General features: G+C 33.4%; 13 protein-coding genes, 1 non-coding gene and 1 pseudogene across 15 annotated transcripts; 11 read left to right on the top strand and 4 right to left on the bottom strand.

Moving 5' to 3' along the window:
* Nucleotides 1-27,259: 27,259 nt before the first annotated feature.
* LOC145617115 (aldose reductase-like) lies at nucleotides 27,260-31,122 on the top strand. Its single transcript, XM_081671802.1, has 8 exons — nucleotides 27,260-27,367; nucleotides 29,285-29,335; nucleotides 29,469-29,542; nucleotides 29,633-29,720; nucleotides 29,826-30,032; nucleotides 30,134-30,205; nucleotides 30,674-30,913; nucleotides 31,009-31,122. The coding sequence occupies exons 1-8, from the start codon at nucleotides 27,260-27,262 to the stop codon at nucleotides 31,120-31,122; spliced, it is 954 nt and encodes a 317-aa protein (XP_081527928.1).
* Nucleotides 31,123-31,721: 599 nt separating this feature from the next.
* TRNAE-CUC (transfer RNA glutamic acid (anticodon CUC)) lies at nucleotides 31,722-31,794 on the top strand. Its single transcript has one exon. It is a non-coding gene; the product is annotated as a tRNA-Glu (tRNA).
* Nucleotides 31,795-32,565: 771 nt separating this feature from the next.
* LOC145618677 (protein transport protein SEC23 E-like) lies at nucleotides 32,566-42,701 on the bottom strand. Its single transcript, XM_081673454.1, has 12 exons — nucleotides 41,648-42,701; nucleotides 40,638-40,811; nucleotides 39,684-39,845; nucleotides 38,945-39,087; nucleotides 37,364-37,439; nucleotides 37,011-37,183; nucleotides 36,814-36,895; nucleotides 35,019-35,096; nucleotides 34,480-34,641; nucleotides 34,139-34,402; nucleotides 33,783-33,887; nucleotides 32,566-33,212 (listed from the first exon to the last, which is right to left on the bottom strand). The coding sequence occupies exons 1-12, from the start codon at nucleotides 42,461-42,463 to the stop codon at nucleotides 33,066-33,068; spliced, it is 2,382 nt and encodes a 793-aa protein (XP_081529580.1). The 5' UTR covers nucleotides 42,464-42,701; the 3' UTR covers nucleotides 32,566-33,065.
* Nucleotides 42,702-46,421: 3,720 nt separating this feature from the next.
* On the top strand, nucleotides 46,422-50,005 carry LOC145617378 (uncharacterized). The gene has a single exon (XM_081672070.1). It carries the CDS (start codon nucleotides 47,299-47,301, stop codon nucleotides 49,918-49,920), a length of 2,622 nt encoding a protein of 873 aa, XP_081528196.1. The 5' UTR covers nucleotides 46,422-47,298; the 3' UTR covers nucleotides 49,921-50,005.
* Nucleotides 50,006-55,763: 5,758 nt separating this feature from the next.
* Nucleotides 55,764-59,949, top strand: LOC145617116 (aldose reductase-like; annotated as a pseudogene). The gene is made up of 8 exons (XR_014107683.1): nucleotides 55,764-55,908; nucleotides 56,097-56,147; nucleotides 58,117-58,190; nucleotides 58,589-58,676; nucleotides 58,769-58,971; nucleotides 59,097-59,168; nucleotides 59,447-59,689; nucleotides 59,860-59,949. The product of XR_014107683.1 is annotated as an aldose reductase-like (transcript).
* A 4,864-nt stretch (nucleotides 59,950-64,813) lies between these two features.
* On the top strand, nucleotides 64,814-76,275 carry LOC145618580 (putative protease Do-like 14). The gene is made up of 11 exons (XM_081673355.1): nucleotides 64,814-64,938; nucleotides 66,088-66,147; nucleotides 66,788-66,904; nucleotides 66,996-67,123; nucleotides 69,001-69,279; nucleotides 69,846-69,979; nucleotides 71,233-71,350; nucleotides 71,771-71,863; nucleotides 74,973-75,080; nucleotides 75,217-75,299; nucleotides 76,067-76,275. Exons 1-11 carry the CDS (start codon nucleotides 64,851-64,853, stop codon nucleotides 76,137-76,139), a joined length of 1,281 nt encoding a protein of 426 aa, XP_081529481.1. The 5' UTR covers nucleotides 64,814-64,850; the 3' UTR covers nucleotides 76,140-76,275.
* Nucleotides 76,276-87,166: 10,891 nt separating this feature from the next.
* LOC145617117 (uncharacterized) lies at nucleotides 87,167-87,685 on the top strand. Its single transcript, XM_081671803.1, has one exon. The coding sequence runs from the start codon at nucleotides 87,167-87,169 to the stop codon at nucleotides 87,683-87,685; it is 519 nt and encodes a 172-aa protein (XP_081527929.1).
* Nucleotides 87,686-88,187: 502 nt separating this feature from the next.
* LOC145617118 (uncharacterized) lies at nucleotides 88,188-88,964 on the top strand. Its single transcript, XM_081671804.1, has 2 exons — nucleotides 88,188-88,512; nucleotides 88,693-88,964. The coding sequence occupies exons 1-2, from the start codon at nucleotides 88,188-88,190 to the stop codon at nucleotides 88,962-88,964; spliced, it is 597 nt and encodes a 198-aa protein (XP_081527930.1).
* A 2,277-nt stretch (nucleotides 88,965-91,241) lies between these two features.
* On the bottom strand, nucleotides 91,242-94,594 carry LOC145617119 (putative protein phosphatase 2C 65). Its single transcript, XM_081671805.1, has 4 exons — nucleotides 94,391-94,594; nucleotides 92,758-93,135; nucleotides 92,015-92,356; nucleotides 91,242-91,688 (listed from the first exon to the last, which is right to left on the bottom strand). The coding sequence occupies exons 1-4, from the start codon at nucleotides 94,592-94,594 to the stop codon at nucleotides 91,242-91,244; spliced, it is 1,371 nt and encodes a 456-aa protein (XP_081527931.1).
* Nucleotides 94,595-101,569: 6,975 nt separating this feature from the next.
* On the bottom strand, nucleotides 101,570-103,883 carry LOC145617435 (uncharacterized). The gene has a single exon (XM_081672140.1). It carries the CDS (start codon nucleotides 103,372-103,374, stop codon nucleotides 101,770-101,772), a length of 1,605 nt encoding a protein of 534 aa, XP_081528266.1. The 5' UTR covers nucleotides 103,375-103,883; the 3' UTR covers nucleotides 101,570-101,769.
* An 11,796-nt stretch (nucleotides 103,884-115,679) lies between these two features.
* LOC145617121 (CASP-like protein 4B1) lies at nucleotides 115,680-116,955 on the top strand. Its single transcript, XM_081671806.1, has 3 exons — nucleotides 115,680-115,939; nucleotides 116,332-116,467; nucleotides 116,758-116,955. Exons 1-3 carry the CDS (start codon nucleotides 115,680-115,682, stop codon nucleotides 116,953-116,955), a joined length of 594 nt encoding a protein of 197 aa, XP_081527932.1.
* Nucleotides 116,956-124,392: 7,437 nt separating this feature from the next.
* On the top strand, nucleotides 124,393-125,766 carry LOC145617122 (uncharacterized). The gene has a single exon (XM_081671807.1). The coding sequence runs from the start codon at nucleotides 124,393-124,395 to the stop codon at nucleotides 125,764-125,766; it is 1,374 nt and encodes a 457-aa protein (XP_081527933.1).
* A 2,861-nt stretch (nucleotides 125,767-128,627) lies between these two features.
* LOC145617123 (CASP-like protein 4B1) lies at nucleotides 128,628-132,165 on the top strand. The gene is made up of 4 exons (XM_081671808.1): nucleotides 128,628-128,783; nucleotides 130,117-130,463; nucleotides 130,841-130,976; nucleotides 131,974-132,165. Exons 1-4 carry the CDS (start codon nucleotides 128,628-128,630, stop codon nucleotides 132,163-132,165), a joined length of 831 nt encoding a protein of 276 aa, XP_081527934.1.
* A 6,064-nt stretch (nucleotides 132,166-138,229) lies between these two features.
* Nucleotides 138,230-139,958, top strand: LOC145616238 (CASP-like protein 4B3). The gene is made up of 3 exons (XM_081670931.1): nucleotides 138,230-138,480; nucleotides 138,898-139,033; nucleotides 139,434-139,958. The coding sequence occupies exons 1-3, from the start codon at nucleotides 138,230-138,232 to the stop codon at nucleotides 139,620-139,622; spliced, it is 576 nt and encodes a 191-aa protein (XP_081527057.1). The 3' UTR covers nucleotides 139,623-139,958.
* Nucleotides 139,959-140,631: 673 nt separating this feature from the next.
* LOC145618069 (zinc finger CCCH domain-containing protein 48-like) lies at nucleotides 140,632-143,474 on the bottom strand. The gene is made up of 8 exons (XM_081672849.1): nucleotides 142,380-143,474; nucleotides 142,187-142,282; nucleotides 141,987-142,076; nucleotides 141,771-141,872; nucleotides 141,380-141,646; nucleotides 141,192-141,251; nucleotides 140,937-141,034; nucleotides 140,632-140,842 (listed from the first exon to the last, which is right to left on the bottom strand). The coding sequence occupies exons 1-8, from the start codon at nucleotides 142,914-142,916 to the stop codon at nucleotides 140,686-140,688; spliced, it is 1,407 nt and encodes a 468-aa protein (XP_081528975.1). The 5' UTR covers nucleotides 142,917-143,474; the 3' UTR covers nucleotides 140,632-140,685.
* Between the last annotated feature and the right edge of the window lie 705 nt (nucleotides 143,475-144,179).

Raw genomic sequence — 144,179 nt, forward strand, 5'->3', positions numbered from 1 at the left:
GGTTCATGATTTTTAAAGGCAGAGGACATCCTAACTCTCACATCAAGGAGAAATGGTGGACTCATTTCTGGAAATTGGATATTCTACCAAAATGGAAACTTTTTATTTGGAAGCTGTCTCAAAACATCCTAGCAACCAAGGATAATCTCAAAAAAAAGAGGAATCATGGTTGAATCATCATGTCCTATGTGTGGGTGCGGGGAGGAAGATCAAAATCATTTGTTTAGATTTTGCCCTCTCTCGGAGAAGGTGTGGAGAAGCTCAAGGCTTGGCATCAACTCAGCTAATACTTTGTTTCTTCCTTGCAGGGATTGGGTGATTAACTTCCTCAGGTACTTCATGACCATGACAAATGCTAACAGTCGGTGGAGTTAATAGCAACCATATGGAGCCTATGGTGTCACAGAAACAATATTATTTTTAAAGGGACAAGGGCCAGCCCCGTGTGTGTCCTTGAAGAGACGCAAAAACACATTACAGCATACTAGAAGGCACACAACTTGATGTCAATCCAACCACAGCAGACTCCATCTCAAGTCACTGTACCTTTCAAAGGCATTTGGTGTGCCGGAAGACCAGTATCTAAAGAATTTGTATCCGTTTGTGTAGATGCAGCATGGAAGGAGGACACTAGGAAAGGAAGAAAGTTGTGGCAGGCAGCAACCGCTTGGAGTTTTGAAGATAGCTCTCGCTTGCAGGCACAAAGCGCGACAAGGGTCTTTGCCTCTACCCCTACTCAAGCTGAAGGTTTAGCAGTCCTGAAGGCCTTACAACAGGTTGACTTGAGATATGGAAACATCATTATAAAAACGGACTCTATTCAACTCATCCAAGGATTGTATGAACCAGAAGCGAGCTTGGAAGAATTGAGGAGCATAATTAGAGATATCATCCTAGAAACAAAGAAGAGGAATTTTGTGGTGTGTGTAAAAGCAAGCAGAGAAGCTGCGTCGAAAGCCCATACTCTGGCCACTAGGTGCAGAAAGCTAGGCCTGTAATTGTGTTTTTCCCTTTTCTACCGTTGCCTAAAAAAAACGACGTTAATTTCAACCCAAACATACAATATAATTTTAAATTTATTTTTGGTGTATATAATTTTAAATTTATTTTTGGTGTATATTGGGATATTGTTTTGAATAATAATATTAATATTTTGGAGTTATTTTATAAGAGAAGGAACTTAGGAGCTGAACTAAACTGAGCTGAACTAAAATGAATTGAACTAAACTGAATTGAAATTAAGCTGAAGAAAACATGCCCTAAGTTCAGATAAGTTGAGTTAATTTAAGTTCATATCAGATTTAATAAGTTTTAATAAAGGCTACCCAAGTACAAATTACAACTAAAATAAGTTTTAATAAGGTCTAATAAGTTTAGGTAAATTTAGGTAAGTTAAGATCAATGAAAATCAGGTGAATAGAAAACACTCCTAAAGTTAGCTTAATTGTAGACTTGTAGTCAGTAGTATTTTCTTGCTCATTTCTTAGACACGCCTAGGAATCGACCTTGCTAATTCTAAGCTGTGACTAAATCTTCATGATAGCTTTGAAATTCTTAACTGGCATGACTAGTTCATTAAGCATCCTAACATACCAAGGCGTTTCAGGATCAAAAGATACACAAGCAGAACTGCAGAACACCGAAAAAACTATAGATAAACTCCATATAAAAAGGAGCATTTATTCAAAAGTCTACCAAAGTATCAACATTTATGTTTCAAGCCAAGGTTGACAACAAAAGCGAGCTATCACACTCTATTACAAGTAAGATACAAGTAATAGTACAATCAATATTAATTACTACTCCTTCTGTCCCTCAGCTTGCTCATAACAATGTCTTTAGTAGCTCCATTTTTTTGGCAGTACCACTTCAGAAGCAGCAATTGGTTGATAGTCATACCCATTATTTTTCTCTACTTTCTTCCTTTTCTCATGCTTCTTAGCTCCTCCTTTCTTTGGTATCACCTCTATTTTGAACCCTATAAAAAAAATAAATAGAGTTCAGAATTGATATAGAGACTAATTTATTAAGATAATAATACACCAATGCTTCTAATTTAATTTATTATTGATAATGATGGAATAGTTCTTGGAATAATGAAATATAAAGTACATGTACAGATGTACTACTATGTATCACCGTATTATTTTAGTTTCCATGATGACTATTGTAACATAATCCAAATTAAAAGACATACGTTATTACGACGACAACATATAATTGTTAATCCTTTTACTCGATCTATTTATCAATGCATTCACCGTATGGAGTATGGTTGTAATATCATGTCAACATTAAGGTCGGCTACAAGAACAAACAAGTGAAACAACAAAGTACGAAGTATTGTAATCACTTTCTGATTTATCATGTACTACGTATTATTTACTTCATTCTTTCTAAACATTGTACTTTGTACAAAAAATAAAAGTTCCTCATCCTCCAAAACAGGTACACTGCGTTATTCCTATATATAGATATACATCATTGTTTCATGTAGTCTTCCTGACGCACAAGTAACAACTCTTCTAGCAATATATAGTACAGTACTATTTGTTCTTGTGCCTTTTGACCATTATTATTATTCTCAAACATTTTCTACCCATTATTACCAAGTTTCATAATCATAAATTCGTAATAGATTTCATATGTATTTTAGACATGAAGTATTTAAGTGTCGCACATGCATGAAAAAAAAAAAAAAAAAAAAAAGGATCGATGTACTTAACTCCATGTTTACATATGTAATTACTAAGCTAATTAGAAATTTAATACCCCACGTAACGATTATTATTCTAAACTTTTGATATTGGATTGGACCAACTCTTTTATGGCTATAATATAAACATTATAAAATTAAAGAAAACTTGTTTAGTAGACATTAGACAAGTCTCATCACACTATTTTTAGAGGTCGAGTCAGATTGAGCATATTTGGTTTACGAGTAACAAAGTAACAATTAATAGCACGTCAAATTTCATAATATACAACTATACATTGATTGATATATATGAATTTTAGCTCTTGAAACTCTTTTTTGTAGCTCGATCCGAGTATATCATAGGTTAACTAGGTAAAAATTGAAAGGTAACTAAGAATTGAATAACCTCACCTTGATTGTTATTTTGCTGATTTATACGATTGTTGGAGGCAGCAGCAGCCAAGGAAGCGATGGAGCGGGGGATGAAGACACCAGTGCCAGCAGAAGTGCCGCTAGTGCCATTCATATACCCGATCCCAAAACCATTTGCTTGAATCGGATATGGTTGCTGGCTATGCATAGGCATACCACTCCTAGCTAATCCTGTTTCCGTCAACTGCTCAGCTTCCTGTTACGTCCGTTTTATAAATCAAATGAAAAAAGAAAATTCATACAAGTATCAAAGCTGATAATGTTGTTACCCTTGAGATTCACATTAGACTCTTCATATAAACAGATGACCTTAAAGATATAGTCACTAATTTAACAAGTTTTAAATTAGAGATTCAGAGATTGGTAAACTACCTCTAATCTTTTTTTCTTTTTTTTTTTTTTTTTTTTTTTTTTTTTTTTTTTTTTTTATGCTTGTTGATAATTAACTCCTAATGTCACATTTTAAACTAAGTAAGGAGTAAAACAAATTATGGACGTTAATTTGTAATCTGAAGTATTATACAGATAAACACATAGCTGTCGAGGAACAAATTTGGACATAGATCTCATTTGTACATGATATTCATATTTATTAGAGTTATTGCATATGTACAGTTGTACCTTAGACACTCTTAGACTAGTCAAGTCAATCTTTTAATTTGTACCCATAATAATAAATATTTTCTCCCTTTTTTCTTTAATTGTAAAGTTTTAATTCTCTTTTTTTTTTTTTTTTTTTTTTTTGTAAAAAAAAATGAATCATATTTTTCACTTTGACTAACTTTAATAATTTATATCTAAAGAAAATATTATATTCGCACCGATTTATTATTATACATTTATAATATCTATTTTTTTAAAATATGATGGACACGAGACTAAGCAGTTGTAGCGTGCAATCAATAGAAAGAAAAACGTGACACACATGATACACAGATTGTGAAATAGAAGATTATAACTAATGACGATTTTTACAAATGGACATACAACATTTATTGACCTTTTGAAATATGAAATTGTACCTTAAAACAATAATTAATTGAAAAATATTTTAAAATAACATAATATAACATGGTTAAGAAAAATCATACCAAGGGTTGAACCGGTGAGTTGAGAGGGTAAGGTGGAGGTCCGAGCATAGGAGGAGTTTGGTAATAAGTCGAACCAGAATGACAGTTGAAGTGAGCATGGTCAACCCCGATGGGACCCACTGTCAGTCCATAACACCCATTTGGAGTAGGAGACGGAGCAGTTACTGCATACTGTGCCACTCCTCCATACACTCCTAACTGCTGCAATTCATACAAAAATTCGTCCATTTTTCGTCAGCCACTAAATTCTATAATTTCGGGTTTTTTAGTTGACACGTTTAATTTATGATGGTTATTAATCAAATACTAGTAATTCAATTATTTATAAGTTCTTGAAGAATTATGTTTTAAATTATAGTATATGTTGAGATAAATCTAATAAAATCACATTGAAATCGCGTTTGATATGTTTTATTATGTAGATAAAATCAATCACATAATTTTCATGTCCTCATTAGATAATTTACTGTGAAAGTAATGTAATAAATAAAATCTACAGGATTCTACACATGATTATTTTCACCTAATTGTATTATTTTTGTTATACTATTACATTCACACCTATTATATATATCCAAATAGATGTCATTTTAATTATGATTTGTCATCCTCGTACTATCTTGTGTCTTGGCCACCACCGAAACCAAGATTTTTGCCTCGTAAAAGGTTACAAGAGATTTGGTACAGACAAAAAATTAACCATTTTCTTATACTTTGAGTCCAAAAAGATAGGAGAAAATTGTTGACACATAGTCTTATTTCATCCAAAAAAATTGTCATTCGTAACATGTATAAAATTTACTCTCCGTTGTTAAAAATAAGTCTTGTTTCAAAAAAAAAAAAAAACTATGAATTAAGTTTTATTTCCTCGTCAAAAAAAAAAATATTTCACTTATTAGTATGTTAAATTACTTTTAATAAATCAATTTCTATTTTTTTTAAATAAACTTTTAATAAATCAAGCTTTATTATTATTATTTTTTTTTGGTAGTCAACTTTTAACTACAAAAATACACTTTTATAAAGAAATCGAATCATATCATGTTGGATGTTGTTAGATTCGTTTTAAAATGAATTTTTATATATCAGTTTTTGTTAAATTATATTTCATTTATACGTAATCAAAGATGTATGATGAAGACCAAACGTAAAGTAGAAAAGACATAGAGGGAGCATTTGGTTTATGATTTTTACCTTTTATCAACTAAATCATAACGTACTTTCTCCGTTAATGGTTATTTGCAACAAAGGAATATTTTATATCTCACAAATAATATCCATTTGTTGCAAATAACCATTAACGGAGGAAGTATTAATTATTGTATAGCCTTCTTTAAAACATGCACACAAATTAAGTTTTATTACGGAGTAGATACAGATGAAGTATAATTAATTTTTCTCATATACGATAATACGAGTATAAAATTTAAAAAAAACCATTCTACACTAGAAAAATTTATTTATTTATTTATTTATTTATTTATTTTTTTAGTGAACTACTTCAAGTTAACAATGACATCAGCTTGATTAACATTAATCCCAACATAAATAAATTATTATAAAAAAAAATTAAAAAAAAAGAGTGACGGGTAATTAAGCAAAAAATTAAAAAAATGGTAAAATCCCAAAATTAATCAAATAGAAAAGATAAAAGAGGGAAAACCTGATAAACAGAGGAGGTAAAAACAGAGTGAGAATGAGGAAGCAAATTAAAGTCACGAAACTGACGGCTAGGATCTTGAATGACAGTAGTAGCAGCAGCAATTGGACGGTTGTGATGATGATGAAGTTCATCAGTTGGAAGAATATCAGAAGGAATCCATAATTCTCCATCATCTAAATTTGCACCCAATCCCTCCATTTTATTCATTAAAATTAATTAAATTTTATTAATTTAGCAAAATGCAAGGGAATGGTTGAGTTGAGCGGGAGTTGCTTTGATTGATTTCCGCTCTTTAGAGAGAGAAAATGTAGAGAGAGAATGAGAGTGTAGAGTGAAATATAATGGGTGTCAATTAAGGGGCTATTTATATGAAAATTTGGGGAAGAGAGGAGTGTTTATTTCATGTGAGTGGAGATCATATCATACTCACATGAGATATACTTTATATGGGGGAGAAATTGAGGGAGGGGTAAAATAATGGGCTCAATTTACTTATATCTATTTTGCGTCTCATAAATAATACCCTTTTGTTGCAACTACAAAGAAATGAATGTAGTAGTTGATTTATTTGTTCTTAATCATATACGAATTACTAAGTATTTATGCTTGATGTAAATGGAATAAATGACATTAATGTCAAGTATTTGGAGAATAATTACCATCTTATATAATTACATGCATGATATGTATGTAAAAGGCGTGTATGTGAGAGGCTTGTTGTCGAATAAATTTAAGGATGTCATGTCTTTCATGGTACGGATATTAATGAAAATATATTTATTACTTACCAATAAGTTACATAAATTGCTTTCTTGTTAAGTCTTTTATCAGTTGTATACTTTTAGAAGAAAACACTTTCATCAGCATGCTGATTATCGTGTTTTCAGACGGTTATAAAAATGTAACGAGTGTATTAATTACCTCTATATATGCAAATTAAAGCCATTAAATAATTTAGATTTTTCTCCTTTCTTTACGGTTTATAAAAACATTTGTTAGGATTGTTAGGTCGTTGCATGCATACGCGGGTAACATGGTGCCGACGGAGAGGACTAGGTGGAGAAAAAAGACTTAGCTTGGGTTTAATTGATGTAGGTTTTTTTACCTTAACAAGCATGATGTCTAAGAGGTCATGATATGATGACAAGTGAAAACATATTCATCTATCAATAATGGTAATTTACTTAAATTGCTTTCCAATTAAATATTTTAGTGGTCTAATTTTGGAAGAAAACTCATTCAGCATGTCGATTATCGTGTATTCAGATGATAATTACAAAAATGTAACGAATGTATTAATTATCTCAATTAATGTGAAATAATTTTAAAATAATTTTTCCTTTTTATGGTTTTGAAAAACTTTGTTAGGGTTGTTAGGAAGTTTCATGCATGCGCAGATGGCAGGGTGTTGGCGGAGGGGCCGAGGTGATGAGAATTGAACGTTTATTATCCTTTTAAATTTTTTTTATAATATTGTATATTCAAAACATATTCATTATTAATCATAGACATTTTCATAAATCAATGCTTTGTTAAGTAAATCATCAATGAAATATTATGTTTTACTTTATTCAGATTATAATGAAAAGTTTAATAATTTTTTTCGCTTAAAACAATTACAGGATAGTAAGAATTGTATAAATCACCTTAGCTATTACTAAGGTGTAAAAACTTTGTTATTATTTAACTCAAATAAAATGATTCTAATGTTTCATCAAAATTTCCCTTATCAACTTCAATTCGACAATTGTTTGTTTTGGAAAGTGGATATTATTTAAAGATTGATATTTCGGGGAAAAAAAATAGTTTGATTCATAAAGTCACAAATTCAGGGAAAATCAATCACCAATGCTACTGTTTTTCTTTTCTGTTTGTAACATTGTTGTTATCAATTCGCATGATGACTGTTATGGTCAATATCTATTCCATGAGTGAAGACATATTGTCAATTTCATATAAGGTAATGACTAAGCTAGTTTATTTTCTTATAATATTACATAAAACACACACAACTATCTTATAAGTATATATACTTTTGCAAGAGGAACAGAGGTAGAAGTTTCTACCCCTTTTGCAGAGATAAAATGATGACCTAAATATTCCGCCTTATCAATTGCAAAATTGCACTTGCTTTCTTTGATGAACATAGATTACTTTCTCATTAGCTCAAATACTGCTTCTAGATGTTGCCAATGCTCCATCTTGGACCTTCTATGCACCAAAATATCATCAAAAAATATTAATACACATTTTTTCAAAAGTGGTTTGAATACTTGATTCAACCATCCTTGGAAAGAAGCTGGAGAATCAGTTAAACCAAAAGGCATAACCATAAATTCATAATGTCCAGTGTGAGTCTTGAAAGTTGTTTTATGAACATCCTCCTTGTGCACTCTTAGTTGATGATATCCTGCCCTTAAATCCAACTTACTGAATACAATAGCACCTAACAAGCTTATCAATCAACTCTTCTACCATAGGAATTGGGAATTGAGAACTTGTCTTTAACTGTTCTTATATTCAATTCCCCGTAGGCAACACATAATCTCCACGTTCCATCCTTCTTTCCCACCAAAACTACTAGGGAGGCAAAGGGACTGCTGCTAATCTGAATAATACCTCTATCATGCATTTCTTGGACCAATAGCTCAATGATATCTCTCTGTTTCAAAGGATATCTAAATAGCTTGATATTAACTAGTGATGAACCATGCTCAAGAGTGATTCTATGGTCAGATACTCCCCTGTTTGGAGGAAGATCAACAAGATCATCAAACACCACCTTGAACTTATCCCTAAGCACTAGCTGTAGGACTTTAGATACTCTAAGCGTAATTTCATGAATCATATTCATAAGCATCTAATAACCACGATCATTGCATAACATATAAAGAACATATAATTGTACCTTTGAAGCGTGATTCCACGTGCGATTAAGCAAGAACAATGGGAGATAAAGAACTACAAGCGTGATTCCTCTACTTGGTCCACGGGCACATATTAAATCTCCACTTATGCTAGTTAGTCGTGATTGAACGCTTCAATCAACGTTCTACGGAGAGGAGAGGAATGAACCAACCAAGATCTACTACCATCACGAACACCACGCCGCCAAACAGAGGGGTGAGAGAGAGAGGAGATGGCCGTGAGAGAGAGAGAGAGAGAGAGAGAGAGCTTAGGGTTTTTGGGAATTGGTTGCTTGTTTCACAATTTACTGACTTGTTAATTATGACTTAATGCAACCCTAGGCATGGATCATATTTATAGATCATATCTTTAAATATGAGTCCATGTCAAGCCCAAACACCTAACTCAATATAACTACTTTAGCCCAACCTCACTCATGGTAAGTTATATCCTTATGAGACCCAATAATGGGCCCCTAGCTTGTTTAACCCAATACCTTTGGTGTGTGACCTCACAGGATCCATTCTAGAGTTTCGGCTTTGAACTATTTGACTAGCCCAAAGATCATTTATCATATCTAGCAACAGACAATAACGACCCAAAAAAACGAACTTATTATCTCCATAATAATGATCCTTGATATATCTAGTAATTGCAATTATCGAAGACATAATTCTTTCAATCACCCACTTGTCTGAGACAAGTGCAATATTCAAATTCATTAAGTCAATGTGTGTCGATTTGATAATATGATTGCATCTCACACTACTAGAAAACAGGGAAACAGTGATGAACTGCTTCCGACGGACCCATTTTTTTGTCGGAAAAGTCGAAATCTCCGACAGATTTTTATTCCGTCGGATATTGCAGATGAATTTAAGAATTCCGTCGGAAATGTTCTGACGATAAATAATTCCGTCGAAAATATGTACTTTTCCGACAGATTTTCCGTCAAAAGTACCATTTCCGACAGAATAAAAATCCGTCGGAAATTTCTGTCGGAATAGATATATATATATATATATATATATATATATTTAAAAAAAAATCTCACAAAACCCTAACTCTTTCTTTTATTTTGCCTCTTATTTTCTCCATCCCTCTTCTCTTTCTCTTTCCGCTTCTCCTTCTTTCTCCTCTCTTCTTTTCCTCGTTCTCCTTCCCTTCTTCACTTCGTTTCTCTTTCCTCCTCCTATCCTTCTTCTCTGTTCTCCTTCACCTCGTTTTTCTCTTTCCCCCTCTCCTTCTCCTTCTCTTTCCTCCTCTCCTTCTTCTCATCTTTCTCTTCTCTCATCTTCCTGATATTCTTTTCCCCCTCTTTCTATTTACCACGCCGCCATCCACTACCAAACCGTAGTAACGACCAGATCAAATCCCACCAAACCGTAGTGAACAACACAAACATCAATAGTGCAAAACGAAGGTTTTAAGGTCAAATAGTTTTCAAGGTCGAATTTGACCTTGTAAACCCAATTCCAAGGTTTTGTGTGGTCAAATTCAGATATGTATCTTTTTTTTTCTTAATTTTGAATTTAGTTGTCCTTTTTTGGATTTTTTTTTGAACATCAATGGTGGTGACTGTTGAATGAAGGTTGGGTTTTGGGGATTTTTTAGAAAATTTATGGGAAAATTTGGTGTGGTCAAAATCCTTTTTTTTTTTTTATGTTTTATGTTTTATTTTTTTAAATCGGAATTTCTGTGATATTTTGGTTAGGAATCGGTCAGATTTTGGTTTAGCTGGGTAGATCTGGGTTAGGGTTTGGGTTTGGGTTAGGTTGGTGGATCTGGGTTGGGGTTTGGGTTTGGGTTAGGTAGGTGGATTTGGGTTGGGGTTTGGTGGGTGGATCTGGGTTGGTCATGGGTTGTGGTGGTGGGTAGGTTATGGGTTGTGGTGGTGGAGGATATGGGTTGGTTATGAATTGCGGTGGTTTTAGAAGGTGGCATAGGAGGGAAGGGGATACGGGTGGTGGCGGGGCAAACCCTTTTTTTTGGTTTTTTTTTTAAGAATTTTCTGACGAAATTTCTGTCGACAATTTCCGGCAGAAAACAATCTGGCGGAAACTTCCGACGGACTTTGTCGTACCTGAAAATCTACTTCGACGAACTGATTTCCGTCGGAATAGTGTTTCCACCGGAAATTCCGTCAGAAAAGGCTGTTTTTCCGACAAATGGTATTGCGACAATCGATTCCGACGAAATTTTCGTCGGAAACGGGTTTTCTGACGGAAAACAGGGTGTTTCCGACGGAAAAATTCCGTCGTTATTTTCCTGTTTTCTTGAAGTGTCATGTCATGATCATATTAATCTACAAATCTTTTCTTGAAATCTATTTTAGAATTACAAAACAAATTATTACTATGTAATCCATTTGAGCATGGCCTTTTTGAATTCTCCCTCTTCAGGGGGCCGAGACACATCCCTAATTAAATAGGTAGATTCAATCCAATCTTGTAGCAACTAAAGCTCTCACTCAACTTTTGAAGTAACCAGGAAACACCCTTTATTTCTCTAGTTACGGGTAGACGTTGGAGTGTGCACAGTTAGTTCAATCATTGAATGGAATCAATGTTCCACTTATGTCAAAGGAATCCACAAATATATCCGGAAGCTTTATACTTGTACACTAAAGTAGGTCTATAGTTCGATCATGCATCATTCATGCACATCCATGTGATTGACCGAGCATCACTACGCTCCTATAGCCAATGAAACTACGTTATCCAATCAATCTTACATGCTAGTCCATTTATTGAAATCATTTATGTCCACTTTAATGATTTCAAACTAGGAACTTAAACGATATATGAATTTAGTTCACCTGTGGGGTTTCATTTACCAGGTCATCAACCTAATGAGCCCATCAATTAATAATTATTATGGACATTTTATTTAATATCAAAATCATGATTAAACATAATTCTGCAAGCTAATGTATTACTTATGTAATATGTTTTCTCAAAACATACACAACTTAAATTAAATATATAACTTGCTTCAATCCAAGGACCTTAGTATGACTCTCATGCCTTAGTTAGGTTGATTGTGAAATATTTCCCTTATTATTCTTAGCTAATGTACCTAGACAAATACTGTAATGTTTCTAGTCATATAATATTGCTTGCTCATGTACTATATAACTATCAAACTTTGTGAATGGTGTACATTGACAAATCGTGTAACAAATGGATGGTGTAGTAATTTGAACATGAATTAATTTAATTTAATATTCATAACACGGATTATTAATAAACTTGTTAAAAATTCTAGCATGCTTGTATATACAAATCATACAAACATATAATCTCAACTCAATCAAAATAGTGCAATGATCACAATTCCTAAGTCAACAAGATATTAAATTTGAGCATAATATTAATAAATTATTGTAGGCTATTAGGAGTGGCACTTTGGCAAAAAAATCACTTAATTTCAATTGTCATTCTAAAATAAACAAATAAGAAGTTAGTTAGTTTTTGGCGGCAAAAAATTAACATCACTTTGAGCTTCAATAGTTTGTATCTAAACTCTTTTCTTCAACTTTCTCAATTATAATCTGATTCTTCTTTATTCTACCATTTTCTTTAATTTTCTTCTCTCCAAATCTTTCACACTTCTATCTTTATTTTGCAATTACATTAAACTTTTAGTATGGCAATTAGGAGGATTGAACGTCAGTTGAATTACAAGACAAATGTCTTTGGGACATTAAATTGTTTCATGACTTTTAGTCCCCAATCTCTCTAATCTTCATCAACAATTGCTTAATCAAGAAGATAACTTTGACATTCCTGCCTATGATAGACAAACAAGAATGAGTTATTACTTCCGATTACACACTAGGATTCGACCGGACGGAGACTTTACAAGATTCTTGAAAGAAGGATGGCTTATTTTTGTAGAGGACAGACAATTGATTATTGTAAGCTAAGCTGGGTGAAATTTGAATGGTTGCGTTATGATTATTGCCTGATTTTGACAGTTCTGATTATCCGCCAAAGAGGCAGCGCACTATCAGGATGCCCGTGGAGGAACCCAAACCCGAAGTTGCGGCAGCACCAGAACTTGAAGAAGAGGTATCCAGTAGTTCTTTAAAAAAAATTTGGACATTTTTTGTTGTATTATCTTATGAAGATTATCTTATATCAAGTTGAATATGTTGTAAGTGAATTATGTTGTTGTGATGTTGTGTTTATCATATACTTCTTTAATTTTTTTTGGTTGTATTATCTTATGAAGATTTTCTTATATTTTGTAGATCAATAATCAAGATGTTGCAGTTATCTTGGCTGGAGGAACTCTACTACCAATAGATAAGAGTATGCAATTCTTTTCATATTGTCTTGAAAATATCCTAATAGTTGTTGTATCAAGTGAACCATCTAGCCTATCATTATATATCAGCTATGCATCTAGAGGCTCATCGAATTTGGTCAGTCATTTGGCTCCCTTTGCTCCCAATTTTGATGAGATATTGCTATATTGAGTTTGTTGTACACGTGCTGAAATTTGATTAGTTCATATTGATTTTGTAAATCATGTTTTCATTTTGGTGTAATTTATTGAAAGCCTTGTGGATTAATCCTGATTTTCTGAACCTGGTTCTGTTTTCTTGTTGATGTGATATTATTCTATCAAGTAACCTTTTTTCTGTTAATCATTTGAGTGCTGAAGGTTGTTTTTTGTAATGTGTTTTGGGAGTACTGCAGATTGAGGAGTTAGGTGATCTAATCGTCATGTGCCGACTACTTTTCCCTATTCACACACCGTGCACCACCCGCTTACAGTCCGTCGTAAGACGAGTCAGACATTCTACGTTAGCACGCACTACTCCTTGTGCCCACCTAGCACAACCCATTGTGCTGCTCAAATATGTTTTCTAGCACGACCCCTTAGTTGAACTAAGCACTCACCCTTGGTGCCTTAGTCTGAATTTACGACTAAGTGTCGTAGACAATTGAGCATGCAAGCTATCGCCCCTGCTAGTATGCCCGATCACTCACTTGGCACCTTTGCGCCTTAGTTTTCCTCACACTCTCTAAGTGTTTGAAGGAAAGAGATTGAGTTGCAAGAGAACACAATTGCTTTTGGAATGCTTTTTGTTATTACTCTCAACTTGAATGTACAAATGAGCCTTGGAGCCTATTTATATTGCTCCTCCCTACTTACAGGCTGCATCTAGAATATTCCTAACCTCCCTAAATAGAGGGTTCTAGACTACAAGCATCTAGAGAGTTCCAACCTCCTTAGGAACATGCATCATGGAGGTTTCTACACACTTCCTACCTGAAATGCTAAGGACTACCCTAGAACATTCTAGAAACTTTACATACAAATGTACATACATAGAAGCACCAAGAAGACTTCTAAGATGCACCAGACCTTCCTTGAATATTCTAGAGTTATCCACTCTAGAATAGTCTTCCAAAGAACCTTGTAGATAGTTCCGGAACTTTCTAGAAGCATCTCGCGTTTTCCGGACTACCTGCTCCAAAATTCATACTTCGGAACCTTATCTCGGAAAACCAACACCATTATGGTCTTCCTTGGCCCAAAATACAGTGGACCCCCAAATTTGGGCCCATTTGGACTTCGTTTGAGTCCTCAAATGACCCATTATTGTGTTGTTGTCAAGTGGGTGTTCACTAGGATTTTACCACAGGTGCTAAATAAAGCTCTATAGGGGGAAGTGCTCGGCTGGGAACCAAGGGCAAGCCCCCTAACCATGATTATGTCCTGTTGCTTAGTGACCCAAATGACGCCCATGGTTTGGCAAGGGAGATGACCCGTGACATAATACTTTGGAATTTGGTGAGTGTAGTTCCTGAAGGAATAGTTGTATTCTTCTCCTCATTTGACTATGAAGACAAGGTCTATGAGGAATGGAGAACATATAGCATTAAAGGTGTGCTAAAGGAATACAAGGATAGAGTTGATTTGCTAGCAATTAGAACCCTCAAAACATGTCAAAATGGTGTAGTAATTATGGCTGTAGTTGGTGGTACTATATCAAAAGGCATCAATCTCAGTGTTGGAATGGGCAGATGTATAGCTGTGGTTGGTCTTCCTTACCATAATGAGTTGGTTGAGAAAATCAATCACATGGAAGACGTTAGTGATGCAAGATTTAGCAAGTCGTTGCTGGTTTCAAACAATGACAGATACAACAGAGGAAATCTTCATGCTGGATTCGACATTATAAGACATTGCATTGAGAAGACCAAGAGTATTAAGATAATCATACTGAAAGCTTTGAATCAGTCAATTGGTGAGTAGTTCTAATAATTGACCGATAATTGGTTGCATGTTTTTCAATCTCTGCTTATTTTATGTTTACCAATATCCTCATTCATGTATATTCTAAACTTGCAGGCAGAGCAATTCCTCACATGAATGACTATGCTGCTATTTTGTTGGTTGGTCCATGGTTTGCATCTTACCCTTTAAAGCGAAGTTCTTCATACGCTGGTAACTACCTCACTTGATACAAGACTGCCTTATCTCTTCGACTTGCAACTATGGCAAAGCTCACAGTTGGCTACATCAGTGCTTAAGGCATAACAAGCAAAAAGTAGATTGATATTTGAATACATTTCAAATGTAGAAAGAATCAGTCTCCTGTCTCCAACTCAGCAAGGTGAGTGCAGCCTAGCCTATAATAGTAGTATTGTACTTAGTAGATTGTATATTTGCTCACGAACCAATATACCAATCAGTGACTTAGATTAGTCTAGCCTATAATACAGACTGAAATTTTCCTCTCTTTCTCCTTTCTTTTGGTCTCTGAGCACAAGTTAGACTAGCATAGTAGCATTGTACTTAATAGCTTGTACCTGTTCATGACTTGGTATATCAAATCTATCGTTCTGCATAATTCCTTGGTATAAAAATTGAAAGTCGAGGGTTAAGATCTTCAAACCTTGTAACTTTTGAGTTATATATCGAACTCATACTTTTCACCTTGAAAACCCTTTATCTGATATTTTCGTTCCTGGTATGATTTCCCTTCGTCACTTAATCTAAACATGTTATAGCTGTACGTTGAACTTGTGTAGCCTCTATTCAAATATATCCAATGATACTGACCTTTACGTGGATTTATGTGAAACTATTGGCCAATATCAGAAATAATCTGTAAATTAATTTTGACATACACCTTGAAACAATTAACATCTGCCTCAAAATAGTAAAGTATTTAATTTTGACATACACCTTGAAATAATTAATATGTGTAGCTCTCAATAATATTGATTAACAATGCAAGTATATTTAGCTAACTCATCAGTGACATGTTGAACATCCGTTTACTCATCTGTTTTTGTCACTTTGTTATCATCTTCTCATCACTAATCAAAGCAAGGTCATATTAGGATACGCAATCATAAAACCAATAACTATGTTAGGGAGAGTATAGTTGGTCTTGATATCGTTCCATTTGGCTCTGTGCCTGTCCATTTCTACTTCAGAACGAAACGTGCTTTAAACTCCAAACCATGTCATGTCCTTAAGGTCTTCTAAGGACCAAATCAAACAATAAGTTAATTAAGCGGACTAACTAATGCTTCTTGAAACGCAAGTAACCAAGTTTGAATCAACTATATAAAGCGGATTCTCACACAAGTTTTTAAAGAAGAACTCTAAATTTTATTAATCTCAATTAAAAGACAATCTAAAGAGTCCTAGATCTCATAAACAATTGAGCTCACAATAATCTCTAACAAAACAAAGGATAAAATATCAACTAATTTATTTCTCATACAATATAGAAGATTAAATTTACTAAACTAGATCTAATTGTGCAATAAATCAACAACAAATGAGCTATAAATCGCCAATCCTAAGTTCATTTGTTTACTTTTCCTTGGGATATTTTACATTTTACAGTTCATTAAGAAATTACTTCATAATTTATCATATCTTTATTTTATATATGGTGTGGTATGGACGCTATAGCTATCTTAGTAAAAAGATTGTTAGCTAGCTTAGCTATTTTTGAAAGCGATTCCTGCAATACATGAGCTTAGAACTATAGATTTATTGTCAAGTAATCATCTTTGGTTTTTTTTCAACGATTGGTACTATTTTCAATAAGTGCTTGGATCAGTTGGATGTGAGATATTAGATCAATGTATCAACTGTTTAAGATTAAACATTATGAAATTGAGATCTGATAAGTCATAGTTAGAGTATGTTCATTATATGTCACTAGTCACACAACGTGACCACATAAGTTTATAACAGTAATATTTATACTACCTCTGTTTCTTATTATGTGCAACAAAGGAGTATTATTTGTGAGATATAAAATATTCATTTGTTGCACATAATAAGAAATAGAAGTAGTATATTTGTAAGAGTAACCTTATTTATTCGTAAGAGTAACCTCAATAAGTAACCTCATTTGTTTGTTAGAGTAACTCCTATTATTTTGTTTAACTAATGAAAGAATAATTCTACTTGTTTAATAGAGTAACCCCATTTTTTATGAAAATGTAAAGTGGTGATGTGATATAAATTTGTAATTTGGAATGGCCTAAATATAAGCATGGCATTTATACTAATGGGGACAAAAGGAGCATTTGAAGAAGATGACAATCGTTTTGGACGTAAATTTTTTCCTAAACTTACAATAACACATCTCCTATTTCAAGTATCAATTAAGAATTTAAGATGATAACGAATGTGAAAGTTTAAACTGCACCCTTCTTGCCCTTTGCGCATATGAATGTCAATAATCATCCAAGAAGTATGCTTTATCCCTTATTTTAGCTAAACTCCCGTTATTTTTTATCCAAACATCACGATTAACTCTCTATCAACGTATGTAAAATATTTGCGAGAAAAATGTTTGAATTGTATTGATAATCGGCAAACATTTATAGCCTATAAAACATTAAACAATATAAAATTTTACTATGAACAAACTTATCAGAACTTATGAGACGTTATTAAATATTAATTTGATTGTAATTTAAACTTAGATACCCCTGACCTAGTAAATTTAACCTATCAGAAGTCCAGAACTTATATAAGGTGAACAAAACAGGACCTTATAGTGTACTAAAGTTGGTAGAGGAAATGCCACACAAATGTTACCTACTTGCCATAAATGTATACTTCTTACTTTATAAATAAACTACTTTAATTAATTAAACAATACGAAGTATGTTGATTGATTAAGTCGATCTGTGTGAAGCATTAGTAGATAACCAACCCTTCTTTATTCCTTGAAAAATATGTTTGTAGAATTTGTCAGTTTTCATTACATAATACACTAGGGTACTTGACAACATCAAACAACATATAGATCATGAATTTAATTGGATTTGATTTAATTTAATTATAATTGTGGAGTGTTTCTTTTGGGGTTCCTAGCCCCTTTAGGTGACCATATCGATGTCCAGGTGCCTGGTGGCCTTAATGATTTATTTCAGGGAATTTAAGTAAGGAAAATCGTTGTTGGATAAAGAAAATATGAATTATATTGACAAGTACCACGTCCCTTAATGATAGTTCTTTATGGACAATTTTTACAATAATTAATAAAGATAAATAAGAAGTGATAAAAGTATATTGGAAAGGTAAATTTACATTGGGTATGCTAAAAAGTTGAGAGAGAAAGTAATAAAGTACATGACAAAACAAAAATTCACATGGGAAAGTTAAATTTACACAAATATTTTTGCAAATTAGAGAGAAGTTTGCTAAAAAAAATTACTCCGTAATATTAATGATACTTGAAAACAGCAAATAAGACTATCATTTTAGAACTTAAAATTGACCATAAGGGACTATCAATAAGGGATAGATGGAGTATGTTAATTTATTATCATACATTCATGATACTTTGTTGATATTATAAGGGTTACTCAGTCAATGTTACATGATTACTTCATTAGTGTTTTACTCGTCAATGTTATACGATTACTTCATTACTGTTTTACTCGGTCAGTGTTACAAGGGTTACTCGGTTAGTATTATACAAGTAGGAATTACTTAGTTTTGTTGGTTTAAATCAGCCATATAACGGGTTGAATATTTAAAACTTATTGAATGAGTAAATTCAAACTATATCAAGTACTTCCTCTGTCCCTTTATTTTTTCCTAATTGTTATTTTTGGAATCACTTTGAAAATTTTGACCATAAATTACCATTAATGTATAAAAGATAATATAGTCATGAGCGCTCTTATTAAGATTCATCTCATTATATATTTTATTAATACTGCGTTTTTATAAATTTTTACGTGTATGGAATTAAAAAATAAATGTTTTAATTTTAATACACGTATTGGAGACCATACCTAGTCAAATAGGGTAAAAAAAAATAGGGATAGAGGGATAAAAAAAATCCTTTAAACCACTAGCCTAAATAAGCTTGTCATAACTCATAAGAGATAGCACTCCTTAATGACAAAAGGATTGGCTACATGCATAGATACTAGGCTACTATATGTCTCTATCAATTGAAGATAAATCGACTTTTTCATGTCTAAAATATGAGTTACAAGTAATATTTTAAAGTGATTAACTTGTTCTCCTAAACTTTCATCCAATGTGATTACAAAAGTTGAACATTGAATCACAAATTTTACGTCATTTCAAGCTTTTTCTAGAAAGATATGGATTACAACTTAGAAAAGAATAATGTACCTTTCAAAGACTAATTAGCAAGTGCAATAAAGTAACAAGAGTACCTCTCTTTCCGATTGCTTTGCGGAATATGACTTGAGCAAACAATTCGTGAATATCATGAAAAATCAACACGTCATCTCATCGAATGTATTAATCCACTTAATTTGCTAAATGTATCAATCTAGTATTAATCCACTTAATTTGCTAAATGTATATCAATCCCCTTAATTTGCTACTTGCTTATAATTGTTACACCAAAGTCCTAGGGCCTCTTCTCTTACGTTGAAATTTAGTTCAGTTCAGCTTCGCTCCTAATTTCCTTCTCTTATAAAATATTCATTTCAGTTCAGCTGAGTTAAGTTCAGTTCAGCTGAGTTCAGTCAATGAGTACAGACCCTTATATTGAATCAAATTGATTGTAACATAACAATAGAAATCATAACATTGACAATTGAAATTACGAGACAATTAGAATTTAGAATCGAACTTCCTATATTGAATCACAGCCATTAAACGAAAACTTAACTAAATAGAATCAATAATATCAATAAATCCAACAAAAAAAAATAAACTAAACAACATATTATTGAGATGGATAATAATATCATCATCCATGATAATAGCAGAAGCTTACATATTTTTGTAAAAAAGGCAAACCTCCAAAACACTTCACAAAAAAAGGAGGGCACTTTTTTCTCACAAAAATCAGTCAAATTTAGTAGCAAAAACAACACCTTCTTTGCTACACTCCATCATTCAAATCAATCCTACTAATAAGCACAATCTTCTCCTAATTAAAACCCTAATTAAACCCACATTAATCATAATCCAACCTCCTTAATCCCCAAAATTATTCACAATTTTTCCCCAAACTCTGTTTTTTTATCCTCTTTTCAGAAGAACATTATCATCTATACAAAAATTCCCTTTTTTCTTTTTTTTTTTCTTGAAAAAAAAAAAATCAAGCAAAGAAATCAACCATACTCTTCTTCTTATTAGGTGGAGCAATGGGACCCGCCGGCGATCGGAAACCCTTAGTAATGACGTCGTTTTTACACAAATGAAACGGCACCGTTTCATCCATCATTCCTCCTCTCACAGCAGCATTATAACAAACATCACAGAAAACAGAGGAAGACGAAGAAGACGCAGCATCATCACTGAAATTACCATAATACCCTCCACCTCCACCATACCCAAAACTCAAATCTTCATAAACATTCGAATTCAAATTCATCGACATCATATACTTCTCCCTTTCTCTCTCCAATTCTTGAATCAACCTCATCCTATTCACATACTCCAAATACTCATTCAAATTATAATTCCCAACATTATTATTATGATTAAAATTATTATCTCTTCTCAGCAGAACAAAATCATTATTATAATTACCATTAATTGCAGGATGATTCTTGGGTTTACGCCTTCGTGTGCGACGAGAACGCTTCTGTACGACATAGAAAGAGGAATCGGGTTCATTCATGGCGCTCTCAAAATCGAATTTGTTCGTAACAGCGTGACGACGACGATGATGATGGTGAAAATCGTTGAAATTAGGGCGTTGAAAATAGATTGTGATTTGATGGGGTGAAATCTGGAGTTTAGAACTTAAGATAGATTGAAAGGATTTGAAGGTGAGAGATGGGGTGATTGGGACAGTACCCACATCGATTTCTCTTTCTCCATCGAAGAATGTTACAGGAAACAGAGTAATTGTTGATGGATCTTCTGATAGGAGATTGAGATTGAGATTGGAATTGGAATTGGAATTGGTGGTCTCCATCATCGTGTTCTTCAAATCTTTTCTGGGTTTTTTAAGAGAGAGAAAGTGAGGGAAGAGGAGAGAGAAAGTGAGGAGGAAGGTTGAAGAAGAAGAAGAGGGGGTTTATAATGGCGGTTTATATGGTGTGTTGTGTAAGGCGGTGTTAGATTAAGGCTTTGCCTTGGACCTCAAGTACTTGGATTTATTTTATTTTATTTTATTTTATTTTTTTTTTTTTTTTTTTTTTTTTTGGGAAATAAAACAAGAGTAAAAGTGAGATTTTAGGAGAGATAAAAAAAAAAAATAATAAATTTGTTTTTACCGGTTGGATAAGTGGCAGGTGTACACTGTTAGTTGCTTGGGGAAGGGTCTAAATCTCAGGGATATGTTTTTACAATATGATAAATTTACAGCTGGTAATTTTATTATTTTAACTTTTTAGTTTTGGGAATATGATAAGGGAGTTTGTGGTAATTTAATTTTTTGAAGAAAGTAAGTGGTAATTTAAGGTAATTTTCTAGGATGGTTCGAGGAAAAAGGGAATGATTTGCAATTTATTTCTGTTTTTGGTGAGGAAGTAATAAAGGGGGAGTAAATGTTATTGTTGTTCTACACTCGGTGTAATTGAAACTTATTGGCTAAGTTTTAGAAATGAAGAGGAATGTTCTAAGAACGGACTTTGATTTTGATCAAACATAATACTCGTATTCTGTATTGACTTGACTTTATTGCCTAATTGAACTAAAATCTAACTTGAGTAAAATTTTGAGTTTCTTTTCATCTTAAAAAATACTCTTACTTGCTTTCAAAAAAAAAAAAAAAAAAAAAAAAGAAAATACTCTTACTTCAATATTTCTTTGTTCACGTGTATTGAAGTAATATCCCTCCGTCCGCGAAAGAACGATCCATTTGGGTTGATTACGCGTATATTAAGAAAGTTAAATAAAAAGAAGTAAAAATATATTGAAAAAATAAATTTACATGGGGATTGTAAAAATATAGAGAGAGAAAGTAATAAAATTACATGAAAAATCAAATTTTTATATAGAGAAGCTGATATTGCACAAATATAGTTGCAAATTGGTAGGTGTTTAAATGAAAATGGGTCATTCTTTTTGGGACAAAAATTAGGCCAAATGGGTCGTTCTTTCGAAGACGGAAGGAGTAGTATATTCACGTTTAACTTTTGAAGTACACATGAATTCAAGTACACGTTGAACTATTCTCACTAATTATGTAAGTACTCCGGTTTTATTTTTGTATAAAAAACATGATTATGAAAAATAAGTGTTATTGATATAAAATTTCATAATGCTCCGTAGTAATTAAATTCATGTGTATTTTCTTCATGAGTTTTCAATATCTACTTAGGGCATGTTCTCTTACGTTGAAATTCAGTTCAGTTCTGTTCAGTTCAGCTCAGCTTAATTCAGTTCAATTCAGTTCAACTCCTAATTTCCTTCTCTTATAATATATTCAGTTCAGTTCAGTTCAGTTCGGCTAAGTTCAGTCAATGAGACACAGACCCTTAATGCAGGCTATGCAGCAGCAATACATTTTAGTGAATATGATTTTGACCTTGTCTTCACTAAGTCTCTCTATTTTTTCGTACGAACTATTATGATCCTAAGACTTTAGGGCCTGTTCATATTTACTTAATTTCAATTCAGCTCCAATCAGTTCAGTTTAGTTCAGCTCCTAATTTCCTTCTCTCATAAAATATTCATTTCAGCTCAGTTCAGTTCAGTTCAGCTCCAATCAATTCAATTCAGTAAATGTGAACATACCCTTACTCCATATTAAAAAATAAATAAATAAAAAATATAGCGTTACTATGGTCTACAGGTATAATTGATTGATGAGCACTAAAATATACTTGTATATATTTGATATATATATATATATATATATATATATATATATATATATATATATATATATATATATATATATATATATATATATATATATATATTAATATATATGTATTTATCAACCCAAAACGAGCAATTGTTAGAAAAAAAACGAGCACTTGTTAAATCAACATGCATTACAATTTTGCTTCAATTCTATATCACACGATCAATTTAGCTTAAGTATTAATTATTAGCTAGTTTATATGGTTGTAACCAGAAAGATTTACTGGTGGCCAAACAATTAGTTTGACCAAAATCTTCAAATTTGGATAATTGATTCATATTTCATATATTCAGACTAGTCAATTTTGACTAGAAGCACATACTATTGAACATGACAACAATATATATTTGATTAAGCGTCTAGAACTTAATTAATTAAACTTTGCAGTTGAATATAATTAAGCTAGCTCTTTGCTTCCAACATAAGATTTGGTCTACCCAGCTTGGTCATTCTTAGACATTATTCTAGTAAGGACATATTCAATTCTTTCATTGCATGAACTTGTCCTCTCATTGACATTTTCTCTTTTTATTATTTTAGTGCAAGCACACTAATTAAACATATTATACCAATTTTTTGCATGCCTTGAGTATAAAGTACTGGCCTGGTATATAGTATAGTTGTGAACAGGTGACCCAAGAAACGTCATTGATATTTCAAAACAATTTCAGATGAAGTTTTCAGTAGTTTACACTTCATTTGACATGTCCGAAATATAGAGATGACAAACAGGTTATTTAAAATTGCTCGGATTTTTACACTACTCACTAGTAAAAATTATGGTAATATGCCCTCTTTTATTCATTTTAAAAAATATATTTTACTACTTAACTCATGCCATGTTTACTATTTTAATAAACAATTGATGATAAAAAATTAATAAAAATATCACTTATCATCTAAACAAAAAAAGAGAAGACGGTTTGCAAAACGAAAATTGTGCAATGGTTAATGAACTTTGAGATAGAATGAATATGATTATAAACGGCTTTAAATTAGATTGTAGCAATTTTAATTTGTGTTTTGATTTTTTTTTTTTTTTTTTTTTTTTTTTTTTTTTTTTTGGTGCTTAGAAAGAGGGTGATGAGAATCGATGCTAGGATCGATAGGAATGATCAAGTAAAAAGATCAGATGGATAATTAACCTTCTTCAATCAGTATTCTTAGACTAATCTTTTTTTTTTTGAAGAGATTCTTAGGCTAATCTTAATTCCTATTAATAAGAAAATGGTAATAGAATTAATACATCATTCTCATCTTATAGGAGCACTTCTCCATTTTTTGAAACAATATTTTGTTATATAATATATATATATATATATATATATATATATATATATATATATATATATATATATATATATATATATATAGGGGAGAGATCCGGTGAGAACACCTATATATATGAGAACACTATACTTATGTGAGAACACTTTAAAATTTAGAACATTAGAAGAACTTTTTAGAACATATGCAACATCTTTTAGAACATCATACTTAACTTTCTGTAGTATAGCTTTTAAAACAAAATTCCTAGAAATTTAAAACCTAGACTCAATTATTCTTAACACATATGTACTTCTTAGAAGAATAAACTTAGCTTTTTAGAATATAGTTTTAATTGGAACATGATACTTAAATTTTAAGACATTGAACTCAAAAAACAAATCTGAACATATGCAATATTTTTTAGAACATATGCAACATATTTTAGAACATATGTAACGTTATTTAGAACATACTTAAATATTTTCCGAACATAATCCATTAGTATAGAACACAAATTGAAAATTGATTTTTACAACGAATTGATTCGAAATAAGTTTATTCTTGATTTTCAATGTAGCATAAAACAATTGAATTTTTGTTTTCTTAAATTCAATTAAAATTCCTTGAAATTTCAAAGTCTATATAATTTGACCAATTTGATTGATTTGGATTGATTTCACATACAAAGTTGTCAATTAAGCTTGGTTTACCTTTGATTAAGCTTCACAACTTGAAGTCTTGATTATAATTGTTCAAAAGTTGATACAAAACACACGAAATTCTTGAGCATGTGGTGAAGGTGGTCGTCGTGGGAGAGGAGAGAGAGTGGTGGACATGATGGCAGAGAGAAGAGAAAGAATGTTGGCTGGTGGTGGAGGTGGCGGCGTAAAAGTTATGGAACATGCGGTAGTAGTGATGGAGGAGCTATAGATTAGATAGTGTTGTGGGGAGAGGAGAGAGAATGTTGAGGTTGAAGATGATGAGTTTAGTTTATTTTCAGAACATTTACCTTAGCATATTAGAACATAGATGTGTTCTCATATATAAAGTTTTCTCACATAAGAGAGGTGTTCTCACATGAGCCTCTCCCTATATATATATATATATATATATATATATATATATATATATAGGGGAAGGCTCTTGTGAGAATTTTTCTTATGTGAGAATTTTTCATATGTGAGAACACTCTTTATATTCTAAATTTTTACTCATATGTTCTAAATTTTAAATCTGATGTTCAAAACTTTTTCTTAGTTGTTCTAAATTAAATCAAATTTTCTAATTTAGTACTCACATGTTCTAAACCATAAATTAGTTAAGTTTGATGTCATAAATTTTAAATAACTTGTTCCAAAATTTTAACTTATATGTTCTAAATTTTAAAACGTGTGTTCTAAGAATTTTAATTATATGTTCCAGATTTCAAAGCATATGTTCTATTTTTTTACTCGTATGTTCTAAATACTTTACTCACACTTTCTATATCCTATATTCGTTTGTTCTAAATTTTTATTCACATGTTTATAATCTTAAATCAGATGTTCTAAATTTTTATTCACATGTTCATAATCTTAATTCAGATGTTCTAAATTTTACTAGTATGTTTAAAATTTCATAAAGCAAATTTTATAAATTTTAATCACTTGTTCTAATTCTTAAATCAAATGTTCTAAACTTATTACTCGCACAAATGTTCTAAATTATTACTCATATGTTCAAAATTTTAATTTTAGTCACATGTTCTAAATTTTAACTCGCATGTTCTAAATTTTTATTCACATGTTCTAAATTTTTACTCAAATGTTCTAAATTTTAAATCAGTTCTCATATAAGTATGAATTCTCACATATGAAGCTATTCTCACCGGATCCCTCCCCTATATATATATATATATATATATATATATATATATATATATATATATATATATAAAATGGGTTTTTAGAAGTGAAAATATATATCCTTTAATTAGATCTGATTCAATTCGGATCAAGCTTAGCTAAGTATTGAAGTGATGAGTCATTTGATTTGATTAGATATCACATGAATATCAGCTTGCATCAATTTAAGTCTTTTAAATTCTAATAGAATATAAAATCATTTCAAGAATTCCAACCGATAGTTTAAGCATATATTCCAAATTTCCAACTAATAGTTTAAGCTTTAATTTGAGTTGGTCTTTTAACATAAAAAAAGGTGACGAGTTTAAATTACATCGGTTCTTCTGTAAAGTAAATATTTTAATATTGTTTTACAGAGATCCTCGTACTTATGTTGCATCTACCTTTCAATCAAGCTAAAATAGGTTGGATGAGAGAGGAATCAATCCTGAATTTTTTATAACAAAATATGTTGCATCTACCTCCGTTACATATTATTTGCAACGATAACGATTAGACATTTTCCTTCTCTATTTTATGTCAAATCGTTGCAAATAATATTATGTAACGTAAGTAGTATTAAAGCAAATTTGAAGGAAGACTACGGATGCTTCAAGATGTAGGACACTTTCGAGGAGCTGTAGACTGTAGTAAGAACCAACAAGTGTTATCTAGTAAACTCATAGAAAGAACCGAACAGAAATCATCATATTTTATATTTATAAAGTACTTGTAATAGTTTAATTAAACCGCCAATAGTAAGCTACGTGGCTAACTAACTAATAACATATATATACACGTGGCTAACAACCTAGTACTCGTAGTATGAGTCTTTGAGTTGTATCATATACTCATCAACTTATTCCAAGTATATATAATCTAGATTTTGGTAGAACAAGTACTTCACAAATTAAAAGAGAGAATTGATTTGAAGAGAGAGTTAATTTGAGAGAAAAAGAAAAAATGCATCGAGCAACATTTGTTCCAGCAAATGACAAAATGGAGTACTTCAAATTAATGAGTAATCATACTATCCCTTCCGTTGGTTTGGGGACATGGAAATCTGGCTCTCAAGCTCGTTACTCCGTTGAAGGTGCCATTGTCGAGGTATGATAGATGTTCTTGTTTTAAACATACAAGCTAAGCAACACAAGAAAATTCGTGTTTGTGAATATATTAGGCTTCATTCTCTATTTTTTTTAAGATGCATGGAAGATTTTTTTTTTTTTTTTCCTTTTTCAGATGGTAGTGTTTTTTTAGGTGGTAGTTTTTTTTAGATGATAGTGGTTTTTTTTAAAAAAAAAAATAATAAATAAAAAAAAAAGACAAAATTAAGAGGGTATTTTAGAAAAGAGAAATTTATCACTCAAAACCCCTTTTTCTTTATATATACTTCCTCCGTTTTCTTTTACTTGCAACACACCTTTTAGGCACGCAGTTTTAGGAGATGATTAGTGAGGATAAACGAGCGATTTTATCAATATAATTTTTACACGAAGATTAGAATAGGGTTAAGTATCATTTTTAAAAATTATAATGAATAATTTATTCGTTTACATTACATAAACCCGACCTCAAAACACGTGCCATAAGGCTGTGTTGCAAGTAAAAAGAAACTGAGGAAGTAGAATTTAACTATGTTTTGGACCCAAGCAATGTCTCAAGTTATTGTTTGAATTGAATCTCGTGATCTTTTATTTTAAAATTTTTTACTTAAAAAAATAACATGTTATGTGTCATAATCAGCTTATGGCCCGTTTGGTTATAAATAATGGTGATGTTAATCAGTCTTTTCTCAAATACCTCATTATATTCACAAATATTCATTAGCATTCATTATCATTTTAATGGTGGTATTAGTAAAGTAATTGGAACTTATGAACAAAATCACGTTTTTGGAGGTAACAAAAAGATAAGATGATATATATGGGAATGAATATAAGAAATCCACAAAATTAAACTAACATTTATTACCCCACAAGTTATTACGGAGTACTCGTCAAGTTAGGGCCTGTTCACATTTAGCTCCAATCAGTTCAGTTCAGTTCCAATTAGTTCAGTTCAGCTCTTAATTTCCCTCTCACACAAAATATTCATTTCAGCTCAATTCAGTTCAGTTCAGTTCCAATCAGATCAGTTCAGTTCAGCTCAATTCAGTAAATATGAACAGACCCTTACTTAGCTAATGTGGGAAATTAATTATGGTACACCCTTTATTGATATTGACACACCTCTACATGAGAGAATATAAAAAACTTTGCTCACACAGGGTGTGCCAAAATTATTTCCCCCAAACATGGTGTTAGTGTTTAAATCTGTCGTCATTTATGAACGCTTTATGTCATAAATAAATGATTTTGTTATCTATTTGTTAATTTTAGTGTTTATGGGTAAATCTTGTGGTGCTTAATCTTTATAGCATTTTAATCTTGCTAATAATATACGGTTACACTTCACTTTTTCAAACACCAAGTAAATAATTAAATATACGGAGTAGTGGAATTTTGCACACAAAAAAATAAAAAAAATAAAAAATAAAAAAAAGAGGAAATGTTGCAGGAGAAAATAATGTTGTGACTATAGATACCAAGCTAAGCTTGTTTTACAAAAAAAAAAAAAAAAAAAAAAAAAAAAAAAAAAGAAAAAAAAAAAAAAGAAGATACCAAGTTAAGCTTGATATAGTGGTAAATGATAAGACCGTAAGATTGTCACCTTTTAACCTTGAGGTTGGGGGTTCAATCCCCACTAGAGACACTTTGAGGATGGGATCCCTTATCCTTCCCCCTCACACTCAAAGTCTGACCCCCAAATACCGGATCAAAAAAACCGTCAGGGTTGAGGTTTCGGTCCGTTAAAAAAAATAAAATAAAATGTTGTGACTATAGATCGGTAACTATAGATTTTAGTAGTGTAAATGTTGTGATCATGAACTGGGCCGATTCACAAGTCGGGCTTCGGCTAAAAATCAGGCCCAATTCTCATGACAACAATGCAATAATGGTTTGATATGGGGCACTGGTGCAGGCTGGTTACAGGCATATTGACACAGCTTGGGCATGTGATGTAGAGGAGAAGGTAACTTAGCTCTATCACTATGAGAATTTTTTTTTTTTTTTGTTTTTTTTGTTTTTTTTTTTTTTTTAAGGGCAAATTTGATGAATTTTTTTAGCAATTTAAATTTTGATTTGTAACATTTGTTATATGTCAGGTTGGTGAAGGCATTAAGGCTGCAATTCATGCTGGAGTCGAAAGGACGGACCTTTTTGTCACCTCTAAAATATGGTTTATTTCTATACCTCTTTATAATAATCGTTACAATTTTATAATAAAGTATGTATTGTCGCATAAGCCAACTTGTTTACCTTTTTGTAGGTGCACTGATTTGACTCCAGAGAGGGTTAGACCAGCATTCGAAAACACCCTTAAAAAGCTTCAACTTGATAATCTTGATCTTTACCTTGTAAATTATCTTACCTTAATTACTTATATTGCAGGATTTTTCTATATTAGTATGATCCAAATAAACACTTATGCTAAGCTATATCAATTGTTGATCATTTCGTAGATCCATTGGCCATTTCGCTTAAAGGAAGGTGCAAGCATGCCACCAAAAGCAGGGGACGTGCTAGAGTTTGACATGAAAGGAGTTTGGAGGGAAATGGAGAGGCTTGTCGCCGATGGTCTTGTTAGAGACATTGGCATTTCCAACTTCAGTGTCGCAAAACTTACCAAGCTAATGACTTTAGCTCTTGTTAAGCCTTCAGTTTGTCAGGTAAACATACAAATGCCTGATAAATGTGGAGTTAATTCGTCACATTGGTTTACTTTTATCACATTGCTATATGACTAATGATCTTCATGAATTGGCATTAGATGGAGATGCACCCGGGATGGAGGAATGAGAAGATGCTCAATGCTTGTAGGGAATACGGCATTCACGCCACTGTAAGATGTCACATTTACCTTAACTATAACATGAACTGAGGGATGTTATATTTGGCACCACGGTACCATGTACAATAGTAAAAAGCAGATAGATAGACACGACCATTTTCAATAGACAAATACAAGTAACATGAAAATTTTAAAACATAGTTGAGTGTGACCCTTGAATGTAGAACTAGTGACATGGAAAATTTTGCGAATTGAAGTCAATTTTTTTTCTAAATTACATGAGTTCAATACTCTTGGTAACAATATATCACAACATTATGTACTTATGTACAGGTAGAGTGGTAGTAACACTAGAAAATTCTGGGCATTTAGTTGATTTGTTGTGTGTTTAAACACCTTACTACAAATGGTTTGTAAGAGGTTTACATTTCACATTAGATATCTGAGCACATCGATCAATATAACCCACAAATATGCAATTATTCTGAAAATGGGTGATGTTACAATATTTTTGGGCAGGCATACTCGCCGTTGGGTTCAGGAGGGAAGATAGATTTGTTGAATGATCCAGTGGTGGTGAAAGTAGCAAAGAAGTTAAAAAAGACCCCAGCTCAAATACTTGTACGATGGGCATTGCAAAGAGGGACTAGTGTCATCCCTAAGTCGAGTAACCCGGATAGAATCAAGGAAAACATACAGGTTTTCGGGTGGGAAATTCCTCAACAAGACTTTGATTCTCTTTCAGCTTTCAAAGAACAGGTAAGCTATTACTGTGAATTTGAATTGAGGATTTCTTTTCTTGTTGGCTTTTTAACTTGTTTAAGGTTGTTGATTACACTGTAAAATTGTTGTAGAAACGAATCATAGATGGCGAAAATCTGTTTGTGAACAAGACTGATGGACCATTCAAGAGTGTGGAAGAGCTCTGGGACTTTGAAGACATTCCTCCTCTAAAGATTGCTCCTTAAATTCTCTTCTCGGATCATTAGAAGAGAAAAGTATCGAAATCGACGCCTTGTAATCCTTTTACTTCTCTCCAATAAAATATAAATTTTATAGCACTCTGTAAAACAACATATATTTGTATATGTTGTCTTTATGTTTTAAGTTTTTATGCTTGAGATCGTTCAATTTACTTGGCATAATAGCTACTTTGTATCAAGTAACACATTATCATTCACGTGATAGTTATATGTCGATCAAGTTTATGTTGTCCATATGATAGTATCTTGTATAACGGCAAATTTTACCTTAAGAGCAAGCTAGGAAAGAAAGTGAGCTAATTTTAATGACAAAAGATAAAAGAGCTATTACCTCCGTTTCGTATTAGTTGCAACTTTGGAATATTTTATATCTCACAAATAATACCCTAAAGTTGCAAATAATAAGAAACAGAGGTAGTACACAAGAAGCGTACTCCTTACGTTCGTTTCCCGGACAATTCATAAAATTTGAGGAAAATATAAAAGAAACAAAGAAGGAAATCAATTTGGTTGTTACAAAATTACAATGCTAATATACTAGAGTATTAATACTTTTAAATTTACAAAATTTAGTAATTAACAATTCCGTTGTAGTCTAGTTGGTCAGGATACTCGGCTCTCACCCGAGAGACCCGGGTTCAAGTCCCGGCAACGGAACACTTTTTTTTTTATTTTTTTTTTGGTGTGACTTTTCCATGTTATTCCATGTGAAGGGCAATGTCTAGTACTCTAGTGTCTACCTTGTTGTGAGTTATCTCTTGGTAAGCTGGCCGTTAGTTTGCTACTTCCATGGTTGTTGCAACCAGGAACCCCCATTTCGATAGGTATCTAGGCTGGCCATTAGGCCCAAAGTTGTACGCCATTGCTATAGTTTCTCTAGATTAATTTATCAACACCATTATCGAGTCAAAAACTTGGGTTGCTTTTACGAGGTGTTTGAAGTAATTAGACACTCCGTGCAGATGCTGTATCATTTAGGAACTTTAACGAGTGTTTGGTGTAATTAGACACTCCGTGCAGATGCTGTATAGGAACAAACTTGGATTGTTTCTACGAGTGTTTGGAGTAATTAGACACTCCATGAAGATGCTGTATTATCTCTATAGCCCGTCCATTAAACACCCAAGTGCACTTACCTCTACAACTCAAAGTAAATCCCATTAGACATGATTATAATCCCTTAATTTGCGGGTTAAGATCGCATTTATCTGGAAAATAATAACTTCCATTATATAGACCAAGGAACGTTCTGCTGTTGGTAAAAATGTAAAATACAACTCTGAGTTGAGAACCTGGTTTGCCATCAAAAACTTTGCTATTAACACAAGAATGACTAAGCCACAAGATATCTTTAGTCTCCAACCCTCAATGTGGTTGGGAAAAGAAAACCTTCTCACTGTACCAAAATTCTGGAAATAAGTCCAAACATGAAAAACAAAGACGATATTCTACAGTTTGGAGCTGAAATGAACGAAAATGAGACGACACATGAGTAGGTTCCTAATTCTAGGAACAAATGCACTACAGAAAACCTGGCAAATTCGAAATACAAAAATTCAAAACAAAAATAAAATAAAAAATTAAAGCACATACTTTTAACCTGTGATGATTACAAATAGGAATGAAAGATATCCTGACTAAAACCTGCCGCCTGAAACAACTGATATATTCTCACAATTTATATCGATTGTGCCTTGTGTATAACTTAAAGAGTCAATTGGGCTTCTTGCTCTTTTTATTGTCTCAAACCTCGAAATGCCTCAAAACACCCCCAAAAGAATTATATATGTCCACATTTATCTTCAGGTTAACTTAGACCTGAGGGCGCTCTCAAGGCATATCAAGGTTAACAACTTAAGAACCCAAGATATTCACTACTCCACACCTGTTGAACTTGTACAATGAGGGCAAATCCTAAAAAATGTCCATCAAGATTGCACAGCCAATCTCTGAAGATGCTCAAAGAACACTTGAAGACTAACATCGTCTGTGAAAATTACATCTGACACGGTGCCCATCTCGTTGACATTGTTGTATGTCGCTGATGGGTTCAGCTTTGCCAAAAGAAATCTAGCCTGTTGATCATTGTAGACAACAGTAGTACCAGTTAAATAATTGCATCACATTTACTATACTATATATAGACAATCTTATTACTGCTTATTGGTTATTACTACATGCCAAGTATGGTGATCATGGGACATTGAGGATCAACTGTATAGTTTTTTTTCTTTTTTTTTTTTTAATATTTTTAAAGATAAAGGGATTTATCCTTTGAAATGAACAATTAAGCATAGAAAGAATACTGGCGAATGCTGATATCTTTCACCTAGATCAACATTTCATAATATGATACGTCTCGATAAAAACTGTGTTATCTCATTTATTCCAATTTACAAACTCTAATCTATTAGTAGAAGAAATTGGTGAAAAAAGCAGCTGATTGCCCAAAACCCTTGACAAGAAATGGCAGCTACAGCGAATGGAAAACATAGTACAAAAGCTGCTAACTCTCCCAAAAATCAAAGAAAACTATGGCTAAAAGAACCTTTGCCTTCAAGTATATACATATCACAGTTTGCATCCAAAATCTAGAAATTAGCAAACACTGTACAAAAGATAGAAGATCAGAGACATGTACTGACCTGAGAACCATGCTGATCGCAGACAACCAATCTGGGAACTGGGAAACGATCATGGATGATCATTTGAGAATCTTGAATTGGAGCTTCTAATAATTCTTTGAAGGCCTGAAAAGTAAAAGATAAAAGATGTTGATAAACAACAGTCTGCAGATGAGAGATTACTGGCACAAGATAAAAAGAAAGCACCAGAAAATATGTTCTAATTTCTGAACCAGGGTGCTGGACAAATTTACTTTAAGGTAAGCTGTTACTTGGACAGTACTATCTCCACCCAATGAGGCAACGATATCAAGTTTTAATAATGCAAAGAGAGAATTTTGAGACCACACTAAAATCCATCCAAAAAATGGACATACCTTGTAATCAGGTTGATCCTGGTATCCCAGATTACGCCACTGAGCGACTGTCATGCCATGGAATATAACTACACTGAAATAGGAATCCAGCAAAAGTATGCGATCAGGTGCAATAGATGCCACATCTAACAATGCTGGAGACGGAGGTGAATGCATGGAATATGATATAAGTGATGGCTGAATCATCACAGCTGCATTAGTAATGTTCTCACGGTTCAACAGCATGCGGAAATAAGCAGTTTCATCAGGACTATTGTTAAACACCTGTTGCAAGAAAACAAAATATAATTGAGATCTGTACAAAAAATAATATATAAGACACAGAACCCACAAAAAAGTACCTGCACAAACTGTGACCGTCTTAAATTGAACAAAAACTGAGGGAACAAGGAAAAACAAGGGTTTAATGTAAATGATGATGGATCATCTTTCCGGTAGTCACCAAATTTGGAGCAAAGGCGTATTAGATTCCGATCCAACCACCGTGTAGCATCAAATCCTTCCTGCAACAAGACAACTTATGTCAAACCAAAGAGCTAAAACCAGAAGAGGAAGCTAAAAGACATAAGGAGGTTAGCATAGGAAACAATCACAGAAAGTACAACACAGCAAATAGAAGGCTGAGGGAAAAACTGAGCACTAATGGATCAATAATTGATCCTAAATGAACTAGCTTTAAAAATGGTCAAATGGCTATTGGGCAACTTATAAGCTTATCAGGAAACAGGAATTACTGGAAGGAAAAATGAGAAACCCACATAAAATAAATTAAGTCTCTTCCAAATATAAGCAGGATGGCAAGATATGTATTACCAGTTACAAGCCTACGTATTGGGAATAAACAAGCAATTTAAGGACACAAAGACAGCGAAAAGAGTACCTCCATCTCCATCTTATGTGAACATAATCGAGCCATTACTACAGCAGCAGTTTCTTGATCAAATCCTTGTACAAGTTCCTGCAAAAAGAATGCCCTATCTCAATATTTGCACCTACATTTCAAAAATACACAGCTCCAGGAAACGCTGTAACAAAGTAAAATATTTTCTTAATTGAACAAGGTCATTGAAGTTATGACTATCAGGACATCCAAACCAATAAAAATTCATTTTTTTAAAAAAAAAAAAATCAAAAAATTAAAAAAAAAAAATGCTTTAAACTTCTAGTGACTAAAATGCTTATGGAAAATGATAACTCACAGGTATAGCCTATCATCATTACAAATAGTAACTGTCAAAATAATGAACAAGTAACGCATAACACAAGTCAAAAACTACTCAGAACAAGCCAACTCAAGCAGCATCAGCTATAACAGTATAACTGGTCAACACACGAAAAGAAGGGACTATTAAACAACCCGTATCCATTGTAGATTTAATGTTTCTCTAAACATTGAGCTAAAATGGGAGGACCGGAGGGATGCATTTACTCATTTTACTCTAGAGCTGACTATGAGTATTGAGTAGCAAGATTATAGACTACTGTTAGAGCAAAAGCTACAAGTCAGGCTCTCAGATTTTGACTATCTTTTGCTTTGGAACAAATCCATTACACTAAGTATCTTACTTAACCAAACCAACCCCTAATTCAACCACCACATTCCCTCCCCTACTTCCCCTCTTCCCTTACCAGTGTTACAACATATCATCCACCATCATCATCACCAACCAACCTTCTTGCCTGAGGTTAAAAAAAAAAAAAAAAAAAAAAATCCAGCCTTCTTTTCCACTCAGGTCCGACTTTTGCCAGAATTTTTTGTGTCACCAACAACTAAACATAGATACTCAATAAATCCTAATGAATTCCCTTCCCTTCAACCACTGAAGCAGTGTTCCTCATTCTTTTATCTCCAATCCAAATTGAGGGATTTCATCCATATAATCAAGATTCAACCATTCCTTCGAATTGGTACTCAGTTGCTCATATTCAGAAGGAAAAAAAAAAATCATTCATCAGTTTCTCTTCTCTTTCTCCTTCTCTCAATAAAAGGAATTGTGAAGGTGGAGGTGAGGCTTTGATTTGGGGAAATGGATAGCAGTAAAGTAATGTAGGACGGTGGTGGTGGTGGTGGTGGTGAGTTTAATATGTGACAGTGATTTGGGAGGTGATGAAGATGGCAGTTAATATAAAATCAATTATTTTTATAATGTGGGATAAAGAAATTACATAAGGACAAACATGATATTTCCGCGCTTAGCAATTAGCCAATTACCTAATTGAGTAATGTCGCAACTCGCAAGTAATACAACAATTTCCATTAAAGGAAAGTATTGAAAAAAAAGTAGAGTAAGGTCCTCGTCCAAAATTTGTCTACACAACTTCCATAATTAGAAATTCAACAGAATATGCTACGAAAGTACATATACACATGAGCAAAAGCTCAACCATTCCACAAGCATATTTTGCTCAATACTCACTATCTCCATCCTACCAGCATGAACTAGTAAATCTGCAGCAAGTCTCACTCTCACATTTAACATCTTATGAAGCTAACCTAGAGATTTTGGACCAAAGATGCATATTACCAGCTCCTTTAATATAGAGAGGCATAAGTTTGTATAGGAATTCAAAAGAAATGTATTAGATACACAGATTGGGAGAAGTAAATCATGCAGATATGATCATTTATGAAGCAAGAAATCGAGAACTATGATTAGAATTCTCAAGCAACACACCTCTGAGCCAACAACACTTTCTACCCATCTTCTACTGACTGTAGTGACGCGAAGCATTGTTTGACAATCCGGAGTCTGATAACTGCCGATAAACAAAACAATTAACAGTCAGATAAGCTCATGAAATGATAAATTATTCAGGATGTCCAACAAAATTAATAGATAAGTATGAATTTTTAATCATCAAAGCAACTGACCTGGTCAGAAACTGCAAGTACAATTGTGGATTTGTAGTTCCAAAAGGATTTGCTTTTTCGCTAGACGAGATATCAAAGAAGATAGTCAAATTAGTGTTTTTGTCGAGACTACATAACTTCCAAGCTGTTGTATTTCCTTGTCCAATTACTGTATCCGCTACAGCAACTCCTTTCTGCAAGGACAAATAGTGACAGTGTTAGGTTGCATAGCTGAACCTAGTTTACAACATTTGCTGATTCCACAAACCTTGACGAATCTTCCAGAAATTATCAAGGTTGAAATTGAAAGAATAAGTAATACACAATAATACTACAGAAACTTTAAAGGAAGCTTTGAAGTATTCAGGCCAAACCTTTTCTAGTGATGTGCAAGGTCCAATAGCGCCTTGAATTTTGATATCCTTGGAACAATATATCTCAAGCGCGCCACTAGCATAACAAAGAATGACCAAGTTTCAGCAAAAATAAAATAGTGGGTTTTAATAACGAATGCATAGGCGCATTAATTTAAAAAAGGAAAAAAAAAAGGAAAAAAAGATAAGGAAAGAAAAACCTTGTGGCCTATGTAAGTAGCAAATACCATCAGGTACATTTACTGTTACAGTTACAGTTATTGTATATATTGTATAACTGCAATAATGGCTAATGTTTTCCTAATAAAAATCAAAAAATTTAAATAAGGCAAAACTATTTATGAATTTTTTTTTACTTTAATGTTAGATTCCAAATATTCTCCTTTTCTTATTTTATGTGATTGATTCCACATGGGACTATCATATTGAAACGGAGGGAGTATAATTTTGTTCGGGTTGTGTGAATATCCACATCGACCGCATGACACACCTAGTGCACAACATTCACTACTGAGAAAAAAAACAAGTCTGACATCAGCTAATCTAGAAGCAATACACCATCACAGCATCATAAGAAACCAAAATCAAAGACTTGCATGATTTAATTAGAGCCAAATATCGAAATCCATAGTTTGACTAGTTTCTAGAGGTATTCACTCAAAATCCTTGTCAATCTATTGACAACAATTATCTTGTTCAGATCAAGAAAACCAAAACTTAAAGAGAACAAAAGAACAATAATACCACTATAAACATCAAGGACGCCCCCCTTCTACAAGAAGTACAAAGAAGTACTTATTTTTAACTCTTCTAATAAAGCTTCTCAAATATCAATAACAGGGTAGGGCAAGTAATCACTGCTTCAAAAAGAATTTAGCACCGATTCACCAATATCATTAGTGCCCCAAAACTACACAAATCTTAGCATAAAAAGGAACATAATTGTTTTTTACTACTAGTATTCTTAAATTCATAAGTATATAAACTACAATTCAGCACAAAAGAACTTGTTATAAGTACAAAAATATTGTTCTTAACCAAAATCAATGACAATGCTTCTAGCTTGTTGGATGACAACGACCCAGCTTTATGAGTTCCATATTTTTCCTTCCCTCACCTCTCAGAAACAAGTAAATGACAGGTTTATCAAGGAATAAACAGAGGTTCAAATCTTGACTTTGATGATCATTATATTTGCTACATTTCTTAATTGACCATCTTCCCAGATACACCATCCATTGTTTTAATCAATATTAAAATTCTCACTAGACAGTCAAACACTGCACCGCTAAGGGATATAAAAGCTTAAAACAAGCCATGCTAGCATAATTCTATCATTAAAGCAGAAAGAAAGACCATCTGGAATGCTGGCATCCCAATACAAGTAATCAGGGAAGTTTTTTTACCTCCCTAAAAGCCACAAGACTATCTAAAACAACGTTGCAGATGAGACAGAGTTAATCACTAAACAGAAACTTTGGTGCAAGAATTTAAAACAGACAGTAGCACAACAAAAAGATAACAGGGAAAACACCGGATATAGCAACACATAATTGTTTGCTTGACAAATAAAATACATACTTAAAGCATAAACCAAGAGAATGTTCTCCTTCCTCAAATAGGCGCTTGAAGGAGTCTTTGAACACTGAGTGACCAAAACTCTCTGATAGCACAACAAGACCACCAGTATTTTCAACAGCAACCTTCATCTCTGCCACTCCAACCTTCAAAGCATTGTGATTCCATTAATGAACAAATTGCAAATCTTCATTATAAGAATAGAAAATTGCATGTGCTGATATATCATTCACCCAATTTTACAAGGTGTTTAGTCACTTACATCCTACTTGTGAGCAAAAGTAATTGACTTTTTAAGTAAGATTTCCAATACTTATAACCCAGCAAATATATTCCGCACAGCCGTAAAACAAAATAGCAATTGAAATGCCTATGTCTAGCCTTAATATGCATATTAAAAGTTATAGCTACTACAATTATAATAAAATGAAAAAATGTCCTTTGGACAGAGCTAGTACTGGAACTACCATGAAAAGACAAAACACAAACTCGGTCACATTGCTATCAAGCAGACCATCTTGACAGCAGACAAGATAGCATATTGTATAGAGATAGCAAATCGATATACACAACATGTTCAATTCAACAAAAAAAAAAAAAAAAAAATAAATAAATAAATCAATACAAATTTTTTGACATATGCAAGTCTTATAATGCCAGTAAATCAATCAAAGAGGAACACACTATATAATTGAAGAATGAACATAGTACATATACAAGTATGACAACGAAAATGACAAACCTGATCAAGCGCAGAGGCAAAGAGGTCCAACACATGACCCTGGCTAACAAGCTGTTTTCCTAAACTATCATAAAATTTAACTGCTTTTTGGAAAAAGGGTGCGGCGTCTTTATCAAGATCCTTGTGGGAACGAACAGGCTCTGACAAATCTTTGGATACAATCTGCAAAAGAAACAAAAAGGGCAAAATAAAGAAATAGTCAGGATTTGAATCACACAGATCACAGTAAATCCCATTATGCATAATGCATCGGTAAATAAAAGGATAAATATAAAACATGCTTAGACAAGACTCTATATAACTTCTCAAGTACAAGTTGCTTTGCCTCCCCCACTAAATGACCAAAATTTTACTTTTTTTTTTTTTTTTTTTTTTTGGAAGGAACCCAAAATTTACTTCAATGTAACCATAGAAAGAGTTTCTTGAGAATCATTAGCTGTGGACAGAATTAAAACCAGAGGTGGAGTTTGGGAAGAGTGGGTAGCAAAAGCCTGGAACTCCCCCTATATCAATGGTTTACTTTGTATTTATACTATCCAACAAATGGGCTGATCCATTAACTTTTGAAAAAATAAAAGCATATTGAACTTCATTTTCAATGAGAAACACACTTAAGTATCAAAAGCATGACTGGTTTACAATTCCAACATGAAGCCTGCTGAGACAATAATCTTTGAAAATTTTAAAATGAAAATGAATCCCCTTAACTTTCTTTTTTTTAATTCTCTTTCCCACTCTTGGAATTAGTATGTGGCATAGACAGAATTATAAATTAAATTCAGAATATCTTCAACATTTGCGTATGAACCGGACAATATAGCGAACAAGCAAGTAGCCAAGTAAATCATGATAGAAGCCACAGAAGCAAACCTATTAATATCACTAATTGCGACAGAAGGGTAGCATTGAATTAACGAAAATGCATGAGCCTAACAACTTGCAAAGCAAACATACCGTTCCTGGCCCTTCTGTGCAAGGACCACCCACCAAAGCAATAATCCGAGCACCAGTTCCTGGTGAACAGGCTCCAAGCAACCCTGCAGCCACATTCAATGCCACACCGGTGCACCGCAATGATCTACTACCAGGTGGTACAGGCCACTGGTCTGTTTGTAGCTCATCCAGTAACTAAAATTCACAAACCAAAAAAAATTAGCACATTTCAAACCCCACCCCAGACGATCCCCAAAAAGTCAAAAATTAATTGTGTTCACTTAATTAGGAAGATAAAGAACATGTACATAATTATAAAGGAAAAATGAAAACTTGAAAATTGTTAACTTGACACGAACTTATATAGCTTGGACTTTTCATTCATCTGAATTACCAATGTCAAATACTCAACTCTCCTACTATGGAAGACAGTCAATTTAGAACCAAGAGCATGCAAACGATTTACAAAACGACCAAGGCTAGGCATTTGTCACAGCCCATGTCTAATTCAAGTCCAATCGACTATGTTTAAACAAATAAACATAAAAAAGATTACAGCTTCTCCCATCAAAAGGGAGAAGTTGATAACCTTGCCCACGCTCCCTGGGCAAAAAGGATGCAATCAACCAAAGAGTCATTATCACTTCCAATACATATGCTTAGAATTTGGTCACTTCCTAGATATCACTTCGAACCAACAACAACTAAAAGAAGAGTACAACACTCCCAATAAAGTAAAAGGTACAAATCAAAAAACACGCTTGCAAATTATACATGTGAACTTATCAAAAATCAATACTTGGAAAGAAAATATGCAACTATATAACAATAACATATATCAACAAGCCAAAACCACTCATCATGCTACATTGGAGAAATTGAACTAAATCAGATCACTATAAAACAAACATCATCATCATCAATTTCAAGCAAAACAGGTTATTACTCAATTATAAGATCTTACAACACCTACATTGCATAAATCAACAACAATTCACTCATCATCATCAATCCCATATGATAAAACTCACCGCATTAAGAGTATACTCGCAATCGGAAGCCGGCAACAAGAACCGATTAACACCGGGACCAGGCAATCCATTCTGCACAACCGGCTGTCCTCTGGGATACCCACCAGGGCCAGCAGCACCAGCAGGTCCAGGTCCACCACCTCGCCGCGACGACGGACCCAATCCAAGCTGATCCAACACCTGATCCTTAGCAATCTCCTTGGAACCCCTAAAGATGTAAACTTTATTCATATCAGAGAACCCCAATTCATGAACATGCACCTGAGTACCATACGAAATAAACCCAACAAGAGCATTATCAGGCAACGACACAATCGCCCTTTTCAACGCCGATTTCACAAACCCCATCTCCTCTTCAATCATACAAGTATCAAGAACAAAGAGATAAACAGGAGGAACAGCCGCAACATTCGATTGAGGCGCATGTGGGTCCCCCGGATTCGAGGACAGAGTATACGCAATTGTGGTGTATTGAGGGTAAAGCTCAGCAGGAACATTGTGCTCGGAAACGCCGGAATAGTGCGGCGGAAAGTGGTTGCGCTGGAAACAAAAGGGGCAGATCCAGATCTTTGCGGCGAAATCGACGCGGCAAAAGGGGTTGAGCGCAGCAACGCAGGTCTTACAACGAAGGGGTGCGTATGGTAGAGTGGGGATTTCTGGGTGTGCGCGGATCGGAGCGATTGATGCGGCGATTGGGATCACACACTTGGATGCTTCGACTTTTGTGCGAGGCCAAGAGTTCCAAGACATTCTTACGCCGTCGATTCCTTCCGGATCTGCGGCCGCCGGTGGTGCCATCATGTCGGGTGACGCCATTGATGATGATTGAAATTGGGAATTGAGGTTGAATTTTTCTGGGATTTTTTTGGGGATTTTTTATTTCTGGGTTTTTTTGGGATTATTGATTGATTTTTGGGTTTTTTTTTTTATTTTTTTTTTGGTTTTTTGGGACCCCCGGAAGAAATGGAGGTGAAGAGGGTCACAGAGGATGAATGAATGATGTGATGATGGTGGAGGAGAGACGAAGGAGGAGGAGAGGTGAAGAAAGAGGGGAGAATTGTAACAAGGAAAGTCAATTTTGGCATTTAATTTCCTTTTATATATGTGTCTATAATTTGATACCAAAGTTTAACTGCAAGTAAAATTAGTTGAGAGGTACTCGTGTAATTTGTCGTGGTTTAACGGAGTATAACTAACACATGGTTATATACTTATATAACTTGTGTTTTGGAAGTTTTGATTGAAAGTCTCGAGTTCGAACCCTAGATGGACAACGACGAGTTTTTTAACGTTTAGAAGGCAACTCGAAGTGTAAAATTTGAGTAGTCGTGATATTATTTGATTGATTAGGTTTTTTATTGTCAACTAATACAAAATTAATGAAATTGTGTGGGTTTTTATTATCTATAAGGGTCTTGTTATAAAACTGATTCGACTTGAATGCCTCGAACAAACCCCTCATACTACCTGAAACTACATGATCAATTGACTACACTTTAACCTACCTTGACTCAAAGTTGGATGACCAAAAGTCCAAAACAAACCCAACTTGAACTGACAGAACCAAAATCAAATGTAGTTAAAATGAATTAAGTTCGCACAAAGGATAATTTTCTATATATAGACTCGAAATTAGTCTAACCCAACTCAATATATACCTGTTCTAAGTGTCTTTTCATTTTAATCAAGCTCAACATACACCCAAGTTGAACTACTCGTCTTCCACTTCCACTTAAACTCATTTGTTTCAATGGCCTTGTTTAGCAACTAGTTGCTAGTTGTTTCTCTTGGTTGGTCCAACCAGCTGTTTATATTAGCTTTTTGAGTTGCTTGTTTAACTATTGACTAATGACCATTAATAAGTATGTTTGGTAATCTATACTTAGTATTTAAAAAAGCAAACCAAAAAAGACATATGTCATCATTCTATTACACTTCCCTATCATCTTCTTCAACTCAATGTGCCACATGTCGTTTTATATTTTTAATTTTTAATTATACTATATTTTTAATTTTTAATTATACAATTCTTCTTAACTCTTTCATTAAACACTTTATCTTAATCTCCCCTCTTTAATTCAACATTTTATTTTCTCTCTTTCATTTTAGTCCCTCCATCTTCTTTCTATTAAGTCTCATTTCAAACTAAAGTCCTAAAATTTTTATTTCTTTAATAATGTTTTCAGTTACATATTACACTCATAATTATTTATTGGTATTTCCTCACTCATCTCTCAATGCAGTTTTCTATGAACAAGTCGTGCATTGCACGGGCCAGAAAGCTAGTTATGTTTGATAAATGTGGTTGATGGCTACTTGTTGTTTTATACAAAAATTACTTTTTTATCCTTACTTTTTTTTTTGAAACAACTTTTTTATCCTTACTTATTACTAGTTTATACCAAAAAAAAAGGATAAAAAAGAAAGGATTAAAAAGTAATTTTACACACGAAAAGCAAAAAGGCAATACCTCTTACTAGCCTTTAGTTTTGGTAGAAAAGCTGACTTTTCATGAGATAGTTGAAAATCCATTTATCAAACACATTCTTAGTTGTTTGACGACCTAAATAGCCAAAAGCTAATAAAAAAAAGCTAGCTAAAAGTCATTTATCGAACATGCTTAATATTGTTTTGTTTTATGTATATCAAGAGTAGTTAGTCAATCAGCAAATTAAATAAAAAGAATGTGATAGCACATTGTATTTATTCCAAACCATACTTTTTTTTTTTTTTTGACACCATTCCAAACCAGGGGCGGATCTAGGGGGGGTTCAAGGGGTTCATTGAACCCACAGATTTTTTGAAAAAAAATTATAAGTTTTTTTTTTTTTGTTAATAACACCTGAAAAACGTATATATACCATTAATGTGCAAAAGTACAAGTTGGAAAGCAGCGGAGCATAGTGGTTGAGGCCAGACTAACTAAATTGTACTTTGTGCTTGTTGGTCAGAGTTTCGATCCTTTATAAGTTCATTTTTTTTTAAACCCTTTTTTCCCCTTTGCTTCTAATTTCTTAGTCTTTTTTCCCCCCTTTTTCTTCAAGGACAAAGGTTTGATTACCATGTAACCTACATTCAAATTTAATATTGCAACATTTGTAATTTTACAAGATTTACTCACACTTCTTTTATTGTTTTTTAAATTTGTGATTCTCATGTTGGGGAAAAATATGTAGAGTCAAATGGTATCTTATTTTCTCTCAAAAAAAAAAATGGTATCCTGTTAAATTCAATTCGTCTAGAAAAACGATTTAATGATGTCAACTTTCTTTAATTTTTACAAATATGTAATCTAAGATATTATAGTTAAAGAATTTGCATTGACAAGCATAAAATCCTCAACGTTGCAATTTAAAAAAGCTGGGGGCTATAACTTACTTCCTCTATTTTTTTTAGTTGACACGAATATGTTTTATCACGTTGCAATATTTATCACGTTTGCCAACATGAATATGTTTTATCGTATCTATAAACCACAAAGCGAGTCAAAGTGTGTTGTGAAAATAGTGTAAAAGTCAAAAGGTGTCAACTAAAAAAAACGGAGGAAGTATTTTGTAACAATACCGAACCCACACTTTTGAATTCCTGGATACGCCACTGTTCCAAACCATACTTGTGGTGAGCTTTTTAACCATTCAGGAAAGGGAGTCGTACTATTCAATTGTTTTAGTTATCGAAATTTATCTTATCTAAATTTACCTTAGCTTTTCTATAAACTTATCAAAATTAATGACTGATTAGAACTTATTTTATACTTCATATATAAATTGAACTTAGATCGTTCTTGTTATCCCTTAAATCATCATAATTTAAATAATTATTTTTCGTAAACTTATATTATTATCTTTATCATCACTTATTTTTTCTGAAATAAATGAAATTATGGTTAGTAAAACATGTCTTTATTTCCACCAGCAACATATTCATAAAAATGCTCACCTCAAACCCACAAGGTCACAACAGGGTTGAAGCATGCATTAGTGGCATTACTAGGGGTGAGCACAACCGGGTACCCGGTTGATTTTGACGGACCCGGTATTGGAACTGGTTGTACCGGGTCCTGGATACTTGGAACTGGTCTTGGAACCGGTTATACCGGGTCCTCAAATTTTGGACCCGGTATTGGAACCGGTGGGTACCAGTTCCAAATCCGGGTACCCGGTTTCTATTTTCCTTATTTTACTTGCTATTTTTACTGATTTTTTTTTTTTTTTGCAAGCTATTTTTATTGAAATTTTAACCTGCTTCCTGTAACCTACTACCTACCTGCTTCCTGTAATCTCTGAACTTAGAAAAAAAAAACATTGAAAAATGTTTACATAATTAAAAATGTCTTGATAATAAGTTCCACAAAGTCCATACAAACTTCATCAAAATGACAAGTTTACAAAATGACATAAAGTCCATAAAATCATAAAACATCCTACTTTATTACAAGGTAAAATCTCTTGATTCCAAGCATGAAGCACACTTCACAAATAACCTGTAAAAAAAAAGCACATTTATTAAAATCATAAGAGTATATATATATATATATATATATATATATATATATATATATATATATATATATATATATATATATATATATATATATATATATATACACAGGCCCGGCTAAGGACCTGTGCAAACAGGCCCTTAGCACAGGGCCCCCAAATTGGGAGGGCCCAAAATTTTGGAGTCCAAGCTTTAAGTTAAAAAAAAAAAAAAAAAAAAAAAAAAAAAAAAAAAAGTCAGCAACTCATACTCCTCACGTGAATACAGCTGTTCCTCACTTCCTCCATTTACTCCCCACTTCTCTAGATTCTTCATCTCCTTCCTTGGTAATTAGCTCCATCAAAATAGCCCCAACTTCCCAAAATTTCTGAAATTTTCTTTAATTTCCTTTCTTTGATTCTTTGAATCCTTCCTATTTTGTCAATTAATTTTATTGTTTTACCCCCAAATTTTTAATTTTCCAAATTTGACATTTTGGTTTCAAAAAAATTACAACGGGTATGAAGAATTTTTCCTCAAATCTCGAATTGCTTTCAATGGAGATATTAATTTCGTGTATTCCACAATTAAACCCCTTAATTTTCGTTTATCAAACGGTAAAATTTTTTACCCCTTATAAATTCCATTTCAATCTTCAATCTTTTTCAATTACTTGTGTTCTTCGTACTCAAATTACATTTAACAAATAAAAAAACAATTAAGAAATTGGTTAACAAGAAGATCAGAGATTCAAAGCCAAGGGGGTTGCGGCAAATCGTGAATCGGCAATCGGTTGTGCGAGTTCGTTGCTGTCCTTGCGGTTGTGTATCCACAGACCACAGTAGCACAAAAATTACTAAATTATCATATATCAATGGCAAGTGGATCAATTATCAGGTTGTTTCTATCCTTTTGCAATTTTAATTATTAGATTAATTGTATAATTTATTGTTTTTTGGGTGAGTTGTTTGATTGTTTGTTTAATTAGTATTTATTAGATTAATTGTATTGTTTGATTGTTAGTATTTAGTATTTAGTAAGTACTATTAATTTTGATTGTATAATTAGTATTGTTTGTTCGATTATCAGATTGTTTGTTTTTTGCAATTTTTTTTTTTTTTTTTTGTCTTCAAAAAAAAGTACTGTTAAAATTTTATTTTTATATTTTAATTATGCCTCCCAAAAGAAAGTATGTCTGTGGTCATGATAAACGTATGAAAAAGAAAAAAAATGAAGAGTTAACTCAATCTCTAAGAGGATCCCTTCACAAATTTCTAATAAAAGAACCACAAATTTCTGTTGAAAATCAAGATGTTGATGATGTTAATGCTGAAATTCCTGAGAATGTTGATGATGTTGATGATGTTAATACTGAAATTCCTGAGAATGTTGATGATGTTAATGCTGAAATTCCTGAAAATGTTCTTACTGAGAATGTTAATAGTGTTGATTTTGATGTGCCCACTGAAAATGATAATTTGAATAATTTGGATGATGATGAAGAGCATGATACTGATGAAAATGGAAATAATAATGAAGAGCAACCAACCCAATTTGATTACTCTTTTGATATATTTGATCCAAGAAATTGGGATGCTCTTGAATCGAAAATGATTGATTTAGTAGTGACGAAAGGCCCTAAAAGAGACCATTCTATTGTAAAGGGTCCTAAAGATAAATTTTCTAGACGCTTTACGGCTAATTTATATACTAGAGTTTTATCTAATGGAGAGAAATGTGATCGAGATTGGCTTGTTTATTCAAAAGAACTTGATAGAGTATTTTGTTTTTGTTGTAAAATTTTCAAAAAAGGAATTGGTAGAGGTCAATTAACTAATGATGGTTTTAGTGATTGGTCACATATTGGTGAGAGACTTAAAGAGCATGAAACCGGTATTGAACATGTTAAGAATATGACAACTTGGTATGAGTTGCGTCTAAGGCTCAAAAAGAATGAAACTATTGATAAAACGACTCAAAGACTAATTGAGAAGGAAAAGGATCACTGGAAAAATGTTTTAAAAAGAATTGTTTCAATTGTGAAATTCCTTGCTAAACATAGTTTGGCCTTTCGTGGTTCTAACGAGAAATTATATCAAAATAGCAATGGCAATTTTTTGGGCTTGATTGAAATGTTAGCAGAGTTTGATCCAATTATCCAAGAGCATGTTAGACGTATCACAAATGATAATTTACACTTTCATTACCTTGGGCATAACATCCAAAACGAGTTAATAATTTTGCTTGCTTCTGCAATTAAAAATGAAATCTTAAAAAAAATCAAGCGAGCAAAGTATTTCTCAGTGATACTTGATTGTACTCCTGATATTAGTCACCAAGAGCAAATGTCTTTAATAATAAGATATGTGGATGTCTCTAGATATTCAGTTACTGTTGAAGAATCTTTTTTAGGATTCTTAAATGTGAATGATACAACTGGTCAGGGGCTTTTTGATGTTATACAAAAAGAATTGAAAAATCTTGGTCTTGACATATTTGATGTACGGGGACAAGGATATGACAATGGATCAAATATGAAAGGAAAACATCAAGGTGTACAAAAGAAACTTTTAGATATAAATCCAAGAGCCTTTTATACTCCTTGTGGTTGTCATAGTCTTAATTTAACATTGTGTGATATGGCTTACTCTTGCAATAAAGCTAAGGATTTTTTTGGAGTTATACAACGCATATATACCATTTTTGCTAATTCTACTAAGAGATGGCAAATTTTGAAAGATAATGTAAAAGTGTTAACTCCGAAATCATTGTCATCCACTCGTTGGGAGAGTCGTATAGATAGTGTCAGAGCTATAAAATGTCAAATGTCAGATTTTAGAGAAGCTTTACTTGAAGTGTCAGAGAATGATCCCCTTGATTCTAAACTAAGTAGTGAAGCTAAATCTTTGGCAACAAATGAGCTAGGTGATTTTCAGTTTTTAATGTCAATTATTATATGGTTTGAGATATTGTCTGCAATTAATATGGTTAGCAAGCTTTTGCAATCAAATGATATGGTTATTGATGTTGCTATGGAAAAAATAAAGGAGTTGATTTCATATTTTGAAAAGTATAGAGATGCTGGATTTTATAGTGCCTTGAATGATGCTAAAGAAATTGCTATCGAATTGAATATCGATCCAATATTTCCTCAAAGGCGTGTTATTAAAAGAAAAAAACAATTTGATGAGAATTTAGATACCCCTTCTGTTGAGTTATCAGGGGAAGAATCTTTTAGAGTAAACTATTTTCTTATCCTTGTTGATCAGGCTATTGTTTCTCTTAATAAAAGATTTGAGCAATATCAAGAGTATGAAAGTATATTTGGTTTCATGTTTACTTCTGAAAAGTTAGAATCATTAGATGATGCATCTTTGAAGTCATGTTGTAGTCATTTTGAGCAAGCATTAAGACATAATGGGCAATCTGATATTGATGGAAATGAACTCTATGTGGAGTTTAAGCTATTAAGAGATATTTTTCCATCAATGCCAACAAAAAAGATGGGAGCTATTGATATATTATCTTTTTTGAATGATGTAGATTGTTTTCCGAATGCTAGTATTGCTTATAGGATCTTATTGACTATTCCTGTGACAGTTGCTTCTGCAGAAAGAAGTTTTTCAAAATTGAAGTTGTTGAAATCTTATTTGCGGTCTACCATGTTACAAGAAAGGCTTAATGGATTGGCGTTGTTAGCAATTGAAAATGATCTTTTGGAGAAGGTGGAATATGAAGATATGGTTGATGAATTTGCTTCAAGAAATGCTAGAAGAATAGCTCTATTTAAATAGTTTGATCTTTTAATAATTAAGATTGTATTTTGATATTAATCATATTATTTACAATTTAAATAAAGTACTTTGTGTTTTTTGGCTTCTTTTTAATATGTTGTTATATGATAATTTCGTTAAAAAAAAATTTTAGGGCCCAATTTCTAAGTTTAGAACAGGGCCCCCAAAATGATTAAGACGGCCCTGTATATACATATATATAAATTATATATATATTAAATCACAACCAAAATTAGAGAAAATTGCTATACAAACTTGCAGTAATAAAAAAATAGCACAATATCACTTCTTCATTTTTAGAGTATCAATTCTCTAAGCACGCCAAACTTGCAGTAAAATGAATGCATCCCATTTTCAACTATCAGATTTAAACCCTCCTAGTTCTTCATAATTCAACATCAAAAAGAAAAATATTATTAGAGCATAATCAAGCATTGACCCACTTGATCAAATACTACAATTAACGACTAAAGCTACGCAATTTAGCATAATGCTGTAAGTTCATCAATTGGGTTCAATGAATAATCAACATCCCAGATAAAATTCATCAATTTGACCAATTGAATACTCCCAAATTCTGTTAAAAACAAACAAATTTTACAAAATTCAGCAAAAATAACACGAATTAAATAAACCCCACATATAAATTTGAACTCAACACAATTGAAAGAAAATACCAGAACTTCACAAACCCAGAAAATTACCCAAACATGCGAAGCTAATCCAAAAAAATAGCACAACTAATACAAATTTCATAAACATGAGAAACTAACTAAAATTATCATAAACATGCAAAACTAATACAAATTTCAGAAAATTTACGGTATATAAAATTATAAATTACTAAAATAAGTTAAAATTTTTAGTAAAATTATAAAAAGAGCTTGAAAGGAGAAGAACCTTTAACAATATGAGCAACAACACAGTCACGGTGAGAGCTTCAATGGAGAATCCGAGTGGTGAAGCTTGAACGGAGCCGCCGTGCTGATGGAGTGGTGAAGCTTGAACGGAGCCGCCGTGCTGATGGAGTGGTGAAGCTTGAACGGAGCCGCCGTGAAGGGGTGAGATCTGAGAGCTTGAACGGAGCTGGCGGCCTGACGTGATGGAAAGTCCGAGTAGAAGGTGAGCACTGAGCAGTGAAGGGGACAAGGGGTGAGACCATGAGAATGTGAGATCTGAAAGAGTGATGGAGGCTGTGAGATTTTAGGGTTACTGTTGAGAAAAGATATATGAGTACATTAATATGTTGGGCTTACACAAATTTGGGCTGTAAAAAAAAAATCCAAGCATTCGAATTTTCGAAATAGCATATTTTGCACTAAAAAATCCAATTCCAAGACCGGGTACCCGGTAATGGAACTGGTATAACCGGGTACCCAGTGGGTACCGGGTCCAAAATTATAGGACCCGGAATTGAAACCGGATATAACCGGGTCCTATATTTTGGACCCAGAATTGGAACCGGTATAACCGGGTCCGGGTCCAGACCCACCGGGTCCTAACCGGTTCCAATTCCAACACCGGGTACCCACAGTTTTTGCTCACCCCTAGGCATTACCTTGCAAACACTATCTGTACTGTATCTGTGTATCATATGATTGATACAATATGCACGACTATTGCCCTTGTGCATGCCAAATTAAATTATACGTAGTATTGCTTTAGGTACTATGCAAGGTAACTTTCTATTTATTTGTCTAACATTTGCTCATAAACAATTAATTAAGTAACAAAAAATATATATACTACATATATTTTTCAATTGTAGCTTCAAAAACTTTTGTATACACCCGGTTTACGCTAATATTACTGTACATCGAGCAGTATAAGGGTAACTTTTATCTAATTTTAGGGTAACTTTTTGTGTTTTTTTAGGTAACTTTAAACATAATACAATTTTTATATAGATAGACAACAAGAAAAGTTTTATAATGGTAATTTAATTACATTCAATCACTAATAATTGATTTTTAGCCATTTAAAATGTGATTTTTTTACTAATAATTTTTATTTGTATTGAATTACTTTTATGCATATTAGGGTAACTTTTATTCATTTCAGGGGTAACTTTTGATCACTTTAGTCTATCTTTATAATGGATGTACAATAATTATTGTACACCCGTTTTTTTTAAAAGTTTGTGTTGTAGCTTTGCTATCAAATTAACTAAAAATTCTACAGATTTAGGAATATATACGGAATAGTGAATCCTAAAAGAAAATTTATAAACTATGAAGTTTTTCTATTTTAATTTACTTAAAAATAAAAATGTACTTCTATCTTAATTGTACGGACTACGGAGTAATAACTTTGGAAATATTGCTCTTAATAAAAATATGCAAAGATTCTTATTTGACTTATTAATTAATAATATAACATAATTTTTTATATGTGGTTGGCCACACATTTTTAACGTATATTATAAATTTATAATTGTTAATGGGTGTCCCATGTCCATGAGCATATGTTAGAAAATCTTAAATTTAATTTGTATTTTATTGAAAATTTTGATGGTAAAAATTAAATATAGAAACAATTATGCCGTGATGGAAAATATATTGATTTTAGATGGTTGTATATAAAGGATAATTTGATTAGAAAATCAAACTCGACCGTGAAACCAATCTTTTGGTTCGATGATATACCTTTTTTTTAGATTTTACCCATTTTAGAGTAGTAATTTAAATATTCATGGCTATATATATTTATATAAAGAATGTTATTATAGACAACAACTCTCTAATTCAACATAACGAAAGTAAAAGATCAATATTTTATGCGAAGGAATGGCATCAAAACATCAATTGGCACTTGTTTGTCTCGCCCTTTGTGTGGTTGTTGCATCATCTACAGGTATTTCATTAACCTTAATCATATTATCAACTCTCTATATCTTAATTGTTTCTTTATGCAAGATTTTTAAATTTTGTTATTGCTACTTGATCTAAACAAAACTATGTTATTTTTTTAGTTCTTCCTCCGTTAGTTATCTATCTTCACATTTTTTAATGATCAAACTTTAAAAATTTGATCAACTTATAGACTTATACAATTTATGCATATGGAAAAAAAATGTATCACGAAGGGTGTTGTCAAATTTGGTTCAGTTTGTTGTAATTATTTACAAAATTACTTTAACTCCATATTATGAAACTAAAAATATTAATAATAAAGAAATTACGAACTAAAGATATTAATAGTAAAGAAATTACATTAACAAATCATATACTTCGTATAATGTAATTAAGAAGATTTTTGAGGAAATGACGGAGTGCAAAAAATTATTAATCAATTTTACCTATATATTTCACTTATATATTTACACATTGTTATATATGTATTTCTTGTTTGTTGAATAATATACATTAGTAATAATCTTGGATGATAATCAACAATTGATGTCTTAGGTGAGGTGGATACATGGAGCAAAAATTGCATATTTGTAGGGCCATGCAAGTATCAACAGGAATGTTACAAGAAATGCATAGCTTCGGGCATCTCAACATATACGTATTTCTGTGGAGAAGGGCCAAATTATCCTTTTGAGTGTTGTTGTCAGGGAGCTTATATATCTCCCGCCCCCCTTCAAAAAATTAATTAAATGAATGATTTTCTTAATCATTTTGGGTTGTGATGATGAATAAATAAACTTACTAATGTCTTTAGATATAGGGCATTATGAGACATTTGTTATTAAGAAAAATATATATACTCGCTTAAATTTTGTCTTTGCGAGTCTACAATAGTTTAATATGTACAACTATTTTTACCTTGAAGTAAATAATAAATAATCAGAGCTATTTGTCTATATCCATGTGTTTGTATATATCATGCGTGAGCACTTAGTTTAAAAAAATGGTCTTGGTTATACCTAAGCTAGAAAAATAATTAAATGTTGAAGATTTTCGTAATGCACATATAACAAATACTTCTGTTTAATGTACTTCGATCAATATACGAGCATAATATAGCTTCCATTTGTAGTGATATTCACTTTTTGTAACTGTGTATATGTTTACTTGTTGATAATGAGATACCTAAATTCATACACAATTAATTCTTTATTTCTTCTCACTTACCCTAATACTTGCACATAACTTTATATGCATTGCAATGACTCCGTCCTAAACTTCACCCGAAAGCACTTTTGAGTAAGGACATTATCATGTTACGTTATTGGTTGTAGCTATTAATTCATGTCACCAAACATAATTTTATCATACGGAATTAACTAATCAGCAAATAAAGACTCTTTTTTGGAATAGTATTTCTTTCATTTGATGACAATAAAGACACTAAGGGAGAGTATAAAGATGGGCCAATAAACAGAGGATCAAACGTACTCAAAGGAGTGGTTATACATTGCCCAACAATACAATTCAATTAGGTGTGGTGAGCTAAATGAGAGTAAATTTTTTAAAAAAACTCTTGCTAAAAATGAAACAAAGTAGATTCGTAACGAACATTAAGGAATGAATTAATGAGGAATGTCGCATAAAATCACTTAGGAATACAAATAAATTATATAAATAGTTCAAAGTTCTAAGTGTTACCGTGCATGTGGTGACTAGTGAGACCATCAAATTGCGCTAATTAGAACTTTTTTTTTTCTTTCGAAAGAAAGCAGTTAGTGCATTAATTCATTGAGAGAGTGTCCAAAAGTACATACGAGGCAACCTCGTCCGAAACAAGATAGTCCCAACATTATTGTTCAAAACCCAACGGCACTAACCTAGTTAGATGGTGGGCAACAAAATTCCCATCACGCTTAACACCAGGTTACATGTTTCTACACTTCTACATGCATGGAACTAGGGTACAATAATATTGATAATTTTTTTGTGATAAATGTACATGCGTGCCAAACAAAAACACTAATGTTATATTATAAGTTAAAAGCACAAATATAATTTTAAAAGGACATTAATAAAAAAAAAATGCACATTTAAAATAGGCAAAAAAAAAAAAATCACAGAATCAAGAGCATAAACAACATAATTATAAAAACACACAACAATTAAAAACAAAACATATTATTACACAAATGAAAAGCACATTCCTGTCAAAAAAAAAAAAAAAAAGAAAAGCACATTGTAATAATATACTCCGTCGTAACAACAAAAACACAATAAGTTATCCCATATGAAATAGGTTTACTTGCTTGGTTGCATACTTACATGTAACAAAAACACAGTACAATAAGTTACGCTATATGAAATAGTTTTACTTGCTTGGTTGCATACTTACATGTAGATGTACATATCACTGGATGTAAATTCTATCTATAAATACTAATCTATCAAAAAGTATTCTTTAATAATACATGTATCACGTAGCACATTTTTCAAACACTAGAAATATACCACATCATCCACAATCAAACTAATCATCTTAGCCAACATTTAGATATACTTTTATATGTAACGCATTTAATTATATATCTAACTTTATTGAGATGTTTATTTTATATTTTTTTTGTATTAGTTCTAATTTTTTTTTAATGATATTTATTATATCTCAATATGACAATTATAATAATGACTCCGAGCATTGTTTGGTCCATACACTAGTTTTGATCCTATCAGTTATATTGAGTCTATGGTGCTTAGCAAATGACACGACACCTCGAAAAATGACGTGTCCAACATGAATGCATGCAACACTCCCACATGTACACTAAACCGTCAAACGTAGTACGGATTATGATTTATATGAATCTATGAGTTATCTAAGTGAAGTCAACCAATTATATAGAAACTACTTGAAAGTTACTATTAGGTAGCAAGAAAAGTGTCAAGAAATTCCATCCATTTTAATTTTAATTTGGTCTTGCAATAATTAGTTATGGCTCAGGCAACATTTATGGCTCATGACCAAGAAATGGAGTACTTCCCGCTTGTGAGTGGCCATAAAATACCGGCGGTGGGATTGGGTACTTGGAAATCTGCTTCTCAAGCTAGAAGCTCTGTCTTCACTGCCATCGCCGAGGTATCGTGTTAATGTTATGATAAAGTTATTATGGTATGCGCGTTTAAATACTTGCAACACTTGACTATATGTCTATATGTTTAGAAAACTATCTAAAGTTGGTTAATTAGTTCGTTTTTGCTTGGATACTATGTGTGTAGTACTCCGTACAAACCCTCTTATGAGTTTTGTAAATCTTATTATTGTAGGCTGGTTATATGCATGTGGATACAGCAGCACAATATGGTGTACAAGAAGAGGTAAAATAGTTATTAATTAATGCACTATTATATTATTGTGAAAAATTATATATGATACATACTCCGTATTAGATATTATATAGTCTTCTGATCCATCCTGCTAAGATTACCCCAAAATTAGTTGTTTGAAAGTTTTTTTTTTATAGGAAAATGTAAAGATGTGATTTTTGGCGAAATAGTTTTTTCCGATGATCTAGGCAACTAAGGCCTGTTCTTTAGAGCTGCCCTGCCTCACTGAAATCTGCCCTGCCCTGTCCTGCCGAAATTTGTTCTGTCCTGCCCTGTTCTGCACTGCTCTGCTTAAAATTAATACTTAATATTGAATTAATAATAATAATAATTAATATTTAATAATAATAATTAATTAATATTTAATATAATAATATTTAATATTTAAATATTTAATAATAATAATAATTAATATTTAATAATTATTATATATAATAATAATAATTAAAATTTAATAATAATAATAATTAATTAATAATTAATAATTATAATAATATAATATTTAATAATAATAATAATAAGAATATTAATAATTAATATTTAATAATAATAATAATTAATAATTAATAATTAATATTTAATAATTATAGCATTAATAATAATAATTAATATTTAATAATAATAATAGTGATAATAATGCTTATAATTAATATAATAATAATTGATTTTTTATGATAAAAATTAATATTAAGATAACAATTAATATATAAAGATAATACTAATTATTAATAATAATAAAAATTATATTTATTAATAATAGTACTAGTAGTAGTAGTTGTAGTAATAACAATAATAATAATGATATATTATAATAATAATAACAATAATAATAATAATATATTATAATCATAATAATACTTATAATAATAATGAAATCTGCTCGGCTCTGCTGTGCTTTGCTTCAATCCGCCCTGCTCTAGCTGCTCTGTTGAAATCTGCTCTGCCCTGCCTTGCCCTGCTTAGAAGCTCAAAAGAACAGGGCCTAAATGAGACGATGAATAAATGAAGACGTACAAGCCAAACTTAGTGAGATAAGGGAGTCATAGACAAATTTTGCTCTCTTCACCTTAAAAAAAATAATATTCGATAAAACTAATTCAATTCAATCAAAATTAGTAAGACTTTGTTTTCACTTTATGTACACTGAAGTACTGAACTTAATGATTCTATGTTACTCCCTATGTCCCTATTTTTTTTGCCTCATCGGATTTTGCACGGTTTCTTAGACGTATCTTGTAACATAAATGACTTTATTTCTATACACGTAAAAATTATAAAAACTAGATATTAATAAAAAATACAATAATGCAACGAATTCAACAAGACTCCACACATATATATTATCTCTTACAGTATTAAAGTTATTGAAGTTTGACTCCATTATTTGCGATGGGGCAAAAAGGGATGGAGGGAGTATATTTCTTCTTTAAAGTTATTGATATATACTAAATTGGACTTAGCTTTACTAAATTGGACTTAGGGTTTCCGTTCACCTTATTTCAGGTGTAATAAGTTCATATAAGTTCACTTCAAGAAAAAAAAGTTTTGTTAAAAGTTATTCAAGTACAAATTACAATTAAAATATGGTTTCATAAGTTTAGATAATTAAGTTGATCAAATAAGCAAAAATCAGTTGAACCAGAACATACCCTATTACTCCTTTAAAAGGCGAAGATAAGAGGGTCTAACTCTTAAAAACATATATAATAGAAAATCAATAAAAATAAGTTTTAGGCCTTGTTCGACTGTAAAAATATAATTCAGTCAAACAATTAAGTTTTACTAAATGTAAATATTTTCATTTTAGTAAATTAATTTCGTGAGGAAAATAAGGTTTTATATGTATCATTGGCCACCTCTACTATTTAATTATTTATGCATATGTCCCTATGTTTATGTGGCAGGTAGATGAATCTAGTATGTCAACTTTAATTCTTTTATTAATCTATTATTTCTCCAGGTCGGTCGTGCACTTAAAGCAGCCATGCATGCAGGCATAGAGAGGAAGAATATCTTTGTCACTTCAAAGCTATGGTATCTTCAAAACTCTAAGCCAAAAACTTAATTCCGTTCACTATATATGGTCAATCTAGTGTTCAATCTAGTGTCTTAACTTCCTCAGCTCCGTTATCTTTATTACTCGTATAAATCACTTCATTAGTCTAGCTATCACGCTTGTAAAAGTATGACTATTAACAATCAATATCTTTAATTTTCAACAAGTAAAAATATTACTAGTAAAAAATTAAGTATAGAGTACATACTATAGGTCTCTAATTGAATTACATATTTAGGCGGTTTTAACAAGATCACAGTACACATGCTACCTTTTCTTTACAAATAAATTTATATGATCATATCATAATGTGGAACATAATTCACATGGAGTGATCTAAGGAAATGCTAATTGTATCATGCATGATACCATGCAGGTGTACCGACTTGTCTCCGGAAAGAGTTCGACCTGCTATAAACAATACTCTTCGAGAGCTTCAGCTCGACTATCTCGACCTCTATCTTGTAATTAACCAGCCCCATTTAATAATCATCTATTACATGGATTTGTAAATCATGAAATTTGATACAACTAGAGTAATTGATTTAATTTGCAGATTCATTGGCCATTTCACTTGAAAGAAGGAGCTAGTAGGCCACCTAAGGCAGGGGAGGTAACGGATTTCGACATGAAAGGTGTATGGAGGGAAATGGAAAAGCTCGTGGAGGAAAAACTTGTAAGGGACATTGGTGTTTGTAATTTTACAATCAAGAAGCTTAACAAGTTGCTTGATATCGAATAAAGCCGTCAGTTTGCCAGGTAATTAGTACCTTTGCTTAATTATATAAGTAGTATGGTTGAAATATTCAACAAATCAACATAATTAGCTATAGATATGCGTTGATAATTCATAGGGAATTGATAATATGAGGTTAATTTTGTAGATGGAAATGCACCCGGGATGGAGGAACGACAAAATGCTCGAGACTTGCAAGAAAAATAGCATACACGTAACGGTAAGGGGTGTTCTATTAAATTTTCGCTAATATGATCTTGTGCAAAACATGTCTCACCCTAATGGCCTAATGTTTGGGATGTATTATGTATTAATGTTATATGCTAATCCAATAAATAGATGTGTAACTCTAATCTTGTTGGATCATATTCGTAATCCATTACTATATATATTTGAGGAGCGTCATGTTTAAAAATCACAAAATTTACATTCATACACGTATTATTTCGAAATGGAGAGCAAGGGCACACGGAGTATTTACATGTCTTTTGTTGGTAGGCGTATTCGCCATTAGGGTCACAAGACGGAGGACGAGATCTGGTGCATGATCCAGTGGTAGATAAGGTGGCAATGAAGTTGAACAAGAGCCCTGGCCAGGTTTTGGTCAAATGGGCCTTACAACGAGGAACCAGTGTTATACCAAAATCAACCAACCCTGATCATCTCAAAGAGAATGTTCACGTCTTCGATTGGGAAATACCTGAGCAAGATTTTGAAGCTCTTTGCACCATTAAAAACCAGGTACAATATACACTTTACTTCATAAATTTGTCAATATTTTTACAAGGTATTGTCAATATATAGTCTTTAATTGTCAATAAAAAGTCTTTAAACATGATTATTAGAGATTTTTTTCGATACATCTCTACGATACTTCATCTAATAATGATCAATATTTGTGAATTGTGCAGAAGCGTGAGTTGGATGGCGAAGCTCTGTTTGTTAACAAGCGTGATGGACCATTTAAGAGTGTTGCTGATTTATGGGATCATGAAGATTAGATTGAGCATCTATATATCGACTTTTTTGTTTCCTTAAATTCCCTCTAAACTTAAAGTTAATTGTTCATGTGCATTAGTTTATCTAGAAGAGAATCATGCAGCTAATAAGACACTTAATTTTCGCTGCTTTGTATGCATTTCAATAAAATGTGATGATATATGTTGTTGAGCATGTAAGTACACTCACAATATTGGATAACACCAATTAATAATCGAGTGTAGGTACACTTTTGAGACACTCTCTAAAAACTTTTCCTTTTCTTTCCTACACCTTCTCCATTTTAAATTATAATAACTAAACATTGTAATGATGTAAATTGCAATAAAATGTGATATATGTTTTGAACATGCAAGTACACTCACAATCTTAGATAACACCAATTAATAATTGAGTGTAGGTACACTTTGAGACACTTCTCTAAACTTTTTCTTTTCTTTTTTTACACCTTCTCCATTTCAAATTATAATAATTAAACATTGTAATGATGTGAATGCGTAAATTTAACTAAGTATAGTAATAAATTGTATTTAGGAAATTTTGCCAATAACTACCGTTTAAATGACTACTTTTGAGAATAACTACCATTTCATTTTTTTTTTTTAAAAAAACTAACATAAAAACACAAAAGGTTTAAGTAGTATTACCACATTTATTGTTTTCGGCAAGAATCTCTGTTTTAAGGGCATATTTTATAAAATTACCATACAAAAATCCCAAATTAAATGGCAATATTGCTCTAATTTAACCCTAAATTGGATAATACACTTTAATTGCCCAAATCCCCCAATTTTGTAAAGCCTTTGATTCAATTTTTTTTACCACAAATCCTAATTTTAAGATTTGATTGGAAAATTAAATAAACTATAATGTGAAACTAAAGATAATTGACCTATAACAGCGATCAACTATCTAAGGGCTTGTTTGACATTGTTTTTTGTTTTCAGTTTCCAGTTTTTTTGAAAACGAAAAACCAAAAACAGGAAACTAGAAAAAAGTGTTTCCACTTTTCTGTTGTCAGTTTTCATAATTATCATGGTTTTAATAAGTTTGACTAATTTTTCATTCATTATGTGACATATATCATATGATTTTAAAAAACAAAAAACCAAAAAACAAAAAACCACAGTGATGCCAAACGAAACCTAAATCTCTTGTTTTCTATACCACAATTGAATGAAATTTTATACACTAGGCTCTCTCAACAGGAAATTCTTGTCGGAAAATTAAACGTGGTGGTGCTACTCAAAGTTTTTGTGACTTTATGGTAGTTTTTTTAAAAGAAAATTTCAAAAGATAGTTGTTCTCAAATGTGGTCATTTAAATGGTACTTGTTGGCACAATTTCCTTGTACTTATATAATAGGTGATTGATAAAGAGTGAGTTTATTGAGGCAAAATTAGTTCATTCACAAATTTTTGTATGTGGTGGTCAAATGCTGTGGCCAACCACAATTTTATTTATTTATTTTTTTAAAAAATATATAAGTCTTCTCTCTCCTTTATCTCTCTCCTCTTTTCTTAGCTTCTTCTCCAAGCCAAACCACACATCACCAACAACCATATCTCTACTCCACCCATTTTCTCTCTCCTCTTTTCTTAGTTTCTTCTTCAAGTCAGACCACACATCACAAACAAGCATATCTCTACTCAACCCATTTTATCTCTCCTCTTTGCCAAATTGAAGCAATTAAAGCCTGAAATTGTAGAATTTGGGTGTCAAATTGATATGAAAATTGCGATTAATTAAGCTTAAGATCATCAACAACATTTGAAGTAGTGAAATCAATGAGAACCGAAGAAATATGAGCTCGCTTTATTCGTGGAATCTTCGATCGAACATTCTTCGTCAAAAAATCAGCAACGATAACAGCAATAGTAGTATGAGCAGATTATAGAGTATTTGTAGGGTGCGATTGGTTTTGTCAGGGGTTACTTGTAGGGTCTTACTAATTTAGTTAGGGGTTACTTGTACGGTGTTACTGGTTTTGGTCGGGGGTTACTTGTAGGGTGTTACTAGTTTTGGTATAGGGCTTACAAGCAACTCTTGAATAAGTAACTCATACAAGTAACTAACCCCTGAAGTAACCCATACAAGTAACCCTTGAATAAGTAACTCATACAAGTAACCCCTGAATAAGTAATTATACAAGTAACTCTTTAATTAACCCATTCAAATAACCTCTGAATAAGTAATCTATACAAGTAACTCCTGAAAAAAAAAACCAAGTAACCCCTGAAAAATACAAGTAACCCCTAAACAAGTAATCCATACAAGTAACCCCTTAAAAAATAAAAACAAGTAACCCCTGAAAAATACAAGTAACCCCTGGATAAGTAATCTATACAAGTCACTCTTGAAAAAAAATACAAGTAACCCCTAAATAAGTAATCATACAAGTAACTCCTGAAAAAAAAATACAAGTAACACTTGAAAAATACAAGTAACCCTGACAATACCTGTAACCCTACATGCGTGTGAATAGTAACTTATTATGAGCGCATCCGGATCAGTTATTTACTTATTTTTGCTGACTTGGCAGCGGTGTGGCCTGCTGCACCAAAAAGGCACCATAGTTCATTGACCAATATTATTGAGGCAAAATTGCTGGGAATAATCCCACCTTTGGGGCGTCCGCGAAAAATAATCCCACCTTTGGGGCGTCCACGAAAAATAATCCCACCTTTGGGATATTTTTAAATAATCCGACCTTTAACGCTCAAAATAGTGACACGTGGCGGACTGTGATTGGTCAAAAAAATAATTAAATAAAATAAATTTTTAAAAAAGTTAGATTTTTTTAAAGAAAAAATAAAATAAATAAAAAATAAAAAAAACCACCCACCAGCTGCCCAAGCCGCCGCCTGAGCCCAAATCCCTGCCCGCGGCTTCGGCCAATTCACCAGGCCCCAACCAGCGCCGGCGCAGGCGTCGCAATCGATCCCCTCCCTTGAAAACCCCTCTCCCGTCCCGATCCCAGCCCCCTCCCCGTCCCCCTGAACCACCAAGCACCTTCAATTCGAAACCGTCCCAATCCCGATCACCCACTTTCCCGACCACGTTTTCGCTCCCCTCCCCTTCCCCAGTCCTTTTTCGGCTTTCTCCCCCTCTCTTCAGCCAGATTTCGACCTTCACCACCCTTCCCATGCCTCGATTTCGACCTCCTCTTCCCAGCCTAAATTTCGGTTGGAGGAGGTGATAGAATGCGTTAGGGGAGGGGCGGCGACAAGCGCGAGGGAAATGCAATCTGGGCGCAGAGGAGGCCAGCGGCTGGTGTGGGTTGACGGTGGGGCGGAGAGGTGGCTGGTGCTGGGGCTAGGGCTGCTGGCCTGGTGGGGGTTGTTTTATTTTTTAAGAAATTATTTTAAGAAAGTTAGTTTTAAATAAGTTAATTAACGTTAGTAATAATTATTTTAAGACCAATAACGTTATGATACGTGTAGCTTAGGCTTAAAAATTACCTATTCAACCGGTTACAAGTCATTTGGGACTATTTTGAGCGAATTGAGTATATCGGTCGGAATATTTAAAAATATCCTAAAGGTGGGATTATTTTTCGCGGACGCCCCAAAGGTGGGATTATTCCCAACAATTTTTCCATTATGTTTTGACCTTTTTATTTATAATCTAAGAGAGGTGGTAATGTCTTTTTAGGTGAAAAAACTATAGTCTCCCCTCGATCTATACAATAGTATGTAGATATTCAATTGAAAGTAAAATAAAGTAAAAAAAATGGAATGATCTCTCAAACCGTCAAGATAGAGCAAGGAATATGTAACTTTCAATTAATGTATTGTCGTTGTAAAAAAGGAGTTACAATGCAAAAATAAAAATAAAGGTATATATAGCCATAAAAGAGGAAGCTCGAAGCCCAAGTTCTTCTCTATGATAAACCAAAAATATTTTAATAAATAAATCAACAACTTTATTCAGTCATTATCATTGTGAGTCTATTGTTAAGGTAAAAGTTAATAATTTATTTACAAAAATGACATGGGATAAACAAGAATTGTTAATCTCAAAAATCAACTTATACTAGATGAAACCCGTGCGATGCACGAGTCGATCTATTTTTTTTAAAAAAAATATTTTTCATATTTATGTGATTACATTTGTTATTTTATTAGTTGTACGTAATATATCATTTTCTCCGTATTTGTGTTAAATATTAGACAAAATTCCTAATATCAAAAGATAATATTTCGTATTTAATTAATGTAACTATTAAAATCTCATTGGTCAATTAAGCTTATGTGACACTTGAATTATTTATTGGATATAACTATAATTTATAATCATACGTAGCATGTTAACTTATCTTAGGTGGCATAATCCTATGGTAGCGTTTTAAAAATATTAATCCTATGGTAGCGTTTTAAAAATATTAATCCTATGTGGCGCTCTAATAATTTTTAAAAAATAAAAATCTTACGTTATGGTAGCGTTTTAAAAATATTAATCCTATGTGGCGCTCTAATAATTTTTAAAAAATAAAAATCTTACGTGGCGCTCTAAAATCTCGGGAAAAAACTCCCCTTTATATATATATATATATATTTTTTTTTTTTTGAAAACCCCCTTTATATATATATATATATATATATATATATTAGATTAGATTAGATTTACTCCAAATAAAATTAATTTTTTTTAATTGTAGAATTTGCATCAATTACAAATACGAGAGGTTATGTTTTTAGTCTTTTTACCCTTTTTTTTAATTTTAAACCCGGTTATGTTTTTACCTACGCCAAAAAGGGGTAAAGAATCACAAATGCGGAGTAATCCGTAGCAAGCAATAAAACCCCGAATTTGCATATATAAGGAAGAAACATCAGTCCATTGTCTCAGAATTTTGGGTTTTGGCAGAAATTTCCTCTGCGCGAAGTGGTAATTGGCAGCAATGTCTGAGATTGATCAGGCGGGGGAACCTCAGTCATCGCGTCCTCTTACTATCTACGAAAGACTCGACAAAATTCGACGAGGCGAAGGTTTTTTCCCCGTAATTTTAAATTTTGATCAATTTCTTGTTTTTTCTTATATAAGTATAAATTCAATTATATATCTGAATACAAAAATCGAATCTTGTTTTGTCTGGATTATTGTTAACAATTTGATATAATTATTAACAATACAATGTTGCAAATTAGTGTTAGTGTGATTTTATTTGCTGTTATTTGTTTAATTGTTGAATTTGTTGTCGTTGGCATAGATTTTGAAGAATATTTTGATATATAATGAACGGAGTCTAGGACATTGATTACTTTGTAAAAAATAACAAAATAAGGTGGAATACTCATGAATCATAGGTATGAGGTATGTGTTTAGAATGACCAAAACTCATACCATATGTTTGGTTGTCAAAAATATGATTTTTTTAACCCATACCTCAAACTCACGAGGTATGGGGTTTAGAAACCTTGGGTGGGAGGTGAGTTTGGCTCATTCTATTTCCTTAGATATCAAATACATAAAATTAAGGGATGATATTCCATTCCAGAATTGAACCAAATACATGGTATTAAGTGTTCCAACCCGATACCACCTTAACCCTATTCCTGATTCCAAACCTATACCACTTTGCGAACCAAACACCCCCTTATATTGTTTAGTGATTATTTAATATTTATGTATGCACCTTATTATTAATTTTATGCACATTGGTACAAATATATTAGTCGCCTAAACTATTGTGAGATTACCGGAAAAAATAAGTTACATTACTTTGATTAGAAACAGATAATGGCTAGATTTCTGAACATTACCCCTTTAAATGAAGAGAGGATGGTAATTACAGTAGACACACGGCATTTTAGTGAATTCGTGGTGAATTTTAAGCACGGAGGGTTGAGATGGGGGATAAATTGTGTTATATCCTGACTGAGAGAGTATATTTTATCTGAAAGTATGTGATTATATAGAGAAGTACATGACTCAAAGTGTTGAGCGAGCCACTTAAGCTGGAATCGTGCTGCTAAATTGACTGGTTAAAGTGTGTGTATTATGTGAATTGTATATTCGCTATTTAGTAATTGAACAATGAGCCTGTATATATATTTATGATATAAAGGTTACACTTAATAAATCTATTCGTCATGTACAAATTTTCTTTGTTAACACAGTTATATTTTCATTGGCAGCGACGATAAAAACAAAAGTTGGTCCTTTGAAGTTTAATAAAAAGCCAAGATATGTAGGCGGTATGTTTTATGCTCTTTACTATATAATCTGTTCATATCTTTTATTATATTGGACATGATATCAAATGATTTTCTTAAGAATGTATAGATGGTCTTATTGTTAGTTTGATTCTTTCAAAGGAATTTCGTGACTGCAAATATGCAATCTTATTTCTTAATTTAAATTTGGACGCAGACAAGTATTTTGGATTTGTTTGTTGGGGCATACTCTTGTAGTCCTGTATAATCGTGTTGAATAATTAGTAAAGGACTAAAGGAGGAATGCATTGATCCAGGAACTCTATAATCTAGAGACTGTAGCTATACACAAGTTTTGAGGAATAGTAGAAAACTGGCAATATGTGGTCTTATACTCTTATTTATGCTCTTTTTTCACACATTTTTGTAGTACAATGGAGGCTATAAGTAGTCATTGTACACTAGCCATTGCAAATATGGATTAATTTAAAGAAATAAAATGATACACATCTCTAATTGTGTGGTTGGGTTAATAGAGATTTTACTGACCTATTGATGAGTGACGCTATATTAAATATGCTTATTCTTGTAGAACTTGACTTTTTCAATTGAGCATTCTTTCCATGTTGTCAATTGTTACCATTTGTTTGGGGCAATATTGAATTCAGTTCACTTTCAACAGGATTGAGAAATAATGGAGAGTTTTGTACCTTGGATGAAGGTGACTGTAATAGTCGAATAGCAAGATCTGTCGCTTTTAGAGTTGCGCCATCTGTTGTTGCACTGACATCTTTTGTAGGTATGCTTGGGCATATGCCTATTAATTAATTCTAAGAATCTGTTTAGCAGATTTGTAAATGAATTTTTACAAATTTGTTATTTTATTACAGGAGAAAAGTTCCGTTTTAGTTGCTCAGGATTTTTCATAGAGTGGAATGATATGTTTGGAACGATCTTAACCTCTGCTAGTCTCTTCATAGGATATAAGGATACCATGCCTACCATTACCAACGTTACGGTGAGTCTTATTACTTATAGTGTTCATGCCTTGGTTTTTTTTTTTTTTTTTTTTTTTTTTTTTTTTTTTTTTAATTTTTTAATTTTTAAATTTTTTTTTTTAATGCTTGTGGAGTATGTAGCACTTTACCACTCCTACAACATGTATACTCCTGAATGTTTTTTCTTTGCTTGGAGATTAGTAATGAAGCATTATGGCTGATACTTGATAGTATAAAATTTAGTAGTGTTTGCAATTTTAGTAACAACATGCTAAATTGCTGTATGGTGGGTGTTATATTGTGCATCTCCATGATCAGAGTGTGGAATGTGACTACAAATTAGAAACGTGCACATTGTCTTAAATAGCTAATGTTATATTGTTGTTGAGTGCTTAACCTACTCAGTTCCTGTCCTTTTTCTTTGTGACCAGCATACAAGCAACCCTCAATCTAACCCCAGTGCTAACCTTGAAGCATCCTTTTGGCTTCACCCAACCTCTATTCCAATTCTTCCTCTTGAGCGATACGCAGTCCATTACTTAACAAAAATGCCACCCCTTTGGTTGATGTTCCTTTGCTAAGCTTTATAGCAGCGTTTATGAAAGTAGATGAAAAGGATTTTAAGCCTTTGAACTCATGAAGATACTCTTTTTTTGTGTGTGTGTGTGTGTGTGTGTGTGTGTGTGTGTGTGTCTTTGGAGCATCTCCCACGATTCACGTAGCCCATTAATAGTGCTTGACTTGCATGTTTTTCGTACACTTCTTCGTAGTGGCATCCTGAACCAAGATTTTTAACAAATAACTTCTGATGATGGTGGTGTTGCTTGGTGGCGTCCTCTTCATTGCTTCTATGCCTCTCCATGTACCCTTAAGATTTTACCCAAAGGTCTTTGTCTATTAGTTTCCTAAAAGTTGCTTATTATTTCTACCCTTCTTTTGGTGGAGCACCCTTCTCCTATCCTAGGTCTAATTGGCATAGCAAAACTATTGTATTGTAAATCACTCCCTCCATTCCAAATTCCAATATACTTACCCCATATTCTTATTTGGTATGTCCTAATTTACTTGCCTCATTTCTCGTATAAGAAAATTTTCTCTCCTTTTCTATTGATTTGGGTCCCACTCGTTCACTCACCTTCCCATTTATGACTCTGCTTTTCCACTTGTATAAAGTCCAATACAGTAAATTCGAACGAAGAGGTAGTTGAGATGTTTTCTTTAGGTGCTTTTATTGTCCCATTTTAATTTGGCACCTTTCCAATGAACAACCTTGACCATTAGTATCTTATATTATCTATAGGTAGGAATTGTTAAAAGTTTACATTTTGATGATATCATGATTAAATTAAGACAAATTTTATAACCTGTTACATTGTATAATTTTATAACCTCAAACACCATCGCTGAACATGGCCTATGAGGCTATGACAACGTAAAAAATGCTCTTATGAGCTGATTGATCATTTTAACAATGTTTTTTTGGTTGATCTTTTTGTTATATGTGGTACTTGTAGCATATAGTTTCTTGAGGATTGAATAAAACTTGCTGCACATTGATGCTTGTGAATGTTGCGATTAAATACTGTTATAAGGAATCAAGAAAGTGTTTGCAGTTGCCTAGTTGTTAGTGGTGTGTAATGGGAATTTGCCATCTCAGTCTAATGTCTTGGTCCGGGCTAACAGATAACTAAGTTTTGTTAGTGTGTACATGTAAAGTTGTTATAAAAATATATTTATTATTTGAAGGATATGTTGCATGGTCATACGCGGTTTAAATACTAATAAAGGTTAGGATCATTTATTTAAGTTAATTGTGTGCCATTGAATTAAATTAAAATGTACAGCCATGGTTAAGCATAGAGAGGTAATTTTAAGCTGATGCTTATTATTGTTTCAGGTTGAAGTACATTTGCCCAATCGTAAAACAGTGCCTGGTTCCATTTCACATGTTGATCTTCATCACAACATTGCCATTCTTACGGTGCCATCTGTTCCTAAACTTCATGTTGCCACTCTTCTGCCTTATTTTGAGCTGTTTTCTCCTGGGAAGAGTGTGGTAGCCCTTGGTCGACATGCTAGCTCGTACAATTTGCTGGCTGCTCAGGGAGAAGTTTTGCTCAAAGACCACGATTTAGATTCTGATGATGTTTTGCCTACAGGCTGCGTATTTTCACGTGTAAGTGGCTGTTTATACCACATGGTTCCTTAATAAACCTGGAGAACTGCTCTTCCATTTAATTTTAATTCCTTTTTATTTTATAATTAAAATTCCCTAATTTGAAAACCATATTGGTGATGATTTATAGAACATAGGTTATTTAAGATGATTAACATCTTTTTTTTTTTTTTTGGTAACTGTTTCAAATTGATGTTAACTGAAGCATTTTATAGTGTTTGACTAAAACAGACTTCTTGTTTCATGTGTCCATTAGTTGCACATAACATTGAGTGTCTCTGACAATAAACCCTAGATTGTGACTTATTGGTTCACGTCGCTTGTAATGATGATTTTTTTTTTAACTAAAGGAAATGTTATTCTATGTTGCTTTATGGTCTGATTTTTTATGAAAATAGGATAGTACATTTATAATTTATCAATTTGTATTATGTTGTTGTTCAAATGTTCAATATAAATTTCAGTCTGCAAGTACTTAGAAAGTATATGCATTTGTTTTGTGTGTTTTTTTGATGAAGTGCAATGATTTTCGGTACATTTTCTTACCTCCTTTCTCTATGTTTTAGTATGGCGTTGGTGGACCTCTTGTTGACATCGCTTCGGGATCAGTTATTGGAATGAATTTCACTGATGCAAACTGTTTTGTTTTTCTTCCCAATACCATTTTGCTGAGATGCTTGAAGCACTTCAAAAGTTATGGGTATGTCATTGTTGGTTTTTCCTCTCTACATGATTTTGTTTTCCTTCCAAACCTTATACTTGCTTTATTTTGTTCGATATTATTTTAGTCAATCATTGAAAAATTAACTAGTTGATGGCTGACAGTGATCTCTTATTTAAGTGGTTAATTTTAAGTGATTGAATTAAATTATGTATTAAACATTATTCTCTTGCATCCTCACATTTAATTTGTTGAAATGTGCTGTAAGTTTGGCATAGTTTATGCTTTTAAATAAAATTTCGTCTTTAATGTATTTTATTTAGTTTTTTCCGCCGCTGTGTGTGTGTGTGTGTTCTTTTTTTTAAAAATTTAATATCTTAGCTCTCATCAACTCTCCTACCTTCTCCACTTTAATTGTATGGTCATTTCTCTATGTATTCTCTTTTATATTAATTATTTAAATGACACATTTTCCTTGTACCTTTTCCTTATTCTAAATCATTAGAGGACGGAATGACAAATATATGGTCAAATTCTTTTTTTTTTGTTTACATATATTATATGAATTTTAACATTCCATACACGTGTCCTTTATTATGAAATAGATGTTTTCCCGTATCCGTTTTGTACTCGAATCTGTGTTAGTACCCGTTCTTGTGCAACCTAGGATGTAACTATAAATGGTCCAACATAGTCTTCAAAATAACTAATACTTCTGTCCTGAAATTAATTGAGTTTCATGCTTTTTTTGAGAACCTCATATGAAACAGTGGTTAATATTGCAATTCTTGGGCCATGCATGCTTAAAAATATCCTTTATGTTTCAGATTATCTTAATAATTTTTGTTTTCCACTCACATTCTATTTTGGAGGCAGTGATTTCTTCTAAACAATGTCTTTTTTATTTAGAAATTTAGAATTCACATTGTAGTGTTGACTTTGTAAGCTTTGTTTGGACAGCAAAGAAGGAAGAAAGGGGATGGAAAGAGGAGAACGGGAGGGAAGAGAAAGGGAGGGGAAAGGTGAGCTCTACTTTCCATCCAACTTGCCAATTTTAGAGGGATTATGCTTATGAGATAGAAAGGGAACATGGATCCCTCCCTCTCATTCCTTTCCTTCTCCCAAACAAGAGAATTTGTTCTCTCCACTTTCTCTTCTCTTCTTTTTCTTCCATTTCCTTCTATTTAAACAATGAGCTTATTTAAATTGCATGCCAACTTCAGTATAAGCCTTTACCATTATATGTATGCTTTAGAAAATGACATCTGTAGTGATATGTACCGATTTTGCAGGAGAATTGTTCGACCTTGGCTAGGAATGAGAACTCGAATCCTTGATTCTTTGAAAATGGCCCGGCTTGAAACAATATACCAGAAATTTCCTGATATTAATGGGGTATTTGTGGAGAAGGTAACTTTATTTAATTGATTGATACGAATTGGATGTACACCTTGACCTATCACCTACAGGCTACGCCATCTAGTTGTGGAATCCATAGCAGTCTTTGCTTTTTATATATCATCTGTTGTTGAATCCAATCTTACATTTGGATAATCATATGCTTGCATTGTTGTATATGCTGATCATGTTCCAATGTGATGTTTACAATGGAAGGATGTCTTTTTTTGGTCATTACCTCGTTGCACGCTTTCTTGAAACTGCAATGGAGAATGTCGTATTTTACAACTCTGGAGAATAGCTCAATTATTGTGCTAAGGGTTCCTTTCAATACAATTTGAGGCCTTCACTTAACATTGAAACTACTGGACTTATATCACGCTTATAATAACTGTCCTCAATGTGGAATCTTATAAAGTAAACACCTTCCAGGTAACAGAGGGATCCCCAGCAGATTCTGCGGGCGTTTGTCCCGGTGATATTGTGACTCATTGCGATGAAATTCCTGTGTGCTCTCCCCTTGAGGTAAATACCATTTATTTACTGTTATGTTGTTGAATCAAGTCTCTTTAGTCTTTATACACATATCATAATATGTTTTTTACTAGTACGTTATTTTTTTAGAAAATATGGTAGGAATAATCCCAAGTTTCCCTTTTCTCTAAAACCTCCCACATATTGATGAACTAATCTCAAGTTCATGGGTGTCGTTCCAAAATTGCTTTAAGCAATTTGTAACCTGTTGAACATAATAAAGTTTTATTTACTTATTTATCCATTTATTTTTATCCACTTTCTCTCTCTCTCTCTCTCTCCATTGTTTTATATAGTATGAGAAGACTTGAATTTTATTCATAAGGGAGTACAGTATACTTGTATAAGTATGTCGGTTAGGCAAATGCAGGGAGATTTAGTAGCAGACTAATCAGTGTATAAAAAGGTGCACCTAGGTGCTAAGCAATTAGGGTAGAGCGGCTTTTTTTTTTTTTTTTTTGCTCTAGGCAATGTGCATTCCAAGAGACGCATCCGAGGCACACTTAAACAAATTTCTGTTGCTACTTTATATTTTGCACTGAGGCACGCCAAGGCACACCACGTCCTTTATTGCTTCATTGCGCCTTGTGCTTTTAAATTCATTGAGACTAATCAATAACCTGATTATTTTAAACTAGAACACAGTCCCAACATGCTACAAATTAGCTCACATGGAGACCAACACGAAGAATAAGAATTGAAGAGAGATTAAAGGATGAAGAAGAGAGATTAAGAAAATATTAGATATGACTGAATTAATGCTAAACAAGGTGATTAATCACCAATTTGCTTCGATTTGATATAGAGAAGAGGGTCCCCTCAAAAAATATACTACCTCCTTTCAATTTATTGTGGTGATGAGAAGAGACATAGAAATAAATGACTAGTAAAATAAGGAAAGAAAGCCTTTGTTGCAAATAATTTGTAGTATCTACTTGTGGTAAATACAACAATAACAAAGCCTTAGTTCCAAAATGTTGCAAATAAATTGAAATGGAGGTAGTATCAAGGAAGAGGGGTATTTTTGGGATTAGGGAAAAAACTCTAAAATTGAGCTAATTAGAGAGAGATAATCATGTTGAATCTTGCTGAATGTTTTGGGTCATCTTTGGAAAGCTAAATTGGGATAGTGTCCACCTCTCAAAAGTGGAATTATTATACAAATCTAACAAAAGTACTGTAATTCAGTTTATGAATCAAAATTCATCATTTTCTTCCTATTTTCTACCATATACAATGTTTATGCTATGTTACTTTATAGCTAATGGTATTAATGCTGTAAATTGGTATTAGGGCCTTAGGGTATAGGGGTATTTTTAAGGAGTAGAGTTGCAATAATTTGCTAGCAGCTTAAGGGAAAAGTTAATCTGGTTGTTACAAAATAGCTCTATAAGTAGAGCTAGTTAGAGAGAGATAATCATGTTGAATATTGATGACCAAATAGATAGACTAATCTTGTATCAGAACTTGCTCAAGAGTATAATTTGTTGAGTGCATCTGCTAGTTGACCGCTGTGGAGAATTACATGTTTCAGCTTTGTATTCAGTAGAAGATTGAGGTAGGAAACTTTGCTTCTTTAAGTGCCATGTTATCAATGGTTGACTGAGAAACATAAAGTAACCCATTGTTTACCTGTGATCATCGTTTATGTGTGATCATCCTTTTGGCAGCCCTCTCTGCATCCGAAAAGTTTGGAGTGAGTGCAGAGTAGTCATGAAAAATTATGATTTCTTTGTCCAATCAATCAGCTAAGTAGTGCAGTAAATGCTTCAAGGCTGTCCAATGAGGGATATGTAGTCTATGCATTGATTGAGATAATCAATTCACCACCAATGCAACATCTGGACAGTTAGTAGTTAAGTATGTAGGCTTCCTACTTCAGCTTGGTAGTCAGAAGGGTAGTATGTTGATTTCACAAAATGTTTTGAGCAGTGTTTGAAAAGGCGCACCTAGGCGCTGAGATGCAAGGCGTTAGGGGTCATGCAGTCATGGCCCTTTAGTTGTCTCGGCAAGGCGATTTTGATGAGGCGCACAAAGTTTTTTTTTTTTTTTTTTTTTTTTTTTTTGTTTATTATATGCACCTTTATTCTTTGTGGCGCACAGAGGCACACCTTAGGCGCAGGGAACTCTGAATCGCCTTGATGCCCTTGAGCCTTTTTATACATTGGTTTTTAGAGCTGAGTATTGACATTCATTGGCATAGCCTGACAACAGTAATCATCTAGATACAAGCTATCAACATCATTTTTCCTTACAAGTCTCTACTCCTTTACTGCACACCAACACTAGTCGCTTTCTGCCACTTGTGCACTGCTACTACCTTTGGCAAGGCGGGGGAGAGAAAATGGGGCAAAGCTGCAAAGATTCGGTATGTAATGGATGTTTTGTAGAGACGTCTTTATAGATTACGTTGAGAAAACTAATTAGGATACAGGGAAATGCATGTTGGGACTGGAAGAGGCTGAATGTTTTGGAGATGGGTGGGTGGAGACACTGATTATTTGTTACCATTTGGATTTTTATGAGGTTTTTGCTTACCATTGAGGAGGTCTCTTAACCGCTGGATGACTACTTTAGCAGTTGAACAAGGAGCAGGTACCAATCAAAGTAAGTTCTGTTTGGTGTTGCTGCAAATCTGCAATGCTGCTGGTTGTTGCTATAGAAGGCCGAGGGGGTCAACAATGGAGTTATGGAGGTGGGTAAAAAGGGGCGTGTGGAGTTGGAGTAGATTGTTTTAGGACTTTTTCCTTGAAAATAAATATAAGTAAGAAAGTACACAATTTTGAGAGAAATAGTATGTGGCGTGTGTACTTGCTTAAATAACTAATTATGTTTTGGGAAGAGTGGAAGACATCTCATAGACCTAGTATTATCCCCACTTAATCAAACAGTGAGACTATCTAAATAAGGATAATTGAAATTGGTATTATTTTTGTCAAAATTTATACTTTTGGCTGAATCATCTCTGTGAATACCTTATGGTCATTGTTCAAAGATCTGTTTTGTTCTTGAAAACATTGCTTGATGGATTACTTCATGAATAATCTGTCTCCATCTTGATACGCCGTATTTACTGCATAATTTGTTTCTATGGTTTCAGTTTGCTGAAGTACTGTTTGATAAAGCTGAGAACTCTATGGAGCTTAGGTGTGAGTGTGATAGGGCAAGTGATGATAATGCAAATAAGAGACAGGCAATTGCTGTTGAGGTCAATATTAATTCTGCTTTCTGAGGATTTCATATTTACTATATATTTTTGTATATTTATAGATATTATTTTATTATTTTATTATTTTTTTATATTTTTCTATTTTTTTTTTTTGGGGGAAATATTGGAATTTCAGGTGATTATAAGAAGGGAAAGCTGTGGTTCTGATCTGGTCAAAAGTATCGTTATTGACAGGCTTACCCTACCTGAAATCAATCGGTATGTTTATCCTGCTTTTCTTACACCAAACTGGCACACTATTATGTTGTTTTCGGAAAGCAATGGAGGAGAGAGGGGTAGGGAAGACTAGAAGAGAATGAGAAAGAAGTGCATGTGTAGGGTAGTGTAAAGGAGAAATGGGTCTGCATTATCTGATCTTATCTCCATTTCTTTTCAGTTTAAGAAATATTGGGTGTATTCTAAGGGAAGAAATTTGCTTTCTAACATTACTCTTGCCGTGATTCATATTCAATATATGGATCCATTAGTATTCCACTTTCTTCCATTTTTTTGAAGACGAAATTTTGTATGGGACGAGATGGAATTGCTATAATTTCTGGGGGACTGGATTAACCTTTCTATTCGAAGAGATGATTCCTTGATTTAGGATATAATTAGATTCCATGCTATGATTTATCATAAGTCTGTCTCACCAATCCACTGAAGCAACTAATACTTGTTCTAAAAATTCTCTCATCTGAACATGATTAAAGGTTTAAAAAAACACAGTATTTTATTATCATATGAACTTGTGGAACTTCATCATCGAATGGACAGTTTCTGTAGGTTCAAATTCTAACCTTATTATACACCCTACCTTATAGGTATATTGCACAGTCCTTATCCTTGATGTAAGTGGTTAGGGTTTCATATTATTGCTAGAGTAGAGCCTCTTTACTTTTGGTATCAAATGGCGTCTCCACAATGTGGTGTGTGTTCTTCTCTAGTTTTCGACTTTTCTAAATGTAGCTTTCTATTATTCTCAGGTGGCCACTGTTCAGGCCTCGAGAGCTTCAGACTGACAGGCATCGTACAGGGCTCGAGTGCTTCCGCTGTTAAGACTTAAGAGTGCATAGGTACCGCTGTGATGTTAGACGTGAGGCTGGGTCTTTCATACTGCTTTCCGTAATAATTAAAACATTGTTCTACCTAATTCCTAATCAAAATGACTCATGCAAAGTTCTGATTTGCCAGAAATATGTGGGGTATATATTTAAAGGAATTACATGTAAATCTGTTAACGATATTGCCTTTCAAAGCATTGTGATCAATTTTCCACAATATGAGATATGCAATATTGGTTTGATTATTTTGAAAAAAAGACCTGGGCGAGTGGGCGTGACCGCGTGATGGTCTGAGTATGTCTTGGCTTGATCATTCAAAAGCAACGTTGAATGAACCATTGACTTTATTTGCATCCCAATTACCTTTGCATTGTATACATTACCTTTCTAAAATCTCACTTATCACAAAATCACAATCATAAATTCATAATACATTAACAATGTAGGCCAGTTTAGAAAGTGCTCATAAAATCTCTATTATAAGTCCACTGTTGACCTTTTTGATGTCCTACCAAATAGATACTTACTCCGTTATTCATCCCCATTTGATAATTATGTATGATTTTAAACATAGCTAAGTTGTGTCTCTTAAAATTGTTTTAATACGTAGTATATGTTTCTCAAATATATAATTTATATAATGAATTAATTATACACAATTAAAGATATTGGTAAACATGCAAGTCAAAATGGAACTACGGAGTACTTAAAAAACGAAGGAAGTAGAATACCTTTCTAATTACATTTAAGATTTTTTACTTCGTGCGAGTATGTCCATGATGACTAGTGTAATACAGCCCGTCTTGTGCGTGTCCAACCACACCGTGTGACCACTTATAAAATAACAAAGTAACCCATATAAAAATGACCAAGTAACCCCTATAACACTAACTGAGTAACCCCTATAACACTAACTGAGTAACCTTATAGTACTGACGAAGTAATCCTTTTAACACTGATCAAGTAACCCCTATTACACTAGTAAAGTAACCCCTGCCATACGGTGTGGCCAGCCACATATAAGACTTTGTGAATTACATAAGGGGGTTTTGATGGTAAATTTTGTTTTTTTTTTAAAAAAAAGTAACCCAAATATTTGTAATAGGACAAATTAGAAAAAGTGTAGTAGTAGTCGATAGTAGTAGACTAGTGGTACTCGTATGTGTTATAAATCTTACTCCGTGCGGAGTATAATGTATGAAAGCACTGTCCAAAAAGGATGGAAAATGCACCTTGTTATAACTTCCTCACAGATTTTAGGGTTCGAGAAGCCTACAAACTCAAGCTTAGAATTAGAAGCTTATAACTCATTTTCAACTTTTCACCCAAGATCCAATCTTTTTTTAATTTTAACTTCATTCAACCCATTATTAAATAGTTTATTTGCTCTAATATACAGGTTTCCCTGTTATAGATCATTTTACTGCCCTTACAGGTATGTTACCTCCAATTCAATTATCTTTATTATGTGCATATTTGACTAATTTATTATATTGATACCTTAGTTTAATTTAATTCTATGAAATGCGTAGCTAAATAATGCCATTTGTCTTCTAATTTTGTTTTTCCTTTGTACTCGTAAATGTATATGCAGCGTTCTAAAAATAAAAAGTTTGTTCGTTTCATAGTTAATGTAGATATGAGTTGCTTGAAACCAATTTGCCCATTTGTAACTGTATTTTTGGTTGAAATGGAATATTGTGGAAAACCAAAGCCCAAAGAATAATTGGGTTTGTGGTGTTATTCTTTTAATTGTTAATTTTGTTATTATGGGATTTATTGGATTATTGTTGCCTTTTAACTGTATAGGTAACAGTGTGATGGGATTATGCATAAAACCCTTCAACAAATTATTGCAAGTTCTGGTACTACTGAAGCCTCGAAAGGAAAACTAGCTAGGAAGTAGGAAGTTTTAAAAATAAAAAATTTGGACTGATGTTTAATTTTGTGTTGTAATATTGATAGGAAGGTAAATGTAAATATATAAATAAACAAACAATTTCTAAATATCATGCAGTGGATAACATTTGGACTAATTTTTTTTGACACAATTACAAAACTTAGGTACTTAGGTAGTGAATCAACGGCATATTTGGTAGATGGTAAAATCACGGGAATTAGGGAATGGTAATGAAATAATGAATTTCTGTTTTTTGGATCTCTTATGCTCGCCAAATAAGGGTATCGCAGATTAACACAATAAGCACTTACATTCTTTATTAGAAATTACTGTAACATCAACGAGATGTCAAAGCTTCCTTGTAAGCTACTCCTCCAGTTTAGGGCTAATTGCCAAACACCCTTGAACCCATGCTATTCTTTTTACGCCGTGTTGTTCTAGATCAATATCAACCTAGATCATTATTATTCTCAGATTATAATTTTGGTTGACTTGTTTCTCATTCAAGCCAAAAAAGTAATGAATGTTCTTTGTTCTGTACGTCGTCAAAATACTTGTTTATGGCATTCATGTCTTCACTCATACAATATATTGCATCCATATTGCCAGGCCAAAAGACTAATATGGTTGTTCAATATTTCTAGTCTATATTGCTAATAATGCGTTGGGATTGGGTGTTAAGATTTCGCTTATACAATATTTTACATCTATATGAGTGGTTAATGGTTATGCACTGGAATAAGATTTTAAAGGGGGGGGGGGGGGGGGGGGGGAAGAGATGTGAGTGTGATTTTAGGTGTTATATATATATATGTTGTTCTTTCTGCCAAATGAGCGGTTGAATTAAATTATAATGAAAATATTGTAAGACAAAGAATTGAAGAGATATGACCAAACACTAATTGATGAATCTAGTAAAAAATAGCCAACAATTTGAATTCCTGTTCTGAATTTAAAACTTAGAACAAAAATAAAGAATGAAAAATTCATCACTGATCAGGAATTACGAATGGTTATTGTAGGTAACCAAATATGATGGCAGCACAGAACGCTGTAGTTTGCCTTACTTGGACCAGGCAGCATAGTAAGGTTGGAGCATACACTACTGGATGTGTAATTAATAAGAAGAACAAGCTTCTAATTTTGACATGTGCACATCACTTGGATCACAATACTATAGTTGCAAGAACAAAAGTGAAGGTTATGTTTTCTAATCTTGTTGAGAAAACTGGTGAATTACATGCATTCAATATTGTGAATGATCTTTCCTTGGTGGAGGTGTTAGTAGATGAGTCACTTGCAGAAATTTCAACAGTACAATTCAGTGAGAACCCATTGGTGAAAGGTGAACGAATTTGGACAATCCACAACCGTGGTATGATGAGGGAAGATAAGAAAGGGAACTCTGCCGTTGATGTTATATTGCGATTTTCTCATACAACTGGATCTGTTTCGTAAGTTTTCTCCTTTTACCAATTGTTCAAATTATTACGGAGTACATGCAATCGAGAGTACTTAAAATGATGTGGTACATGATGTTATTTTGTGAGTGTCATGCACACACTGTCATGGCCTCATGGGAGCATCATCCTAAGTACTCCGGACAGAGGTGTACCCTTCAAACCAAGTTTGTTGTACGGGTGTAGTGTCATAGTGTGGGTTACGATGTGCTCTTAATTGCATTACATTATTACCATTAATGATCTGATTCTATACTTTATGTTTACAATAGATATGATGCAAGATTTGACTGCAATCTGTCCACAACAACGAAGTTTGTCGAGTATTGGATGCCATTACTTGGTCCAGTATCTTCGGGGGCACCCATCTTCAATGAACAAAATCAAATTGTGGCAGTTCACTCCTTTCAACTTCAGAACATGCAGTTTGGTATTCATGTCTCACACATCAAGAAATTTTTTAGTAGGATCTTTAATATCAAGGAGGATAAAAGTCTGAATGAAATTGTAGCTGGCCAGGCATGAAGTGCAGCAACACAGTTAGGCTTAGCATATGCGATTCCTGTCAATTTTAGTGGTCTGAAGTTCAAGTTGTTCTCTCTTGTCTCTGTTATTAAGCCGAAGGAAATGATCCAAAATTTCCGTGATGTATTTAGGGATGACTATAGTCAGGGCTGTTTTTATATTTTTTTTCTTTCTGATAAGTATTTGGACAGTGATTGTGAATTTAGTCACTTGTGTTATGTGGTTCATATCAAGTTTTGATGCAATGTACTACTCGACAAGTATTCGTAGCATTTGGGTGTTTATCAAATTTGTGGGAACCTGTTAGATTTTCACTATTAGTCTATTACACACATTCTACTATTGGGCATTTTGGATGACTTGTCATGTGTGTGGCTCAACAACCAGTCAGTTAAGATGCAATCAAGAATAATTGATGGATCTTACTTGGGCATTATCCTTTGAGAAATTCTACGGTTAGTTGAGTCTTTCGATTTTGCTAGTTCTAAGCATATTTATAGAGAAGCCAATGTGGCAGGCTTGTACCATAGCTCATTTGTATCCAATAGATTATAACATGAGAATACTAGTTGATAGTGATCCAGATGCTATTTCGAACATCTGTACTGATTCAAATCGTATACCATTTATCAGTACTATTTATCAATACAGCCTTGATCCTTTGAACAATACGGAGTAGTTCACTTAAGACATTACAAGATGTAGATTCCAACATCAAGACTCAACCTTGTCAATAATTGACCAACATTGGCTCTTGAATTAAATTTTGTCATATTGATCACAATAATAATAGTAGACCCTAATAAAAGGGTCTTCAATTAAGATACAGTGTAATAAACTAAATATTGACAACATTTTAAACACCAAAAATCACACACATATGTATATGCATTGAGTTGATTTTTATGAATCTAAAATGGTTCAATGTTGAAAATAATGTTATGACAGTGCCATAGATTTCATCCAAATTGGAAATTGAGTGCGACACAAATTTTATCAATCCTGCATCCAAGCTAATATCCGGCACATCACTATTAGTTACACCAAGGATGAACATCTCTATAATTATCTGTTATCACATATATTGATCGAAAATCCAAAGTTTCCTTTTCACATTTATGTACCAAACAGGCTATCCCAAATTTGCCAAGATTGCATTCAAATCATCCCCTTCGACGTTGAAAACTTTCTTAATTAACTTCTTAATGAGTGAAGTAGGAACACCAAATTGAATTCCTTGAATCTCTGAGGAATGGAGCGCCACAACTTGATATTTCTCAGTGAATAAGGGTGCACCATAAGATCCTGAACCAAACAGCGGCATCTAATACTCCACAGACTCTTTGGGTGAATGAAAATCAAGATACCTTGCTGGCTGCCTGCAAAAACAACATATCTATGTTTATATTACATTCAAGCTGAGTGATTGTATACGTGCAGATGCAAGTAGGATTAAATGGTTATTAGAAACTCACGAGACGTATCCTGTGGTGAAGGAAGATGGCAAAATGTAATCTACCAAAATTTCATCGCCTTCTTCTTTCAATATGATTCGGTTGTGAATGCTCCAAAGTCGTTCTCCTTTGTGCAGGATATTCTCACTGAATTCAACCATCGAAACACCTTGGAGCAAGTCGTTAACTTCCACTGCCAAAACAGCAAGATCATCCTCAATGCTTCCTCCCATAAAAAAATAGCCCTTCCTCGAAACATCATTAGCAAATATCACTTCTATACTCAACTTGGCACTAATTTCATCCCCTTTTTCTTGAAGTTGCCGACTACTTGCCGGAGTGTGTTAGTGGGATAAATGGCTGATCGCTAGGGGACTTCCCATCGTGTACATTATTTGCTGCATATCGTTTCAATATGGAGTCAACTCGGTCAAGTATTACAAATTTTGACAAACCCCTTAGGGCCTTAGGTCTCTTTGTCATATTGGGCCCCAATTGTCCAACTTATTGGACCGCACGCTCATCTTGACTCAGTGAACTAAGAACTGTTTTTATGTATCCAAATTATTTTTTATTGATTGTCTATCATATTTATTCAATTACTAGTTTTGTGCTTCGCAATGCTTGATTTATTTATTGAATTTTAAGATAAATTTTTAATCTGTATGTTAACTTTTAAAACATTATCATTGATACAAAATAAGTTAGGAATTGATGTGTTTTTGTGACGATTAAACTATGTAGTAGGCATGTCATGACTAATAATAATAATATTTGTAAAAAACATTTCTTGACCCGTAACTTGACATAATGACCGTTTCCGAAATGAGTCGTGACCTGACCCGATTGACAGATCTACCTACAGTAATAAATTATATTAGATTGTGAAATATATTATTTAATTGATTAGAATATATTATAAATAATGGATGTGATATATTTTGAACTAATTCCTTCATTTCAAAAAAATATTATGATACAAAAAATAAATTATATGATAATTTATTAGAGTAAATAATCTAATCATTTTTTGAATAAAACTATAATTCAATTTGGACATGTGAAATATTGATACTTTATTGAAAATAAAACTTTAAATTAACAATTTTATCCAAATTTGATTATAAATAGAATTCTAAACTAACTTTTTTATCCTACAAATTGAATTCTATAAAACTCTATCCTACGTGGCGCAACACTTGGCAAAAAGTTGGAAAGCCAAGTGTCGCTGTCTCGTCATCTGGCTAAAGGTTTAGCTTTATATATTAGTTATTATATGATATGATGATTATATGATATGTAATGTTAAAAACTTTTATTAAATTGGACTTTTCTTTCTTTTTTATTTTTTTATATTTTATATATATTTTTTTAACTAAACTAGACTTGTTATTATCGAATAGAACTCATTTATAATAAACTAAAATTATTTTTACTGAAGTGAATTTATTTTTACGTGGTTTTTATTTGACTACAAATTTAAAGCCTTGTTTTACCTTACTTATATAATTTTTGGTAAAATAATTTCAATTCGACAATAATAAGTAGAGCTCAATAAAAATAAATTGAGTTCAATAAAAAAATGTTAATCAGTAAAAAAAAAAAAAAAAAAGTAATGCTACACAAATATAGTAGTCCGTGCCTCCGTGGTAGAGAGTCAATGAAAATAAAAATAATTTTCAATCCAACGAAAAGTTAAGAACGAAAACTGAGTCAAACTAACTTTTTTTATTTTTTTGGAGGGCCTGAGCCAAACTAATTTAATTTTACTACTACATTCATTTCATATTATTTGTGGGATATAAATTATTCCAAAGTTGCATATAATATGTAACGAAGGTAATATTAAACCTCAAAAAAATAGAAACTTGAAGGGAGAAGGGGTACTTGCACCGTGCGGTTCACATACAGTTAAAACTAGGGGTGTCAAAAGCGCACCCGACTCGACCCGATCCTAAACTGATCCGAAAAAATATCCGATGAACTCGAGTGGACATAACAATTTATTATACACAAAGTATTGGGTGCAGCAAGCCGCACCCAATGTTTCATCAGTCGAGACTCAAGAAAGTATCAGATTATCGTCATCTTCTTGCCATGAAGAACAAGTTTTCACCCGATGACAAGTTAATGGAGGTTACGGCGAAGGAGAGCAGTGAGGTCATCCATGGCGGAAGAGAAAGAAAGCTTGGGATTCTCGGTTTATTTTGAAAAATGCCCAAAAATCGAATTGGGGCTTTCTTATGTGATGTATAATTGTTGAAATTGATTGTCCCATATGATTGTATGTTAGATTGTGAGCATTTTGATAACATATGCATGTATTTTGGTCGAGAAATGAGCAAGTTATGTTATGCCCATGACCTTAGTACGAGAACTTCAATGGAGGTTCCACCATTGTTATACATATATATTATCAAACAAATTATACATATCCCCCATTGGCTAGATGATATCCTCTATTGTCTATATAATATCATAGTTGGATGATATCCTCTATTAGCTATATGATATCGTTTATGATTGTGTCTATAATATCCTTTATTGACTGGATGATATCCTCTATTAGTTATATGATATTATATAGCCAATAAAGGATATCATCTAGCCAATATAGGATATCATCTAGCTAGTAGAAATATCATCCAGTCAATAAAGGATGTCATATAGTCAATAAAGGATGTCATCCAACCAATAAAGGATATCGTCCAGCTAATAGAATTATCATCCAGCCAATAAAGGATATCATATAGACAATAAAGGATATCATCCAATTAGTAGAGGATATCATCTAGCTTATAGAGTATATCATTGAGACAGTAGAAATATCATCCAGCCAATAAAGGATATCATCCAGTTAGTAAAGGATATCATCCAGCCAATAGAGGATACCATCCAACCAATAGAGGATATCATCCCGCCAATTGTGGATATTAAAAATGTGCATTTTGTCAGTACCTTCTCTTTATTAAAACTTGATGATGATTTATCGGATGCGGAGTATGCTAGTGTGATTGAAGCAAGTACTGTTCTTGCTTTGGGGATCCAAAATGCAAGAAAAGAAGATATAAGAGAATTGCACCGGATTTCGAGAGGGACCACCCACCCTTTTTTGCAACTATCGCCGGAGGATCTTGGAGGTTTGTCAAACCTTCCTCTTACGGAGTTCGATCCACCGAACACTCCGGTATCGCATCTCAGCTCTTTCAATTTTACTGACTTATTTAACTATGATGATAGTGCTAACAACAAGGAAAGAATAGGGAAGCAATAGGGCATCTCCCTCACTCTTGTGATGATGGTTCGGTTCGATATAGTGAGTCGGATCAAACGTGGGTGGAACGGAAGAGACTCAAAAGGCTCCATAGGTGGTCCGAGAAGGGAGAGTTCAACATATGGAGGAAGGATGGCAAAGGGAAGAGGAAATTTGCCTCAAAGGCACTCTCGGATCCAGACATGGCTCGTGAGCTAGGGGTCGAAATTGATGAGGATATTCTAAGGAGGGCAAAGAACAAAAGGCAACAAGAGTTTTCATCTTCATCATCTGAATCATTCAAGAGGCAAAAGAGTGAAGAGGTGACTTCCGCTCTAAGGGTTGTAGTGGATGACATAGACATTGACTTGCAAATTTCAATCTTTGAATCAGTGAGGATTTCTTTAAATGGTGAGGCGGCCGACTCAAAGAGGCCTACAAATGGAATATGAAAGTGGTGGCATGGAATTGTAAGGGCTTGAATGATCCACACTCCCTTGCAATTCCTTATCTAGTGTGGCTCTATCGATTTAAGTCACCTATGTTTTTGTTTATCTCGGAAACAAAAATGGATTTTGTTAATGCGGCCAATAAGCTATGTATGTTGTACCCTACTTCAATTTTTGGTTGTGACTCGGAAGGAAGTAGTGGAGGACTTTTAGTTTTAGGATGGTCTAGTAATGTAGTTGAATGCTTGTATGCTACTAAGAACTTTATCCTATGTAAAATATATGAAGCTAATTGAAGGTTTAAGTATGTCTTGTTTCTTTACGGTGAGCCTCAAGTAGAAAATAGGACAATTGTTTGGGAACAACTCCAATGGATATTGGAGGAGTTCAAAAATGTTCTAGTATTTAGAGATTTTAACCAAGTAGAAAGTGGAACCGACAAGATGGGAGGCACAAATCAAATTAGAGGCATTAACTCCTTCTTAGATTGGAGATTTAGTAGCAATGTCACGGAGGTCTCCTTCTTGGGACCAAGGTTCACTTGGAGTAATAAAAGGGATGGGAATGACCTTATTTTGGAAAGATTAGATCAAGCCTACATAACGGAAGAGTGGTTCCAACATTCACCGGATGGTATAGTACGTAGTGCATGAACCCATTATCTGTTCTGATCATGCAGCTATCACCTACAACTCAGAGAGGCTCTACACTAATTTTAATAGACCATACCAAATAGAGAATTGGTGCCTCCGCTTCCCGGAAATTAAGGAACTTGTGGAAAGGGATTGGAAGGTGGAAGTTCATGGTTCACCTATGTTCCAAGTGGCAAGGAAACTTTCAAGGGTAACAAAAAATTTGCAATATTGGTGTTTGGAAAACAAGAAGTTATGGGGTGTTAATTGGAGGAAAATCACAAAAAGAACTACATAACACAGGAATGAATATCAACTCGGTTAATGAAGGGGGAGGTTATATCAACCTCATAACTCAACTTGTACTAGAGAACCAACTAAGCTTTGAATTCTGGAAACAACGAATGAAGGCAAATTGGATCAAATTTGGTGATTGCTCGACCCCTACAATGTATAGGAAGGTAAAACAACGTCAGTTACACAATGAGATTGTAACTTTGAGGAATGAAAATGATACATGGGTGGAAGGGCTAAAGGAAGTGGAAGATGTGGTCCTAAACTCAATCAAAGAGGTTTACAAGCCAAATACTCAAAGCAATCATGGGGCGAACATTGATATACTCCTTAGGGAATTGGATATCCCTAGTCTCACAGACACTGATAGGGAATGGCTTGATAAGCCCTTCACAGACAAAGAAATAAAAAATGTTATGCTTAAGATCCACAGCTCTAAATCTCCTAGGCCAGATGAGTTCACTGCGGATTTCTTTCAGGTTTACTGAAAGGAGGTGGGACAATTATTAACGGAGAGTGTCCACCAATTCCTGAGGTCGGGGAATATGCTTAAGGAGTGGAACCAATCTCTATTGGTTTTAATTACAAAGGTAAAGGTGCCTGAGATTGCTAGCCAATTAAGGCCAATTAGCCTCTGTAACACGGTCTACAAGTGTATCTCGAAGTGTCTCGTTAATAGGCTAAAGGTTATCCTCCCAAACTTGATTTCAGAGAATCAGCATGCCTTTATTCCAGATAGGTACATGGAAGATAACATCCTCCTAAGCCACGAGCTAATGCTCCTTATTAATTCAAAAAAGGGCTCGAACTTTGCGGCTGTGAAGATTGATATGTCAAAAGTATATGACAGAGTAGATTGGCTCTTTCTGCTTAAGGTCCTACAAGCGTATGGGTTTTCAGAGCACTGGATTCAGATGATCTCAAAGTGAACTATAAGTTATAAAGCTATCATCGATAGGAAAGTGACAGAACACTTCTCACCAGAGTGTGGTCTAAGGCAAGGGGACCCCCTCTTCCCTTACCTTTTTATCTTCTGTATGGACATACTGTCAAGAATGTTAGGCCTAGCTGAGGATATTAACCAGTTTAAAGGTTTGAAGGTTTCTAGGAGATCTCCTTCCATCTTGCACCTATTCTTCGCTGATGATGCTATGCTCTTCTTTAAAGCAAATGAAAGGTCCTACACGTGCATAAGGGACATTCTTCTTAGGTTTGGTACAGCATCAGGTCAGCAGTTAAATCTACAGAATTCTTACGTCAAGTTCTCCCCGGGCGCAGATAATGGTATGAAATCAGAAATGAGAAGAATTCTGGCTCTAGCAGAAACTGATAATATAGGGACTCAATTGGGAGCCCCAATCGACATTCAAGGAAAGAAAAAGGATTCATATCAGTATCTGGTTGATAAGGTATCTAGGAAAATCATGTCCTGGGCCCCTATGAGGCTGTCACAAGCTGCAAAGCTGATCCTCATAAATATGGTTTTAGTTAGCATGTCAGCCCATGTTATGAAATGCCTTAAGCTTCCCCAAAGCATCACCAACAAACTGGACTCTCTCATTACTAGGTTCTGATGGTCCAAGAACGAGAATAGGAGTATGCACTGGGTAAGTAAGACTGTCGTCTAACTCCCTAAAAGCATGGGAGGTCTAGGAATCAGGAAGGCCTCAACTCTTAATGACGCCCTGCTATTCAAACAAGCAACAAGGATGCAATTGAATCCACAATTGTTGTTGTCAAAGGTACACAAAGGATTGCAGGCTTGTGGGTTATGTTCAATTGGCACACCCTATGTTCGCAAAGGGAATCCATCTATGGGAAGATCAAGCATCCAAAGGATTAAAGAGGTCTTTAGTCATGGGTTTGCTTGGAAAGCTGGTAACAGGAATAATATTAAGGCCATAATAAGCATGCCTTGGGTTAATGGAGACACACCTGTTGTTAACGCTAATCAAACTCTAGGGGCTGCAAGGAACTGGAAGGTTAGTGAGTTTATCGAGCTTGGAGACAGCTACCTGGAAAGCGGGAAAGATAAGGGATTGCTTTGAGTGGGAAAGTGCAAGGTCTATCTTAGCAATGAAACTTCCATCTACAAACAAAGATGACTTCATCTACTGGAAGTTCCACCCCTCGGGAAGATATACAGTTAAAATAGGCTATTACTTCCTTATGCGAGAACAAGAACCAGCAAGAGGAGGCCTTCATAACGATAAGGACCAAGATTTTATAAAGTTGATTTGGAGGTTGAATATCCAGCCGAAATGGAAGATCTTTTTGTGGAAGCTCTACCACAATGGAATTGCTGTAAAGGTTAATTTGGCTAATAGGGGTATTCCTGTGGATGAAACGTGTGGCTACTGTGGGGAGAATCCCGAAGATAGCCAACATCTCTTTAGATTATGTATTCTAGCAAAAGAAGTCTAGGGGCATAGCATCCTGGCAATTTGCTTTAACTCTACTGGGTTCGACTCATTGAGAGATTGGATCCAATCATTTATCCTGTTGTTTCATAGCGAGGATGGTAAGAATGGTCCCCGTTGTACCTTGTTTATAGAAACTCTTTGGGGAATTTGGAAAACAGGGAATGCAAGGTGTTACAATGGTAAGAATGGGGGAAGAAGCTTGGTTAAGGAATTCATCGACCAAGCAATGAGCGACCATAGACATTTGCACATAGGGAAGAACGACAATATGGGATTATGGAGGAGGAACGGGATGGAAATCTACCCCCTCCAGGTTTCAATCATGTCCAGTTGGGACAAACAAAAGAGGGCTTTGAAAGCTTCATGGTATGTGTGGATGGTTCTTGGGATAAAAAGACCAAGAGGGCAGGGATTGGTTGGTTTGTCATAGGAAATGGACTAACAATGACAACAGGGGAAGGAGGTAAACATGGAGCTGCGAACTCAACCCTTCATTGTGAAGCTTGGGCATGCTTGGAAGGGATGAAGTGGGCTCAGACACAGGGCAAACGGGGTATCCTTATGATTCAATCGCCCTCATCAACAACCTTAAAAATGACAGCGGTAAGGACTTGGAGATTTCATGGACGGTAAGTGAGCTAAAAGAGATGGGTGCTTCCTAAAGGTGTCAAGATACCAAGTTAGTAGGGCGAATGATATTGCTAGGAACTGCTGCATGAATATGCTTAATTATTTTTAGTTTAAGTTGTACGTCCCTTTGCTATTGTCAAAAAAAAAAAAAACACTTATTATATCATGTATTAGTTTTATTTATAAAATTTATTATATTATGTAACAATGAACATTTACGCATATAAAAATGAACATTAAAATATTACATATTCATGACACTAAATGTTCATTTGTATATTATTAAATATTTTACAATTAACATATTTTAATATTTTTATGTTATTAGCTTTTAGATATGGAGTACTTAGTTTTTAATTGAAAGATGTTTTTTTTCATTGGTCAATGAATAAATTTGCAACTGATACGTTAACCGCTATAGGTTATTTTAATGCTCCATTAATAAATGTTCGTTTTTACAACCATTAAAGAAAATGTTCATTTAAAAAATATTAAATGTTCAATAATAAAATTAAAGTTTGCCAATTACAATTTTGAAATTCCTCTGTTCAATATGCTAGTCCCCATCGCCATCCCAAATCAGTTCAAGCCGCCATGCTTTCTACTCCATGCGATGGAATTTCATCTTCCACATCTACTTCTACTCCATGTAATCAAAACCTTCCTTTAAATCTCTGCTTTCAATACACTTACCGTAGCCATAACCACGACTACCAGGCCACCATAATCACAATTGTTGCCACTAGAAGCGCGGCCGAAACTGGCACTAAATTTATTTCAAAGATCCGAGATTCTTTATACAAATCGAGTGTTTTAAAGTGATTTTTGAGTTTTTACCAGAGTTTATACTGCAGACGGGTCGAGTTATAGAATGTCGCCGGATCGGAGAAGAGAGAATGGCGGTGAAATCGCTAGAAATGGACGCACTATGCTATAGTTAGAGTTGATAAAGATAGATAGATATATAATTTGGGGATAAGATGTTGTGATAGTTGCTATAATTTGTAGGGGGGATAAAGGATGGGAGAGATGTATGTAGTGAGAAATGGTGTAGGGTTATACAGTGGGGGAGGGGGTATAGGGACTTCTACCTACCCTAGAGTGTAGGTAAAAATTTGTAGGTGTTAAGCCTATTATTGTATAGCTAATGGGCCAGTGTTATCATCCCTTTATATATATACATGTTCATACGGTAATACAACTAAGGAAATTCAATTCCCGACAAGGTATTAGAGCTAGGCCCACGATCTCATGATTGGGGTCTTAATGGCTAAAGTATAATGGCCAAAAATTATAGACATCTCACATGTGAGGGGGAGTGTTGAGCCCATGAACAACCCACATGTGAACATTCTCTTGGCCCACATTAAAAAAAAAAAAAAAAAAGACTAAAGAGGGAGTGTAGTGGTGATGGAATCCCACACTGAAAGAATTCAAGAGCTACCACCACTATATAATACTATGGGACTACTCCCTCATTGCCATATAATTTTGAGGTGGAACCTCCTTGGTCTTGTAAAGTGGTGGACTTACACTTTCCCGTAACGGGTGTGGCCCAAACTCGTATTTAACAGATTTATAGGTCGTTCATGTGACTTGTGATATAGGTAGTATTGATCATACATATATTAGTGCATTGATATTACCTGGGAAATTCTGCATTCACCACTGGTTTTTAAGACAAGCAGATTAAAAATTTGATCAACTATATATGTCAACGGGATAAGGCTAGTATTCACAAAATTACAACTGATAAAACTCTGTTTAGTTTTCACATCTTGTTCTATTTTCTCCTCATTTTCTGAGCAACATCTTATGAGTTATGATAGATGATATATGAAGTTAACTTCTTGGTTTCGGCTTTTGGTTCATCTAAGAGGAACTAGTATGTGATTCAACTATATGTATCTTCCTTTTAAGTTTTAACTGATAAGGAAAACAAAAAAATTGTCAAAAGAGTTCCTCACATTCTTCTCACTTTAGGCAGGTTTTTTTAGCCATTTTCAAAACCATATATATGTACACAAAATCATTCACTGCCCTAATTCATTCATTCCCCTAAGCTAAAAAATTTGTATCAAAAATCAATATCAGTACTTTTCGATGTTGGTCTGCCTTTGTGTCTAGAGTTTGTATACCGCGGAAAATTCAATGATGTGTCCACTAAACTTTCTCCTTCACCCCAATCCTCTGGAATGTCCTGAAACTTACCTTTGTTGTTGTCCCTAAAATCGAACCCCTCCTCTGCATCACTGCTCATGCTTCTGAATGTATGCTGAGATACTGAAGAATTAAGGTGGCTTAAGCTGTCAGGAGTAATGTGGCTGACTTCTGACATGGATTTTCCGGGGGGTGGAGGCTTGAAGAATAAGCAAACCACCGCGATGTCATCAGTTCGCGAGGATGGGAACCTGCTCTTCCAGGCACGAACTGCATGTGTTGCTAGGAACTTTGCTGCATGGGATCGCTTCCTTGCTGCTGAGACTATTTTTACTACCTCAAAGTTTGTAAGCACATCCCACACCTGAAAAATATTGTATAACCTTAGTAACATACCACACATGTAGCAAGCATACTTCATGTTCCACGTGATTCATAAATTATAAGTCACATCTGATTCTGATGGTCAAAATTATAAATCACTATTTTTGACCTGAAATAATCAGTCACATCTGATTCTGATGGTCAAAATTCAAAGTCGAGGATATAAAACTATGGTTATTAATTTACAGTGTGAAATATCTTTGTAAAAATCACAAGTTTTATTTTTATAGGTATAAGTGAAGTTTATTAGGCTAGATGTAACAAAAAATAAGGAGCAAAGCAGTAAGAACATGTAAGGTTTCTTACCCCATCAGTTGCAAGGACAATGAATTCATCTTGTTCAGTCAATTGATGGTAGAAGACTTGAGGGGTAGAACTAAGACCATAATCTTTAAGACAGAAATCACCAAATGCTCTAGTCATGGCGAGTCCGGGGCTATCTTCATCAGGCAGCCATAATCTAAGAACATGAGACTCCTCTTCAAGAGAAAAAACTCGACCACTACAACTCCTCACCCTTTCGGCTTCCCTTGGAAGGCTTGGCTTCAAGTCTACCGTTAATTGGACTGGTATTACTTGCCCTTTGTCCCCTCGTGTGCACATAACTGCACGCGAATCCCCCAAGTTTCCGATTATTAGATGATCTCCCTACAACAAGGGCAAAACTAGCATAGTTTTACTACATAGACATGTATAATAAACTTGTTTCCATGATCATATTAATTTTGCATTGCTTTTGTTTATTAAACGGATGTAAAAGTCATATAAAAGTGCAAAATCAAACTATGCTAGACAAAATCAAACCACTAATGTATGATCATGCTCTAGCCAAGTTTTTTTGTTTAAAAACTAAACAATATCGATGAATGATAAAACTTTAACCAAGAAAATCAACCTGTTTGACAAAACCAAATTATGCTAGACAAAATCAAACTAGTATGAAAGTGCAAAACTAAAGTATGCTAGACAAAATCAAACTAATTAATGTATGATCCATTTTTTTAACAAAAAATATCGATTAATAATAAAGTATAACCAAGAAAATCAACCTGTTTGACAACCGTTACAGCCGTTGTACCACTACAATAGCTCTCAATTGTAGGGTCGCGGCTGAGCTCTTTATCCACTTCTCTAAACGACCTCAAAAGGCCAGCCTTCCACAATTGTACCACATCAGAATTATCTACGTCGTGGTGGTTATCAAAAGTCTTGCCGTTGCTAGGATATGGTTGTAGCAATGCACCATCTTCATCCTCGAAAAGTGCATCGATATCACTCGTGCTATGGCCTTTCATATGGAGAAGCTTATGAGCAGTGGAGAGCTTAATTGGTAGCTGATCGCGGACAATACGAGCTACCTTGTGACCACTCGGTCCATGCCCGTCGAACACCCCACAAAAGAACACATCTTTTTCACCACCAAAGTCCTGAAACCACCATATTAAAATTTAGCACATTATAATGTTAATTATGCTAGTACAGAGTTGTCTAATGCTCCATTTTTTGTACTTTATATATATATATATATTTACGTGCCCCCTTTCACCATCTTTTGTAATTTATATGTTAGATGAAATACATGCATGATATGTTGTGATCTTGTTACATTCGTCTCCATGTACATACATAATACATACATGTGTATATTTGGTGATACTCATAAAGCATACAAAACATACATTGTTTATAAATAAAATTTGTTTTTCCTTTCAACTTATTTATTTTTTACCATATGATATTACGTATATATTTAGTGGTACTGTTGGAAGATGAATGATGAAAATTGGAGAACACAATAGATATTACCTAATTATAAGTTTCAAATCAATAGCTAGCTGAATTTGATTTTTAATGGTAAATTGGCTTTAGTAACTAAAAATTAGTGTCAAATTCATTGAAACATCCTATGTTTCAAATTTTATGCTGTTTTTGATGTACTTGACAAGTTGAGTTCGTTTAAACATAAATTAGTCGTTCCCAATATTCGGTGACAATGTTAATTTAATATTAATCAGATTTCTTATTTTTAAATGTAGACTCAATTACACTTGTAAAAATTTTTTTTAAAAAAAAATCAATTTATTGCGTAGAGAACCACAAGAAGGGTGATAGAAACGTGATGGAAGCTTTAATCACCTAAGCTATCACTCACTATTAGCAATTTTGTAACACATTATATTATCATGTTGATTTGTTTGACTTACTCAAATGTGTTTTTATTAGCTTAAAAATAAAGCATTCAACTTAAATATATACCTTTAAAAGTCAAAGTGGCTAACAAGTTATGTAATAACTATGATTTTTCAGTTGTTTCACTTTAACCTGTGCGTTTTTCAACACACGGCTTTGACCATTAATTTTATAATAGTATAATTATAAAATAATTTTTAAAAATTACATAACTTGAAAATATAAATTGAGCCAATTCAAATAAGACTCAAATTAACTGCTCCATCGACCGATCGGACCCCGGGACACCTGCCGACTATATATTTCATTATGTATAAATATCAAATGATGGTTAAAGTGGATGAGTGAATAGTGTTTTAAGTCAAAGTGAAACAGGTGAAAAATCATAGGAAGTATTTATTTCTTTCGGTACAAAAATCACATTATAGACGGATGGAGAATATAAGCAGAATAGTCAATAATTACTCCGTAAATAAAACTTTTGAAGATTACCTCCCAAACTGTCATGGCATCTTGATTGATTCCTTTCTTCCCTTGTGTAGTTGCCATTGAAATATAAGTAGAAGAACCATGTAGTCTAATTGAAGCTCCATATTCTCCTTCAATTACATGATCTTCATGTTCATATTCATGTTCATAATAAGTAGCAATATTTCGATCTCCATAATCCCCTTCTTTGCTACAACATGCTCCCATTTTTATTTTTGATTTGTTTATATTTTTGTAAACTAAATCTTCCTACCTAGCCAATTTTTTTTTATCAATTTAATTACCAGAATTTTCTTAGAAATTCAAGCAAAAATCTTTGGTAGCTAGAATGTAGGCGAAATTACATGTGAAGGATTGTGGATATGTTTTTGAGAATTAGAAAATACAAATAATGGAATAAAAATTTTCTCAAAAACTATCATACAAACTAATCTTACACAATATACAAAATCATGGAACATATTCCTTTTAATTAGAACAATTAATAAGAATTTGAATTAGAATATGGAGGAGAACTTTGAGGTTGAAATTTGATGAGTTCTTATTAAAAATTTGGCTGTCCTAAAATATTGTGGGGGATCAAGAAGATTAGGCAACTAATTGTGCAAATGTATTTAAATTACAAAGTTTCAATGATAGGTGCATCATCTATTTTTGCATCCATTATTTCTGGGGATTATTTACTATATTTGGGGATTTCTTGGGATCTTTTTTGATGTTGTTGCCTATAACCAAATGATTTGTTTCCTAAATTTTCTGATATTTTTTTTTATATCCAATATGATACATTGTGGTTATTGGTTGCTAACAATAATTGTATGATTTGTTTCCTAAATTTTCTGATTATTTCTTTTTTTATATTTGGGGTAATAATTTTACTCCATTCTAGCTTTTTTCTTTTTCTTTTTTTTTTGCATTTGATCTACAAAATACAAAATGGACCATTAATATCTCTCGTATTTATGAAAATTGATATTATTAAAATTCAAATTGCAACATATAAACAATATTCCACATGAGACATGACAATAACCTTTAGTTATATCAGGATTCAATTGGGTTTACACAAATTCTTAATTAAGACGAACTTTCATTAAATTATTATTGCAAGACGAGTTAAAGTTATCTATTAGTTTTTAAAATTATTCTTATATACTACAAAAGTTACGTACCATTTCCTAACATATATTTAAAATGTTATATAATATATTAGATTAATCATATTAGAAATTACACAGTAAAATATAATTTTAAACCTAAAATAATTTTAATGTAAATACACAATGTAATAAGTTTTATAAATGTATAATATTTACTTTCACAAGTGGATTTATTTACAATAATAACTTATTTTTGTAATGGGGTAACTTTTATTCATAACTTCGTATTATTTTTGTAAATTTAGAAGCAAATTTACAAAAGATTTACAATAAAAAGTGCACGTCTGATTTTTTTTTTTTTTTTAAACTCACTTTAATCCTTTATGTTTAATTATTGCAATTGGAATTTATTTTCATTTAAATAGAGAAATCTTAAGTTATAATGTGACACAATAGAAGGGTCCGGTAAGGTATAACAAGGTTCAATAAGTTCGGATAAGATAAAAATTGGAAAAATTGCCACCATTAATCCCAACTTTGCTCCATACGCCGATATTAATCCCAACTTCAGTTTATTCCCTGTCACTCCCAACTTTGCACCCTATTAATTTTTATCATCCCCAACCAGTCATCCAACCTGATGTAGGAGGTCACCAGACACGTGTCACCGCGTGATATGTCCGGATTTTTAAAAAAAAAAATTTTAAAAAATGAAAACCCCTACCCTTCCCCCAGCAGGTGACAGCCCCTGCCACCTCCGGCCCCCGTTCCCTTCCCCCTCCCTTATCCATTTCCGACCACCATTCTCCGCTCCTTTTGCTGCCTCTAGTGGGCGGTTGATGCGGCCACTGCTGGCTACTATTGGATTGGATGTCACGGTTGCGGCCACCACTCTCGTGGTTACACATCCCCTTTTCAGCTCTCCCCAAACTCAAACAATGCAACCCATCCCCTCACCCAGCCCCGACCACCGGAACCCACCCACCTCCATTTCCCGCAGCCCTGAACCGTCCAAAATGAAACTCCTTTCCCTTTAACGACCACGATATCGGCCACTAATAGTCGAAATCGACCGATAAAGGGTTGAAATCAACCATTCAACCCCAAAATCGGTCAGTTTCGGCCAATTTTGGTGGTCGTTTTAGGGAGAGGGGGTTGTTTTTTTGGTGCGAAAATGATCGGTTAGGGTTGGGGTAGGTTTTCCGTTAGTCGTGGGCCAGTGCTTCGGAGGTGAGGCAGGGGCTAGGCTGTGTTGCGCAGCCGGTGGTGGTGGTAGTGTGGTGGCTGCAGTAGTCGTGGGCTAGTGCGTCGGAGGTGGTGGCAGGGGCTGGCCTGTGCTGTGCTACCGCTATTGATGGTGTGTTGACTGGGTTAGTTTTAGGGATTTTAATTTTTTTTTTTTTTACCTTTTTTTTATTTCTTCTTTTTTTCAACCAGTTAAATATTGTCATGTGTGCAAAAAAAAAAAAAAAAAAAAAAAAAAAACCAACACACAAATCTTAACCTGCTTAACCGGGTTGCAAGTCATTTGGGTGCAATGGAAGTGAATTGGGTACAAAGTTGGGATTAATAAAAAAAAATAAACGACAGTTGAGATTAATATTGGCGGATGGAGCAAAGTTAGAATTAATCATGACAATTTTTCCTACAAAATTTGGTGTTGTTTGGTTGGAAGATCATTTAGGAAGTATTAAAATGAAGGTGTGTTTGGTTGAAGGGAAATAAGAGAGATGCTAGGGGTATACTTGGTGTACAAAAAAATCTTCTACACCAAACTCCCTATTGGTTAAAAAGGAATCTTTTTTTGATGTGGGTCATCCTTTTTTTCATCTTCCTCTTATTTTGGCCGAGTTGGTAACATTTTATTGGTGGTGTACAAGGGAATTTTGTACACCAAATGTACCCTTATCTTAAACCCTAAAGCCTAAAGCCTAAAGCCTGAACCCTAAACCTTAAACCTGGAAAATAACAATTATTCTAATCTAAGAGAAATAGAATTCCCACAACCCGTGGGAAATTACTCACTAAGGGTTTGTTCACATTTACTGAATTGAGCTGAACTGAACTGATTGGAGGCTTGGAGCTGAGTTGAACTGAACTAAGCTGAGCTGAAATGAATATTTTATGAGATAAGGAAATTAGGAGCTGAGCTAAGCTGAACTGAATTGAACTGATTGAAACTGAACTGAAATTAAGCTGAAGTGAACAAGTCCTTAAGAAATGCAATTTCCTATAGTGTCAAGTGTCAAACAAACAATTTAGCTTAATTACTAGAAAAATTATAAGGGAAAATTTCCCATGAAATATAAATTCCAAATTCCCATGTGAACCAAACAATCAATTATTATTGGTGTGAATTGAAATTGGATATCACTTTTGACCCTCCTCATAACTTATTCCATCATTTTATTTTATCTGAATTTGTCATGATTTTTTCCTTTTTTTTCAACAACTTAAGAGAAATATAGTGTGAACAATATAATATTGACTATTGGGCCTCAAATGAGTTTAATATTTCTATTATTTTGTAAACCATAAAATCATTTTTGGATCCCCCATCCTTGTAGGTTCCAATACAATATAAACACAAGACATCCCATTCATTAAGTTAATTACTTACTGCACCAATGTACCACGTCCTACGCAATGTATGCAGCATCTTAAGATTGCAGCTAATGCTCACTCGTTCCAATGTTAATTTCTCAACGTTTGGTAAAATAGGAAGTATAGTTTAACATTTACTTATAATAATATTCTTGTAATACAGTATGAATATAAAATGTGTTCGTGCATACTGCATACTTATCAATGTAAGAAAAATTAACTGATTCAACCTACTAGCAGAATAACATTAACTAACTGTACCAATTGTCTATGGAACACATTTAATAGAGACATAGAGATAAGAGTACTTGATTTCTGATATTTCAGACTCAAATTTTGTACCACTTTTAAGATTTAAGCATATATGTCACATAAAATGTGTTGATACTACTAAATAATTCTGTAGAGTAACCACTATAATACTAATTTTGTATGCTTAAAAGTGGTACTACAAAATTTGACTTTTAAGCCTAGCATACAGCACTAATAATTCAGTAGAGTTGGTGAATTTGGTCTATGATCGGTTTCTTATCGGTTTATATAGGTTCACTATAGAGCTGATCAAACTCAACCCACCTTGTAGCCCGGTCTGAGGCTCAAATTTGGATGTTGTTGAATTGGGTTTATGATCGGTTTCTAATCAGTTTGTCAAATCATTGTTTATATAGGTTTACTATAAGCTGATCAACCTTAGCCCGGCCCGTAGCCCCGCCTAAGGCCCAAATTTGAATGGGTTTTGGGTTGATTTTTGGCCCGAACTTTTTATTTTGAGGATGGGCTTGGATATGAGTATTATGATTTTCAGTTAAATATTTTTGGCCTGGCTAGAGCAAGCACGCTGATTTTCCTCACCTGAACCCAGCCCGCCCTTTTATCACCTCTAGACCACTTCTTTTTTGGTTGACTTTGTCGGTCAAATCAAGTCAATTTTGGACATGTCTAAGTAGTAAGTACTAAGTAGTTCAAAGGGCCAAGTGACCACCCCACCAAGAGGTGGCTATGGGTTGATTTGAATCCAATTAGGTTGAGTCATTATCAAACTTCTAGTTTAAAAACTTGTATAGGTTAACAAAACGAGGAAAAAAGAAACTTTAGTTATACATCGGTTCAATCCTAAATCCCGCTAAAAATCATATCATCCAATTTGAGGTACAATTCAAGTCTAGATCGATCTCATTTTACATCTAATCAATTTTGCTTGGTCTAGGTTCAACCATCATACAAGCCAAGCCCCCGAAAACATTAGTTAATTCAAACCTGTCTTAATGTATCATATACCCTAACATGACAAACAGCACAAATAAATCAAGAATCTACAAATGATAACCCACATTTCATGATGTAGAAATCATCTGTCCACAAACAATTCATTGCACATAATAAACAATCATAAAACCAGCTTTTTAATGCCATTATTTGCTAAGAAATAGAACGCAATCAATGTGAAGAGACAATGCAGATGCCAAATATGATGAACTCACATGAAACCCAATCAAATAAAGGTGATGAATGTACTACTTAAAGCATACAGCATATTAAAATCACAGGCATTTTGTCAGTCAAAAAATAAAATATACTTGTATTAATATTAATTTATTAACATTGGCAAAATACGTGGAAGAAATTGCTCTTAAACTAGAAGCATCACAGCACTCTGAATGAAACTGGAATTATACTGTAATTATTAAGCAATGATTGTTACAGATCTACAGCTTTGCCACCACTCAATCATTGCTTTCTTAATACAGTTTCCTTTGTTTTAACTAGTTATCGTTGTGTTAGTTAATGAATGCAACTAGTAATTTCTGGGAAATTGCGTAAGATCACAGTATAGCACATTTTCAGACGGAATCGCTTTCACACATCAGTAAGCACATTTCAAGTGCTATATTTTGATTGTTAAAATAACTAGTAATTACTAGTATTAGCAATATGATCACGACCTTTGTCACATAACAATCACGGCGAAAAATACAGACTTCATCCCCTCCTCCCTTACCCTCAATGACTCAAATGCAAGGAGTTACAAGGTTGCGGGATCAAATTCTCATTCGCAAAACTGAATGCAAATGCAAGTTGTATGCCCTCAGATGTCCCATAGTATAAACACATTCATCTCACTAGAGACAAACTAATGAAACGTTAATATATTTGACTAATCACATGATGTATTAAAACTGTCACAACCTCACATGGAAACATAATCAGCCAGGTTGACAAAAACTAACTTCACCTAAAACAAAACATGGTGAAAATTACAGTACTAAGGACCACAAAATAAATATAAAGAATCCTATTCATAATAAAAAGGGTATGTTTTTATAAAGACACAAAATGGAAAGTTTGATGTACAACCAATTCCAACCCCCACCGGCCACCCCTACCCCAACCAAAACCTTTTACTTTCATATCCAGCTATTCAATGTCCTCAAGAGACCATCTAGGTCTTTAATGTGATAGTTACCGATATATCGGTAATCAATATCACCTACAGAAAAGGAAAAGAATGAAGGCCGAAATTCTCCATGTAGGGAAGACTAGAGAAGCATACAAATTAATTCTCAGCAGAGGTACATGGAAATGTTTCGAGGCCCGACAAACAATTTCTTGATTAACCCCTTAAAACTCATCAAATCACGGTCTCATTAGTACATTAGCAATCATCACGGGTTCCTAATTCCTTGGCAGTCGTTTTCGATCCATCTATGTATTGGGAAATAGTGATGTATAATTGGGTAATAGGGGGAAAGTTGCGAAACAATGGGCGGGCTGCAAACAGCACATGGAGACTTTATATAAGTTCCTATCAGTCTATTTCACTGTCAATCACAGCCATACTGCTTATTAAAAAGAACATGACAAATCAGTTATGGCCTATCAATGCACCAAAATGTCACAATTGTAGTGCAATTAGACCATTCTTAAAACCAACTAAATGTGGTTTATTTTGATGCAAATGAAACAAGTAGTGAAAAGGATTCTCCCTCCAACAGAATAAAGCACTGGCAATCAATTTCAACAAAGTTCCATGCATATTTGTTCCCTCTAATCTTCACTTTACTCATTGCCTTCCCTTTATCTTCTTTTATTGCGGGAGGAGAAGAGCGAGGGAATATGGGCGGGGGTCAACAAAAGCGATTCAACATGAACCATTCATTGCTAAATAACACTAGTAAGCATCAAAAATTCTATCCTGAAGACAATGCAGCTTCGTCAATCAAACGTGCCACAAATTGCTACAGGGAAGCAAAATTTGGCACCATAATAACATATACACAAAGGAGCCCATAGGAAAATGCACGATCATGCCAATCCAGAAGTGGTACGAAAATAACACTCAGCAACGAAAAACTAACAGAAAACATTAGGTTCAGGGATCCATTATCGAAACCAGTTAAGAGTTTTCGTCTTAGATACATAATCAAAGTATTATTTGCCAAGATATAGTCAGGAATGAGAATAGATCAACAACAATGAACAGAAACAATTATATCAAAGAATATGGTATAACTGAATGAAGTATAATTTTCATTTGCAAGTAAAGATCCTAAGACAACTTCTATGATTGAGAATTAACTGTGAATTTAATAACATGAACAGCATTGCTAGTAAACAGAGCTATTAGACAAAATACAAGAAAAGCAATAAAGTCATTCAAGTATGGTCTGTTACCAAAGATCACCACCATTGATGAACAAGAACGCCACGCTCTCTGAGAGAAGTAAACAGGTCCAAGCACTGATCGTACGTCTTCTCATACTTGGCACTCCGTTCACCCGGGCAACACCTCTGCCACCGATTGTAATGGCACTCGAGGAAGATCTCATCGATCAAACATATTGCCCCAGTCTCAAACAACCTAGGGATAAGATCAAATTCGGTCCCTTCAACATCCATCTTCATCACCACAAAGTCTCTCTCAGTCACAGTAGCCTTCAACCACTCAGCAAAGTCAAACCCTACAATCTCATCAACACCACTGGACACTCCATCATGCGATTGAACAGGCTTAATCCTTCCCATACCGCGCCCTTTACTCCCTTTCTCCTCAGGATCATCCCCGGGATCGTGATTAACCTCGAAAAATAAGGACTCATTCTTCACCCAAGCAGCATAAGGCAACAAATTCACCCATTTCTTCTTAGCCTCATACTCTTTATGAAATGATTTATCAGCCTCAATGGCATAAACCTCGAACGTCTTGTTCTGTTTCGGGTATTGCTTCTTAAACCAGCTCCCAATACTCGAACCATAACTCCTAGCTCCTACATCTACATATATATACCTACTCTTAAAACTAATATCCACCATTGAAGGCAAATACTTGACATTCTGTATATTCTTTTTCAATGTAATCCATGGTTTCAATGGCTCCACCGGTATCAATTCCTCGGCTTTTCGAACAATCTCCTGCTTATACCCCGGCACAACCGAGCACTCCTTAACACCACCACTATACACAATTGAACCAAATTCTTCCTTCTTCATCACAACCTCACGAATCATAACACTACTACCATCATCAACACTATTATCATCACCAATGTAACCCTGAATTTCACGGGATTTAATAAATGTGCAACAATTGAATAAAGCAATTAACGAATGTAAACTGTATGTATCATTTGTTCTAGTGTGGACTACCAAATACCCTTCGGGCTTCAGCGTCCGTCCGATTTCGACCGCGATTTCTTCGAATTTGCTCAGACTATCAATCCTCCCACCACCGCCGTAGAACACGAAATCAAAGGTGTTATTCTCAAACGGCTGACGGCGGCCGGAGTTTTTCATCGCCACCACTAGCGGCTTCGCCGCCGTCTTCGCCACTCCGACGGCGTCGGAGATTCCGAGCTCCTTCAATGCGAGAACCTCCTGCCCTAACGCCGTATCAACGCACAAGGATTTCGATTCAGGAGACAGAAAACCTTCGGCAATCAGATCCTGAAAAACCGAGGAGTAATATTGAACGGATTTCCGCCAGTTTTTGCTGGTGTATAGGATGTTTTTCCGATCGTCGGAAACAGCCTCGGTAGAAACGACGGCGGCGGATGATACGGCGGCGATTGTCGTTGTTCCGGCGAAATTGAATGATTCCGGCATGGAAAAGAAGCAGAAATCGCCGACATCGCAGGATTCACCTCGGATTGTAACAACGTAAGCAAATCGAAAGCAGAAAATGAAGACACAAAACACCAAAATCTTCACCAGAAAGTTTCGTACAAAGCTCGGCTTCGCCGGTAACTCCATTAACACAGCTTCACCGTTGTATGGAACCTTCTTCATATCAAATTTCCACAACCAAAAAAATCCAAAAAATTGTATAAAATTCAAAAAAAAAAAAATCGATGAATTTCTCGCTTTACAATTGCTGATTAAAAAAAATTTGTGTTTAATTAACAGAAAAAAAAATGAATTAGGAGAGAGAAAAATGGAGGTTTAGCGAGAGCAGAATCTGGCGGAGGTATGGTTAGCACCGACGAGAGAAACGCGGGAAGACGGCGAAGAAAAGAGAGGATATACCGGAAAATCAGGGGTAAATCGGGAAATCATGGTGGTTTTACGCCGGAATTTTTCTCTCTGTCATATGTAAACAAACTGTATTAACATTTGATTTAATTTATTTTTTTATTTGTTGAGATTTGAGAAAAAAGAAAAATGGAGTAGGTTGGTTTAACTCTGGAAGTATGGAGTTGAGTGAGGAAGAAAAAATAAAAATGGAGAGAAAAAGAAAAAGAAGGGAATAAAAGGAGGAAAATGGAGGAGATAGAGAGAGAAAAAGTAACAGGATTACCGGAAGTTTCGGTGGTGACGCGTGATGAGTTGGAAAGGTGGGGGGTTTGATTTATGGTTTTGTGGATTTACGGTTTTGACATTGATAGCCGGTACTCGGTTACCAGCCGCGGTATCAACAAAGCGTGCTTGTGGATTAGTGTGTAGGTAAAGATGGGCACGGGCCGTGCCCGTGCCGCCGCGGGCCGTGCCTGGCCGTGCCGGGGTGGTGCCCGTGCCGTGCCGTGCCGTGCCGGCTCCGCGGCGTGCCGTGCCGTGCCGTGCCTGGGATTGGCACACCCCAGCCCACGGCACGGCACGGCCCACGTGCCTAGCGGGCCGTGCCGTGCCGGGCCGCGGGCCAAACCGTGCCGTTTTTAATTTTTTTTTTTTTTTTTTTTTTTCTTAAAAAAAAAAAATAAATGTTAAAAAAAAACGAATTAAAAACAAAAATGCATATAAAAAAAAAAAAATACTACGTGCCTGGCCGTGCCGGGCCGTGCCTAGCCGTGCCTGGCCGTGCCGGGCCGTGCCACGTGCCGTGCCGGCGGGTCGTGCCGGCGTGCCGGCCCACGTGCCGGCCACCGTGCCGTCCGCCGTGCCACGGGCCGTGCCCGTGCCGGTCCCAAAAAAGTTGTTCACGGCACGGCCCACGGCACGCCGGCGTGCCGCCGTGCCGTGCCGTGCCGGCCACCGTGCCCGTGCCGGGCCGTGCCGGAGTCGTGCCGCCCGCGTGCCGGCACGGCCCGTGCCCATCTTTATGTGTAGGGTAGCGAAACTGCGTATAAATTACTAAACGACTATAAATATTAAGGGTTTTACGGAGTAATTATTTATTGATTAATTTATTATTTTAAGAATGTGATTAAATTATTGGAAGCAAATCAATTATTTTAAGAATGTGATTAAATTATTGGAAGGGTGTATTATTTGATTATGATTTTGTTACAATTATTGGTGAAATATGAATATGTATATCGGTGATTACTTTACTTCTTTAAAATGAAGTTTTGGGTGTGTTCAGTTCACTTGATTTTTACACTCTAAACTAATATAACATAGCTTATTTAACTCATTTTAGTTGTAATTTGAATTTAGAAAACTGTTATCATAACTGAATGTTTCTGAACTTATCTGAACTTATTATTAAATGAAAAAAGTGAAAATAAGGTGAACTGAATATGCATTTAGAGTAATAAATTATTGGAGCAAATCAAATAATTTAAGAATGTGATTAAATTATTGGAAGAGTGAACTTGTTGATGAATGTTTTCACATATTTATGGTTAAATTATTGGTGAAGATTGAATACATATATGGTAATATATATGAATTGGTGATCTTTCTTTAAATGAAGGGTTAGGGTGATGAATTATCCAATTTTTGTCCAAATCCTAGTGAGTGTAGCAAGCCAGCAAGGTGTAAAACAATGACATCAAAATTACTATTTTAATTGACATATAACCAACTCATAAAACAAAACAAAACAAATAGCAAGTAGTTAGATTCTAACCATGCATGGCCTCTAATATATAGCAACAAAAACATCAATGTCATCTTCTCATCTACGTACAATTGATGAATTTACATTTAAATACTATTATTAGGAAATCAATGTGATATATGTATATAATTAGGTATCTTTTTAGGAAGGTATCCTTTACTTGCAAGTATTGTACCTTTAGTTTTATCACCTTTTCCATGAGTATAATGATAGTTTATAAGCATCAATAAACTAAAAAGCTTTTCAACACTTCGTTATGACAACTGTCTAAGCTTAATAAACTAGCCAAAACTTGAACAAATTATATGAATGCTTTGGTGAGCTTGCCTAGACTTAAGCTCAATTTATCTATCAATCTTAGCCAGAACAAGTAGTTAATATTTGACATGTTTTGACTCGTTATATATGTCCCTATGTTGCTAGAGTATTTACTTGCGTGTGCAAGTCTTTTTTCGGTAGAAAAAGCCTACATCAGATGAAATATTGAGCATGACCTCACACCTAGCCATCATATAGATTACATTTACCTGTCATCTAACTATCTAAGTGATCTAACTGCATAATTCCAACAATAATCAAGATAAAAGGTCAAAAAAAGTTTCAAGTAGGGGAACAATTGACTGCGTATTAACTTTCATAATCACATAATAATAGGTTCGCTTTTATTTTCAATATACTTTGGATTCAAATATTCAATACTTGAGAGTTGAGAGATTGTTGATATCATGGTTTTTTTTTTTTTTTTTTAGCTTACTCTTTGGGTCATGCAATCAGAATCACTAGATCTTGAATAACAAATGTATCTATTACTCATAAGAGTTAAGAATATACTATGTGATTGAGATATTTAAAAATGATTTCAATCAAGAAAGGACCTTATATACTTCATATCTTACAATTTTAATATAAGATTAAACTTCAGCAATTAATCAAATAATTAGCATAAAGTCGTTATGTATTTATTAGTCTGATCGAAATCAAATTTAAAATTGGAGATCAAACCCTTTGAAACTTGGAAGGCGATGACATTCATATATTTTATTTAGTGTGATCAAAAGTCAAATTAAACATCTCCATGCAGCATCTAATGACCGACAATCAGATTAATGTAGCAATGTGGGTTATTTTATTGCAAGCAATTTTCATCTGCTAAAAGAGTATTGATGTTGCATCATGTATTTTTTTGCATTACATTAAGAGTAGGAACGTCATGTAAGATCAATGTAATACGAAGTATGAATCATGTTGCATCTACTTGAGCTTTATACATATGTAATATAGGTTCATTAGAAAAATTACAAAAATAATATTAAGAAAACAATAAAGCCATGTTTTTTTGAGCTAATATGGTTTGCTCTGCTTTGCTGAAATTTGCTTTGGTCCGCTGATCCCTTTATGCTTTGCTTTGCTGAATATAAATAAATTGTTCTGCTCAGCTCTATTCTGTCAAAATCTGTTCTTCTTTGCTCTGTGTGCCCAAAAGTCTCTTTAACTACTTGCACCCTCTTCTGATATCATGTCATTCCCTCAATTATAAAAATTGTCCATGCATACTTCAAGCCCAACGAGCTCTCATTTCTAGAATTGTATTTGAGGGTTTTTAATTTTAATATCAAGCATTTTTTTTTATCATGTCATGTCTTTTACTAAACATAAAATTATGTCGAGATAACCACCAGTTAAACAGTCTTTAAATGGTGCTTTGGTTTCCTAATTTGCAAGTAACACAATCATCTTTAAAGTTATATGTTGAAGATCTTTAATTTAAACACAAATTTCTATTATATTATCCTAAATGAAGTATGATGAACAAGTCGTGAATGATAAACATTTCCAAATTCATTAGTTGGAGTAAATCGAGTGACGACTGAAATGATCCTCCAAATATTAGGAGAGATTATTATATACATTCGGATGCACGGTGCACTTAAGAGTATTTTTTTTACTCATTTTGATGATTAATGTTCATTTAATTATCAGATAAATAAAAAATACGCTGTTAAAAAAACAGTAAAAATACCCTTAAATACACCTTATACTTGGATTTTGTGTGGGTGTATAGAAATATTTTCATAGCATGGGAAGCCTTGGGAGCAATCAAAGCATGGTCTGGGGTAGTCTAGTCACAACTCACAAGAGGAGGCTGCAGTATTGCTATAATTGGGTGGCCAGAACTCAGGTGGCACTGCGGGGTTCTGACCGTTGAGATTGGTGGGGCTTCTTCAATCTTCAATGTTCATGTGACATGGAGAAGGGTAAAATCGGAAAACTAACTGTATCTGTCACGGCGGACAAACCGCATAAAGTTAACGGTGGGCCATTTCCATTTTTGTCAAATTCCATCCTAATTGAGTTGCTCTACAGACTGCCCACTGACACCATTTTGGGCCCACTTTTCAACCCACCTAAATTATCCATGCTCACTTGGTTTTTATTAAGGCTATTAATTGAACATTTTTATTATCCGAAATGATTGATTAAAGATTAACATTAACCTAGTTTTCATGAAGTAGGTCACACTAAAGGTGTGTTTTACTCACCTGATTTATACTGATCTGAACTTATCTTAACTTATGAACTTGCATGAACTTATCTGAACTTATTAGACCTTATTATATTAAAACTTATTTTAGTTGTAATTTGTATTTAGGTAATCCTTATCAGAACTTATCAAACATGATCTGAACTTATCTGAATTTAACTGAACTTTTCTAAATTTATTACACCTGAAATAAGTGAAAATTAGGTGAACAGAACACACCCTAACTAAAAATTCTAGTCGGAAAATCAAATACAGTGTTGCTACTCAAAATTTTTGTGTTTTGGTAGTAGTTTTTCAAAAATATATAAATTTAAAATAATAATTATTGTATAAAGTGATTATTTAAATGATAGTTGTTACTCGTAACAAAATTTCCTGGTTTAATTTTAAGAGCAAGGAGTCATGCGCTAGAACTAGAAGCTTGCAGTATCCCAGTTAAAATTGTCAATTTGATGTTATGTGCGTTTCTTTTTGATTAAATTGTCTATGTGATGTGTATATCAGTGTGTATGTGTATTTATCCGACTGATGGAAATTAGCTATCGCGTTGGAGCTCAATCAATGGTTTAATTTTGTGCCAGGCTTCTGTTAATTATTGTTTAATTTGTGGACATGTTATTTTAGGGAGATTAAATATTAATATTGTAATCATTCTAGATAATACTTGAAGTGTCTAGTGGTGTTTAATGAGTAGTTATTGTCAATTGCCTATAAAATTACGTATTGGAGTTTACTTGTTCTAACTAACTAAATTAAGCACATGTCAAGGTAGAGTTTGATTATAGGTTGAGTATGTACATACTACAAGTACAATATAAAACTTTAACTGTTAGTGTATTTAAAGTCATTAATTATAGTTATGTGTAACAGAGTAGTCATTCGATAATAACATAAGACAACTCACAATCTCACACACATGTAAGTTATTTCTCAGTACAATTTTTTATATACACATATATAAGTTTTCATTTCTTATATTTTCCTCATAGAAATTTTACTCATATTGCATATTACTTCTATAATTTTATTTAGCATACGTTGTATGAAGTACTTATATAATGCATATAGGATAGTAGCTGGAGACCGGAGTAACTATCAACCTCAATATTCCTCTTGACCAGAATGTATTTAACTTTATTTTTAAAAAAATATCTAGTCGTATTAAATCTAATCAATCTTTGTGAAAAGTATGTGCCTGCCCAAATTCCATATCAAGTTTTTTTTTTTTTTGGTGAAAAATTCCTTATCAAGTTGACACTACATTAACTCGATTATTCATAGTAAAGTTGTAACAAATGGTTTACATCATGCCAACAAAATTACAAAAGTATCAATAATTCAATTATTCAATATGAAATTATATACACATATATTTGACCAAAACTATGTGCATGCATGCAAAACAAAAAGGACAAAATTGTTTTGTGCAAAAAACTAGGGCCTTATTTGTAAGTTTCATTAACCTTTTTCAAATCGTCCAAGATTGGCAGCTCATGATCTTCTTGAAGACCCGTTGAACGTTGGAAATTAGGAATATCTGATACTTAGGCTTCTTGTAATTTTTTTTTTTTTTTTTTTTTTTTTACCTTTTTACTCTTTACAGTGGTTTTTTTTTTTTTTTACAGTGGTTATTCTCTTATGCTATTAATCCAAATTATGTAGCTTTAATTATTACTTATCGTAGTCTTGTGTATAATATATTTAATAAGCATGTGCTCATCATTCATCATTGCATCCTAGCGTTATTAAGTACAAAGTATTAAGGTGCTTTCAAAAAAATTCCCACCAAAATGAACAGCCAATTAAATTGCTGGAACAATAAAACATAACACCGTTAAAGTAAAACTAACGTTGTCAAAAAAAAAAAAAAAGTAAAACTAACGGCAAAGGTACTGTATAGTTACTAACTGTACCATAGAGTTATAGTGTAGAATTTCTCAAAGGGGTGGACACACCACACACCTTTAAAAACGCAATACTACAGGGTTAAGGTGCTTTCAAAAAAATAGTTATTCATACAAAGTATATTTAGAATATGATTAATTGTCTAGCTAGTTAAAGTGTTCACAATTTGTTTTGGCCTTTCTAGACATCTTGCTAAGCATCAATTACGGTTATTGATTACAATCAATCAATCATACTTGCAATTTTTTGAATTAATTAATGTGAAGTACGTACAAACTCATCATGTACATTATTACATATGTATATACGTGTGAGATAAATAGTAACATACTCTATTTTTTGTTCTAAGGCTCATCAGCTCATGTACTCTATTCTTTAACGTTAGAAAAATTAATGCACATTGATCTATAGATTATACTCCGTAATTAATTAGACTTTCACAAATCCTCATGATCACTTAATAAATGAATTGAAGGATTAATTTGCAATAATAGTAACAGAGTAAATATTTATTTCAGACAATACATATTTAGAATGCCCTTTCGAAGAGCCGATGATTTGGTTGGTTTTTTTTAGTGTTGTTAAAATTGAAAGCGCACAAATTTTAAAGATTTTGTCGGTGCTAATTGATTGATGACTCCAATTGATACAGTAGTGTATCAAATCATAAGTAATGAACCTTTGATTAGCGTTTTCACTCCTTCAAACAAGATGAATATTATATTTTCCAAGTAGTAAAAGCCATTAATTTAAGCTAAGGTACTACTAAATTATTACCTCATATATTATACTCCGTAGCAGCCTATCCAAAGCTAACCCAAAAATCAAGAATAAAGAGATGCTACTATTAGTAATTTTGAAGATTTTCATGATTCGAAGATTACGTGAAGATTTTCAGGATTCGAAGATCAGATTACGTGAAGATTGCAGACTATCCGAAGCTAAGTAATAATCCACATCTCAAGGAAACAAGACATTCGTATAAATAGTGGGGGCTATCATCAATTTTTAATTTCAAGATTTTGTACGTAGCTCCCATGTGGGAGTTCTTCGATCAAGTATTAAATTAGGCGTTCATTTTTTTTAAGCCATAAAATCTGTCACGCATTTCAATGGGCTAATTGGATCATGGTTATGGTTCACCTAGTCTTTAATCTTTATGTACATTGATCATTGTAGACTTGTAGTAATATAATATCATTGATTTGCTCGTTCGTGATGCCTTAATCCTTTGCTTATCAAGTACTAATATATTTTGCTAATATATTTTGCTAATATCAAGAATATGTGTACAATATCTTGTCTCTATTTATAATTTATATTGCCCTTATGACTCAGTCATCGGATAAAAAAATAATTTGAAATATAAATTATTAAAACTATTAGTAATATGAAGCATTTAGAAGCAATACAAAAGGTTTCCCCCTAGACAAAGAGAGAAAAAGAAGGTAAAAACTGAAAAGGAGGGCATCACATCTAGAGGTGTCAATTCGGATAACCGGATGGAGTTTGGGTCGGGTCTGTTCGGGTCGGGTCTGCTCGGGTCGGATATGTTCGGATCAAAATTATCCTTTTAACTCAGATCGGGTCGGATCGGGTCAAATTCGGGTCATGGTTTATCGAGTCCGGGTCGGATATGGGTCGGGTCAACTCCAGATCGGTTCACTTTCGGTTCGGATAAATTTGGATCGGGTTTAAAACGGGTTTAACCTTATAACTTTGGGTCGGGTTGATTTCGGTTCGGTCAAGTTCGGTCAAGTTCGGTTTGATTAAGATAAGGTTGATCCGTTGATTCATTAAATGGTCAGTTTCGATTCAATTCCTTTTTGTGTTTGGCTCGATTTTGGTCGAGCTGACCAAATTCATATCCAAATAAGGTTATTTTTAATCTAGAGATATTATTGAGCTTTTACCTTATTATTGGTTCAATAGATTATTAATTATGAAGCACGAAGTTTTAGTTTTCTCATTTGATAAAGTTATGTATAATTTTTATCTTAAAGGAAAATTGAGATTGAATAATTATCGATAACTTATCATACCTATATAAGTGAGACCGAGCTAGTGATTGATGAGTAATAATAGTTACATATGGTGATGTATACAAAATAGAATATCAATTTTTTAAGGTTATTACAAGGCTACAACTCTTCATCAATTGCACAATCTTGCGAGGTTATGAGTTCTGTACTATTAGTTTAGTTTATTACTAATTCAATTTGTATAAGATATTTGTTAGAGTTGTTAGAATTATTTTATTACTAATTCAATTTTTATATTAAAAACTTGACATTATACATAGTGATAGTTAATTGTTACTATATGTACATTCTTTTTATTTGAGCATAAATTATTGCATATGTATGTAGTGTGTATATAACCGTACGATGTATATTGCCTATAATTCTAGGATAATGCACAGTTGTAGAGGAAGTAGTAATGAAGGAATGTTATGTATTTGTAAATACATAACAACGATTAAAATATTCTAAAAACACATGGTAGAGAGAGCAAAAAGGAGAGAGATATGAAGAGAGAGTTCTTTATATGGAACCCACCTACTTTTTGGTCAGATTGTCTCACGTGATGGGTTTATAGTAAACTTAAGACTTCAGACTATTTCTTTGTAGTAAAAAAATTAACTTATTAATAATTAGTAAAAATATAGTATAAGAACTTGAATAAAAAGGTCAATAATCAATCATGGTCGGGTTAAATTCGGATCGTGTAAAAATCAAATCGAGTTAAAATCGGGTCGGGTTAATATCAATTCGGGTTAAAACAGATCGGATCTGATCGGTTATTTGTCGGGTCAATTTCGGATCGGGTTGAGCTTGGGTCGGGTCAAATCGGTTCAGTTTGAATTCAGGTCGGGTCAAATCAGATTCAGGTTGAGTTCAGGTCGGATCAAATCGGTGCCGGGTTGAGTTCAGATCGAGTCAAGTTCGGATTCGGGTTGAGTTCGGTTCGGTTACAGATCGGGTTTGGGTCTTGAATTTCTCGGATCAAATCGGATCGGTTACAGTTTAAAAGGGATAATTTTTTTCGGGTCGGTTCGGGTTTGACACCACGAATCACATCCCTATGTCATGGGAGGATTAGAACTAAGTAACCATGTTGTCGATGTGGCTCCCAATCTCCCATTAAAACTAGCAAAACTAGACCACCAAGTAATTGTTAAATATTGTATCAAATAATCCAAATATTTCTTGAAACCTAAGTAAGAAATTTGATTGGCTACATAAATTTGATATGGGCCCATTATTTGAATTATTCAGACTTTATGTCTATTGTAGGATGGGCCCATAAATTTGGTTGGGTTTGAAAGCGTTGAATTTGCTATCTTCTTGCTTTATTATCCTTTTATTTATGATTTACTTAGTTGGGAAGGTACTAGTATTAGTCATGCTTTTTTTATTATTAAGTTACACATTATTTTTCATTTTATCAAATTGGTATGATGAATATCTTTAGTGCCCTTTCAAGTAATTCTAGTACAATGACTAAAACCTATCCACAAATCCCCTACTACTTGATATGGTTTGATCCGTAAATTTATGTTATGGAAAACTAGCTACCAAACGAGTTACCCACCAACCTTACTTTAAGTTAAACAATAAGAAAAAGGCTAGCATATACTTCGTACGAAATACTCGTTTTTTCAATGAAATAATGGTAACAGATTAACCATAGTATTAACTTGAATATTATGTAAACACTTTTATATGATGGATTATATGATGGAGGGATTATTTATATACTCCGTATAATGTTCGTTCTCTTAGATACTCGGTTAACCGGATAAAATTGGATATTCGAATCCGATTATAAGTTTAAATGTAACATGCACGTGCTTGGGCCTAAATTGGATATTTTGTGAAAGAAATTGAACTCCAGTATTGTTGATTACGTGAAATTCGGTCTATGCTCGAATATTGGTGCCTTTTACCCTATTGGCCCAAGCCAGACTTGAGAAATTTGATTTGGGCTTGTCAAGATTTCCAACCCCATCCCACCTCACGGCCCAATTGTTAACATTTATCACTTTTTTTTTTCCTCACATTTATCACTTAGAATCTCCAATTAGTACACTCTAACTAAAAATACTTTGTAAATCGTTTGTATTTTATATGTTTTGAGTTTCGACAATTGTTAGAATTTGATTTTCATACTCTATTAATGGGTTCGTTAATGGTATTCTTTTGTGTTATCATGTTAGTGAGTGAAATGGTAAAGAACCCAATAAAATCAACCACCGAAAAGTGGGTAATGATCAGATATCAAAGTTAAGATTTTGGTTGTAATATACGGAGTTCAGTTTAATTTTATATTGTACAAACTTTATTTATAAAGAGGTTAGATTAGACAAATTCTACGGAAGACTGTTTAAATTATTCTAACTTTCATACTAGCTCTTAATGAGAAAATGTAAATAATTTTGAGTTGATTTTAGTTGCAACACTTTGACCTTCTACTCAAGTTAACAAATCAATAAATAAAAAAGAAAACAAACTTTCGCAAAAGTTACAAGTCTTACTACATACGGAAGTACAAGTTAATATATTGTTGTTTATGGAAACAAAAGTGCTCCTGGGAGTCTTAGGGTATTACAAGAAATATCAAGGTACCCTAGAGCTACTGTCTGAATATCTAAGTATCCCTTAGCCCTGCTTGGTTTGAGGAAGTCCGAGAGCTCTGCTTGCAAGTCTGAGAGCTAGGCCTGCAAAACAGAGAAGGTTAGCTGCCCCGGGTGTGATCCGGGAGAGCCCCTCCGATGCTAAAGTCAGCGAATGCCCTTTTAGAGAGAGAAAGTAGTCAGAGAAAGAGTAATTAGAGAAAGAGAGAAAGTCCCCTTCATTAATGATTGAAGAACTATTTATAGTTGTACTTTCAGGTGGCATGGGTTGTACTTAATTGGATAGATTAAGGGTAAATCAGTATTTTGCAACCATTAATGATGGGCTGGATTATCAAGGGCATTTTTGTAATTTCAGGACATTGGGCTTAGGACATTGGACTTGGCCCAAACAATTATCTTGGTTTCAACACTATTACACTTGAACACTCTAGCATGTAGTACGTAGTAGACATGATTAATTGTTAGCTTAAGCTTTGGTCTAAATTAAGGGCCTGTTCATATTTACTTAACTGAGTTGAACTGAACTGAACTGAACTGATTGGAGCTGAACTGAACTGAACTGAACTGAACTGAACTGAATTGAGCTGAAATGAATATTTTATGTGAGAGGGAAATTAAGAGCTGAACTGAACTGAACTGAACTGATTGGAACTGAACTGAACTGATTGGAGCTGAACTGAACTGAACTGAAATTAAGTAAATGTGAACAGGCCCTAAGTTATCATGTCACTATTAGTAATTCTCGATTAAGGATACCATTTTCTGTTACAACACTAAACTTATTGTATATATTTCAGGTCAAGAAAATCTGCCGAATATTTCCATCAAATGAAAAATTAATAAAAACAACAGCCGAATGTAAATGAATTAGAATTAAACATCTTTATTTAGTACTTTAATCAATAAAAATAATGATAATTTGTATTAATAAAGTCTAAACTATGTCATAACCTCATCAAATAAATAACATATTATTGTTATATAGTGTATATAGTGCTTCACCACTACTCACGTACATAGGTCCCTCAACTCTTAAGCACAGCTTTGCGACAGCTTTTGATCCTCTAGCTAATTAAAGATTACAGTACATCAAATTTCATGTTAAATAAATTCAGCATAATTTATAATCATATTACTATACAACTAGCTAATTAATTAAGAGCAATTTTTCTTTAAACCATTTTTTTTTAATTGTTTTGTTTCTTTATTTTTACGTACAAGCTAGCTAAATGAGCAAGGTAACGCAACAACCAGAGAAACAGACCGAGATTCCACCACCACCAGGAAGCGATATGGAGGACGGCGGTGCTAAGGAGAGGCCGGAGTCACACTTCCGGGGATTATCCGATGTTCAAAAGTGGAGGAAGGAGGATTGGATGAAAAAGGGTGTGTTGGTTTTGGTTTTAAGGGCATTCGCTTTGCTCTTTTCTTTCCTCTCTTTCATTATTATGGTTGTCATCCCTAACTTCCAATTAAGTGAGCCTAACAGGTAATTTCCCTCTTAAAACATACTCGTATGTTGAACTTTGATTAATAATATTCTCGATTAATTAGGAAAAAAAAAAGATATTATGTATAGTTGTTAGATCGATATATCATCATCCAGCCAAGAGGGCACATTCTCTTTTCCTTAAAAGAAAGAAAAAAAGGTTTTAGGCACGGTCTAATATAAGAGTTGATCATGTTTCTTTAAAAAAAAATTGAGTTGATCAGGTTAAATCATGTATAAATGTAAGGTGAAATCAAGGATTATTGTGTTGAACGAATTAGGTACAATATAATAAATTCATCAATATTATAAATGTAGGTGAAAGTAACACATCCTTGATGTGCATTTGGTGTATTAGTTACAACTTCATTATCTTTTGTTTCATGGCACAGTTACGTGTTTTCCATAGCACTGATTACGATGGTGTACACGGCCATACAAGTTGGTATAAAAGGTCATGAACTTCGCACCAGAAAGGATATTATTTCACCAGACGTCGTGGTTTGGATAGACTTTATTGGAGATCAGGTTAGCCTTAATTAAAATACATTTTTAATTTATTTTATATTATAACCCATCAATATATAGAAAGAGCATAGTCTAAGTTTTGGTCCACCCAAAGGCCTAAATTTCTATAATGGTGTCCAATTTCATCCTCTAACAAAAAAAAAAAAATAAATAAATCGCAACATTTAAAATTTTACACCAGTTATGCTCAATATTTCTATTTTCTAATAGAATATTGTCATGAACGAACAAAGAAAACGAATCGATCGATGAAATACTTGCTAATAATCAAGGTATTTTTTTCGTTGTAGGCTATGACATACATGCTACTATCATCAGCATCAACTGGTGCCATGAATACAAACTTAGCAAGGAATATGGGATACGTAAGTCCAATCGTAGAAAAAGAATCAACCGCCGTCGCCATGGCTTTTCTAGCGTTCTTCTCTCTTGCATCAGCTTCTCTCATTTCAGGATACCATTTGTTCACTGAGTTATCTAGATCTTAATTTAACTAACTCCATCGCACGTATATAGATGATTGTAACTTAATATTGATCAAGTTCTTGTTTTTTGCCCTTGTTGGGTTAAATGGTTTCCTCCAAAAAGTGGAAATATCTCTTGAAAGTTCATTATTGCCACATAATCAAAAAATTCAATTTTTTTAGTTTTAATTAGTGGGTTTTTTGCTAATGGATATTACATGCATCACGGTACTATTCTTTCTCTTATGAATCAAAGTTGTATTACTTGCGTTTGATTTGTGTTGAATAATATTATTTAATAATAAGGTAATCCGTATATGATGAGAGCTTGAGAAAGCAATAATGATTAATGAAGCAAAAACAAAACTAGTTGTATAACATGAAATTAAAATTTAAATAAAGAATCTATGTGACTATATATGCGTTTTGTGTGCGGTTGGCCACATCATGTAGCCGCTTGTAGAAGAACAAAGTAACTTCTTGTAACATAACAAAGCAACTCCTATGATACTAAATGAATATATAACTCCTATAACATTGACAAAGTAATTAATCATTATAATACTGACAAATTAACCAGGCCTATGCTACTGACCGAATAACACCTATCTATAAATAAATATAACTAAAGTAATTACCGCTAATATCATTACTATCCACATGTCAACCTCTCATAAAAAATTTTTCCGCTAACTAATAATGCCATCATTAATTTTTTTTCAACATAAATAAAAGTTTGAAATGATAAATTAATTATATATATATATATATATATATATATATATATATATATATATATATATATATATATATATATATATATATATATATTTTCTTAACAGTTTTTTATATCTAAATTGACTAATTACACAATCTCCATTAGAGAATTTAAAGGAAGGTCGGACTATTTTATTTTCTTGTAAGCATTATCTATTCTCTTACTCCGTATATTTTATGAGGAAGTTTCAGTTAATCAATTTGATAAACAAAATTTGTTTATCAAATGGAAAAATGGTAAATAAAACAACATAAATGCACAGTCATCATGGCATTTTCGTAAATATATCAACAACAGTGGGACCCATATTTAATAAAAAGTTGTTGATTTATTTACAATTGTGCCATTTGATAAACAAATTTTGTTTATCAAATTGATAAACTTGAATTTTCCCATATTTTATTCAGATTAAATTATATGAATTGGGATTTCCAATCTTTGTTAATGTATCAATTTATTAGATTTGCTTAACTTATTTATACTACGTACATATATTACACATAAATAAGCCAAAATATTATTGTTAAAATGGTGCATCGCACGAGCCTAGTAATACTAACGAAATTACCCCATAATATATAATTGGGGGGGGGGGGTCATACGGTGTTGCCACCACATATAAGAATTTGTGATATAGAATATGTAGAGGTTTAGGCAAACTTCCAAATGTTCACCTTGGGCAAAAAGGCTGCCGATCATAACTTCTATTCTACGTCGAAAATGAGCTCAATTATGACAAATTGTTGATACATGAGAAGCTATTAGATTAAAACTTTCACTTCTAAATGAATCAGAGAGTGTTCTTCTATCAAGTATCAAAAATAGTTTTTTCTTGACATACACCCATATGTAATAAAGTACATAAATTGATCATGGGTTTCAATCACAAGCTTAACCTTTTGGTTGACTTGGTTTTTAATTTTAATATGGTACATATCAAGAGCTGACCCAAAGGTCACAGGTTCAAATCCTATTCATGAGCTTCAAACTATTACGCTTTATTTGGATAGCAAAGAAGGAAGGAAAGGAAGGGGAGGGAAAAAGGAGTAAGGGAAGGGAAGAGAAAGGGAGGAGGAGGTGAGCTTCATTTTTCTCTCCAAATCTCTCCAACTTTGGAGGAATTATGCTTATTAAAGAGAGAGGGGAAATGGATCCCTCCCTCTCCTTCCCCTTCCTTCCCCCAATTCTTTACCCAAACAAGAGAGTTTGTCTCCCTTCCTTTCTCTTCTTTTCTTTTCCTTCCATTTCTTTCTATCCAAACAAAGTGTTAGTTTAATCTTTTGGTTGCGTTGGTCTTATAACAGTTTGTTCTTTCTAATTCATATTCTTCATATGTAGGTTTTTGGTTCAAATGCATGTTTTAGAGATTGTGAAAGTGACCAAAGCAAGATCCAATAACAAACACATAATCTGAAATCAAGATTGACTTGTTCAACATACAACTATAATACGACATTTCCTCAAAAAGAAAAAAAATAAAATATATAATACAACATCTGTTTCATTTAATTTGCAACACACAACTTCCTTTGATCATACTCTTATTATAAGAAGTTAATTAGTGTAGGTAAAAGAGCTACTTTATCAAAATAATCTTAACAACAAAAACTTAACAACAAAAACATAAAGAAGGATTAGGTACTATTTGTATCATTGTATGTAGCTTAATAGCTAGTTCGATCAAACTCTATACATGGACCATCAATACCGAATAGCTTCACGTTAGTATAGCTTAATAACTAGCTAATGTGACATAAGAAAATAACGTTTGTATTCTGTATCATTAAAAGACGCATTATATGAAAATTTAAACGAGGAACTACTTTGAATTAGATTTCTTTGTGTAATGAGAGTTCTCCTTGACTTTGACTTTTCAAGGTAATTTCCTTAAACAAATATATATATATATATATATATATATATATATATATATATATATATATATATATATATATATATATATATATATATATTATCATTACTTTTATGCACCAATTGCCAGGATAATCGCCTTTAGAATTTTTGTTAAGTATTTAAATTAGTTCAACTAGCTTAGTTGCAAGCAAGAACGAACATGATTAACTGTCTTAAGCAAATCATTATGCACGATTTATGTCATGATGAGCATTTGTTCTTAATACTTGACATTCTTTTATTAATTTATTTAATTAAATACACCATTATAAATTAATTACCACTTGAAGACATCCTTTAGCTCAGTTAATGGATGACTAATTATTCTATGAGCTATAACTAATGAACTATATATGTTAATTAATTACATTGACCATAACATTTTATTTTTAATCATATAAAAAAGTTGAATAGAATTTATATACATATTACGGAGTATATAAGATTATAGTGCACGTAGAAGTTCTTGAACAAATCATCACATTAATTAGTTTTCTCTATTATTCCTAAACTACTTGTTTCATTTTGTAACAAAATGCAACAACGAGATATTCCACGACCTCATGGAAACGATGTCGTGGGCGGCGGTGCTAGAGTGAGGCTGGAAGACATCGAGGGCGGTGCTAGAGTGAGGCCAGAACAATCCCAGGGAGGTGCTAGAATGAGGCCGGAACAATCCGATGAGGACAGTGCTAGAGTGAGGCCGGAACAATCCGAGGGCAGTGCTAGAGTGAAGCCGGAACAAGTAAACACCGTGTCGTCGGAAACTTCGAATTCAGGTGGGCAGAAGTTATTGAAGGGTGAACGGTTAAAGCTATGGGCTTTCATTTTTAGGACGTGTGCTATGGTCGTTTCTTTCCTCTCTTCTGTTCTTATGGTTTCCGTCTCTGACTTCTCTGTATTTCCAGGGTTAAGGTATTAACTTGTTTCCTACGTCAAACTTCTAGCACAACTACACTCATTTACTACTCCCTCCGTTTTTTGAAGAGCCAACATGTTATGTATGCTGATGCAAAACTTTGAGCAATAATATTCTTTAACTGTGATTAACTGTAAATTATAACAATTGAATATTAATAATCTACTTATTGAAACGATTTCAACAAGGACCTATAAGACTATTTTTTCTTACGTATCGTTCGTCAAAATATTTCTTAAGAATTAAGATGCAATAAAATTTCTGGGAAAACTTGACACTACCAGTTTCAATTACAAACTGTTTTCCTTAAATTGTCTTTACTATTGTTAATCAACTCAGTCACTTAGGGGCGGTCTTAACTTTAGGAGTTACCATTCTAATAATGATCATTATATGTTTTTAACTGGTTTGACTGGTTAATAATACCACATGTCTTGTTTTCGTTAGGTTAGTTACAAAAGGTTAATCCTCTACCACTTAATCACCTACCCCTTCCCTTTAATTTACACCATCTTTACGTTTTTTTAACCGACCACTAAAAACTCAACATGTGACATGTTAACCAGACTAGTTTACCCGATTATAATAAGTTTGAGACTATATTAAAGAGAAACCATCTAAAGTTGAGACCATCATGAGTCAATTAATTGTTATATATATATATATATATATATATATATATATATATATATATATATATATATATATATATATATATATATATATATATATATATATATATATATATATATATATATATATATATATATATATATATACGCACTTTTAAATAATACAAAGTAGCTTTAATTGATTTGAATTAACTCGGAAAATATTGGTTGGTTCACCACTAATTTGGAGTGCATGTCTCGTATGAGGTCAACTTATATATTATTATTTTTTTTTTTTTTTTTTTTTTTTTTTGCGACACATGCAGTTATGTGCTTGGTATAGCTATTATTGTGGTGATGTATACAACAGTGCAAGTTGGGATAAAGGGTCACGAACTTCGCACCAAAGAGGATGTGATTCCACCCAAGGCTGCAATTTGGATCGACTTTTGCGGAGATCAGGTCAGCATTAAGCCATCTTTATTCTTTTGCAATTATATTTGTTTATCACCAATAACTTATTGTGTCTATATATCACGATATATCTTCTATTGGTCCTTGACTTGTTGACATCTCGTATGATAGATAAACATGCCACGTACGTGTGTGTCACTCTGTAATTCGTCCAAATATTTATATTGAGAAAGAATCTAACAAATTTTAAAATCTGATATAGGGAGACTACTACGCTAAAGTGGTAGATAATAGTAAAATATTGTTTTGAGTTTCCAAAAATAGAATGGAATTCTTATTAAAGTACAACCAAAAATGAAAAGTAAATACTGTCAAATATAAAAAATAAAGCACTTTTTAAAATACTGGGGGAGTATATATTTACGATACAAAAAATCATTAGTACATACTTCCTTTTTCCCTTACTACAATGCCTCTTTCTCTTTATTATGTAAAGAATAAATGCTCAAAAGAGGCATTGTATTAAGGGACGGAGGGAGTACAAAATATAAATTTGAGCCACTCCACGCCTCCATCCTAGTGAGAACAATGCTCAGCTCAAATAAATGTAGATTATTGGTGTATAACTTTTTTTTTTTTTTTCTAAATATCAATAAATGGGCAATAATTATTTTTGCTTGGTAATTATGAATTACAGTTTTTGGCGTACGTGCTATTTTCATCAAGTTCTACAGGGGCAACATTGTCCATCATTCTTAGCAGTGGAGTTTACATGACTGTAGGCTTGCAACTTGTGGCAGCATCAGTCAGCATGTCTATTTTGACATGTATTTTTCTGGCAATTTCGGCACTCATATCTTCATATCGTTTATTCGCTAATATATAAATGTAACCTCCCGTACTTTTATGAACTTTATAAGCATATCTTAATTACTCTTTTGTATGTTAACTAATTTTATGTACTTTATAAGCATTTACTTTCTCTGTTTCAAATTAGATGACATAGTTGGACTTTGTACACTATTCACATAATTTGTTTTGACTTTGTTTTATGATTTCATATTGAGGAAAAGTATAATCATGTGAGATTTTGTTAAATTCATCTCAGCGTTTATTTCTAAATTTCAGATTATTATTTTTTGCTAATATATATGTAATCATGGTTTTTTTGTATTAGAAACTATTCATTGGCAAACGTGTCTAAAAGTATAAGTATGGTCTATCCCATGAGGCTTTGTGATGAATCAACTCTTATTATTATTTTTTTTTTTTTTTTTTTTTTTTTTTTTTGACAATGGGCACAAAAGGGGACTAGCCCATAGTAAACAATACAATGAGAATTAGGAAAAAAGATCTCTAATTTTCTTTACGATATTTTGATGCTCCAGCCACCTTTTCTGCTACTTTCTAGTTAGCAACCTGAACTAGCATGAAGTTTGGAATTCTAATTTGAACATGAAGGAGACCTTTTTCCCATGTGACAAGAAGATCGTTGTAGATACCTTCTAGAATGATATATATGGTTGGCGTCATTCCCACTGAACGTAGTTGTACCCCTTTCGAAGCACATATGTCTCCATCTCTTAGCTCCAACTCTCATCCAGTCATCCTTCGCAATTCTGGCCTTTCCTTGGAGCTTTGACGCTCATGACGCTTTATCTGCACTCCGAGTTATTGACAATAAGCTCATCCGGATCTTCGTGCATCTCTCCAAGATTGGTATTGGTGAAGCCTGATGGTCCCTTTTCATCTTGAAGTTCAGTTAGAATGAGAACTAAGTCTAAAATAGGAACTAGGATCTGGACCCATAAATTATCTTAATTGGACGACTAACATGTAGACATGCTTCTCGTGTCATTAATGGCATTTTTGTAATATTCTAACTTGACAAAGTAGTTTCCAATATCATTTGTTAAAAGTAAATGAAAAATTATTAGCAAAAGTAAATGAAATCAGTCATTAAGTAAATGAAATTACTTTAAAAGTTAAAAATATAATACTGGAAATATGTTTTAAACATTGTGAAATTATTACAAAAGTGCCATTAATGAGGGCGGGTGAAACCTGAGCCATCAGCTGGAGCGTGGTCAACGGTTGAGATTGATTTTTAGTTCTCATTATTCATCTACCTTGGCATACATGATATTTTCATACGGATCAGCAGAGACAACAATGTCCATTTCATTAAGGAATGATTTATGACCTAATTTTTTTGTTATGTGTTGAAAAAAGGTTTAAGGATCGGAGCTTAATTATTTACGACTTATTGTTTGGAAGATATTGATGACAAAATTTAAAGTTTCGCCTTCACTTTGAATTACCTTAAAATCATTTCTTGATTCAGAGATGTATTAATTTGAAATTTGCCATTCTTAGTAATAAAGGATATTACAGTCATTTTCTCTAGAGTATCAAAGCCGTTATTTTACAGCAACGATTAGCTAGATATTTGTGTCCTTTTGTGCTGTCATGTAATTGCTAGGAAGGTTCCTTATAGCTGTTATTTTGTTTTCAGTGTAAGGGTATTCTTCCCTCTTTGTTTTTGCTGTACATAAGCACACTACACTGCTCTTCTGCTGATTAATGAGAAATGACTGAACATTCCCTCTGCTGATATTCTGCTCATACTTTCTCTCTGTCCTCTTGCACGTACAATTGGTCATATTTTACTCTTTATGGTATCAGGGCCAGGTTGTGCAAAATCGGGACTAAGAACAGCAGACTTGGAATAGCATTCTCATTTGAATCCTCTGTATCTTTGCTGCAATTTTTCAGCTCCTTCTTCTTTCTCTTCTCTTCTTTTCTTCTCTTTTCAGTAATCTGTTATGGCAGCTGATACGAATAGCCCTCTCTATCTACTTCCGAATGATGGGTCATACACAATAAGTGTTGATAAACTCACTGGAGCAGCAGACTACAGATCTTGGAGAAGATCTATGGAGATAGCACTCACAGCAAAGAAGAAGATTGGTTTTGTTCTGGGAACTGTTTTGAGATCTACTTATGCTCAAGACACTGTGAAAGCAGATCAGTGGGATACCTGTAACTCAATGGTAATTACCTGGATCCATGCTTGCTTATCTGACACTATTAAAAAATCTGTCTTGTATGTTAATAGTGCTAGAGAAACTTGGGTGCAGCTTGAAAAACGTTTTTCTATGTCAAATGGGTCTTGGAAGTATAAGTTGAATAGAGATCTCTACAATTTAAGGCAAAATAACAATCCTATAAATGTCTATTATACTAGTATGACTAGTTTGTGGGAAGAAATAGACTCAATGAATGCCTTGCCTGCTGTAACTGAAACTTCTGCTGAGATTAGAACTTTGTTGAACACAATATCAAAATATCAAGAAGAAAATAGGCTATTTCAGTTTTTGAATGGCTTGGATGATGTTTTTAGTGCTATGAGAACACAGCTTCTCATGTTGACACCTCTACCAACTGTTGAATCAGTATGCTTTATGCTGCAACAAGAGGAGAGCCAAAGAGAGGTGCTGAACTTGTCTGGCTCAGAACCTACTTTGTCAGCCATGTACAGTCGTGGTGGTGCTGTAGTGCACACCAATTCTGAAAACACTATAGTCGATCAGATGAATAGTGGTGAAAGAGTGATTGAGTGTAGTGCTTGTGGTGGAAAAGGTCATTCTCAGTACAAGTGTTGGACTGTTTTTGGGTATCCAAAATGGCATCATAAACACAAGAGTGGAAATGTGAAGCCTGGATCTAGATTTCAGGATCAGAAATGGAATAACAGGGCTGCACCAAAGATTGCTGCTACAGTTCAAACCTCAAACAGCAACTCAGGAACTGTAATTCTCACCCAGCAACAGTTTGAGCAGCTTCTTAAGGCTCTGCCAGGAGGTAGTGGGTCTAAAGACAGTGAAACTGATGAAGAATTGGATAATAGTTTCTCTAGTATGGTGTCTTGCAATGCTGCTGTCTCTTCCACAGATGAGTGGATAATAGACTCAGGAGCCTCAGATCACATGACAACAAACTTGAACATGGCAATTGATCCAAGAATGTGCAAAGAATGTCTTAAGATCAACTTGCCTACAGGTGATACAGCAAGAGTACCTCACTTGGGAACAGTTGAGCTTCCCAATTCATTGTTTCTGAAAAATGTTCTAATTGTGCCAAATTTTAAACACAATCTTCTTGTCAGTTCAGAAGTTGCTGAAGGATTCTCAATGTGAAGTGACATTTCACAAGTCATACTGTGTGATTAGGGATATGATCACAAAGAAAATTAAAGGAATAGGGAAGGCTAGAAATGGTCTCTATTACCTTGTTGAAAGTGATATGAATCTGCTGTCAAGTGATTCTGAATCAGAGAAACACTCACATCACACAAGTCTGTCTGCAACATCTGAGACAAAATTGGTACAATTTTCTATATGGCACCATAGACTAGGGCATGCTTCCCTGGGAAAGCTCAAGCATATTGAGTGTGTGAAAAAGACAATCAAGGACAATACTCAAGTGTGTGTAACTTGCCCCATGGCTAAGTTTACAAAATTGCCATATGAATTGAGTGAATCTCATGCTTCTGCTCCCTTTGAACTGATTCACATGGACATCTGGGGTCCATACAGAGTGTGCACCAGAGGAAAATATAGATATTTTCTCACTATTGTGGATGATTACTCTAGAACCACATGGATTTATTTGCTACAACAAAAATCTGAGTCTTTGTCCAAACTTGAGATTTTTCAGAACTATGTCCAAAATCACTTCAACTGCAAAATCAAGTTTCTGAGATTTGATAATGCTCTTGAGTTTCATGATCAACATTGTCAGGCTTTCTTTGACAAGTTGGGGATCATTCACCAAACCTCTTGTGTTGATAGACCACAACAGAATGCTAGAGTGGAGAGAAAACACAGACACATTCTTGAAATTGCTAGGGCTTTGAGGTTTCAAGCTAGGTTGTACTTGGAATATTGGGGTGATTGTGCTATGACAGCTGTTCATCTTACAAACAAGCTTCCTTCTTCTGTCTTAAACAACAAAACTCCATATGAGATGTTGTTCAAAAAGTGCCCTAACTATTCACATCTCAGAGTATTTGGTTGCTTGGCATTTGCAGCAAATCCAAGCATTGTAGCAGACAAGTTCAAACCTAGAGGAGTAGCTTGTTTGTTCCTGGGATATCCTGCAACACAAAAAGGATATAGATTGATGGAACTGGAAACAAAGAAAATATTTGTTTCCAAGGATGTGAAATTTGAGGAAACAATCTTTCCTTTTCAAAAGGATTCTCTTGACAAATATATGAAGCTTGTCCCTGGTGTTCTAAATCAGAATGAAAAATTCAAAAATTTGTTTGTTGATGAACAAACTGAAATGTGTGAAAATGAGGAAAATGATGCTGAGGGAGAACAATTCACAATCTCTCAGCAGCATTCTGAAAATGCAGAAACTGCTGGAAATTATGAAGAAATTGGTCAAGAACCTCAAATAAGATAGAGTGGAAGACTAACAAAAGAACCAATCTGGATGAAAGACTATGTTCAGGTAGGAAAAAGATCAAGACAGCCAATAGCAAATATGGCTGATACAATTGTAAAACCTGAGTTTTACAGTTTTATGTCCACTCTTGAAGGAAATAGTGATCCAATTTTGTATAGAGATGCTGTTACCCAAGAGCATTGGGTTGATGCAATGAATCATGAAATAGATCAATGTGAAAAAAATGGGACCTGGATGGTGACAACTCTGCCAAAAGGAAAGAAGGTGATTGGTTGCAAATGGATTTATAAAACTAAGTATAAGTCTAATGGTGAGATACAAAAACACAGGGCAAGGGTAGTGATTCTTGGCTGCAGACAAAAATATGGCCTAGATTATGGTGAAACTTTTGCCCCAGTGGCAAAAATGACAACTGTTAGAGCTTTGTTAGCAGTTGCAGCTATGAATGGGTGGTTCATAGCTCAAATGGATGTCACAAATGCATTCTTGCATGGTGACCTTGAAGAGGATGTGTATATGTCCATGCCTGCAGGATATTCTAGAATAGGCAGCAGAATCACAGTTGATTCTCAGGGAAATAATCCAAGCAAGAATACAACTCATGTGTGCAAGCTGACAAAATCATTGTATGGGCTCAAACAAGCACCCAAACAATGGTTCAAAAAGCTGTCCACCTCTTTAGTATCTTTTGGATACACTCAGTCAAAGGCTGATTACAGCTTGTTCACCAGAATGCAGGGCAATTCTGTAACTGTAGTGTTGGTGTATGTTGATGACTTGCTGATCACGGGCAACAACAAGGAAGAAATTGCTAGAATCAAGAAAATGCTGGCCTCTCATTTTCATATGAAAGATCTGGGTTCTCTTAGGTACTTTCTAGGCCTTGAAATTGATCATACTAATCAGGGCATTTTTATATCCCAAAAGAAGTACACAACTGACTTGCTGAGAGAAGAGGGGTTGTTGAATGTGAAACCTTTGAAGCTTCCCATTGATTCTCATTTAAAACTTTCTGCTGATAAAGGAACACCTCTCCCAGATCCTACTAGATATAAGCAATTGTTAGGGAAACTGATCTACTTAACAATTACCAGGCCTGATATATCTTTTACAGTTCAGTTGCTTAGTCAATTTATGCATTCCCCTACTTCAACTCATATGCAAGCTGTAAAAAGGTTGTTAAGGTATCTAGCTGGTACTATCTCTCAAGGTGTGTTGCTTGCAAGCTCTTCTGCCGCAGCAGAATTGGCTGCTTACTGTGATAGTGATTGGGCCAGCTGTCCAACCACTAGAAGATCCACAACTGGTTACTGTGTTTTGTTGGGAAAATCTCCTATATCTTGGAAAGCAAAGAAACAATCTCTAGTGGCTAGGTCTTCTGCTGAAGCTGAATACAGAGCTATGGCTCTCACAGCATGTGAAGTGACTTGGATAAAGTCTTTACCTAAGGACATGGGCATCAAGTACCTAGGGCCTGTGCTTTTGCACTGTGATAATCAAGCTAGCAGTACTAGCTATAGCTGCTAACCCAGTGCTGCATGAAAGAACTAAGCATGTTGAAATCGATTGTCATTATGTGAGGGATATGGTGAACTCAGGGGATTTAATCACACAGCATGTGTCTTCACAGGATCAGTTAGCTGACATTCTCACCAAAGGTCTATCCATCAAGGAACATCAAGCAACATTGCGCAAGCTGGGTGCTTTCTCTTCTACCAGCACACATCTTGAAGGGGGGGGGGTAATAAAGGATATTACAATCATTTTCTCTAGAGTATCAAAGCCGTCGTTATTTTACAGCAATGATTAGCTAGATATTTGTGTCCTTTTGTGCTGTCATGTAATTGCTAGGAAGGTTCTTTATAGCTGTTATTTTGTTTTCAGTGTAAGGGTATTCTTCCCTCTTTGTTTTTGCTGTACATAAGCACACTGCACTGCTCTTCTGCTGATTAATGAGAAATGACTGAACATTCCCTTTGCTGATATTTTGCTCATACTTTCTCTCCGTCCCCTTGCACAATTGGTCATATTTTACTCTTTACTTAGCTTCCTTAAGTTCAACACACCACAATTAACATTTTCCATTTCAAATTATTGCTTCATTATATTTGACACACCAAACATAACTGTCATCTTTTCTTGATTATTATTTACGTGAGTAGGTTTTTTAAGTAATTGAAAGATGACTAGAAGCTAGAGTAGACATCTTCACTACAATACTACATCAATTAAGATGCACCTTATCAAAGATAGATGTGTAATTACTATCAAATCAAAGCAATTACAAAGGAGCTCCTTCAATACTTACGGTCAATGCATGTAACCATCCATGTTTTAATTTGGTTCTTGCTTTATATATTGACTAGATCAGATCTTCCTTTAATCTTTCAATTAGTTGCTTCATTTATTAATTATTATTATCTGATATATTGGACTCACCGTGATTCCGACTCACCCAATATTTTTTGGGCTTCAAAAACAAACGCAACATTAATATCAAATAGCTACCTTTAAGTAGTATAGGTAATGTAACATGCATGATAACGATTGTAACCTTAAAAGGCCCTTAAATGAAAATTGATCAATATTACATTTGATTTCTTTGTATTGTATAATGAAAGTTTTAGCTCCTTGACTATTCAAGATAAATGTGTTAAAAAAAACCAACTATGTATGATATGCCTTCAAATTTATGCACCAATTGCCGGGAGATTCGCCCTTGAATTTTTACTTTATTACTTCAAGTAGCTTAGTTGCTAGCAAGACTAACGATTCATTTGTCCAAACCTAATCATTATGCACGATTCATATCATGATGAGCATGAGCTCTTAATGTTTGACATTCATTTGTTTACTTAAATACAAAATTATCAAATTAAACAATCTTCAAAAGGAATTAATTAGACTATACCACAATATAATTGTCATAGAATTCTAGACATATCCCAAATTGAGCTTTATAAATTACCACTTGAAGACAATGCAACCTTTTGCTCAATAGATGGTTATTCCATTAACTATTATATATAGCTTAAAAAATTACATTGACCTTAACTTTTTAACCATATAAATAGGTGATAAAGGTGGATACAAATTATATATCTCTAAGAAAACTAGTGTATGTAGAAGTTCTTGAACAAAACATCACATTAAACTTCTCCATTCTCCCTAAACCTCTTTTACTATTTTGTACAAGCAAAATGCCTAGGCCTCAAGATAACGATGTCGAGGGCGGGGCTAGAGTGAGGCCGGAAGATGTAAACACCGCGTCGGGATATTATTCAGATGGGAAGATGTTATTGAAGGGTGATCGAATGAAACTATGGGCTTTTATTTTTAGGACATGTGCTATGACCGTTTCTTTCCTCTCTTTCATCCTTATTGTTATTGTGCCCGATTTCTATCTATTTTCAGCGTTAAGGTATTAACTTGTCTTGCACGTTAAACTTCTAGTACTACTACACTCATTTACTACGATATCATTGTACGTACTTCTACGTACTAATTACGTTTTTTTTTACTTGTATTTTACACGGTCTCTACCTACTCTCTACTCCCTATACCTCTATATATATTATATACCACATTTTTCTTCGTATTAAATTACGTACTAGTGTTATTATGTAAAATGTTTTAATACAATCGTTTAACCTTATTTTCATTAACCTAAAGTTTTAGGGATATCACTTCCATTTATATATAAGGGGTTTATGATACCTTGCATTTGGATTGCATGCCTTGTATGGGTGTATTAATATGAAGCTTCTTTTTTTTTTTTTTTTTTTTTTTTGGGTACAGTTATGTGCTAAGTATGGCTATTATTGTGGTGGTGTATACAATAGTGCAAGTTGGGATAAAAGGTCATGAACTTCGCACCAAAAAGGATGTGATTCCACCCAAGGTTGCACTTTGGATCGACTTTTGCGGTGATCAGGTCAATATTATGCCTTTTTTTTTATTTTGCAATTTTGTATGTTCGGTATTGCAATAACTTACTTTCCATGCATAATAACAACTAGATCTATATACGAACGATGCATGCTTTAGATTTTTAAATTTATATTGTATATACCGTCAATTTCAAAAGATTAATAAGGACATTTATAGGTATTTGAGGTGGAAACCGCTGCTACATGCCCCTTGACTTATATAATAAAGATTAATAGCCACATACACTATTTATTATGTTGTCATTAAAATTAAGAGTGACAAATTAATACAAGTAATTGTATTAATTTGTATAGTAATATGTATCTTTTTCATGTTATGTACATTCATAATACTATGAAATACCATGTTGAAACTTTAAATTAAATTAATAATTTAGTACTGTATCTTATTAAATACTATAAAATCAAAATTGGATTTTTTGTCAAAGATAATGTTAGTTATCATTGAAAAATCAAATAGTATATTGAAGGATAAATTATGTCATAATGAGATGTTTGTTATATTTTATGTTACATTATACTATGATCTTGTTTTGTTCCCCTCATGAAAAAATAAGTAAAGATAAAATAAATTCAAAGAAAAATCAAATTTAATAAGTAGAGTTGATAAGAATTACTCTTAGTTTAATTTAATTTTAAACATAACTTAAGTAAGCTGTAATTAATAAGCTTTAATAAGTTCAAATAAATTCAAGTAAATTCAAATAAGTTAAAATCATATACTACCTCCGTTACATATTATTTGCAACGATTTGACATAAAGTAGAGAAGGAAAATGTCCAATCGTTGCAAATAATATGTAACGGAGGTAGTATAAGTAGAACATATTCTAATTATACAAGTATAATGTATGAATTTGGGCCCTTCCCACTAAACCCCCACCCCCCCCCCCCTTTTTTTTAATATATTTTTTGGAAAGCACTAAAAAAAAACCTATTGAGAACAACAGTCAGCTCAAATAATAATAATTGTGAATTGCAGCTTTTGGCGTACATGATATTTTCATCAGGTACATCGGGGGCAACATTATCCATGTTTGTAAGCAATAACGGAAATAATACAAATGTAACCTTACAAGTTGTGGCAGCATCCGTCAGCATGTCTATTTTGGCATTTATATTTTTGGCACCTGCGGCGTTCTTATCTGCATACCGTTTATTTGCAAATTTATAAATGTAATTCTTCATATTGTTTTGGATTTTACGAGCCTTTTTTTTTAAATATTTTAATTGCAAAATTTGTTGCATATGTTTTAATTATTATATTTGCAAATTATATTGCTTTAAATTGTTTTAGGTTGAATTGACTGTTTGGAATTAGACTTGATTTCTTAAGCTTCAGCTGGTTTGAATTCTAATGGTTTTGAGGGCCTTGAAAGGTTCCAAGTTGTATGAATTATTTACTTTAATTTTTATTATGACACTAAAATTTTTGCTTTTAATATTTTTGCTACAATATTACATTTTTCACATGTGGCAATGACACATTGGTAATTCTCTGGAAATTTTGTGTAGAACTACCCTAAAGATAGGGTCATTTGTGAACAACTACCCATTTTTTTTTATTTGTTAAGAACTACCCACAAGTTTGAAAATGTTTGGGTAGCACTACCCATGAACATTTTCCGTCCAATAAAGACGTTATCGGAGCCCACTTTTTTCACATTTGCCACCCAATTAACTCTCCGAATTTGTTTAAAGGTTTTGATTCACCTTAATTAACCTAATTAGGGTTTTAATTAGAATTCAGTTTAGGGTTCATGAGTTTAAAATTATTTGGGGATTTTGATTTCTATGGTTTGGGGGTTTTGCTTATTTTAGCATTAATTGGCCATTGTAATTGATAAAAGTGAAAAATTGGGCCAATATACCATTTTAATTGGACGGAAAACGTTAGTGGGTAGTGCTACCCAAACGTTTCCAAACTTTCGGGTAGCTCTAAACAAATAAAAAAAATTTGGGCAGTTGTTCACAAATGACCCTATCTTTAGGGTAGTTTTACACAAAATTTCCTAATTCTCTAATATTTTATTGAATTAATTGGTTTGGAAAAAACAATAATTATTGAGGTAGTACAATATTAAACTCATTATTCATAACTTTTTTGTCGACTAAATATTGATCTTTTTCTTCGATTTGTTCTTTTCCGTCACCTTATTAGTAACTCGAGTAAACAATATTTTTAAACATTGGATGGTGATCAATTTGTAAATTTATTTTCTTAGATAAATAGAGGAGAATGCTTAGAAGCCACTTCAATAGAGGATTTAGGTAGAGTACATGCTTGAATGGAAGACATATGGAAAGATATAGGGGCAAAATTATCCATTCACCCTAAAGTACGGGCATTAATAATAAAAACGCAGGCGACATTTAGTATTCTTTTCCTATTGTTTGATCAAAGACAGCAATTTTACTTAGTCTCCCTCATTGGCCTCATAGTTCATGTAGTATAAAACAACATCCCTTTTTTGTCCTCTTTTATTACTAGAAACACAATATGGAAAGTTATATATATATGTGCCCTAGTTAATGGTTTATAAAAAGACAAAATTTACGTGCCCTCTTTGTTAGAGATATCAGATATGAAATACCCACTTTGAGCTATATTCTTGTAGTGTCTCTTCATAATGGTTAATACAAATGCAAAATTAAGTTCTAGTTCAAAGTATTATATGAATGAAATAGTAGGATTCATAAACATTATCGATTTCCTGGCTTTAAGCTTAGTTGCTAACTAGTTTTGTGCTTGCAAATGCACATATTCATAATGGTAAGATTTATTAACGATGACTTATGTAACTTTTTTTTTATTATTTTAAATTTATTAAATGTATACCTATCAAATTCATGTATGTGTTACATAACTATTTTTTATATATGTTAAAAAAAATTCAAATTATTTAATACAATTCATTTACTTTAAAAAAATACTTTTAGCGATTAAAGGAAAACATTTTCATAAAATTATGCCAAATGTCATATTTGGTAATTATTTTAGTATATATTATAGATTATAGATTGGTTTTTTTTTTTTTTTTTTTTTTTTTTTTTTTTTTTTTTTTTTTTTTTTTGGTGCAAAGCTTAGTAGCTCATGTAGTACCATAACACTTGTGAAGAGTTTTTTTTTAAGGAAAGATAGAGTTTTTTTTAGGAAAAAGTTGATCAAGAGAATATCATAAGGTTTTGTGTGTGGCCAGCTAACACATGACAAAACCCATCGACCTAGTAACCCCTGACCGACCTAGTAACCCCTCCGACCAAGTAACCCCTGACCGACCTAGTAACCCCTCCGACCAAGTAACCCTTGCCCGACCAAGTAATCCCTCCGACCAAGTAACCCTTGCCCGACCTAGTAACTCCAAATAACTCCTACGACCAAGTAACCTCTAACCGAATCTAGTGTCCTCTAACCAAGTAACCCCTGACCAAACTAAGTAACCCCTGACCGGACCTAGTAACCCCTTACCAAATCTATTAACCTCTAAACAAGTAACCCCTGACGACCGAACCAAGTAACCCCTAACCGGACCAAGTAACCCCTAACCAAGTAACTCCTGACCGGACCTAGTAACCTCTATCGAATCTAATATCCCCTCGTTCAATTGTAGACAACTATGAGAACTGTATGTATCTATTTCAATGCATTGATACAAAACTACATGAGTTTCACAGTCTCACGAGATCTACCATTTATTTCGAAGAAAAGCACCTTATTATACAAAAATAATAAGATACACACTACTAGTAGTTAGTAATCGCAAGATTCAATCTGAATTTGCATTTGAAATACATGCAATTATGTGGATTGATGATTTGATGAATGTAAAACTATTACGGAGTACAATAATCCTAGAAACAACATTTTAATTCAACGAGGACGACGAAGACGGTGATGCCTGCGACGGCGGAGACGAAGAAGACGACGACAGCGGAGATGAAGACGACGGCGGAGGTAATAGAAATCAATAGGAAATTGGAATGAAATTGATAAATTTATACCTAAATCTATTGAAATTAAATTTGGGGAAAATGTTAGGGTTTGGAACTTCGAAGAGATCTACGACGACGAAGACGACAGAAGTTGATGCTCCGACCATAGACAGTTACAGAGAGAAGGTTAGAAAGAGAAAATGAGAGGAGAGGAGATAGAGAATATATATATATATATAGGAAGGCTCATCTAAGAACCCTCCTCTATATAAGAAACCCAATCTTATATAAGAACCAATCTCAGCCCTTTATTAGTTTTGATCTAACCATCTAAAATGATCCTTTAGTAATGGCATTTCTGTAATTTTGAAAAGTTTATATTTAGAACATAAAAAAAAAATTTAGAACATAGGAAAATTTTTAGAACATAAGCTGAAAAAGATTTAGAACATAAGCAGAAAAAATTTAGAACATAGAAAATCAAAATTTAAAACACAAAAATTTAGAACATAAGCAAACAAAATTTAGAACATAAGAAAAATAATTTAGAACATAAGTTGAAAAAATAATTTGATTTATTTTCATGTTTTACTATTAAGTTATTATGGTTTACTTCCGAAAGTTTTTTTTTTTTTATATCGATAACCTATGTAGGAATCGAACCTACATCCTCTATGCATTTGCATAGTGCTCTACCAATTGAGCTAATAGGTTTTAGCATATGTTCTTTTTTTTTCATTTACCGTAAATGTTCAAAAGATTTTTGCTAATACTTTAATTTTTCAAAAGTTTTTTTGCTAATACTTTAATTTTTTCTGCGTACGCCTTTTTATATAATCTAAATTATTTTCCTATCATCTAAACTTTTTCATCCATTACTTTAAATTTTTCTGTCTATGCTCTGGATTTTTCGTATATTTCTGAAAATTTTCACCCTATGTTCTAAATTTTTTCTATCTATAATCTTAAAATTTCTCTTTTCTAAATTTTTTCACCTATATATGTTCTAAATTTTTTTCCTATGTTCTAAATTTTTTCACCCTATGTTCCAAACTTTTTTCCTATATACTAAATTTTTTCACCCTATGTTCTAAACTTTTTTCCTATGTTCTAAATTTTTTCACCCTATGTTTTAAATTTTTTTCCCTATGTTCTAAACTTTTTTATTATGTACTAATTTTTTTCGCCTTATGTTCTAAACTTTTTTCCTATGTTCTAAATATTTTCACCCTATGTTCTAAACTTTTTGACTATGTTCTAAACTTTTTTTTCATATTTGACATTTTAATTTTAACTATGTTTAAATTTTTTTTCCTATGTTCTAAAATTTTCCATCTATGTTCTAAATTTTCTGTCTAAGCTCTAAATATAAGTTCTAAATTATTTTCATATGTTCTAAATTTTTTCACCCTATGTTCTAAACTTATGTTCTAAATTTTCTTTTATGTTCTAAATTATTCTTCCTATGTTCTACACCTTTCTTAAGTTCTAAATTTTTTCCTTATGTTTTAGATTTTTTAATTTTTTTTTCTATTTATGTTCTAATCTTTTAAAAATTTAAAACATAAGCAAACAAAATTTAGAACATAAGAAAAATAATTTAGAACATAAGTTGAAAAAATAATTTGATTTATTTTCATGTTTTACTATTAAGAATTTAGAACATGATTAAAAAAAAAGAGTTTAGAACATGCTGAGAAAGAGTTTAGAAAATGATAAAAAAAAAAAAGAGTTTAGAACATACTAAGCTACTAATAATCCACAATCATAGTACTAATCGCAATAAGTGCCGAGTATATGAAACATTAAAAAAAAAAAAATTTGCAGTGAATTAGTACAACTAAGGAGCAAGTTTATGGTGCCCTTTTATACTTACTTTTTCAGACAATATGCAATGTGGTATTCTTCGTTCAAGTTTTTCACTGCAGAAGGGGAGTAGGAGAGTGAATAATTGAATATAGCTCATACGTGTTTGAAGCATTGGACAAACCACTATATGACGAAAGGGAAAGCTAAATTTTCATAAACTTATAAATTTTTTGATTCAATTAACATGCATAGAACCCAAAAAAAATGCTACTTGCTGGCTTTCATTAAATCGAACAAAATAATTCGCAAAAATCGAACAAAAATCGCACTAAAAAAATGAACCCTAAAATCGCAAAAATCACATCAAAAACCGCAAAATCTACTTGAGCATCATGTTGATTTCATGAAAATTTGAACAAAATCGAAAAAAAAAACATACCTGAAATAAAAATCCTTCAAATTGAAACGAAAATCCATTAGATTTTTGGGGGTTTGAGGAGAGAGAAAATGAGAGATGCGTGAGTAAGAGAAAGTTAGAGGAGAGAGAAAATTTTGGGCGGTAGGTAAGGGGTTAGAGGTAGTATACGTGTTTTAATCTAAACCGTCTAAAATAACTTAATTCTACGGCTGAGATGGGTTCTTATATAACTAGGATTCTTATATAAGGAGGGGTTCTTACCGGATCCCTCCCCTATATATATATATATATATATATATATATATATATATATATATATATATATATATATAGCTAGCCACATATGAAAGTGACGGTGTGGCCTATATATATGGCTGGCCAGACGGTGTGGCCAGCCACATATGAAAGTTGGTAAGAGAATATTTAATGAGAGTTTTCCTTGACTTTTCAAGGTATCTTTTTAAATAAAAAAACATTTGTGCAATATCATTAGTTTTATGCACCAATTGCCAGGAGAATCGCCCTTGAAATTATTCGTCAAGTATATTATACTTCAAGTAGCTTAAGTAATCGCATGCAATTCGTTTTGCAATATCTATTATGAGCATGAGTTGTTAATGCTTGACATTCTATTGTTCATTTAAATACACCATAATATAATAAATTCAACGAACTAACAACCTTACAAATAAATAAATATATTATACCATACTATGTACAATTTAATTGTCAAAGAATTCTAGATATATCGTCCCTTCAAAATTAAGCATTATAAATTAATCAAGTCTACGTAAAAAGTCGTCCTTAATCATCAAGATTTACAGAATTACCACTATTCACGTGCTTAGATACTTGAAGAGTTGAAGACAGCCTTTTTGCACCATTAATGGGTGATTAGTCAATGAACTTCATAGCTTAGTTTCATTGACAATAATTCTATTATGTGTTAACCATATAAAATAGTAGAATACATACCATATACTTAGTACTTATATAAGAAAAATAGTGTACGTAATAGTTCATGAACATAATATCACATTTCTTTCCAAATTAAACCACTTATTTTATTATGTACAAAATGCAACAACAACCAGAGAATGAAGCGGCCGGAACCCTTCCACGGCCTCCAGGAAACGATGTCGAGGGCGGAGCTGGAGTGAAGGCGGAAGCAAACACCGGGCCGGCGGGATCTTCAAATGGGAAGAAAATGAAGGGTGATCGGTTAAAGTTATGGGCATTCATTTTGAGGGCATGTGCTTTGGCCGTTTCTCTCCTCTCTTTCATTCTTATGGTTGCTGTCACTGACTTCTATCTATATGCAGGGTTCAGGTATTTTAGCTTGTTTCTCACGTCAAAATTCTATCCCCTCCGTTTCTTATTGTTTGCACCATGTGACCTAAGAAGCTCTTATAAAAAGTCGGTCCATGGCAATCAATAAAGGGACTAAGGAAGTAGTATGTATTGCTATTAGTTTTATAATCATTTACTTGTGCTTGAGAGTGAGGAGTTCGTTCTCTTAATTACCTTTCTCTATACTCTCATGCGTTGACTTATATAGCTAATTTATACGAGTATAGTTGATCTTGATCATGGTATATAACTTATACAAGTATTGTTAGATGATTAAGACAAAGTATTTAATATAAGCTAAGGGTTATACACTTGTACCTTATTTTTGGAGTACACACCTAGTATCAGGTGTATGTAATGATCGATATGGAACCTAATTTTAATGTTGTGTTGCAGTTATGTGCTTGGAATAGCTATTATTGTGATGGTATATACAGCAGTGCAAGTTGGGATAAAAGGTCATGAACTTCGTACCAAAAAGGATGTGATTTCACCCAAGATTGCAATTTGGATTGACTTTTGCGGAGATCAGGTCAATATTATCCTCTTTCTTGTTCTTTTGAAAAATTAATGATCACATACACAATTTTGTTGTTTCTCACATAAATCATTTAATATTGATGTATTGTATTCATAATAAGCACATTGCTTCCTACAAAATAACAAATTCATACCATGTCGAAATTATAATTTAAACTAATAATATGACATTATCTTACTATTGATGTACTTCGTATTATGTGGCAATAAGCTAAGGTAGCTATGTATTTGTTATATATTTGGTCATGATATACAAATTAAGTACATATATACAAAATATAATTTAGACCTTCCTAGAAAATATCTGTTGATAAAACATTGTTAGATGTAGTACTTTTGGTTTAAATGTTTATAATGAATGACTATTTATATTTGGTTTGTTAATTTTGCAGTTTTTAGCATACATGATATTTTCATCAGGATCAGCAGGGGCAACAATGTCCATCTCATTAAGCAATGATATTTACACAAACTCAGGCTTACAACTTGTGGCAGCATCCGTCAGCATGTCTGTTTTGGCATTTATCTTTCTGGCACCTGCAGCACTCTTATCTTCATATCGTTTATTTGCTAATCTTTAAAATCGTAACCCCTTTCTTAACTTAATAAGAAAATATTGATCAATCAAGTCTTTTGTGTTATTGTCGTGCTTTTATTTTTCTTTGTTTTGTGTTTTTCCATTTGGCTAATTAGATTTTTTTTAAATTTTTTTTTTTAATAGAAAACATGTTTTTCATTATAGGGGTGATCAATTTGTAACTTTTGAGTACCAATGCTAATACTACAATTTATTTACGAACTTTTGCCACTTGCTTTTTTTTTTTTATTTTATTTTATCTATTTTATTTTCTTATGTGCTTCTTAACATCATACACTTGACCCACTTTAATAATTTATTTACTTGACTTTGATTAATATTATGCATAGAATGAGTTTTCCTTCTCTCCTTCAGAAGCTACCCAAACTAGCAAATACATAAACTTGTGCCACTTATAGAGTGACAAAAGTATGCAAGCGCATAAAATAATGATCATACAAAGTTTCATACCACAATAAAAGTAGTTATAATTAAAATATAACCTCATAATTCCCCTTATATGTTCATAATTAAGGTACATGGATTCCAATAGTTAAACGTGTATCATCTTTGTTTATTTATTATTCTTGAACGGATATATACTTCTTAATAAAGAATAATATTAACTCAAATTTTTGTTTCCTACAAAGAGGAGCACATATATACATAACCAACATTACTACCTTGCTAATCAATTTTTTTTTTTTTTTTTTTTTTTTGTTTTTTTGACGGAAACCTTACTAATCATATACTACCAGCAATACCTCTTAAATAGATATTCGAGATGTAAAACTTAACTCTCTTTAATTCACAGGTCTCGCATAATAGGTAAGATCGTAAGATGTGCCACTTAGCTCTAGCTCTAGATATTACTCTTTCAATTTGGCAACCTCACTGGATTTGTACCTGCTGTAGTCTTGTACTCCGTACTTTGTTAAAAAAGAATTTCATATGTATTATATATAGAGAGAGGTCTGTAACAATGTGTTACATTCAAGTGGGAAGAATACACAACTACTTCTAGTTTCAAAATTGATTAGGCATGATAATTAACTAAACTGCTCAAATCAAGAAGCTTCAGGAGGTGTTGCAGTTGATGAGTCACTTGAGCATTTCCAAACTGACAACAAACCAGTTCCATCACCAGTGAAGAAAAGCCCTCCAGGGCCGATCTCAATAGCCCTGACTTCTTGTTTCACAAATATCTTGCCTCTCTCAGCAAAGCTGCAGCAATTGCACCCAGAAATTGTGAGCAATAAGCAAGGTATCACTTGGAATGAAAAGTAAAATAAAAAATCAAACTAGTGTAGATACTCACGATGGCAGGTCATATAGACGAACGGTGTTGTCATTGCACGAGGAAAGCAAAATTGGTTTATTTGCTGCATCATGCATACCACGCAAACAGAGTATACCCTGCAAGGAAGATGCAGTTGGGTAAGATGTTTGTTGACAGAATCATCAAAAGTAAAATGAAACAAATGAGGGGCAACTCTAAAATTGAATTGTAAGTTAATTACGTAGTATTACACATCGAAAAATGATGCAGAAAAATTGTCTAGAGATGACTTACATGCTTCTCCTTGTGTTCATAGGTGACCTCTAGTTCTCCTGCTTCAGTGGCAGCCCAAACCTGCATATTGAAAGGTGTACAGAATTGCTTAGAATGCAAAGAAAAAAACATTATAATGCTACAAGAACTGTCATATTTACAGATTACTTTACTAAAACCTAAGAGCTAGAGTGAAGTATATCCTCTACCTTTAATGTCTGGTCCAAAGAGCAGGAAAGCAGAAATTGCTCCCAACAAAGCACGGACATCACAACCTCAGAGTGCTTAGAGAGGGTGTGGATGCATTGCATAGTCTCCAGGTCCCAAACCTTTACTGTGTTATCCATTGAACCAGAATAAAGTCTTTTAGCCCCATAAATCAATGAAACCACGGCTAGAGTATGACCCTTCAGTGGTGCTACAGCTTCAAACATAGTAGCTTCAGAATTATATTTCCACACCAATATTGAGCCATCCTACAATACAGAACCAACTAAATCAGTAAAACACGAATAACAGGAATTTAATAGATAGACAGCTGCAAACAGAAGAAAATGAACCCAAATTAAAGTCCCGAGTTTAAAGCAGATAAGTATTTACATTAACTCCGGCAAAGAGCAATCCATCTACTGCAACCATAGCATATACTTGTCCAGCTGGTCCACTTAAAGTAAATTCAGAATTCGTCTGAATGTTCCAAACCTAAAACAATACCAAATAAAACCAGAACAAATCAGTTATGGATCCACAACTCAGTTCAAAACAAAGATAAAGAAAGCCACATAATTTGAGGCCAAACAATGTTTATCAAATTACCTTGATAGCATCAGTTAAACCAGCAAGCACCCATGGTCCTTCACTAATCAGACATTCAACCGGAACACCCACATCAACAACAACTATACACTGCATTGACCAAAATAATCAAGTTGTTTAATGATCTATCCTCGCCCTAAACTCAGTCATGAGTACACTGTATATATGTTTAGTATAGAAAAAGAATTGATGATATCTACCTCACCAGTATGGCAATTCCAAGCTCTAACAGTCCCATCTTTACTAGAGCTGAAAAGCTTATCAGAGCCTGATGGAAGAGTAATTCCAGTGATAGCCTAAGAAATTTCATGTGAGCAAAATCAGAAAACTGAGAGTCAGAACAAATATATAGTTGATACACATTAATAATCGAGCAATTTTCAGGTTATATACCTTCTTATGCCCCTGAAGTTGAGCCACCAAGGAAAATCCATCACCATAACACCAAGAATGCAAGTATTTGCACTTATCACCATAAACACAGCTATCTTTTATCCAATACTCGCATATTTTAGTACGCGGGGCACTCTTAACATGTCCATTAGTAGCATTAGAAGCAGCCTGACATGAATGATCATTTTTCCCAATCTTTGCAGGATCACTTTGGGCAACCTCGTTCTTAGAGGACATATTCTGTTTCCTTTTAACCTCATCAGTGCTATCTTCATTCTGTCTCTTACAACTAACATTCAACGGCTTTTTTGGCTCATGGGACTCTTTAAAACTAGAGCGATTCAGTTTCAAAACGCGCTTGATGGGTGCAGGAGTGACCTCTGGGTGCAAATAACGACACGATTTCTTTCTGCAGTTTCCAGCCAACCAAAACTTGCAGACTTTGTCATTGGAAGGAGCAGTGGCAGGTTGACGGTGCCAGCTGAATGAAGCCCTGTTCTGTCTCTGTGAGACTCTTCTTGTGATCGTTTCCATCATTCTAAACAACAAAAAACATAAACATGACTAATCGCGCGCAACTATAATCCGTTTCAGCAACTATAAAGGTGTGTCTTTGATATGAATTCCCCTCTTCTGATGATATAGAGAGTAACAGCAAAAACCCTTGTCCAAGAAATCAACCGAAACCACCAGCAATTTCTCAGCAAATTGAATAAAACCCGAAACGATCCGAATTTCACATTCGACACAATACAAGCATATTGTATCAACAATTCTCTTCTGGGTGAGTCATCAATCGAACAAATCAAAACAATACATCTTATAAATTGATCGATCCACCAATCAGAGGTGCAATATCAGATCTTGTAACCAACCAATGATTCGTATCCAAAACCAAGTAACAATAATCGAACAAAATCAAAAACCCCCTTTTTGCAATTGAAACAATAGAACCCTAGAAATTAAAACTAAAAATCTAAACATGGAAGTAGGCCATAAAAATCCCCAATAACGTAACCCTAGAAATCGATACCCTAGATACAGCCAGAACCAAAACCAGAAATCAAAATTCAGCATCGAAATTGTCGTAATCGCAGAGAACAATCCCATAATCGTAAACCCTAATTTAAAGAATACAGCAGAAGAAATACGAGTAATAAGCGAGTTATTGCGATTGTGAAGTTAGCAAACCTGAAAAACCACGATTTGAAGAGATTGATCGATTGGTGATTATGAGAAAAGGGATTGATCGATTGATGATTATGAGAAAAATTGAATTGAGAATTTTAAGGATGTTAGTTTTGCGATCACAGGTTAGAGTGAGAAAGACGGTGAAACAGATGTTATGAATGTTGTTTTTAAGCGGTAAGTTATATTTATAGGTTTCTTATTATTTACTATTCCTTTTCCTTGATTGCTAAGATTTAGGGTTGGGTCAAAGGGTCAACCTAAACAAGGGATTGGTGTTAAACGATATTTTTAAGTGAATTAAAGGAAAATTTACAAATTGTAGTTATTAAAAACTTATATTTTGTAAATTGCAGTCATTTAAAAAAAAAATTAAATTGCAGCCAAAAGTTGTTAGAAATTGTAAATTGCAGCCTAATTCAATTTTTTCATTGATTTGCGTGTTGAAAAATGTCCGTTTAAGGTTTTAGGGGTCATTTAGTCCTTAAAATCCGAATTTAGCTCGAAATTGGCAAAAAATAACGTAAGTGTCTCGTTTTGCGTAACAAAAATGTATATTTGTGGACAATTATTTTTTCCTAGTAAAAATGAGGCAGTTATGTAAATTTTTTA

The sequence above is a fragment of the Chenopodium album genome, chromosome 26 (genome assembly GCF_948465745.1).
Source record: "Chenopodium album chromosome 26, dcCheAlbu1.1, whole genome shotgun sequence".
In the NCBI taxonomy this organism is placed as follows: domain Eukaryota; kingdom Viridiplantae; phylum Streptophyta; class Magnoliopsida; order Caryophyllales; family Amaranthaceae; genus Chenopodium; species Chenopodium album.

Coding starts and splice junctions, on each gene's coding strand:
- LOC145617119 (XM_081671805.1), bottom strand. CDS start 94,594: ATGGGAGCATGTTGTAGCAAAGAAGGGGATTATGGAGATCGAAATATT. Junction 92,357..92,757: donor CTGTAACGGTTGTCAAACAG/GTTGATTTTCTT, acceptor CCCTTGTTGTAG/GGAGATCATCTAATAATCGG. Junction 91,689..92,014: donor TTGTCCTTGCAACTGATGGG/GTAAGAAACCTT, acceptor AATATTTTTCAG/GTGTGGGATGTGCTTACAAA.
- LOC145617118 (XM_081671804.1), top strand. CDS start 88,188: ATGAAACTTCCATCTACAAACAAAGATGACTTCATCTACTGGAAGTTC. Junction 88,513..88,692: donor CCAACATCTCTTTAGATTAT/GTATTCTAGCAA, acceptor TTTGGAAAACAG/GGAATGCAAGGTGTTACAAT.
- LOC145617115 (XM_081671802.1), top strand. CDS start 27,260: ATGGAGTACTTCAAATTAATGAGTAATCATACTATCCCTTCCGTTGGT. Junction 29,721..29,825: donor ATAATCTTGATCTTTACCTT/GTAAATTATCTT, acceptor ATCATTTCGTAG/ATCCATTGGCCATTTCGCTT. Junction 30,914..31,008: donor TTTCAGCTTTCAAAGAACAG/GTAAGCTATTAC, acceptor AAATTGTTGTAG/AAACGAATCATAGATGGCGA.
- LOC145616238 (XM_081670931.1), top strand. CDS start 138,230: ATGCAACAACAACCAGAGAATGAAGCGGCCGGAACCCTTCCACGGCCT. Junction 138,481..138,897: donor TATCTATATGCAGGGTTCAG/GTATTTTAGCTT, acceptor GTTGTGTTGCAG/TTATGTGCTTGGAATAGCTA. Junction 139,034..139,433: donor TTGACTTTTGCGGAGATCAG/GTCAATATTATC, acceptor TTAATTTTGCAG/TTTTTAGCATACATGATATT.
- LOC145618580 (XM_081673355.1), top strand. CDS start 64,851: ATGTCTGAGATTGATCAGGCGGGGGAACCTCAGTCATCGCGTCCTCTT. Junction 71,351..71,770: donor ATGGGGTATTTGTGGAGAAG/GTAACTTTATTT, acceptor AACACCTTCCAG/GTAACAGAGGGATCCCCAGC. Junction 75,081..75,216: donor GACAGGCAATTGCTGTTGAG/GTCAATATTAAT, acceptor TTGGAATTTCAG/GTGATTATAAGAAGGGAAAG.
- LOC145617117 (XM_081671803.1), top strand. CDS start 87,167: ATGTTAGGCCTAGCTGAGGATATTAACCAGTTTAAAGGTTTGAAGGTT.
- LOC145617378 (XM_081672070.1), top strand. CDS start 47,299: ATGCCTCCCAAAAGAAAGTATGTCTGTGGTCATGATAAACGTATGAAA.
- LOC145618677 (XM_081673454.1), bottom strand. CDS start 42,463: ATGGCGTCACCCGACATGATGGCACCACCGGCGGCCGCAGATCCGGAA. Junction 40,812..41,647: donor GCGAGTATACTCTTAATGCG/GTGAGTTTTATC, acceptor TGTGAATTTTAG/TTACTGGATGAGCTACAAAC. Junction 36,896..37,010: donor TACTTGCAGTTTCTGACCAG/GTCAGTTGCTTT, acceptor GTTTATCGGCAG/TTATCAGACTCCGGATTGTC.
- LOC145617121 (XM_081671806.1), top strand. CDS start 115,680: ATGAGCAAGGTAACGCAACAACCAGAGAAACAGACCGAGATTCCACCA. Junction 115,940..116,331: donor CAATTAAGTGAGCCTAACAG/GTAATTTCCCTC, acceptor TTCATGGCACAG/TTACGTGTTTTCCATAGCAC. Junction 116,468..116,757: donor TAGACTTTATTGGAGATCAG/GTTAGCCTTAAT, acceptor TTTTCGTTGTAG/GCTATGACATACATGCTACT.
- LOC145617435 (XM_081672140.1), bottom strand. CDS start 103,374: ATGAAGAAGGTTCCATACAACGGTGAAGCTGTGTTAATGGAGTTACCG.
- LOC145617123 (XM_081671808.1), top strand. CDS start 128,628: ATGGTGAACTCAGGGGATTTAATCACACAGCATGTGTCTTCACAGGAT. Junction 130,464..130,840: donor TATCTATTTTCAGCGTTAAG/GTATTAACTTGT, acceptor TTTTGGGTACAG/TTATGTGCTAAGTATGGCTA. Junction 130,977..131,973: donor TCGACTTTTGCGGTGATCAG/GTCAATATTATG, acceptor TGTGAATTGCAG/CTTTTGGCGTACATGATATT.
- LOC145617122 (XM_081671807.1), top strand. CDS start 124,393: ATGGCAGCTGATACGAATAGCCCTCTCTATCTACTTCCGAATGATGGG.
- LOC145618069 (XM_081672849.1), bottom strand. CDS start 142,916: ATGATGGAAACGATCACAAGAAGAGTCTCACAGAGACAGAACAGGGCT. Junction 141,873..141,986: donor GTTTAACTGATGCTATCAAG/GTAATTTGATAA, acceptor GTATTGTTTTAG/GTTTGGAACATTCAGACGAA. Junction 141,252..141,379: donor CTTTGGACCAGACATTAAAG/GTAGAGGATATA, acceptor TTCAATATGCAG/GTTTGGGCTGCCACTGAAGC.